We start from the raw sequence: 136,658 nt of genomic DNA, 5'->3' as shown, positions 1-136,658 counted from the left end.
CTCGGTCGCCGTCTCCGTCGGCTCCCCTTACCAAGAAAGCCAAGTCACTGTCAAGCTGAAGGGACGTCTTCGCATATTTGATGTGTCATCGAGTGGCTCCTCCAGGTACGTTCGTTTAAAAACCAGTTCCTTTGTCGGTTGGGAGTTCTCCTTTCTGAGTTAACGAGTAGCCGAAATCCACAGTGATGGTGATGCCGTGGCCAAGAATTCTCGCGCCGTTTCTCCAGCCCGGAGTCCTTCAAAACCGAGTGCTTCTTTGGCTCGGTGCGAGGTGCAAGATTCTTCGCCGGCAAGGAACCCACCTGCAAGGCTTCCCGAGACGGCACCGACTCCAACCATTGTGCAACCGTCGACTTCGGCGTCTCAGCTTCGTATTGGGGCTTTGGCTTTGGAAAACCATGTGAGTGTTCTCCCGATGGGAGTGCTGAGTGAATTTTTTTTGTGCCAATGGCTTTCACTCATGCTTCTCTCAATTGCAGTCTTTCGTTGAAAATTTGGTGGATCTTGGCGATCGCTGCCTGATACTGGAGGAGGAGAACCAGCAGCTACGCCTGGAGCTGAACCAAGAGAAAGACACCGCTGCTCACGCCAATGGTATGAGCTTTAACTGTATTTAATCCCTGTTCATACTGTCTGCACGGACTTGGTGCCTGTTAACCTTGCCTGTATTTGCAGGTTTGACTGAAGAAGCCCCACTACACGACGTGGGGGTTGGTAATAGTCACGAATGCTGGTTGAAGTACGAGCAACTGGTTGCTGGTTCCGCCAAGGAGTTGGCGACTGCGCGTGCCGAGGTGGACGTGGCTGTCAAGCAGGCCAACCTGGAGGCACAGGAGAGCTTTGCACTCGAGAGGAAGGAGATTGCCTCTCGAGATGACGAGTTGAAGACACGACTTTCGGTTGCCGTCGACGCGCTCACCGGTGAGTTTAATCATAACTGAGGATATTTCCTTTCCCCTTTGATTTCTTTGACTGATGTGATTTTGGCACAGATTCCCTCGGCTCATTGTCCTCTCTTTGTGGCAAACACCAAGTCACTGAATTGAGTGGCGTGGTGGGCTCCGTTGGGGAGTTGTGCAATCATGCGGGTGACATGCTCGCGAAGGTGACTTCCTCGCTGAGGTCATTATTTACGAGCATGTATCCCGACGTTGAGGCGCCGAGCTCACTCGACGGCCTGCTGAGCTTCTTCGATGGAGAAGATCCACTTGAAGACTTCACTCGGGTGCAGACGCAGGCGGGTGCTGAGGCTGCCTTCATCCTCTCGCTCGCGCATGGACTCAACCAGGCGCTGCTGCAGAAGGTCGCTGTTGGTGCTCCAACGACTCCTGACGGGCAAGTCATCGAGTTGAAGCGCTTTGTCAAGCGGGGACGCAAGCTGGCGAAAAAGTTCACCGTCGTCATCGAGCAACTGAACGCGGCGACTGTTCGGACCACGCAGGAGGCTACGGATGAGGTGGGAGCTGGTCCTTCGTCGTGAAGTTCGTTCTTGCCTTACTGTAATAGTTCGTAGTATTGACTCCGCCATGATTTTGTTTAAGATAAACCCGTACTATGGTGCCTGAAATTTCTTCTTTTGATGCATTATGAATGTCTCTTGGCCGTCTTTTGAAGATATATTTTCTTTTCTATCTTATTTGGCGTTGTAGAGCGATGACGACGAAATGCATGAAACACCGCCTGTCAAGGCCGTTCCCGTGCAGTTGCAGCCAATGCCTACTACCGTGGCGACTCCGGCGCCTTCCCCTGCCTCTCTTCTGGACCCGACGATATTGAGGGACCAACTGAAGGGTCTTGAACAAAAACTTCGGGTGGTCACGGGGGAGGTGGCCGTGCAACGGACCAAGGCCAAAGCCGCCATTGACCGAGAGGAATTTCTGATGAAGGAGTTGTCGACGATGTGCGAGAAATTGGCGGGTAACTGAATTTCTTTCCTTCGACTGACTATCGCCTTTGCGACTGTGGATGTTATTGATTCTGATGCTTCAGGTCTTCAACTTGACCCTCACTCGGAGGCCCAGAGGGTAAACTCCCGACTGAGCAGGTTGAACACGTCGAACTGATCATCCTTTTGGTATGACAGAGACAGGGGCCGAGCTTTAGCATTGATGCAAGACCGTGTTGACTAGATAGGGGTTTTGCCGACTCCTGTCGATCGACGTTGGAGCACGTATACCAAGCCCTGTTTCCTTTGCGTCGATCGCCTGCAGGACATGAAGCTTTGATGCAAAAATTTCGTGGCGGCACGGGGATACAAGATTTTGCCCGGAGTTTGATGATCAGGGGCGCTCAACATCCTTTGGCGTTTTTCCTGGTGAAGCACCCTAGTTTGGATCTTGTTCACATCCACGAGCTTCCTGTGATGCCTGGGGAGACGATTGATATTCGACCCCAGATGGATCGAACTCTACAACCGGCTCGCTGGATCATCTTCCTTCGTGAAGAGGCGGAGCAAACGTAGCTTGAGGCGAACCGGGTCGCAAGTCAAGTCGCACCGTAGGCACCTAGGGAAAAGGTATCGGGTGCGCGATCAGTGCTCCCGATGGGAGTAGCCCCCGAGTGCATGTCCAACTGCTTGTAGTTGGGGATGGACTCGAAAGAAAAAAATTCAACCTGTATGTGGCCACTGTAATGGATCTGTTATATAAATCGATGTTGAGATGCTGTGCATCTTGCCCATATTCGCTGCGTGGGTTACCGTCGAGTACGCGGAGAGCGCCCCTGATGGCAATAGCCCCCAAGCGCGTGGACAACTGCGTCGAGTTAGGAAAGAACTCGAACAGATCCTGAGTTAGGAAGATTTCGTCGGGTGTGCGGACAGCGCTCCCGATGGGAGTAGCCCCCGAGTCCATGGTCTACTATTTATAGTCGGGTTTGGACTCATTGATTGGCATATCCGGCGAGATCAGCTGCTTCATTGCTTTCGCCGAGATGAGTCGCTCCTATGAGATCGTGTATGTTCGCGATCGCGTGAGGGACGCTAAACGTCAGTCCTTGGCGCTTCGCGGGGAGGTTGCTGTGTGGAAATCGAAGGCTCGTGCCGCTGCCACCCGAGAAGAATTTCTCCTGGGGGAGCTTGTTTCGATAAGCTCTGATCTGCGCGGTAAGCATTGTTCGTGGTGATTGCACGTTCTGTATTGCTTTCCATCTTGAACAAGCTGTCTTGTTTTGCAGAAATTATCCCTGAATCCCACAAAGAGGCTGAGCGCGTTCGTCATCGCCTGAACACGCTTCAATGGGCAGGGACGACGGTTCCTTCCTTCTGGTTTGATTCCGATAGGGGGTATGTATTGCCGCTTCTGCAGGATTGAGCCACCCGAGCCAAGGCTTGTTTGAGCTCGTGCCGCCAGATTATGACTGACATTCACAGAGCGTTGTTCCCAAATACGCTGGTTCTTGACGGTCTCCGGGGTTTGGTCCGTTTGTTCACGGATTCGGCTGTCATCAAGAGTTATATACATGAGCAGCTTGTAACTGGCGCCACCGTTGGCCTGGCTTTTGTTAGGATTCGATATCCCGGCCTCGATCTGGGGGACTGCATGTAGTGCCGTTTTTTGAAGATGGCGAGATTAACATGGAGTATTACTATGACGCCGTCGAGTGGCATGCTCGAGAACTGGTCAACCTTGTCGAGATGATATAAACTTCCACTGCGTTGCTGAGTTTTTAGCACTTGTTTTTTTTTGGGGGGGGGGGGGGGGGGGGACAGCCCCCGAGTCTTTTCTTGTCATTAGGTGTCGAACGGCTTGTGTTTCCTCTTCTTTTGTCGTGTCCTGCAACCAAAACTTTGTTAGTTAAATATTTGGAATACGTACCTTTATCCACTGATCCCGCTTGCCGATGTTGAATATCTTGTGTCGTGACGAAGTGTGACAGACTTGCGCCTGAGCGCCGGCCGTTGATGAGAGTGTCGAGCCGATGGTTTGGAGTCCTCGCCTAGACGGGGATAATCATGATTTGTACAATGCTTGTTTTCGCGGGTGTTTCGCGCAGCCCCCCGAGTTCTGATTTATTGTCGGGTGAGTGCCACCCGCGGAGTTTTTTAACTGCGGCGCTGGAGTTGCCGCACTCGAGCGATATTATGTAGATACATCCCTCAGGTCGTTGAAGAGATGGAGGTGTTTAATGTAGTAATTCAGCTCATGTACGAGGAAAAAACTAGTCTTTATCCAATGACGTACCAACGAAAATAATATGACTGAATAGAAACTGAAGACGATAAAAAGATAAACTGAGTCTGTTTGTAGCTGTGCGGCGTTCCAGGGCATGCCGAAATCGATGCTGGTGTCTGGATCCTTCAGGATGTAGGCGCCTCCTGGGATTACTTTGGAAATGATGTAGGGTCCTTCCCATGGTGATGCCAATTTGTGATGACCTTTTTGTTTCAGCCGAAGGACTAGGTCGCCTTCAACGAATGATTGACGGCGTAGTCGACGGTCGTGAGAATTGCGGAGACTCTGTTGGTAGACTGCTGACCGAGCAAGGGCAATGTCGCGTGCCTCGTCTGTTGCGTCGAGTGCATCTTCCATACCTTCTGTGCAATCTGGTCCGACGTATGCTGCGACCCGAGGTGCATTATACCTTACTTCGGATGGCAGCACTGCTTCTGCTCCGTACACCATGAAGAAAGGGGTGAACTGCGTTGAAGAATTGGGTGTAGTCCGGAGGCTCCAGAGTACCAAAGGGATTTCTTCGACCCATGCGCCAGCTGCTCTCCATAAGGGTGTCATCAGCCTTTTCCGCATGCCTTCGGTGAGAACACCGTTGGCCTTTTCGACTTGGCCATTTGTCTGCGGGTGCACGACTGCTGCGTAGTTGATTCGGATCACCATCTGCCCGCAGAAGTCTTCAAAGTCGGCTGCTTTGAAGTTGCTTCCATTGTCTGTGATGATACTGTGAGGAACACCAAAACGAAAAACGATAGATCTGAAGAATTGAATAACGGTTGCAGATGTGGCACTCGCGATTGGCATGGCTTCAATCCACTTCGAAAATTTGTCAACCGCAACTAGCAGAAAGCGATGTCCTCCATGATGCGACTACCTCAGCGGGCCTACCGTATCGAGTCCCCATTGCGCGAAAGGCCAAGCGATGGGAATTGTCTTGAGTTCGGATGCTGGGGCATGCGGCTTCGTGGCGAACATCTGACATGCCTCGCATTTGCTGACGATAGCCTGGGCGTCGAGTAGGGCCGTGGGCCAGTAGAACCCGGCTCTGAAGGCTTTGGCGGCAATTGTCTTGCTTCCGGCGTGGTGCCCACACGTGCCCTGATGGATATCTAGGAGGATATCATGTCCTTCTTCTGGTGAAATACATCTCTGAAAAATGCTGGAGACGTTGTGCTTGTACAACTCGCCGTTGATTACTGTAAAAGCTTTCGATCGCCGCATAATCCTTCTAGCTTCGGTTGTACCCTCTGGCAACTCCTGCCGGAGCATGTATGCGAGTAAAGGCTTCATCCATGTTGGTTCTATTGCAAGGACTTCGACTGCGTTGGTTGTTGCTTGCTCATTTGCGTGGTTGTCGAGTGGAACTGTTGAATCGGTTGTAGGATCTGAGTTGGGCGACTTTTTGACTGAAATTGTCGCGCTCTTCTCTTTGATGCTTCGTTGATGGATGATCTCCAGAAAGACGCCGGGCGGAACTGCTGCCCGTGTGGATCCCAGGTTGGCCAAATGATCAGCCTCTTCATTACTGGCTCGGCTGACATGCGCGAGCTCACAACCGTCAAAATTACCCTCCAGTGTGTTGTACATATCACGGTAGGCGATCATGGTGTCTGATACTGCGTCACGGGTCTTCATTGTTTGTTGCACAACCAAGTTGGAGACACCATAGATCATTAGGCGAGTGGCGCCACATGCTTTTGCCATCCGCATGCCATGCAACAGAGCTTTGTACTCGGCTTCATTGTTGGAGGCGTTGCGGAAGTGCATCTGAAAAACATAGCGCATCCTGTCTCCTTTTGGTGAAATCAATATCACTCCTGCCCCGGCACCTTCTGCCCGTTTGGATCCATCGAAGTACATGGTCCAGGCACTCGACAAATCGGGAGGGCTTGGAGTCTGCATCTCGGTCCACTCGGCGATGAAATCTGGCAACACCTGCGACTTGATTGCTTTCCGGCGCTCGTATGTGATATTCCTAGGCGAAAGCTCGATTCCCCATTGGGAGACCCGTCCTGTTGCCTCTGGGTTATCGAGAATGTTGGCGAGTGGAGCTTCACTTACTACGACGATCGGGTATTGCTGAAAATAATGTTCCAGCTTCCAGGTCGTCATGAATACTCTGTATGCCAGCTTCTGATAATGTGGATAGCGCTGCTTCGTGAGGGACAATACTTCAGTAACATAGTATATTGGCCTCTGGACTGGCTGCTTTTTCCCTTCTTCTGCCCTTTCTACTACCAAGGCCGTGCTGACCACTTGATTTGTGGCGGCGAGGTATAGTAAGAGTGGCTCATTCTCGAGTGGGGCTACAAGGACCAGTGAAGTTGATAGCATGCGTTTTAGATCGGCAAATGCGCTGCTGACTTTGAGTGTCCACGTGAATTTGTCCTCCTTCTTGAGTAGCTGGTAAAATGGCAAAGCTTTTTCTCCCAATCTGCTAATGAAACGGTTGAGGGCTGCCACTCTTCCTGTAAGCTGTTGTACTGCATGGATGTTTGTTGGTTCCTTCATTGTTACTATTGCTCCGGTCTTGTCTGGATTTGCTTCGATTCCCCTTGCAGAAAGAAAATAGCCCAGAAGCTGCCCTGCAGGTACTCCGAAAACGCATTTCATCAGGTTAAGCTTAATCCGATACTTATCATGATTCTGGAATGTCTCTAGAATATCCTCTAATAAAGTGTCTTCAGTCTTTGTCTTGATAACGATATCATTGATGTAGACTTGAACATTTCTACGAAGCTGCGCCCCAAGACACGCCTGCATGCAGCATTGATATGTAGCGCCTGCGTTTTTCAGTCCCAAAGGCATAGTTGTGTAGCAGAACACTCCATAAGGCGTTCTGAATGTTGTTTTGTCTTCGTCCTCCTTCTTCAATCGAATCTGATTGTATCCCGAATATGCATCGAGGAATGACAACCGGACACAACCCGCAGTCGAATCGACAATCTGGTCTATTCGAGGCAGGGGAAAATGATCCTTCGGGCAATTCTTGTTCAATGAGGTGAAGTCGACGCACATGCGCAAAACTTTCGTGTTCTTCTTCGGGACAAGCACAGGGTTCGCCACCCAGGTAGCTTGTTTTATTTCCTGGAAAACTTTGCATCGAGCAAACGATTGACCTCCTCACCAATGGCCTTCCGCTTTGGTTCTGAAAAACGTCGCATCGGTTGCCTGATGGGTTTGGCATGCTCGTCCACATGCAAAGAGTGCTTGGCGAGTTCCCTGGGAATACCCGGCATATCGGATGGTACCCAGGCAAAAAAATTCCAATTCTCGCGCAGGAACTCGACGAGCGCGCTTTCCTATGCGGGAGGAAGGCTCGAGGACACCAGCACCTGTTTTACTGGGATCCGTCGGGTGTACCTGATGCTCCGTCGTGTCACTCTTCGTGCTGAACTCTATCGGCTGTGGCACTTTCTTCGTCATGGGAACTATGTCGTTGTCCGTCGTTGCCTTTAAAGAGGCGAGCTCTGTCTGCATGCCGAATGATTCAGCAAGCTTATGGTATTCTCTATCACAATTGTCCGATCTTGTAAAGCTTCCTCGAACGGTGATTATGCCGTAGGGTCCAGGCATTTTCATCATGAGATATGCATAGTGGGGGATGGCCATGAACTTGGCGAGTGCTAGCCGGCCCAGAAGCACATGGTATTGTGATTTCCAGTCGAGTACTTCAAAATCGACCCGTTCCTTGCGAAAATTAGCAGGATTGCTGACGACGTCGAGGCAAACCCAGCCCAATGGCACTGCCGGCTTTCTCGGAACAACTCCTTGGAAAGATGTGTCTGTAGCTTGGAGATTTGTTAAAGATCTGTTCATCGCCCTTAGTGTATCTGCAAATATGATGTTGATGCCGCTGCCTCCATCTATGAACACCTTGCTCATCTCATAGCCTCCCACCTAAGCCTCGAGGACTAGTGCTGACTGTCCTGGCCTCGGGATCTGAGGCGGGTGATCTGCCCGCGAGAATGAAACGGCGACCTCAGACCAGTCGAGGTATTCTGGAGGGGCGGGTGGCGCGGCTACAGCCAGATGAACTTGTCGAGTAATAACTTTTTGATGTCGGTTGGACGGCCTTCCTTTTTGTATCATGCAGATATTTCCCAACGGCGCTGGATACGCGTCAGCTGTGGCTGGTGTTTCTGATGGCCGTGACGCAGGCTGCGTGTGTTGTACGGATCCAGCGAAATTTGGTGGCAGTGGAGGGGTGTTGGGAAACGCGGTAGGCTACGCTAGCACAAAATAAAAAAATTACCGATTCCGCCCGGATCAATGCTATAGATAATGGATAACGAGATTACCACTAGACGCGCAGACCCGTAGCAGAAGTAGAGTCGATGATGCGTGTCGATGCCGAGCAGTCGTTCGGCCTGCTCCTCCTTGCCGATCCCACGAGCAGTTCGTCCAAGTGCCGCAGGTGCAGCGCCTCCGAGGTATCCACACGTACAGGGAGGAACTCCGTGTGGCGGACTACTAGATCCGATCACAAGGTTTTGGGCGTGGAGGTGTGACGGCCGAGTATAACTCGCGTCTGGACTGGTGCCACCCTAGCCGGGTTGGTCTCCTCCACTTATATAGACGTCCCTAGTGGGCTCAACACTTGAGGCCCGTTAGGAGTCTTAGCCCGATACGAGTTGGATCCGATCCAACTCGGTCCCCACCCCTTAAGCGTGTGACCCTTCAGGTTCATGGTCAGTCGGACACGACTACGAGCTCGGACTGCGGACCCGAGTAACACCTTACTCATCCACTGGCACCGACCCAAGTCGATAGTTGGTAGCGGCGCCTAGCAGCATGTGCCAACTCTGGAGTGACCACAAGGTATATTGATGAACCATACAATGTGTCATATGCAACATTCCTTTTGCCTCACGATATGTGTGTCGAGCTCAAGGCGAGTGCTTGTCATCCTTGTGGATAGCTCGACTCTCTTCTCGTTCTTGTGATACAGATTCCCGAACGGGTTAACACTTAACCCAAGTCGCATGGCCATGCTTTCCGAATCTGATCACTCTAGAGGGCCCAGAGATATCTCTCCGAATAGGAGGGGCAAATCCCATCTTGATCAACCATGACTCGCAGCATGCTTCTCAGTAAACCCGAAAGCTACCTTTATAACCACCCAGTTACGAAGTAGCGTTTGGCAACCCCTAAGTAGGCCGATTCACATCCCAAGCTCATGCGATGACCTCAGGTCTAGGACTGGCATATACATCGTACTTGAGACTAACAAATGACAATCATCTCGTTGTGTCTCAGTGCGGGTCTGTCCGACTCAACAATCTCATTGTCGAGTCCATGCTATCAGTCGGCAACACCTTGCCCTATGACTTTGTGAAACATAGTAGTCATATTGATTCACATTGCTAGTCTAGATTATGTGTCCGCATAACCTCAATGACCAGGGACCATTAGAACAACATCATAGAATACATAGTCTCACAAACAAGTCACGTATTTATTGATACATATCAGTGATGATGTTCAAGGACAATAACAATAACTCATGAATACATAGGAAATAACATCATCACATGATTGCCTCTAGGGCATATCTCCAACAAGGGGGAGGTGGTGCGTTGTGCGCGACCATCCCAGCTCGAGTGGCGTGTGGCAGATCCAAAGAATTGGAGTTATTCCTCGTCGATTGCAGACCTGGCCCCCGAGGGTAATCCCTGCTTGCCGTTGGATTCGGAAACTGGTTGCATGTGTCCTGCAGCTCGTGAAAACGGCGACACTCGAATAGCATTTGGCCACACCTTATATTTCCATCGACATCCCTGGTACCATGGAAGGGGCAGGGAGATGACAACTGTTGCGTCAACGACAAGCAGGTTGCCCATCTCGCCGCAACCTCCGAGGCTGCCACTGCTGATTCTTGCTGCTATACCGGTAGTTGCCATGGTGATTTCTATCCCGATGTCCTTCATGGTTTCCTTCACCTCGTCCACTGCCGTTACGGTCGAATTCTGCCGCTATGAACTCGAGAGCGTTAGGCTCCCGCTCCTTTCCCTTCTTGCGTCTTTCGGTGTTATGACCGTGTCCTCTCTCAGCTTCTTCATCATCGGGTAGTGCATTGTGCTCATTTCGAATTGAATCTTCTCCATCCGCCCACTTATTTGCTATCTCCATCAGATCTGCCACAGTTTTTGGCCTGTTTCGTCCCAATTCTTCCTTAAAAGTGATGTGCTTCAACCCACGTTTGAAGGCGTCAACTGCACTTTCGTCTGATATTTCTTCTGCTGCATTTTTTAGGGATGTCCATCGTTGTATGTACGATCGAATCGACTCACTCGACCTCTGGGTGCACGCTCGGAGTTCCTCCAACGAAACTGGCCTTTTATACGTTGCCCGAAATGTGCGGGTGAAAACTTGACAGAGCTCGTCCCACGAGCCTATTTCGCCTTCTGGCCGACTAGCCAGCCATGTGCGAGCGTGCCCCTTGAGCTGCAACTGCAAGCACTGCATGGCCGTGTTCTTCGTTCCTCCCTTCAGTCGTACCATTGTGAGGTAATCTTCTAACCAAGCTCTCGGCTCTTAGGATCCGTCAAACTTGATTGCGCTCGACGATACTGAAAAATTGTCGGGCATCTTCGAATTGCGAACACGGCGGCTAAAGCAGGCCGCGCCGCAAGGTTCATCCTCTTCTTCTGTAATGCGGCCAGCACGGGCTGACCGTTCGCGATCGACTCTCTGCTGCGTGACGATATCACGAGAAAGTCTCCTAGTACGGGAGTATTGCGGCGGCGATTAGGCTCTTCCTCCAGTCCTCTCCGTGGAGGAGTCGTGCGATTGTTTTGCCGTGGGGAGCCGCCATCCCTATGTCGCCGGGGCTCCATCTAGTTCGAGTTGGGGCCCAAAAGGGCATTCCCGATGAGGCTCAAGCCGGCCAAGACATGCTTGTGAATTGCCGCCTTCGGGTCGTCATCTGGTGGCATAGTGGATAGAAGGTACGTGTTTGCAGCGACCATGGCTCCTTGTGGCGTCCGGGGAAGCAACTCTCCCTGGGTATTGACTGTCATCAATTCGTCATCCAGACTGCATGTCATGCCGATGCGATCTCGCTCAGGAACATTGTTCAACCGAGATTGATAGCGCGGCGCTCTGTATCTGGGGGTGCTTCGGGAGCAAGCACTGCGACTCTGCGCTGAGAGCTGTCTGCGAGCACTCGAGGCGTCGGCGACCTCTCTCCGTCGCTGTAGCTCTGCCTGCTCCTCTCGCAGTCGAGCATGCGTAGTGTCTAGCGCATGGTGATATGCCATCATCTCGTTGCCCGTGGCGTCTGCTGGTAAGGGGTTAGTGCCGTTAAGAGCGGCCTCGACCCGGGCTTCCTCTTCCGGCGTGAGAATGATTGTTGGGCGATCATTGGTCATGTCTTTTGCGCGTGCCTCGGCGAAGATAGTTCTGCCGGCGCGGTGTTCGTCTCCACTGCTTTCGCACACATCCGCCGCAAAGACCTGTGCCAAGGTCGTGCGAGGGATCGCAATTGCGTCATTGGGGTTGATTGTTGCACTCGAATAGGTATTGATGCTGTAAGGAGTGGGATCTTCCGCGAACACCGAGTGATGTGAATCGCGTCGGTGCAAAAAAAATTGGCCAAAATTGGCCCTGTTTCACCCAGCAAATGCATCGGGGGTAAAGGATCAGTCGGTGACGCCACCGAAGAATCGCAGATCTGCCTTGTTGGGACAGATCTGTGAAGCTGACAATTCCTTCGCGGCTGACTCGGAGGTTAAAGCCTCTAAACGACAGCTCCAGAAGACCGTAGAGGTCACGGAAAGCGGAGCGCAATTCGGGTGGGTGAGCTGAGAAGCTCAAGGACCCGAAGCGGATCGACTCCTCCGTGGTTGATGCGTTGTGGATTGAGAACAACATGATCAAGAAGATCGTAGATCTGATGCACTTCTTCCCCACGGTCGACGCCAATGACGAGGGGCTACCTCGGCAATACCTTGATTCAAGGATTTTCGACTGAGGGAGAGCACGGGGTGCACCAGCGATCTCGTCGACTAACAAAGACTAGGGAAGTGGCAAGGTTTACCTAGGTTCGGGGCCCTCAGAAGGTAATACCCCTACGTCCTGATTTTGGTGTATTGTATTGATCAAGATTATAGGGAAACTATGAAGTTATGATGCGCAGATGGATCTGCCATGTGTCTAAAGGGCTCCCCCTTCCCGACTCCCCCTCCTAGCGTTATATATTGACGGCTAGGTCTCGGACGTGATAATCGAGAAGGTAACAATCAAATCAGTTTATTCTGGTATGAAAAGATTATGCTCCTTGGTTTGAGCCGCACTTTGAGAGACTCGACCTGCATATACTTGAGGGACTTCGAGTGGATCCCTTGTTGGGCTGTATCGGGTATACGAAGTATCGGGTATATGAAGGTTGAGAACTCGAAAGATCATTCCCTCGTCAGTCCCCGTGCCGGTGGCCTCAAGGATGACGAGGCCGCGGCACTGCTGCGTGATGAGGCATGGGGTGACGTGGCGACGTCTGGTCTCTTCGACGAGGGCCGCCGGAGTATGGAAGCGACCGCGGCGTGTGAGGGCGTGGGGGATCGCGTCCACGAGCGTGGTGCCGCCGGGTTGGTCGGGCGACCACGCGTGCACCTTGGGGCGTGATCCGTCGCGTGGGTTCTGCAGGATGAGGATCCTTGGGCCGTCGCGGTTGGCGAGGCGGAGGTGGAGCGTGGCGGCCCAGGCGCGGGAGAGGCGGCGGCACCTGAGCGCTGATTTGGCTGGTAGACGCGCGAGGATGTCCTCTATGACATGGTCCGGGAGCACCGGCGCCATGGGGTTTAATTACCTGCCGGACGGCGGAGTACGTTGGTTTGGAACACACGCACGCACGCACGTCGGAGCAAATCGATCACGATCGATGCGCTTTTATCCAGGCGATTCTGTTTGTTTGTTTTCGTGTTGGTCCCGTTTATAGACTCCGGCGATACGCGTATACACCTCGGACTCAACTCATACATTATCGTGACCTGCTACAAATCCCACGCTTTTTCCTGTGTCGATTTTGGGCCAAAAGGGACAGCTTGCTAAAAACTGAGAATTCACATGGCTGATTTGCAGTCTTTGGGGTTTTTTTTTTGTGTTCCCGTTGTGTGTTTTTTTTGAGAGGGTGTTCCCATTGTGTTTGTGGGTTTGCTCCAGCGGGAAGTGGGCCTTTTGATTGCGGGCTTTTTTTTCCGGCCAGCGTGTGGGCTCCCCGACGCTGTGGGCTGTTTTTCTACGCATAGGAAAAAAGATGAAGGAAGCATTCTAAAAAAAAAGACATGAGGGAGCCTCCTGCGAATCGTCCGGCGGCTCTGTCTGCCCGTCGCTCTCTGCTCATTGTGGGATCTGTAAGTGCTTCTTTTTCATTTTTTTTGTTCCGCTGGAGCACGGATTTATTAATAATCATCAAGAAATGTGAAAAACATACTAAAAGTAATATAAATTATAAATAGGTTCTTGAACCGACTAGCGAGGACAACAGGAAGTAGAACGAGCCAGCCTATGTGATACATTTTCTAGGTGGAAAAACATGCTAAGTTTGTCAAAGACTCTTATTTTGCTTATTGAAAATTTGAAAGCTCAAATTAAGCTAATAGTGTTGCTTTTTATGTGTTGAGCAGGTGCATTTAAGCTTATCCAATATTGCGTGGGGTTGGAACTGTGTGTCATGGAGGTACAATTAAGTTTTTTAGGGCACTTTTAATCATTGTGTATCTTTAATTCTTTATTTTATAAAAAAATTTATAATTGCACCATGTTACGACGGACCTTGTCAAGTGCGTGGGAAGCAAGTGGGCCATGCAAGATAAAAGCGAAGGAAAATAGTTTCTTTGCCATCAGTCTCATCGAGAATTTTGAGGACTATGCGGCATGTGTTATTTTGTTTATTTTTCCATCAATTTTTTTTTGTTTTCTTATTTTTGATGTTTTACGTTTTCTACACACGGTCGAAATCGATGTGTTGGATTTGCTCTATGTTATGCGGAATTAAGTGGTAAGATTTTGTTGTCCACTGTGGCGTTGATTTGGGTGACACCTTAATGTCCACTATTACAAAGGAGGATAACATACTTTTATAATTGAGTGCCTTGACAAGAAGACTCAGCATAAGATGCATGTTGATAAGACAAGTTAGTACGAGTAGTTTATCTCATTTCCATATTTTTCATTCTTATGTTATTTTTTTGAGAGAAACGTCTATAAATTAATCTAGGGACAAGTTGCATACGATCATTCATAACCTGACGCATCACGCAGGACGGCACAGAGTTACATAACAAACCTCCGTCGCACACCTTACTACAGAAACTACCGAGCTCATGGGCTACAGAGTTGTTCTCTCTCTTGGTGAAAATAAAATGGATACTACGATCGGAAGTGGTGAAACGAAGGATGTCACCCACAATTGAACAGGAAGCATAACGTTTCTGTGAGGAGAAAGTGAGGGCCTAAATCAAAGAAATACAATCGCTTTCAACAATAATGGGAGCAGAGGAGTGCTGCCTCGCAATCTTGAGGCCTTGCAGGCAGGCAATGCCCTCGCCATCTCAGCAGAAAGACAATGTTTGATCACATCCCAGGCCGAGACAATAATAGAACCATGTTCATCACGAAGAACCGCACCCCAAGTACCTGATCTGAAGCTATGTTGAAAGCTGGCATCCACATTGAGCTTAGTCCATCCTGTTTCAAGGGGGTTTTCAGGCTGAAGGAAGCACAATTTTAACTGTTGCTGAGATCACAGGTTGTACACCAATGCTTATCTTGCCTTTGGCATCTGGTTCAACAACTTTACTCTTGATCAACAACATGGAGTCGGCATAGCTGAAGAGGAATTGAGCGGAGGCTTCCACCGAGACATTACCTTTGGCGAAAATGATGTCATTACGCAGGTGATCTTGTCTAATCTTCATATCTCTTTCTTTTTTTCCGTCCAGCATCCATCACGCTAGAAGATGATTTATTATGAGAATTATTTCGCCAAATACATGAGTCACATCAAATATTAGCTTACAAAACTCGTTTTTTTTTCTTCGAAACTAACTAGTTGCTGTCCTAGTGATTAATCTTCCGCGGCTCGATCTGGATCCACCACAGAAATTCCAAATTTCCTGCATGACAAGAAAAGTTTATCCAGACTTAGGAACAAGAATTGACAAAGGCACTAGTGGAAAATCTAAGAGATGTCGACGCGACAGAAGTTCAGAACATCTTGAGATTAATCCAGCTAGGCACGAGAGATTGCTTACAGATTTTGTTGAAGCTTGCGATGTCACAGCTCTGGACGTACTCGTTAACTGGCTCGGCACAGAGACAGTCCTCGATAAGGTCGTCGACGGAGACGAGCTCGTCCACAACTGTAATCATGATCTGAAGCTTATTCACGCCAAATCCAACCGGAACGAGTTTGGCTGCACGAAGAGGGTACGTGATCGATCGACGCAGTTAAAAGAATCGGTTAAATTCCATCATCAATTGATAAAAGCGTGCACGTAATTCAGGTGTCGAGCTAGTTTAATTTGGAAGTCCACATACAAGCACCCCAGGTCAAGCCTTCCTTCTCCACGCTCCGCACAGCTTCCTCGGGTTTCACCATGTCGGTCTCGTCGTCCCATGGTTTCACGTCAAGCAAAACCGAGGATTTTCCAACTGCCGCCATGTTAATCCTGAACGATGAAACATAGTAGCAACAGATTACATCTTGGATACGTGTGAGAAGAGGAAAAACGGAGAGGTCTTTCGGCTAGCGGAGATGAGGGGGCCGAAACTCACCTGCGAATCAGTCGACGGTGGTTTCGATCGAACTCGGTTCTGGCGAGGCGACGGGGCGGCTCGGGCTTCGATCGAGATCGCGAAGCTTTGGCGTCTACACCCTGCGTTAAATATGCAGCAAGGGACGGCTTGAGGCGGATTCCAATCCGTGCCGGAAGCCCGCGTCCGTATCAAACTCAGAGAGGGCGCCTGTAAACAAGTCCTTGTGTTGCGCATACGCGAACCCGTAGCCCAATCCCCATTGATCCGCCTGGCTGAAATTAATAGTGGTCCATCCTAAATTCGGCAGTACATTTTTACGGAGTATTGTATTTGTCTCGCAAAAAAAAAATTACTCCCGGTAAATCATGCTGTTTAACAAGCCATCGATATTACAACATCGAGCCATGGAGGCCCTCCGGAAGAAACTGCCTAAACCAGAGGCTTAGTCTGTGTTTGGTAGCTCTGTATTTTTGGAGTATTGTGTGAATACTACAGTTTCTAAAATTATTCTGGTTTCAAATTGACCAGGGACACCGTTATTCTGTGACCTTTGCCCAAACATGCTATCCGATTGTGGATTTGCTAAGTATTATTACAATTCTGTGACCATTTGCTCAAATATACCGCCGGTCCAAAATCGAAAAGTTGACAATTTTTCTAACTATTAAACCTTAGAGAGTTATTGAACATGTGCTCTATCTGATATATGCACTTGTGCCCATGATTTTGAGTGCTGTTCTGGTTCAAATTGAAGCAAAATGGTGACAATTTTTTAATTAAATAAATGTCCAAATTGGCACAAACGCAAAAACAGCCATCCCAAGCAAAAACAAACGTCATGAGCAGCCCGGATGGTCAACTTTTCGTTTTGAACCGGTGGTGTGTTTCACCAAATGCCCACAAAATTGTAATGGTACTCAAGAAATCCACAATCGAGCGTTGTGTTTAGGCAAAAAGGCAACAAAATAACGGTGTTCCCTGATCAATTTTCCCATTTCTTTGCGACATCTTCTCTGTGTCACCGTCAATAACAACTAGTGGAAATAATTTGATCAGAGACAATAGACGATAATAGAACAATTTTAAAGCACACACGGAATAACATTTTCAGTCAGGAGTAAAACACGTGTACTGTCTTGTGCTAGTCGAATCTCAAACACATGACCTAACCAACGTGTTACAAAGTTACGGAGTACCGAACACACGCGCCTCACGTCTGGTGCGGCGGCGTGCCTGCAGTGCTGCCGCAGAGCGGTAGACACGGAGTCTGGAAGTCCACCGCAGAGTGGAGCAGATGCCGACGACGAGCACGGCCGGGCGGGGCTTACTCCGTTGGAAACGGGCACAGATTGACCCGACCCGGATTTCATTCAGGATGAGAGTGGATCAGAGTCCCGATCGATTCAGCTGGGATTCGTAGCAGGTCACGGCCCGCGATATTGTAGGAGTATACTTTGACTCCAAGGAGTATACTTCCTGCACGCCCCGCCGCGCGACGTGACGCGGCCCAAGGTGCACGGGTGGTCGCCCGACCACCCTGGCGGCACCACGCTCGTGGCGGCGATCCCGCACGCCCTCACGCGCCGCCACCGCTGCCCGATCCCGCCGCCCCTCCCCGCGGAGCCCGACGACGTCGTCGACCGGCGCCGCCGCGGATACAACGGCATGATCGTCGCCCCGCGCCTCGTCACGCAGCAGTGCCGCGGCCTCGTCGTCCTCGAGGCCGCCAGAGCAGCCACGTACCACCTGTTCAGCCCGACCACGGGCCAGAGGGCCGCTCCACGGCGGGCACGGGCCGCCGCCGCGCGCTCCGTCCCAGGGACGAGGCCTCCCAGATGTACGCGAGCTTTGGGATCGGCTACGACGCGCGCACCAAGAGGCACAAGGTCGTGCGTTTCTACTGCCGCGGCTGCGACGGCGGCACCAAGAAGGTTCTTCCCGGACATGCCGGGTGTGAAGTCTACGTGTTCAACGGCCCCACGGGGCTCTGGAGGCCGGCGGCCGGTGGCGCGCCACAGGAGCCGGCGGGCTGGATAAAGCAGGACGCGACAAGCGTGTTCGCGCAAGGCCACGTGCATTGGCTCGCCAAGCGCAGGCTCGACTCCCCGCACGAAGAGTCCTTCATCGTATATCTCCTTCTCTATCGGCGACGAGAAGTTCGGAACCCTGTCGTTGCCGCCACTCGACACGGAGATGAATCGTCTGCTTGGCCACCAGCTGACGGAGCTCGGCGGGCGCCTATGCCTATTCAGAAGCCGGTGGCGGCAGGACATCTACGTCGTCTGGCTACTCCGCGGGCATGAAACTGGAGGCACGTGGGAGCTGCACTACAGAATCAACTTGGACACGCTGACGGTGCCACGGGATGTCGCTAGGTTCCTGTACTGCAACGAAACGGTCATCGCAATCACCGACAGTACCGACCACGTCCGTCGCATCGTCCTGACAGAACCGCGCTGCCGTTTCAGCTTCAAGATGTGCGCGGCCCCTGAGAACGACGATCTGGAGAAACTCCTGGGCTGCCATGGCGGCTTGTTATCCAATAGATTTTTCTGGTTAGGACATGCTGCGTTGTACGAGGAAAGCGTCGTCTCCCTCGGGCAGCCGTGCGAGGACATCATCTTCGCCATGTCGCTGGTGCTACTAAAGCTGCCGACGCGCACCCTTGTGAGGCTTAAGCTTGTTTGCCGGAGCTGGCGCGCCATGATTGAGAGCAAGGACTTCCGTAAAACACGACGTAAGATGGCCCCATCTGGTTTTATTTTCGAAGTGCACACGTGCACCAAGTGTACATGTTTGCCGTATCAAATTCTGATTCATGGGCTGTGTGGCGGAAAGGAATAAGTCAAAGAAAACTTGAAGCTGGCGTCGGCATGATCAAGATGGTAAATGGCAGAAGCTATTGAAACAAGACATGGCGGTTTCTCTAATTGAATATTTTCTAAGTCCGTTGGGCAGGAAGAGGATGCATAGAAGAATGTTCGATGCATCGACCTTGCTGATCCCAAGTTTGAAGCAGCAACTTAACTAGCTACTTCTCTTGAATTTGCATGGCATTGTGAAACTTCTGGGCAGTTGTCCGTTCTCTATTTTTTTTCCCTTTCCTTTTGCGTTCAAGACTCTGCTCCGAATGTTGTGGCCGGTTTCGGCCCATTGTCATGTTCAGAGGCTATAAGCAATCTAAAGTTTGCTGAAAATGCTGAATTTTTACTTTTGCTCATCTTTGTTGTTTTCATCCAGTGCCGACTGTATCAAATTGGAGCTGTGAAACATCAGTCCAGTCTAGGTTATTTGCTCCAGTAAGTTCATGATCAATTAACTCAAGCTAAGGTTGATTTGTATGAGGTGCAGATGTGTTACTTTCAATTTTATGCAATGAAAGTTTGTTTGTGTTACGTCTGACTCTTGTTCACATAGTTTTTTCACCGGTGAGGATGCATCTAAAGCTTCAGTTTTGTGTTTGTAGAATTAAATTAGATGCATTATAATTAGGTGATTGATCAACGGAGAAATATTGAATGTCGTACTTAAGTGGACAGATTTCTCCTGTACCGGGGACTGGAAATTCATACTCCCTTCGTCCCATATTAAATAACTATTACATGTATCTAGACGTTTTTTAGGCATAGATACATTTATATTTGGACAAATTTGAGTCAGTTAATATATGACGGAGGGAGTATTTCAACACTATGGGAACAAAGGCCGGCTCCACGGTTCAGTTATATTGTTAACTTTCTTACTCGTATTAACATTCAAACCTGGATAATCATGTTATTATTGTTAAGAATGGTCTAGTTGCAAACTATGAGTATTCCGTATCCACCAAAGACCTTGTACAATCAGAAAACTATCTTGTTTCGATCTCACTCCGGAAGGCCAACTCGTATGTTTCACTGTATGCGTCTACAAAATGAACCTCGAGACCCTCCTTTACGGTGAGGACAATTTTGAATTTTGAGGACTACATGCAATGCTGCATGCTACAAAATTAATCAGAGATGGTGATAGTTTTTTTTTTTGAGCGAATGGTAACAGTTTGTTGATCAAACACTAATAAAAATGTGGCCACGGGCAATCAGGATTCACATTCAGGATGCACAGTACTCACTCCATTTCATAATTCTTGTCTAAAATTTGTTTAAAAATAGATAAATCTGTTTCTAAAAAGTGTCTAAATACATGTAATATTTCGACAAGAAATTATGAAATGGAACGAGGATGCACAGTAGTGGATGGCTCCATGGGAATCGTAGGGTTGGGCTCTGCTCATGCTTGTTTTTTGAGCTGGGCTCTGCTCATGCTGATCTTACGTTGGTTGACCTTAATCTAGATTCAGGATGGGCCAAGCAAATTCAGTCTACTTCGGCCCAGAGCATGATGGGAAAAAAAGAGGGAGAGGGTGAAATCAAGCCTAGACCAGAAACAGAAACACGAGGGTCTCCGTTGCGAGCAGACGTGACGTGACATGCCCCCGGCGCCATGGCCGACCCCTCGCTCCGTCCGGCAAGCCGCCGAGCTCCACGCTGTCCTCGTCGCTTCCGGGCGCCTCCTCCACCCGCCTTCAGCCTCCCACCTCCTCAACTCCCTTGTCAACTGCTTCACCCCCACCGACCCACTCCACCTCCGCTACGCGCTCTGCCTGTTCGACCGAATGCCCTGCTCCACCTTCCTCTTCGACACCGCCCTCCGCGCCTGCTTCCGCGCCTCCTCAGGCCCCGAAAGCCCGCTCATCCTCTACCGACGGATGCGCCGCACGGGCGTCTGCACCGACGCCTTCACGTTCCACTTCCTTTTCAAGTGCTGCGCCCGCGGCCGCGCACACGTCCTCCTATGCCAGATGCTGCACGCCGCGTGCTTCCGTACCATGCTCCCTTCTGCTGTGCCGCTCGTTTCCAACCCTATCATTCATATGTACGTTGAGCTTGGGCTCGCTGGCGATGCCCGCCGGGCTTTCGACGACATTCCTGTGAAGGACGCGGTTGCCTGGACGACGGTGATCAGTGGGCTGGCCAAGTTGGGGCTGCTCGATGACGCGTGGTGCCTTCTGAGACACTCCCCCGCGAGGAACGTGATCTCATGGACTGGTTTGATTTCTGGGTACTCACGTGCTGGTCGGGCCGCGGAGGCTGTGGATTGCTTCAACAGCATGCTTTCTGACGGTATTGAACCGGATGAGGTAACTGTGATTGGCTTGCTCTCGGCATGTGCACAGCTGAAGGATTTGGTGTTCGGCCGCTCACTGCACAAGCTGGTTGGGGAGAAGGGGATGTTGATGAGTGGCAAGCTCGTGGTCGCGCTCATTGACATGTACGCCAAGTGTGGTGACATTGGTCGTGCATGGGAGGTTTTTGACGCTTTAGGTAGGGGGCGAAGACCCCAGTCATGGAATGCAATGATTGATGGGTACTGCAAGCTAGGCCATGTTGACGTTGCACGCTATCTGTTTGATCAGATGGAGGACCGTGATCTCGTCACATTTAACTCTTTGATCACTGGGTACATCCACGGTGGCCGACTTAGAGAAGCACTACTATTGTTCATGCAGATGAGGAGACATGATTTGCGTGCTGATAATTTTACTATGGTTAGCCTTCTAACGGCTTGTGCAAGCTTAGGTGCATTGCCACAGGGCAGGGCCTTGCATGCTTGCATTGAGCAGAGGTTGGTAGAAGTAGATATTTACCTCGGGACTGCACTATTGGACATGTACCTGAAGTGTGGGAGGGTGGAAGAGGCATCCCTTGTTTTCCAGGCGATGAGTGTGAGAGATGTTCACACTTGGAGTGCCATGATTGCAGGTCTCGCATTCAATGGGATGGGTAAGGCTGCTCTGGAGTATTTCTTTTGGATGAAGGTTGATGGTTTTCAGCCCAATTCAGTTACCTACATTGCTATTCTGACTGCATGCAGTCACTCATGTCTACTGGATGAAGGCCGTCTCTACTTTGAAGAGATGAGATTGTTACACAATATACGCCCTCTAATTGAGCACTATGGCTGTATGATAGATTTGCTGGGCAGGAGTGGACTTCTGGACGAAGCTATGGATCTTGTGCGGACCATGCCAATGCAACCAAATGCTGTCATATGGGCCTCCATCTTGAGTGCTTGCAGAGTCCACAAGGACGCTAACCTAGCTCGAAATGCTGCAGAGCATCTTCTGAAGCTTGAGCCAGATGAGGATGCTGTCTATGTCCAGTTGTATAACATTTACATAGACTCTAGACAATGGGAAGATGCATCACAAATAAGGAGATTGATGGAGGAAAGGGGTGTGAAGAAAGCTGCAGGTTACAGCTCAATTACTGTGGCTGGGCAGGTGCACAAGTTTATAGTTTGCGACCGAACACACCCACAGATAATGGAGATCACTGCGATGATGGAGGAGATTACACGCAGGCTAAAGTCAGTGGGATATTCGCCTATCACGTCACAGATAACAGTGGATGTGGACGAGGAAGAGAAAGAACATGCACTTTTAGCACACAGTGAGAAAATAGCCATTGCTTTTGGCCTTATTAGTCTAGCACCAAACCTGCCACTTCATATCATAAAGAACCTCCGGGTCTGCGAGGACTGTCACTCTGCAATCAAGTTGATATCAAGGATTTGGAACCGGGAAATCATCGTTAGAGACCGGAGTCGGTTCCATCACTTCAGGGACGGAACATGTTCTTGCAATGATTTTTGGTGATTACCATTTTGTTAAGCACCAGTCTTTGTGTAAAGCTCTGAGGATGAGGAAACACTTTAAAAAAAATGCAAGAATCTCACCTTTGGAGTAGCTTTGGGGTCTCAATTTCTGGAGTAGTTATGAAAGCCTCAAAGGTACTCTTTCTTCTCTTAGATGTGCCATTGTTAAAAAGAAATGCAGATTGTTTCATCATATTTATCTTGTAATAACAACGACTTTATCAGGAAAGCTGGCCAGTTTTGTCACACTGATGAAAATCACTTGCCCACTGGAAATCTGCTCCTCTCCATGCGCCCATAATCCAGGTGGAGATCAAACTGATGGATCCATGTTCTTCTCCTGTAATCTGCATGTCTGCCCTTGTTTCCTTCACTGCAGTCCTGTGATTTGTGACTTGCCATGTTTATGATCAGGCCAGCTCAGTGACTCTGAGGGCATAGTCAATAGCCTAAGTGGGCCGTATAAACTGCTGAACAGCCAGCCCAGTGACTCAGGTGCTTTCTATTCTGTGGTTGTTCAGGGTAAAAAATGTAGACAGAGTGGTGGCGCATCCACAGCCGCAATTCCTTCCTCCTTGCTCAGTGAGGCAAAATCGAACTTCTTCAGCTCTCTTCCAAGGCATGGAGGTCACTTTTATGCTGTGGCAAAGCACATGGTGAACATTTGCTGGGAAAGAAAGCTGCAAATATGATGTTGGTTGAAACATCCATTTACTATTTGGCAAGCATCAAACTTCTTTTATGATATTGGGAACGAAGAAAATTCGTGAAGGGTTAAAGAGATGCCATTTGGGTAAGAAGTGAAGATTAATCCTTACAGCTTATTCAAGATGAGCCCTGGATTTTCTTGAAACCATATGAACACTCTAGTTGGCTGCTCACTTGAGGTGAGATGCAATTTTTCCCAGCATATGAAGGTTCTTTCTCTTCATCCTAGTAGTTGGCAAGAATCTGATTCTCGCACCTCATTATTCTTCTTACTTTCTTTATATGTTGGAACAGTCTAAGTACAAGTTGCCTTTTGGATTAGTCTGGGTCTCAAATCAGTGGTTTGGTCGCTTGACCTGTCATACCTTGTCATGAACATGTCACCTGCTAGTCGGATCTTAGATTGTTCTCACAGGTTCATGTTTGAGGGGACCTTGTCGCCTTGATTTTCTCCTGTATGCTTATTTTCAGCAATCTAGCTCGATCTGGTTTGGAGTCTTAGCTCTTTATTTGAATTCTTTGTTATTGATTCAGCTGCCTGCCTGACAATTGCAGAAAACTATGTTTGCATCATATACAGAAGCAAATGAAAAGAAAATGTCACTGCAGCTCTCAGTGCAGGCACCAGCGAAATGGGCGTGGTGTTGCAGTGCAGGGACGGTGGGACCGATGCAGCATTTCCTTTTTGAAAGGGGATGAAGCATTTCAGTGTGATGGGTGTTATGATTACTATTGTACAGGATCCGGGTAGAAGCAGAGCTGCAGCCTGCAGCCTGCAGGTGGATACATCGCAGCAGAGAGCTGGCGGCAAGCGCCTCTCTCCACTCATCTCTCTTTTGGAATTTCTTATGCAAAAGTTCTTGTTGGGCCTTAGGCTTATAATTCACTTTTGTATATATTTTACCCTTCAACGATAATATCAAAAAACAAAGTGATTTCTATATACGACCTGATTGGGCTGAATATTTCCGTGCATTTGCTTTTTTTTGCAAGGCACATTTGCTTCATTTGTTACCACAACAAATATATTTATACTTGAAAGCAAAGGTATATTTGTGCTACCTATTATTGAAAATATATTTTTGTTTTCCTGTACAATTGTAGTAGCTAGTGGAGTACTGGAGTACCTCCATGCTAAAATACATGCCGTTTTAGATTCTGCCCGAGTAAAGCATTTCAGTATTTGTCTATCGATAAAGAAAAACCTACACCATCTACGACAGCAAATTGGTAAGTATTAACACACTTTGGTCAAAGCGTTATCCTGGAATCCAGATTGTGTAGATGCATACAAATCTGGGACAAGTAATTTGGACCGGAAGGATTAGTTTTTCTACCTTAATTATAGTGGGAATTCGAAAGCTTCTTCAACAGATATGGGGTACTGTATTTGATACTCACCACTAGCAGATTCTGTGCAAAATGCTTCATCACTAGCAGGCAGCGGATTAGGTATCTGGGCCTCTTCACTGGTCAAAAAAAAAAAAAAGGGAATCTGGGCCTCTTCTTTGCCTCCTTTCTCCACACCACCACCACTTCTCTTTTCCCTTCTCCCAAGCTCGCATAGCCATAGCTCCCCCTGGATTCATTACAGCTCGATCCGCTTCTCTCCTCCTCTCCTTGCCCCCCTGGTGATCTCTCACCTCCGCTCCCCTCGCCTCTTCTCCCGTCGCTGCAAGGTCAAACTGAATTCCTCTTCCAGGGCGTCGAATTAGGGCGAGTACGATCCATCGACCCGTCGGAATCTTCTTCCTTTTTTTATCTTTTTTGTGCTGCTAGTCTCACCTCGCCTTTGTCTCTTGATTCTTTCTTCTTTCAGGCGAGCGTAAAAGGAGCTGAGGAGGGGATTAGGGCTGGAAGAGGAAGCGCCGGCGGCGACATGTCAAGCGAGGACGTCCGCAAGGTCTCTGGTCTAGACATACGGCTCGTCAGTAGCATTTCCGAACAGTATCACTGCTCTGCTGCATTTCTTTTGTGCTCCGTTCGTTTTTTTTTGTTGATTCCCATCCACCCAAACTAGCTAGGGTGGTTAATCTCATATGTGCCTTGTGCTATGCTTGTTGAAACGCAAAGGAGCCAGCAATAATTGTTATTTTGCACGTCGTGTGTATTTTGTTCCAAACGAACTTATGATTGTGAGTTGGGAACTGTCTTTGATGGAGATCCAGTGTTCCTGAATCCTGATTTATTGTACTCCCTCCGTCCCAAAATAAGTGACATGGAATTGTATAAACTCTTATACAACTCCACGTCACTTAATTTGGGACGGAGGGAGTAGTTAAAATGGTTAGTACATTTCACTTGCCTGTATCTATAACTTGTGTTGCCAATTGCTGCTGTGCAGGTCCGAAATCTTATAGAGGGTTGCCTTCAGCTGTATATGAACCAGAAAGAAGTGGTTGATACTCTCTCCCTTGAGGCAAAGATAGAACCAAGCTTTACTGAATTTGGTAACGCTCCTACATTATATTCTCGAAAATAACTTTAGCTTACTAAGCATGGGGTTTCTGAGTTGATTAAGCAATAGCAAGTTAGTTCATACATGTCTGGATGGCTGAAATTATAGGCAAGTTCTGGTTTACACAAGAAATTAAATGCTTTAGGTAGAAACAGTTTTCTAATACTGCATCAAGAATTGTTATATGATGGGTAAATGCACTGTTCTTAAAACGGGGCTGGTGGAAAGTGTTTTGTTCCCCCCTTCGGACCTCTCAGAAATCGTAAGTGCTAATTTTCAACCTAATCGAAACAGCACTTGGAAAGTGCAAACTAAATATTTTAGGCTTGAATTCTGCCTTCCTATAAATTTATGCCAAGGGAAATCTTTCTTTGTTCCCACTCGTGCGTTCAGATTATTGCAACTTGACGACACAAAGCAAGCACAAGCAAAAATCATGTGTAGGTGTTGAAGATTCATTCCATAGACCCATAATGCTGACAGTGTTGACAAACAACACAAGCAGGACAGCATGTCCACCAAATTCCAGTTTGATAACCCAATAGTTTGAAGATTCCTTTGCATGAGCTGCTTCGTGCTGAAGGTTTACTAGTGTGCTGCAGCTCCATTAGTATGATAAGTAACGTATTAAGTAGCATCTGAGTGAAAATATTTGAAGCTATGAAGTGGCATGCACAAAGTTCCCTGAACTTCATAAGCACTTGCGGGATCAGTTCACTTGGACGACCCCTGTACTCCCAAAGTACATGTCTAAGCCCCTGACGTCAAATAAGTTTCTCATTAGTTGTCCTAATCCCACCACTCGGGCTTCTTTCCTTAACATGGTTCACTCACCTGGTGGAAGAAATAGTGACAAAAGTTTTAGCAAATTTCTGAACCCACAACACATCCCACCTGCCTACATAAAGCACATCAAAGCCTTCTTCGATCCCATTCAATTGCCGAAGTTCTGTGTTCCACTTTTGGTTTGGCTTAGTTAGGGCCTTAGGGCTGTTCATGGATCCATTGAACCAAATCAAACCAAATCATATAGCAGGTTTTGACGGGTGGTAAGCAGGCTGGGTTTAACCGCTGAAACCTCTTCATCCCTATTCACCATGGCTAAGCTCTGGGGTAGCTCTTTGTGGGCAATTCTCCTCCAATGCAAACATGATGCCAGAACGTAGGCGAACACCCCTGCATCAAGGACCGACCATATATTTTACTCTTGTTGGAACATGTTTGTCTTAGTTTTCATCCCTACTATTTTATCCTTACTCTACTTTTTCTTTCCAGTTTGGCAAAAACTTGAGGAAGAGAACCGCGAGTTTTTTAAGGCTTATTATTTGAGGCTGATGCTTAAGAATCAAATAAGGGCCTTCAATAAGCTTCTTGAGGATCAGTTCCAGCTTATGAGTAAAAACTATTCTTCAGGCGGCCCTTCTATGCCCCTTACTAATGGCTCCAACTCCACCACATGTAAGACATTGTTTTTCCAGCTTTAGAGCTTTTGTTGGACTGTTTGTGTACCTGGTGTAACGATGCATGCTCTTTCTCATCATTTAAGTGAATATAGAAACAATTAAACATAATCTTTTTGCGGAGAAAAAGTGCTAGAACAATCTAGTGAGAGTTTCGACAACACAATCGAGAAGTTTGTATTTTTCTTGTCAAAGTGGTATGATACTCAAGGCAGCTATATTTGTTGCTTCCACTTTCCACACTGTATGTACTTGCTGACAAGCCCATGATATTTACTTTTTGTTGCTAATCAGTGCCATTTTTAACATGGTTCATTGTTTCCTTTGTTTCAGTGAAGCAAAATTCATGCTTTTTGCCAGAGTCTGCTCCTGTATCTGCAATGCCAAATGGTGTAATGGGCAATGGAAGTTCAGGTGGTTTAGTAAATGGCACAGCATCTAGTGATCAGTTAATTTATGCTGGTAAAGACATTCATGGTCTTCATAGTGGCATGGATGCTTCAACAAGTGTGCTGTCAGCACAGAATGCTGCATCTGCTGTGCTGTTTGGCGCAGACAATGGTACAACAATAAAGACGGAGTCAGGCTATTCGAGCAATGCTGATTTTGCTTTCTGTGGGAATGCTTTCCTGGAATCATGCCAATCAATTGGTGATGCCTCTGGCGGATCCTTTAGCAGCTCAGAGTTGAACGGGCAACCATTGAATGATTCAATTATGGATATGGAGTCGTCATCATTTGGCTTCTTTAGCCAGATCCCCCGGAATTTTAGCTTTTCAGACTTATCAGAGGGTTTCAACCAAAATGCAGGTACATTCAATGGATACCCTTTTTTCTTGTTATTTGAATACGTTTTCCTCTATCCTCTGATTGGCAGTATACATTATTTGTCTTGTTTCTGGTTGTCTGCAGAAATATTAGAGAATTATGGCAGGCCACCATTTCTCTCTTCTGAGCCAAATAACTTGTCAGATTCTACTGGTGGAGAACAAACAGGTAGTACATTTTTGTTAGTTTCTTCCTTCCACAGCCAGCCATGAATGATAGTAATACATGAAGGACATAACACAACCACTATAATCTCCTCCCTGTGGGTGCAATGCTAAGAATGTGCTATTTCAGTTAACTTACACTTCTTAAGAGAGAACTAAACTTGTTTGTCTCTCTTCTTTTTTTCCTGTGTGGTTAGTCTTTTCTTGTACGCAACACATGCGGTTTGGTATTCAGTTTTGGTTAATTCGTGCTGTATTGCAGGCTGAAGAGCTATCCACCATTTTGTACATATTCATGGAGAACTTGAGCAACTTTTGTGCTAGCTTTTCCTTGTTAGTTCCGCTATCTTGTAACCTGTAGTTTGGAATGCTTTGTAACTACATCGGAGGATATAGCAGACCTCCCGCTATGCTTGATGATGCTATTGTAGTTGTTCCTTGTACATTGATGTGGTTCTCTAAGATAACCTTTAGCAGCAGTGATTTTGAATTCACGTTCTATGTGTTCACATTATTGTCTGGCATCGTCTGGGACATAATCCATAATTCCCAGTGAATGCTGAAATCAGAGTTTAATTTGTGATGGCTATAATGAGCAATACATATATACATAAATTTCATACAACACATTTTACTATCTGAGGGCAACAACAGATGCAATCAAATGCTTGCAAATGAGTTCTAGACAAAGGTTGCTATTTTTATTTACTGTTTGCTTATAGTTTCCTAATACAATGCATCGAATTTCTTAATATGAACGGTGCCTTTTACTTTCGGGAAGAAAAACAGATGGAACGGGGATTGATCCTCGCAGATGTTTATCTGAAGCCTCGGTTACGGTACCCTCTTATAAAGATGAACAGCTGCAGAATCCACATATCTATCTTGGACAAAAAACATTCTTGCTTGTCTTCTGGAACATCTGAGAGAGACATCTGCGGACATTGCTTGAAGAGAAGGAAAACAACATCATCCAGGCAAATCGACCCATCTCAGAAATTCAGAAGCCTTTGAGCTTGCCGGTCAACCCGGCCAATGTTACCCACTTCTCCAACGCTGTTGCAGACGATACGAACGCCGACTTGGAGGACTGGACGTCACGGTTGCTCACTGCAGAAATGATTAGTGGAAATCATTATTCTGGGACTGAGATGATATTCGGTGCACCAGTAACAAGCCATTAAGGATCAAAAGAAATATATACCTGATGTAAACAATGAGGCCAAGGAGGAGTTGAAGCTGTCGACTGCACTCTTCTCCTCAGTGCTTGAGCTAAGCTGTTAGCACACATATACAATGATTAAAATCACATGAAAATCTGCTTAGCAGAAACCTGTATGGAAGTACATGCGTTTTTGTTAAGAGCTCTTGCCTTGGAGAAAGCTGCATTGATGTTCTGCACCCAGGGAGCGTCGGAGCTCGGGCCGAGGGTGTCGCCGGCGGCGGCGAGGTCGTCCTTGTCAATTGCCTGCCCCACCTTGCTCAGCTTGTAGACGAGGTCCTGCAGATACCCTGTGGTGGTTAAGGATTAATTACCACTGCTCCTGCTAGCTTGATCATAAGCAAAGTTACTTATTGCTGATGAGTTTGCTAATCAATCGATGGAGCTGACCTGTCTCGGCGGCCGAGGAGTTGATGAGCCCCTGCTTCTGGAGCCGCTTCTTCTTGTCCTCCTTGACGCGCTCCAGCAGCTCCAGGTCGTCGTCCGCCTCCAGGATGGCGGCCCGCGCGGCTCCGGCGCCGGACGCGGCGAGCGCCAGCGCGGCCAGCAGGCACGACGCCATGCCGCGGCGCCGCCCGACGACAACGACGGCGGCATTATCCTGGCATTTGCTGCTGCTGCTATCCATGGCCACCGCTCTGAACTTCTTGGCCTTGGCGCCTGCAGAAGCAGCAGTGGGATGCAGCAGCAGGGGGAGTCCCTCCTGAGCCGCCGCCGCCGGTGATGACGGCTTGGAGGACGCCGAGCCACAGCCGGCGAGCGTCCATGCTTCGGTGACGATGGCCACCATCGATTCGATAACCCGATAGCCCGAGAGATCTTCTTTATTCAGGTAAGGAAGATTTCTTGGAGGAGGAGGAGGAGGAGCAAAGATCGATCAGTCCAGAACTACGGCGTGTTTTGTGAGAAACTAAGTGCAATGGAGAGGAAGTGTCCCCTTATCCTCAGAATCTTGCTGCGATGGCCACAGCCACAGACGAGTTAGCCCCTCAGAACTACGGCTCCTTTCCTTGTATCTTGATTTTTCTTTTTCTTTAATATATATTGGGCCGGACCAAGCCGACGCGCGGTATGCGCATGGGTTTCCTTTCTAGCCTATGGCCTTTTCTGGACTAAGGTTGTCTGGGCCGCGGGCCGCGGCGTACCCCTTTTTTCCTTCTCAAAAAACATTACGAGGAAACACCAGAAACAGACTTCCCTCGCCCTTCCTCCTCCAGTCCCCCCCAAAGAGAAAAGAAAATTTGCAGCTCTCCGGTAGAAAAAAGAAAAGGAAAATTTGCAACCAAACCCTAATCCTCTCCTCGACGGCGAAGATCCGTAGCGACCGATTGGAGCCGGAGAGGCGCGGAAGGAGGTCGGTTCCGCCCACATCGACCGGAGATTCGCTCTTCTCGCCATCCGGAGCAGGATCGAGGCCGAGGATGCGGAGGAGGTCCACTCCGTCGCCGTCCAGAGGGAGAAGGCCCTCTCGCTCGCCATACAGGCCGGGCTAATGGCCAAGATGGCCATCTACCTCGACGCCGGGAACACACCCAAGGCCAAAGATGTGGAGGAGATCTGCTCCCTCGCCGCTCAAAGCGATCTCAGGCCGGAGGATGTGCTCTACCTCGCCTTCCGTTGCGGGCTCAAGGCGGAAGATGCCCTCTCCCTCGCCGTCCGTATGGGAGGGCCAAAGGCCGAGGAGGAGATATATGCTCGCCTATTCAAGCTGCTACAGACCTCCTTCAGCAGGGCACGACGCAAGGACCCCGAACTGTATGAATGGGAGTACCCCCGTTATTCTGCCAGCGAAAGGAATCGACGCCAAGTGCCCCTTTCTTCTCTTCAAGATGAAGGCATCAGCCAAGAAAGCGCAAGTATCGTGGTTGCAGAAGAAGCAAGCCCGCTTCAATCCGGAACGAGCGGGATACACGAACGCCTTGCGCGTCGCACGCGTGGCGACAGGACCGGATGGTCTTCATCTGGAGCAGGCAGGAGACGGTGGGCAACCCGGTGCGCTCTCCTTCCATATCGACGTTACATACATGGGAAGACCTTGGGTCGATGATGTTGTCTTCGAGGAGGGCTCCTCAGTGCCGCTCAGGGAGGTTGCTGTTATCAAGAGGCTGCCCGGGGGTGATGGAATTTCTATTATGTCCTGTGTAGGAGGACTTGGTGTTAAGCTTCATGACATTGTCTTTATGTTGCACAGCTATTCCATCACTGTGGCCTTGACCTTTACCGAACGATGGTTCCATGTCTCTTCCAAGTTCACGGAAGAGCCATTATATGTCAGGGTTGGTCTTGATTGTATAGACATAACTGTCCTTGTGGAGAATCTGATCAAGAAGCTTTACCAGATGTATGAGCAAGAGGAGCGAGAAAAAAATATCATGCATGCCAAGCAAGATCATCAGGACAGAGAGACGCTGATGCAGCAGCGTAAGGAGCTAATGGAGGAGCAAGAGAGGAAGAAGTTGGAAGCTCTGCGGAGAAGCGCCGAGAGCAAGAAACATAAGCACATGCGTGAGGAAATGAAGAAAGCAGTTCATCGGGCGAAGGAAGAAGCAAGAACTCGGGAGGAAGGGCGCTGTGAAGAATATGATGACACTTGCTTTTGTACCTCAATATTTCAGCCTGTGGAAGAATCAGATTGGTTGAAGCCATCGGAAGTGGACTGTGCCAATGAGGAGAGTTGCAAGGATTTACCTGAGGAGACTACAAAATCCATTAAGTAGGGATGTAAGTGGGGTCCCACTTAGGTCCCACTTCTAGTTCATTTGATATTTGCTAATTCAAAATTTAAACTAATAAAATTGAAAAATTGAATTAGAAGTGGGATATTCTTCAACCATGCATGTGGCATAATTTTGCTCACTTGTTGCCCAGTAGTCTATGTGAACTTGTAATTACAACAAAATACTTTTCTCTAAAATTTCAAGCCTGTTATAGCATTAGACTTCGTGCTGTTGCTAGTTGTTATAGAAAAGCACCATTGCTTTTTTTTCGAAAAGGAGGGAAGCCCCTGACGCCCTCCGACAAAAGCACCATTGACGATAACCATTGTGTCATAGTATTTCATTGTGCGCTTATGGATATATGATTTTGTTATGCCATGCTCAACATTTTGGTATTTGATGCGTTGAAAGAATTTGTTGTTGAATTTCACGTAGTTTTGTTTTTTATTATCTATGAATGTGGTTTTCCTAGAAGGTTGCTCCAACTGTGGTGGTTTTGCGTAATTTTTTTTAATCCACACCCAAAATATCTTCTGGCATGTGCAATGTTACATATAGCTGTATCTTCAAATATGAGATGCGAGAAATAAGAATTGGTATTATGCCTGCCTAAAAGGAAGTGCAAGTTCATAAACAGATTCAGTTTCCCGGCACACAATTTACAAAGAGCCATATATCATTTAGAGGGGCACTGTACCTTCGATTCAGCGTGTCAGTAATCTGGTATGTGTTCTCAGAAGTTGTTGAATTATGTACAAGTACGCTAGCCTGATAGTATGTGCTAGGCAGACCCTAATAGGTGAAGGCAAAACAGGGCTAGACCGAACTGAAAAACGTATCACCAGAACCAACTAGTTCGGCTATCAACAGCCTTGGCTGTGGTTGCTACCAGGGGCATATGTCCATACATGGCAGCGAATTTATTCAGACATCTAGATCTCTGCAGATCGTGGCCTTTTAAACTGCTGATGCCACTTGATCCGATCTCGTATATCCTTCCTGCAGTAATATCAATAATCTGGGCATGAGTGTGACCTCCTGATAGGAATGCAACAAATTTTCAGACAACCTACAGTAACTTGATGCTTTCTTAATAGAAAGTAGAGGGATGGGTAGAGTTACTGTAATACAGTTAAACCAGGATTTCAAGGAAACATAAAGTGACTTTTGTATGCATCGAAGCCAAAATGGTAAGAATTAAGATACTTTGACTAATTGATTATTTTCACAGTTTGATAGGCATATGCATACAGCTAAGAATTAAGTTGCCAGGGGGTTTCCTCCTTTCCGAAAAAAGTTAAGAATTAAGATACTTGAACTACTTGACTAAACCATCTGGAGAACTTGAATTAGAAATTACATATGCATGGAAAAGTAAAAGGGCACAGCAATATTGTCAAACAATTAGAGAGCTAACCACAGATGAGATACCGTGTGTGCATAAATAACACGCTCTAACTGAAACCTCTTCTGAATAATAATCAATTCACAAATTCTTATTTTATTCTACAGTTAAACAATACGAACTGCACAGATCCCGTACATAGTAACCACAAGAGTATAGCAGGATATGGTTCCTAGATCCCTATTTCTGCTGATAATCCATTTGAATGGTAAAATGACAGGCAAAAGACATTAAGATAGACAGTCTAAAGAATTCGCCATAAGTAAAACTGAGTATCACTAGTTATACTCCAAAGATGGAATTTATCGATACTGAGAAAAGGCGAAGATCAATGCAGCGTATTATGTGTGAACTTATTCAAATAAATAGGGATGTACAACGGTATAAGTTTCTTAGAAGATGGCACTGAGGAATCTTACTGCTGCACAAGGATGGTTACTGACCTTGGACCCATATAGGTGGAGCTCCAGTTACATTTGCAACGAGAAAAGAAATAGCAATATCCTCACAATTCCTGGGAAGCATAAGTATAAATCTGGAAATCTTAATACATACCACATAGGGTATTATCTCAGCATCATGGAACATAACTGAAGAAAGCATTCAAAACATAGGCCATGCGTTGATATAGAGTTATACCTGTTCTCTGTCACATAATCACGAATAGACGGTAGCATATGATTGGTATATAGATCCAAATACTTCTTGTGGAAAAAACTCGCTTTTGAAAGAATCATACTGTATGTCCCTGTCCTCCAAACTGACCACCAGCTTGCATATCGGAATTCCTCTGTATTGCTTCTCTGCAGAAGCAATTACTCCAATTAAGATAACTAACTTCACTATCCATGCTGAATTAAAAATGCACCAACAAGTAGCTAATTCCAATCACACAAACTTCTTTCTCATCATCTCTACACACACTAGAATATAGAAACACTGCTCGTTCTGCTGTTCGCCCATCCATACCGGGTCAGCAAGCCAGTGCATTCGGGGCACGAAGCCCACCATGGCAGAGGGCGCGCTCCGCCAGACTGAGAAGGCGAAGCGCAGCGTGGCGCACGGGACGATGAGGTCGTCGTCGACGGAGAAGACGGCGTCCGTCCTGAGCCCCTGGATCGGCCTGAACCTGTTGTTGAGGCTGTCCTCCCGGTTGACCTCGAAGCGCACCTCCGCGGCGGAGCTGCAGTTGAGGACGCTCCGGCGCAGGGCCTCAGGCGGCTCCCGCGGCTCGCTCCACACGACGTGGACGGCGTCCACGCCGGCGCAGCCGGAGTAGTGCGCCACGGCTCTCCTGAGGAGCCCGTAGCGCTTCCACGTGTTGACCACCACGACATAGCCGCCGCCGCCGCCGCTGCAGAGGAGAAGAAGAAGACAGTATTAGCTACAGCAGCAGCTGCTGCGGGTAATTAGCCGAGCAGATACCGTGGCGAGGCGGCGTCGGGGTCGAGGCGGCGGAGGGTGAGCGCGAGGACGGTGGCGGCGGCGAGGGCGAGGAGGCACGCGACGAAGCAGGCGGCGAATCTGCCGGCTGAGGCGCCCGACGGGTGGCGAGCGGGGACGGGGACGAGAAGGGGGCGGCGGCGGGTGCCGTTCCTCCGGAACGCCGCCGCGGCGGTGGCCTGCAGCTGCAGCTTGGCCACCCCGAGCAGCATAGGAGCTGAAAGTGATGATTGATTTGCACGGGCGCCGGTGCCGGTGGAGCTGAGCCGAAGGAGCACGCCGAGCTGCTTTCCTTTCCAAATGGAAGAGAGATGGTGATGGTTGTGTATTGTACGGACTACGGAGTACATGGAATTGTACATGTACACGGTAGTGGCTAGTCAACGACTGCGAGAGCTCCCAGCAGTTCGCAGCCAGCTACCGCCTGCCGGGGAGTGGGGATTCGTTGGGTCACATTTCTAAACTGTTTTTGTTTACCATTCAATCAGCCTCATCTAACTGACAAATAAAAAAAGTGCGCTAACATTTCATTTTACTAAAGTTACAAACATTTTTTTTAATAGAAAATCTTAGTTTTACCGATGTGCAATTTTAACCGAGATTTTCAATATTTGAACGGTGATATCAACACGATACCGTTACTTTATAATTGACTTGAATTTGGTACTAGTACTATTAACATCTAGATTTATCTTTTTTATTTATCAAGTTCCGGATCAAATTAAGATTTCAAAATTTCATGGTATAGGGTTTATTTGGAGTGAAAGAATTTTGTAGGAATTTTGGAGGACTTCGATGCGTAGGAATTTTGTTTTGAAAACCTTTTGGATCAAAATAATGGTAAACTCCTATGGGTTATTCCGATGATTAAATTATACAGCCTGTTTGCTAGCTCTCTTTACATTTCATTTTGTAGGAATGAAATGAAACCAAAATTTTGATAGGAATTTATTTGGTTCAATTTGAATTATGAATTCAAAAATCATGTTTGTCTGTCACATGAATTTGTAGTATGAAATACAAATCCAGAGAAATGGTGTCGTCTAGAAAAGAATTGTGGTCACGTATAGGCGTGGTTCCATGAAATTTTAAATCGAATTCCTATAATATCCAATTTTATACCAGCCAAAAAAAACGTTGGTTTCTGAAATTTACAATAAAAATTTCAGAATAAATTTAAGGATTCCAAACCCAAATGATAGGAGCGAAACGGGATATAGATTTTTAGCATGAGCTTAAAACTCATGAACAATAGCATAACGTACGCCATGACGAAATGCCAAGAACTCAGATCCCGCAACGGGAAAGCACGAATTAGTGTAGAACTGGATCCGTGTCTCCAGTTTCAAAACGAAGTATAAAAATCCACATGCTGCGGCAGCGGCTTGACAGCGGAGCTCTGCCTGACACCTATACCTGCATGTTCCTCCTACTTACGAACAAACACGATGGAAACAATATCCAGAAGATGCGGAATAAACAATATCCAGGACCGGAACATTTTATTCTGCATTACAACTATAATGAATTCAGAAAAGAATATCGCGTCTCTCACATGGTAAGTTGAGGTATCAGGTGATGTTGCATTTGCATCTAGAACAGATTCATCATGATAACCATGTTCGGCTTAAACTTGAGCCTCTTCTCTGGCTGGACCAACCATGCTCTGGGATACGCGGGTTTCCATGTGGTGATCAGTCAACATGAACACAAACTGCGTCTAAGATTGTACCGTAGTTCAGGAATTGAGAGATGATTTGCTGATATCAGCAGCACCCATGCCGTGACTGGACGCCTTCTTCATCTCCAATGCGGTTTTGTTACTTTTGTAAGGTGGGGTGATTGGAGGCTGGACCGGATCCAGGCTCTGGTTGGTAGGAGCCACCTTCGGTGTTTGGAAGAGGGTAGGAACGGTCCAAACGGTAAAAACGCCAGATTTGAAAAATAACCGCGCTTTTAAGGATTTGGTAGGAAAAACTGACCGGAACAAATCCCGTAAATGAGGGCTGATCCTGAAAATCTTTTCGGGGATCCGATCTCCCGGACGAAAAATCCTAATGTCTTCAGCGTCCCAAGCAAACCGAAACAAGCAACTCCATCTCCTAAAAACGGTTGGTTTCATCCCGCACCCACCGAAAAGCATCTTCTTCCTCCTCTAGCCACCGGCCCTGCCTCCTCTCATAGCCTCTGCTCGCACCGCCCGCTGCCCGCCGCTGCCTGCGCCGGCCGCCCCCCCCCCCCCCCCCCCCCACAGGAGCCGCCAGCGGTGTCCCACGCCCTACTCCGCCCGCCGATGCCGCGTCCTTCACGGGACGCCGGCGGCCTTGCTCAGCCCGTGGCTGCTCACCTGCTTGCGCCGCCCTGCTTGCAAGAACGGTCATCGGGTGGAAGCAGCCGAGGGGGTCGGAGAGGGAGGCGGGGTCGTGGTGGTGGTCAGCATCGTAGCCGGAGAGGGCCAGGGACAGTCGACGGGAGCCGCGGCCGAAGAGGAGCATCTCGCAGTCTCCCGCGGCCGCGTCGCAGCGGTGGAGCAGCGCCGCCCCCTCGTCGGCATTGGCAATGCCTAGAGTAGCACGAGCAAGGAGAAGAAGGCTACCGTGAAGGTCGGGACGGCATCCTCGACGTCAATTTGGTTTTTGCAAGGTGAGAATACCTTGCTCTACTTCGTCCTTGGCCCCAATTGTCAATGTTGCGTCGGCAAGGAGCTCTAGACGCGTGTGCAGGTGGCACTTGCAGGATGCTGCTCTTACAACTCTGTGGGCTCGAGGCCGCCGGCGATGACATGCAGAGCCGCCGGCCGTCGACGGTGGCAGTCAGGACAGAGGGGTGGGGGGCGGGAGAGGACGGGAGGAGTAGCAGCGGTCATGGCAAAACTGTGGCATCCAGAGAAGAGTCGGCCAGGACGAAGATTGGGGGGATGGAGGAGTATCATGGCCTTGGCGAGATTTGGTTCTCTAGCTCTCTTGATTTGGATCGATTTGGATCGCATTGCTCGAGTTCGTGTTAGAGATGGACGTGAGGAGGCAGAGAGGGGGAAGGAGGCGGATCGGGGCGTGCGTGCGAGGAGGATGCGGGGCAAGGAAGAGATTAGGGATTTGGATCGGATTGCTCGAGTTCGTGTTAGAGATGGGATGTGAGGAGGCAGGGTGGGGGGAGTTCGTGTTTGACTTGGATGGGATTTTGTGCCAGGGAGACGACGTACGGGCAACGCCCGTGGTTCTCACCACCAACTACAATTTAATAGATAGTAATAAATTCTCAAGCCTTCTAGAATATTTCAATCTTCTCATATTCACTGGAAAGCTCCTTGTAAATATCTTCCTCCTCCAATAATCCAAATTATTTTATAATCTTCTCAAATATGCATTGCTAATTCTCAACTCAACACTTTGGAAAAAAACTACGAATGATTTTATTCTTGTATTCTTGCAATCTGCAAACACATGCATGGGAGTAGATATATTCAACCCACTACAATGCTATTGTCACTCCTGTCCTTTTGGTTGCAGCCTATTGATTGTTCTGGACTACAGAAATGTTGGAACAACCACAACTCATCTGTCCAGTTACGGTTGAGGTTCTTACGCACAAAGGCATCTAACCAGCAGTATTTGTGTTCTGGAGTAGTGGATAAATAAACTATAATTTATTTTTTCTTGTAACATGGAGACTTATGCTTGTAATAAGCAATAATAAAGGAAATCAGAAGTTTTAGGTACCTTATGTTCTTGTATAATTGCGGTCAAAATGTTCTTGTATAATGTGGTTATTTTGGCCATTTACACAATGCTATCATGTGTTCATTTGCTCCTTTTCTAATGTTGTACAATATATTGTGGATTTTCTATTTGTTGTATATTTTGTATTTTCTTCCCACTATTCTGCTGCAATTTGAATCCACGTAACAAACCCCAATCGAACATGAAATAAGAGAAATGGATTGCACGGTTGTCGGGGATTAGTCCCAACTCATTGGGTCCGAGGATGGGGATCAACCCAATCCCTATGGAGATTAATTCTTGCCGAGACGAGTCCATGGAGATTAGTCCCCTGGCGAGATGAGTCCAAGCAAACCGAACGAAGTCTGATGTTGAAAAGACAAAATTAAGTTGCACGCCGACTAATGTTTGGAAAGACAAAAATTAGGGTATTATGTATTTTTTTTTTCTTTCATTAGAAGATATATATCTTATTGTATCCGGCCAGTGAGTGTGTGTGCGCACATTTGATTGACATACAGTTTGAAACTGGATGGCTGGTGAATCAAATGACCTGGGGCTCGTTTCCGTGGGGACTTCCAAAAAAAACAAGGTCTTAATTAGTGAAACAATCTTATTAGACCGATTGATATAACACGGGCGTCAGCCATCTCCCTGCGGGCCACGTGTCCCTGTGACCCGCGCGCTCGCTTCTCTAATGGCAAGGCTCGTTTTTTCCGTGCCAAACAAATTGATTCGTTGCTGCTCTCTGCTCCGGCCAGACTGAAGTAGAATGGCTTTGCTCCTTCTGGATCTAAAGGGTTGATGGGTCGCGGAATCGCGGTTGTAGTCATCAAATCATCGAGCAAAGGCATCAAATTATATGTGAGAAAAACTCCCAACCCAGTCCCTCTCCCTTCTTCTTCGTCTCACAGCCGCACTCTGTTTTCAGGGGGCGGAGGCAGGAAAATATCATAAGTAGGGCCAAAATAGAGAATACAATTATTAGGGGTGGGTGGGGGAGGGCAAAGCATAAAAATACATGACTTAGAGCACAAAAAATTAAGGACCTAAACAGAAAAATACATCACTTCTTCATCTTCATCACTTCGCGCAGCAAACCCACCGCTCATTCCCTATGATTTCCCCACCAGCAAAGCATAAAAATACATCACTTCTTCATCTTCACAGCCCCCGCCCATTCCCACCTCCACCCCCAACCCCACCGCTGATGCCTGGCACATTGCTGGCTGCGCGATAGGTGGGGCTTTTATGCGGGTGGTGATTTACCACTCCCTCCGTCACATATTAAGTGACTCGAATTTGTCCAAGTATGGATGTATCTATACCCAAAAGGCGTTTAAATACATGTAATATTTCGTTATTTAATATGGGACGGAGGGAGTACTACATAAACAAATGTCTACATGCTTGCCACGCTCCTGTGGCGGCAGCGCCGTCGGCACAGTCTTGCAGCGGCAGCGGGCGGATCGGAATTGGTTTTGGCACCGGCACTAACGATCAATATCGACACTTCCGGTGCAGCAGCTGCGCGGGCGCCTCTTTTGAGGAACACATGCACCCGCGCTTGCAACATAACGTGATGTGAGTGAGGTGCGTGTCTGTGTTTTGTGTGTTATTCTCTGCAGAATCGCTCTAGTTAAGATAGGTCTCTTTTTCTGTAGACCTTTGTTGGTACTAATCCCATGTGGATCTCCTTTTTTTTTAAAACAAAGAATCTCTTTATTCATTTATAGGCCTGCTAATATACCCATTGTACCCGCAGCAATATGATGAGAAGTATTTCCCCGGAACAAAAGGATCAAAACCTTCTGCACCCCACGCCGGATTTACGGCTTGTACTTTTCCAGTTAGTCCATAAGGATCGGACACCCATATCCTAGGACCATACAAACCCGTTATATGAAATGCCCCAAAGCCAAAGCAAGCCACCCCTGCAAGAAATAAATGAATTCCAAAGATCTTGGGCAAACCTAAAGAGGGTTTTCCTGTCCGATCATCAGAGAATATTGCTAGGTTCCAATATACCCAATGCCAGATAGAGTGTTACATCTTTGATCAAGTCAGAAACTATGCTCGGGGGAGGAGAATGAAACCAGGACTGAGGGAGGGTTGGTCTTCGCTAACTCAGCAAGCTGGTGCGCTACATAATTGGCCTCCTTAGGACAATGCCTGAATGAAATCTTCACAAAATCTGAGGCGAGCCTGAAATAGTCGTGGCAACCCGTTAACGCTGCAAGTTCTAGCCCGAGGCGAAGGGCATGTGCTTCGGCCGAGAGAACATCCTGCACAACTTCCCGTTTGCAGGTGATAGCAGAAAAGAAATATCCGGCTCGATCGCGAATGACAGCTCTCGCCGTCCCACGCAGATTGTCAGCGTCAAAAGAGGCATCGACGTCCAGCTTCACACAATCTGGGGTCTCTTTTTCTCTAGACCTTTGTTGGTAATAATCCATGTGCTACGGAGTTTTAGTAACGGAGAAAGAAATCGAGGAACAAAATCAACAACACCTGTACAACCATTATGTATTGTTCTTTATTTATTTATGTATTGTTCTGACGAGTATCATTAGCATCATGGACATAAGCAAAGTCCCATGGGACATAGGTATTATTTCCCAGAGCCGCAGCAGAACTAAGCAAAGTCACAAGCACAACACTATCAATATTGGCATTTTAGTCTGCATTGCAAATATAATGAATTCAGAAGAGCATCGTGTCTTTCACATGGTGAGTTGAGGTATAAGGTGATGCCTTTGCATCTAGATCAGATTCATCATGATAACCAGGTTTGGCTTAAACTTGAGCCTCTTCTCTGGACCAGCAATGCTTGATGATACGCGGGTTTCCAAATGGTGATCAATCACATGAGCAGACAACCTGCATCTAAGATTGTAGTTCAGGAGTCGATAGATGATTTGCTGATATCAGCAGCAACTGCACCATGGCTGGACACCTTCTTCATCTCCAGCGCGGTTTTGTAAGGTGGGGCGATTGGAGGCTGGACCGGGTCCAGACTCTGGTAGGAGCCGCCTTCTGTGCTGGGAAGAGGGTAGGAACGGTCCGAATCGTAACCGCTGAGATCACCGCAAGCTAGAAACGGAATGTAGACCTTGTTTGGCCCCTCCAACCATCCACTTCTGCAATCTGCACACAGCGAATAAGCATAGGATTTTGTTTAAACAAGTTTTTCTTTGTTTTGCAGGAGAATAAGCATAGAAGTTGGCAACGTGTATAATATGTGGACACCTTAGCAGGAGTCGAGTATATCTGTCTCGTACCTAGATCATCAGCCCCAGACGGAGTTCCCACTTTCTCTAGCAGGTGGTATAAGTCTTTCTCTTTGAACCCCTCAGGAGGTGAATAATTCTCGCAAACTGCAAATGCCTCTGTAAAGATAACCATAAGACCATATAAACATTTTCCATCAACCAGAAATATATAGATGAATAAAAGGACAAAAACATCATCAGAATGTCAGTAGTGCAACTAAAATGACGTATACCATAGTGGGAAGATATGCAAACACACAAAAAGTATGTACTCCCTCCTTCCCATTTTAAACGTCGTTTTAGATTAATCTCGTATACCAAGGCACAGCTTTACAACGGCTCCTCTGCACACACGCGGCCGCAATTAGCTGCATGCCATTAATCCAGGCTGCGGATTTAGTGCTTCATGCAGTTTTTGCGCCAATGAGCATGCAAGCTGCCATCTCCTTCTTTCACTAATCACGCTGCATGCGGTTGGCCAGCGCATCCAAACAATGAATGCATAGGAGAGAAAACCGATGAGTACTTTTAGGGAAGTGCTAGTACGACGGTTAATTTGGGGGGAAAAACCTAATACGTCATTTAAATTGGGATGGAGGGAGTATGAATCTATATGCAAAAAATACAAAAGGTATGTATGAATCTATTTCCCTTTTAAGGATAAAGGCTTACCGATACTTGAGTTGCGGCTACTTTTGGGCTTCGCAAATGTAACTCGTGAGAAGAACAGCTTTAACTGCATAAAGCATTGATAGTCAGAAGCTGAAGCAGTATACCTTTACCACAGAAGCACCTCGTGCAAAGAGATAAACCGAATCCATAAATTCAATGCCACTTTAGTCAATACTCAATAGTGTGGAAATTGTAACCATATTATCACAGCTTTACCAAGTAAAAATGGGGCAAGCACTGGAGGCAACAATTTGGATAACAATATAGACTACAGTAATCAATTATATGTAAATTTCATTCCTGATCACCAAAATGTTTCAGCAATGGATTGTGGAAGGATATAATAGTAATGCAAGGATATATAGATAAATAGTCACACGGAAGATAATGATTCAGGCATCTTGATAAAACAAAAGGATTCTAAAGTACGTATGAAAATTCCTAACCAAACAGGGGCAAACAAGCATCAACAATACCTGGCAATACAAGAGACTTGTATCTTTACCACGAAAAATCTTGGCAACAAATTTTCCACCAACTTTGAGTACATGAGTCACAATTGTCAGTGCCTAAATGCAAGGCATATATATGCAAATTAGCCAAAGAAACGAGCTAACATACAGATTCTATCTGGAAACTAAGCAGAAGAAAACTGCAACTAGTGGAAAACATAACGGAGTTAATGGAACCAGGGTGTTGTTCGTTCTATAAACATAAACAACAACGAATTATCCAGAGCTCGAGTAAAATTACTCAAATTTTAATATACAATACAAAGAAGGTATTGTACCAAAAGTAAGCATTTTCTGGTAGAATATTGAAAATAAACTGCATGTGAAGGGGTGAAGAAGAGACTAGATTACTATGGCAAGAGGATCAAGGCATTAAAAAGCACCATTTAGTTAGCTGGCCACATGTACATCAACCTAAAGATAGTGGTTTAGGGGTCAATGATCTAGAAATTAAAAATATTAGTTTACTACCTTGTAAATGGCTATGGAGGCTTGAAAATGGATTAGGGGTATGGCAAGATAAGATTAGGGCTAAATATATTAAGAAAAATATGTTAGCCTTATGTTCTCACAAAGCTGGATAATCCCACTTCTGGCAACACCTGAAGCAAGTTAAAAATATTTTTATGAACTGTTGTAGGAAATAGATTCATAATTGGGGGGGGGGGGGGGGGGGCGAACTTGCTATTGGGAAGAACACTGGATAGGAGATCAACCTTTTTGTCATAAATTCCCTACACTCTATGATCTAGCAACTAAGTGGTATACTTCTTTTGCTAAAGTTTTCCAGTGCGCTTGGAGATACATTCAATTTAGAAGGACCTTTTAGGGAGGAAATTTGATTGTGTGGCAGCAGCTAGTGGACCTATGTCTGAATATTCAGCTAAATGAGGAGGAAGATAAATGCCCTTGGAAGTTGACCAAATCTGGGCAATTCACTGTTGGCTCCTTATATAGATTATTACTTAAAGATAAACAAGCAGCCATTATTTGTGTGCATTTCTGGGAAAACAAGGATTCCTCTGAAAGTTTTTTTATGGTTAATGTGCAAGAATAGCATATTTACAAGGGATATTTTAAGTAGGAGAGGCTGGAGTGGACCTACAAAATGCGAGTTTTGTGGCTACAAGGAAACAATTGATCATCTATTTTTTTTCAATGTCCTGTGGCTGCTTACTGCTGGAGTTTGGTATGATGTACTTCAGTATCAGCAAGGTGCCATGTTCCGTGGAGGAGCTATGTACATGGATGCCCAGTTTTAAAGGCAAGCAACGATCTTATGTTGCAATAGGAGTTGCTTCCTTTTGTTCGAGTATTTGGAAGACTAGGGATCAATCTTATTTTCAAGGTGTTTTGCTTAAAGATCCTACTGTTGTCATCTTCTCCATCTGCCATTGGCTGATGTCAGGAATGGAGAATGGACTCCAAAACGACGCTGACCAGAACAAGCTCAAGAATGGAACGCTTATGTTATCTCGTACAACGTCGGAGGTGATGAATGCTCGGTACAGATGGAGGCCAACGGTGTCAAGGATAGGAGTTGGTCAATTTGGTTCATCGCATGTTTAAGGCTCCCTGGGCACGCAGTTCCCCATGTAACCTGAATGGTGCTTCGCGAGTCTTGAGATGTTTGCTCAGCCTGGCCATGTTTGTTATTCTCCCCTGTCTGGACCTTCTTGGGCAGTGTTGAACATTTGAACTTCTTAGTATCGGTTTATTTAATGAAAATCGGAGCTATGTTCCTCTAATCGAAAAAAAATGCATGGAAAACGAGAATTTTTATTTGGTTGGCATCATATCTTCTGGTCAATGTGAATTGCTTCCAGAAAAAATCTCTGATCTAAATTGATATACAAAGACAGAAAATGTACTAACCGCCAATATAAGCTGGGACTGAACAAATTCGTCCATATCATGAAGGCCGGTAACTGCAATTATCCGAAAGGAGATAAGAATTGAACCTACACAAGTGCCATAAACACCTTGAATAGAGTTAAGGACCACTATTCTAGCATTGCAATCTTACCATCAGGGGCGCCATCACAGACAACCAAGTCTGCTTTGCATCCATCAAAATGTCTAATAACCTGGCAGCATATTTACATCAGCTACAGCAAGTCAAATAATTGCAGAAATTTTATCTCGGTGTCTATCCATCTCACCACTTCCGCTGTTCGAGCATTAGTGATGTCACCCTGGACTTGTATAACCCCTTCAATTGGGGCCATAGGTTGCAAATCGATTGCAACAATGAGAGGGAGGCCACCATCTCTAGTATAATATCACAGGGTAAAAAGAAAGTAATCGGATATGAACAATGATACAATGCTGGAGCAGACAGTGACGCACTGACACTAACACTTACTTGCAATCAGATGATAGCTTTGCTGGTAAATACAAATTTCGGCTCAAAACCTGCAAGTGCAAATGCTATAAGCAACCAGACGAGCAGACGCAGGTGTGGATGGTAAACTGGGCATATGAGTACTCATACCTGGCTCCAGCTCCCAGGAGCAGCGCACAAATCAACGACACGTTTCACTCCTGCAAAAAGGAAAAGAGAAAAAGAACAACATCAATTCTATACTACCAAGTATGGAGTATTTATCAGTGGCAGGATGTCGAGCAAGCGGATGGGTTGAGACGAGACCGTGAAAGATGTTGAACTCCTGGTCGATCTGGAGGAGCTTGAAGGCGCTGCGAGCTCTCCATCCTTCCTCCTTGGCCTTCCGGTAGTAGATGTCCTGAGCAAGCGACGGCCAACACCCCAATCGAACGCAAAATGCACGGTAAGAGGCAGCGAAGCGAAGCACGGGACGAGAAGAGGGGAGAAGCTGGCTGAGAGGAGAGAGACGGAGGTAGCTTACCCGCTTGTCTTTTGAGGCCTTGCCCATGGCGAGGAGGAGCCGAGACGAGCCCGAGCACGGAAACGGAGCGGCGGGGCAGAGGTCGACGACGGTGTAGGCGCCGCCCCAGTTGGAGATGACGGCGAGGGACGGCCGCCAAGACCGCGCGGGTGGTATGCTAGGTGTCGAAGGGTATTGGGCCGTGTCTCCCTGTATGCATCGATGGGACTTGGGCCCAAATCCTTGAGGCCCGGGAAGGGTGTTGGGCCGACTGCCGGATGGGAGAGTAAGACAGAGAGGAGAGTTAAGATCAGGCCTGGCGATGGAAAGGCCAGACTTGCACCTTGTTTAGTCTGTATTCTGTAATCACACTGCCATCAAGCCTTACAGCCTTATTGCACTCTCACTTGATCAAGAATATTGCTCAAAAAAAAAACTTGATCAAGAATACAAGTGATATCTGGAACATGTAAAAGCCAAACACGACGGCCACAAGAAAGCGGTGAACCCGTTCTAGCTAAATTATGAGCATCTACCCCTTAAAAAAATAAATCAACAGCCACCATAAGCGCACATAGTGTTTCGTCAGGAAGTGAGAAATAATGGCTCAAAACTGCAGTTGATAAGAGAGCCAAAAACATCATATTTAGGTGCTCGTCTACATGACACTGGCTTCGACCCCATTGTTGTCCAAAATAAGTTGGGAAATCACACCACCATTAACTAATGAATTAAAATTAAGAAATCGAACCAATTAGAATATGCATGTGATGTAGCAGCAACAACATAGATGGGGAATGAAATACAGACATTCCAACAAAAGTAAACACATGAGTTTTATAAGAGAGCCAAATACATCATATTTTGGTGTCCCAAGACACTTGGATCAACAAGGCGTTGTCTAAATGATACTGGGAGAAACATGACACCTCCATTGTCCAAAAGATAATATAAGTTGTGAAAGCACACATCCATTACTGAATAAAAAATATAGAAACCGAAATGGTACAAATGGCAATGGCATACAGCTGTTCCAACAGAAGTAAACATTAACATCACAGATGCCTTCTAAAGTTTCTGATACCATAAAATAACTAAGGCAGAACTCTCAAAGGAAACTAACATGACGGAATCAACATAACGAACTATCAAAGGGATCGGCAGCAGTCAAATCATGGATGTGGCCAATATGTATATCATCACCGAAGTAAGAATCAACCACAAAATCAAACTGAGCACCTTCAGAAGCCCTCTTATCCAGCTGTAGTTTTCTTTGTTGATCAACTATCCATTCAGAATGATGCGAACACCATATGTTCTAGCACTTTTGCATTCAAAAGAAAAAACCTTGCAAAATATAAATCTCTCGGAGTTCCTTGATAATTCATCAGCACTATTTTTTTTAGATGCAGTTCAAAGCATTCAGTATGATCGAGTGGAAAATGGTGTCGTGCTCTTTTTGATGCCCCAACCCGATATAACTGAAAATGATTTGAAGTTAGTTGATTTTAAGCATGCTTCCACATAAGGATGGATGGCACAAGAAGACAATGAATCAACTTGATGTAAAATAAAGAGGCGTAAGACAAAACGGTTGCAAAGAATTCTCACCAAGACATATAACTTCTCCAAGCAAGGAAATAATGTCGCATAGTCAATGGCGTCATCAACACTTGCAGGGGACATGCGCAAAACTAAAACTTTAACAGTAGACACCACACTCTTCAAGCTGACAGCAACAATTCTCTGAATTAAGCAAGACATATGAATGGTTAGCACACGATATAATAAGGCATATGAATGGCTAGTGACAAGATCTGTAAGAATGAGTAAATACAGTGAGATGGCTGCTCGATAGAGAAATAGATACCTGAAGAACTGTGGTTTCAAGCTTGACTTTGGTGAACCCTTCTGGCAGAGAACCCAAGAAGTCCAGTTTAGGTGCACAAACCAAACTGATGGATAGGTCACTGTCTAATCCAGATAGAAACAACTTTTCTAGGAGAGGGGCATCCTCAATAATCACTTGTTGCAACACTTCCTCTGGTCCATGTACAAAACCAGAGGATACACCTAGCCTCCTAAGGGTGGACGAGTTGATCCGAACGCCACGGACACCATCCAATTCACTAAGCACCAAGCTGTCGATCACAGGGCAGCCAGCAAGAATACTGTGGAGGTAGCCCTCCGAGATGACGACACCTTTAAGGGTGAGCTGCTTGAGGTGGGGAAATGTACATCGCCGGCAACGGTGGCAATGGAGGGGAAATGGATCATGTAACCGGTGGAATTGATGCTGAGGATGCGGAGGGTGGGCGAAAACCGGAGCACGGATGGCGGCAGCGTATGAGGGTCCTCCCTGGGCACTACCCAGCGTTCCCTGCCGCTTTCCTTGCGGTTTTGCCATAGATCCAACTCACGGAGGTCATTGAGGGCTGGCGACTGGAGCCAGCCGTTCAAAAAGGGGGTGACGTAGTCAGATTTGTAGCCATACCAGGTGAGAGAGAGCCGGCGGCAGGGGGCCTGGTGGTCGGCGAGGATGCGGGAGACGAGGCTGGATGGGGCGGGCTCGTCTTCGCGGCGGAGCTCGACCTCGAGGTTGAGCGGGGCGGAGCGGAAGAGGTGCCCCCATTGGGTGGAGAGGGATTGGGTGCGGGCCCCGTCCTTGGTGGGGAGGAGCGAGATGATGTGGCGGAGAACGCCGTTGGGGAGGTTGCTGATCAGGTCGGGCCCTTCTCCGGCCTCGCGGTTCTCGCTCGCTGGTGGTCGGATGCCGGCGTCAAATCCGGCTTCGTGCGATTTTCGCTTCTTGGCTCTGCGGGTAAGCATCGCCGCCGACAGCCGGAGAAGAAAGAGGAGGTTCTGCGTTGGCCCGAGTGGGAAGGTTTTGGCGGTTAGAGATTTTTGAGGTAAAATGCACGGTTTTTCGCACGGTTGGTGTGACCGGACCCATTGGCCGGCCCAGGTCTGGCACGGCCCACTTATGAACGGGCCGTGCCGAGCCTGTTAGGATGCGGGGTGTGTATAGGTGGCTAACGGGCTGGACCCGTTGGAGTGGGCCGTGCCGTGTTGGTTCGCTGCGGCGAAACCTCAGCCCAGGCACAACACACGAGCCTAGTCGGGCCGTCAGGGCCTATTTACTCCGTCAGGTCAAAAAAAAGCTTGTGGCCCCGTTTAGCCCGAGGCCATCTCCTTCTTGCTCTCCGGTTGCCGCCAAGCTCTGTGCCTCCGCCTTGGTGCGTTGCCGCCAATCCCCGTGCGTCGCCAGATCGAGCCTCGTGCCCGGCTGCCGTTGCCTCCAGATCTAGCCCCATGCGCAGGCAATGGTCCTGGCGAGCGGGGACGCGAAGAGGTCGAGGAGGTGGGAGGCGATGGTCTCGGCTAGGTGGAGCTCCACCCACACGTCGCTGGAAAAGGTGGTTGGTGCTGCTGTGTCGGTGCAGGGTTCAGACTTCGGAGCGACCGAGCGAGAGGAGGAGTGGGGAGAGGGAATGGGCTTCGGCATTTCGGCCCCATGCAGAAAAGAAGGGAGTACGCCAGTGCGGGACTGGGCCAAAGAGGAGTAGAGAAGATGGGCTATGGCATGCATGAAATGTAGAATAAAAAAATAAAGTTAAACGGGCGGTGTCATGTCGGCCCGTGGGCTCGAGGCCGAGGCCCAGGCATGGCCCAAGACGGGTCGCAGGCCGGCACGACCCTTTTAATTCCATGTCAGGCCAAGCACGTAATTGGCCGGGCCCGGCCCGTTGGCCAGCTATATGTGTCACCGTCAGGTTCTCAATTCAAAGGATCCTCCTAAGAATTTTGCAGCGTTCGACTTCTTAAGAATTTTACTACGTAGATCATTATTCAATGAAACCTAAAAAAATGGCTTGCGGGATGCTTGAGCATGTTTGAGGAGGTTCGATTCTACATTGGTATTTCACAATCACCTGGAAAACAGCAAGACATAGTCTTAAAGTCTGATGGCCTCTCTATTGTCTCCGCCTTGAAAGATAAGGCAGTTCTGCTATACCATAATGCTTTATTTCTCAATAATAAGGTCCTCTCCATGGTGAAAGTCTCCCAGATGCGAAGTTTAGCCATGTAAAAAGAGAAGATAATGGTGTAGCTCATGATCAAGCTCGCTCAACTAGCAAAAAGGAGATGTTTAGCAGTTTAAAGCCTCAAGTTGTGTCAGCAGTTGCACATATCTGATCATGCAACCTTTTTTCTAGTGAAACTGATTATCGCAGCTATATAGTTCTAAACTAGAAAATGAAATTGATAATCGTGTTTGGCTATCTAACAAACATACTTGCCTTTATTTGCTGAACAACTATAGTTTTTTTCTTGGGAAATGGATGATCAGTTTACTAATATCAATAAGTAGGCCTCAAATAGCCACAAAGGTGCCACCAGTAAGTTTACTAGACAGGCGACAAGAAGGTCTATCAGATTAGCGTGCGTGTGGAATGAATAAAGCCTCTTCAGTGAGGACCTATGATACGGGTGCGGGTGGCCCGATCTTTCGATGAGATTGGTAACTCTCGATTTGGGTAGGAGGTGACGTTGACGATCCGACTACGGCCTAGGAGGCAGCGCCTTAGCAATCGATACACCAATTCCAAAGGGTTATTGATCACGCGGGGCCACGATCAACCTGACCACGAAGGTCTTTGTTCCTGCAAGCAATCGAAGAACAAGCAAGAACAAGATAAATAGCGGGTGCAATCTAAAATTGCGAATATACTATATCAAACCAATGTCTCAACGAGACGATAAGTTGGGGTTCCGAAAGCGGTAAAACAGGTGGTCTAACCGACACACGCGATTACACGAAGTAGTAGCGATGGCTAACTTTTAACTAAACAAAACCCAAGGCTCCTTAGGGGGGCTCATGGGGTATATAAAGGAGGAGGGAGAGATATTTTCGTCCACCTTGAATAAGGAGTTCGAAATCCAACTCTATCTCTAACTTTCCTAACAAACTACAACTCTTTAGGAAACAGAAAAACAGATCCGTCTGCTTGTTTTGTCCGCCACGGTCAGCACGAGTCGAATCTCTTGATGGGGCCAGATCCGTTGGAAAGGTCTTGTAATTACCTTTCCAACAAGTACTTGTTTGCTTGATTTGGACTCCGGATGCGGTCTGGGTGATTAAAACAAATTCGGGTCTCCTGACAGCTCGGACCCGAATCGGATTCAACTTTAATTCGTGATATCTTTCTCTAGCAAGCTCCGAATCATGTGCCGTTTGATTTGTTGGAAAGTAGACTTGATAGGCTTCACTTTGAATCTCCCTTTGCAGGCTATAACACTTCATCTTCACTTTGGACTTGTAAAGTTCAATAAGATGCCTACATAATAAGATTACACAAGATAGTAGCTCCGCCTCTTTGCAGGTAACATATTGAAAACATTTTGTAATTGAATTCACCTGATTATAATTATTAGAGACACCAACAATTAGGGTTCTAATGGTCGTATCCATGGTTAGCATGTCCATATCATCCTCCCTTTCTTGAAAGGAAAGCCGTCCTCGGCGTCGTTTATGCTGAAAATATGCTAACAAAAGAGACAAGGTATGCGCATGGTATATGTATATATCGTTATTTTTAACTCCACTCCCATGTTGCACAATTAATGTTTTATAACACAATCTCATGAGATAATTAGTCACACAATCATCATGAATATCATTCCAGCAAGAAGATTGACAATATGTTTTGCATATATAAGTGAAACGATATCTTATATTTGATTTGCACCGCTCACCATTATACCATCCCAACACTGGAGAATAATAATTAATAATGTTACCCAAATTAGTTACTACAAGATGCTGAAATTTAGAGCATGTCAAAGCACTAATATTCGAACAATCGTGTAAAAAACTAATTGGCAAATAATCAACACCAATATTGGAGGTCATATCAAAATGGTTAAGCATATGCAACATATTATGTTCTCCCAAATCAAGAAAGTTATCACAAGCAATCCAAATCTGATGCACCCAAAATTTATTGTTCACGTCATCTTCTCCAATTAATTGAATAGTGTATCCATGGGCATTAGCAAAAGATTTTGAAATTGTTAACTCAGAACCTTTATCCCTTGCATGTGACAAATATATAGGTGCATCAAGTCTAATAGAACACAAAGAATTATTAGGCGGAACCATAGGAAACACTTCTTCATGTTTAATTAATTCAATGCAACATAAATCAAATTTAATCATCGCGTCACAAGTCTCTTCCAAAACAGTAGGTATCTCCTCACATAAATCATTATCATTTGAATAAATGGGTGTACTCAAATCAGCATGTAAATCAACAATTTCACATGGTGCAGAAAATTCAACGGGTATCTCATTTATTTCATCACATGTCATATTTTGTTCAGCAACACAATCATCTTTATCATTACCTTGTAGGCTCAACACGTTTCTTGTACACCTTCTCTCCAATTTCCTCTCCGCTTCACGAGCAAGATTAAGCAAACACAATAGAGAGTCGTATTTTCCGTATTCAATTATGTAAGAAATATCAAAGTTAAGCCCACAATAAAACCTATCCATTTTTCTTTGTTCGGTTTCATCTAAACTAGATCGCAAGGTTAAAATTTGGAACTCATGGTAGTAATCATCAACAGTTTTATCATCTTGTGTCAAATGTCGTAATTTGGAACGCAACTCATAAGCATAACTTGGAGGAACATATTTTTCTCTCATGATTTTCTTCATATCAATCCAAGTGTGAGGTATTTTGTTTGCTCTAACTATCTCACACCACCATGATAATGCATCAAAACGAAATTTACTACTAGCAATTTGGACCTTACGACTATCTAGTACATGGAAGCATGTGAATTGTTCAGTTAAAACTAGCTCCCAATCTATATACGTTTCAGCATCATTTTCCCCCTCAAAGAAAGGTACACACAATTTATATGTATTAGAAGGATTGTTTTGTACCGTTGCCGTGGCATTATCAACAAGAGACGTGGAGGATGGCCGTGGTGAAAAGCACTCATTGCGGTCACGGGATAGCATCGGTCTAGTTGCCATGCTTCGTGTAAGTCCTGTCATGGTTAGTAGAAAACAAGAAACAAATCACAGTAATATGTTCCTATCAACTACTAGGATGTGGCTACAAGTCGCTCAACTCTCAAGCTAAAAATCAAGTTCTTACAAGTTCTTACCATGCAAAACAGGAAGGTGATGGCCAGCGGCGTGACCAAGCCCTCCGAATATTAAATGTATCGATGCCTCGGTAACAAACCAACCTAGGTGTAGAATCTGTGGAGCTTGGAGGCTTTTGTGAGTAGCAAAGAATAGCAAATAATCAAATCAGCAATGCAAAGTTGAAAATATGCTCAATAATGCTAGTCCTAGCTGCTGGAGTCGATAAGAACGAATTACAGAAATAATCTAAGCCTAGATACTGAAGAAGGTAGGATAGAAAGATGGCACAAGAAGTAAATCCCTGGGATTTTTTTTCTTTTTTTTTCTTTTTGTGGCCTTCTGTTTGGCTTCTTATTCTTTTCTTCTTCTTTTTTTCTTTTTTTTCTTTTTTTCTACCCCAGAAACTCACGCAAAAGAAGGACCGGAAAACTGTACGTCGGTCTGTCGAAGAACAGCAAAGGCTGCAGTAAGAAAAATTCAGAAAAATATGGAAAAATATGGGTTAGAAGGGTATCGACACAAGCTTTCCAGCAAGGGCAAGATCACTCAAAACGGATATCGGACGGTGGAGAAAACTGAGAAACACCGCGCTGCAGCGACGTCGGAAAACGGATGCAAAAACTTGGAAGCTCAGAAAGTCCACCTTACAAACCGAATTTGGGGCTCAAAGTGCAGGGCAACGCCCTGGATATTTCCTGATGAGCCTCGTCCTGAGCTTTCCAAAAAGTCCAAGAACGTCCAAAACCGAGTTGGTACGCAAAAGATACGCCCGTTTTACTGAACACGGGTCAAACCCACCCGAAACTAAAATTCTACTCGGACTCGGGTCCGAAACTGACTCGAACTCTTTTTTTTTTTCGTTTTTTTTTCTTTCTTTCTTTCCTTTTTTTTTTCTTTCCTTTTTTTTTTTCAAATTTCCAAACAACTTGATCTCTAAACAAAATTCGATCTATGATGAAACACTTTCCAAAAGCACTCCTTATTGGACTCGGACTCGGATTCGCGGCTGAAAACTATAACTTGCCGACTCGATGTAGGACTCGACGAGGGACTCGGTGTAGGACTCGAAGAGGGACTCGGTGTAGGACTCGATGAGGGACTCGGTGTAGGACTCCAAGAGGGACTCGGTGGAAGATATGGTGGCGGCGGGAGATTATGGCGGTGGTGTGGCAGGAAGTTTGGCGGCGGAAGATTGATGAAGGAAACCTGCGTCACACGAAGAACAAGAAAACCAAAAGCAAGTTCGATCTAGTAGAAAAAATCTGAAAAACGATCCAATCTAATCCAGCAACTCGACACGATTAATGCAGCAAAGATTCAACAATGCAAATACTAAAGTGAAAATTGCAAGGCTCAGATTGGTTCTAGGACAAGGTAACTAATTCTAATTTTTCTTTGGCTTTTTCTGGACGATAGGTAAAAATAGATCTAAACTACGGATAAACTGGAAAAATCTCACCGAGCAACCTTAAGCTCTGATACCACGTGATACGTGTCGGGGTGGCCCGATCTTTCGATGAGATTGGTAACTCTCGATTTGGGTAGGAGGTGACGTTGACGATCCGACTACGGCCTAGGAGGCAGCGCCTTAGCAATCGATACACCAATTCCAAAGGGTTATTGATCACGCGGGGGCACGATCAACCTGACCACGAAGGTCTTTGTTCCTGCAAGCAATCGAAGAACAAGCAAGAACAAGATAAATAGCGGGTGCAATCTAAAATTGCGAATATACTATATCAAACCAATGTCTCAACGAGACGATAAGTTGGGGTTCCGAAAGCGGTAAAACAGGTGGTCTAACCGACACACGCGATTACACGAAGTAGTAGCGATGGCTAACTTTTAACTAAACAAAACCCAAGGCTCCTTAGGGGGGCTCATGGGGTATATAAAGGAGGAGGGAGAGATATTTTCGTCCACCTTGAATAAGGAGTCCGAAATCCAACTCTATCTCTAACTTTCCTAACAAACTACAACTCTTTAGGAAACAGAAAAACAGATCCGTCTGCTTGTTTTGTCCGCCACGGTCAGCACGAGTCGAATCTCTTGATGGGGCCAGATCCGTTGGAAAGGTCTTGTAATTACCTTTCCAACAAGTACTTGTTTGCTTGATTTGGACTCCGGATGCGGTCTGGGTGATTAAAACAAATTCGGGTCTCCTGACAGCTCGGACCCGAATCGGATTCAACTTTAATTCGTGATATCTTTCTCTAGCAAGCTCCGAATCATGTGCCGTTTGATTTGTTGGAAAGTAGACTTGATAGGATTCACTTTGAATCTCCCTTTGCAGGCTATAACACTTCATCTTCACTTTGGACTTGTAAAGTTCAATAAGATGCCTACATAATAAGATTACACAAGATAGTAGCTCCGCCTCTTTGCAGGTAACATATTGAAAACATTTTGTAATTGAATTCACCTGATTATAATTATTAGAGACACCAACAATTAGGGTTCTAATGGTCGTATCCATGGTTAGCATGTCCATATCAACCTAGATATCTTCACCTAGGAACTAACGCCTTTCTACTGACAGATAAACAAGAATTGTCAGGTCTTATAAAAGGCAAATGAATAGGCATGCCATCCAGAAGCAAGGTACGAAAGAATGCCACAAGGAAAGAGGCGGGCACATGTGTGATATCATGCCAAAACACTAAAGCACGCATGTTTGTGTCGGGTACGCCAAGCCGAGTAGGTGGAACTTTTTTCAGTTTCCTCTATTGTCTTCTTTCACATGTTATCTCTGTTTACGTCATACTTTTTCTCCCTTACCATTACACGCAGTCTTTATGGTCCCTTGACAAAATTCTGGCACCATTTCAACACATAGCACTTTATAGCAAACAATATTCCTTTTAACAACAAGTTAAGTCATTAGTTATTTGAAAAGGTTCTTGTTCCTCGGAAGAGAAGATCATGTCACAAACAGTAAAAACCAACAAAAGCCCAAATTCACGGTCAGATTCCAGCTGGTTAATGAAAAAAGCTCGCCAAGAACATGTTGTGAGTGTTTCGTAAACCTTAAAGTAGACATGGTAAAATCAGGTCATGTGGAGCCATTGGTTATGGGCTTTTTTTCCTTCAGTTTCCTAGTGTCGTCTTTACATGTTTATCTCTCTTTTATGTCTTCCTTTTTCTCCTTTCCTGTCACTGCACACAAATCTTCATGGTTCTGCAGCGGGATTCCAACTTCCGTTTCATGTGTAGCGGTTTTTAGCGAAGAAATTTCCTGGTAGCATAGCAACAATTTAAGTAAAAACTTGTTGGATAAGCTTCGGCTTCTAAGATCATGTCATGGATGACAAAAACCTACAAAAACCCAAATTCACTGTTGGATCCTATAGTTTGTTGATAAAAGGAGCTCAGTGTGTCATGTTCATAGCGTGTAAGCAACAGAACGAAGAAACAAGCTAGACGGGATTTCCACGCCCATCTAGTCTAGGGTTAATAAACCGGAAGAGGCAAAGAGGAAGAAACCCAAAACCCAACGTTAGAATTTGGCTGGCACTACAAATTTGGAGGAAACACGGCAGGATTTTGCCCGGCCTCCTTCGCGGCTCCCTTTTCCGTTCCCCGTTCCCGTCCCGACGCGTTTCCCCCCGTTCGTCTCAACTTCTCCTCAAGTTCTCGCGCTCGCACGAGCCAAACCCTCCTCGCCCTTCCACCTCGCGGCCGTCGTCCTCCCCCGCCTCCTCTCCACCCCTGGGCTGGCGCGGACTGGGGATCCAATCCGGACTCGGGATCGACTTCTTCTTCGTTTGATGGTAAGCAAGCCCTAGCTTTTCCCGTCAGCAGATTCTTGCTGTTCCGGAGAGAGCGAGCTCTGTTAAGGCCGGATCCTCTGTCTCGAGCGATCAAATCGGGATTTTGGTTCCTCCCCGCGTTTCTCGATTAGTTGCTCGTTTGGGTGCTGCGTGGTGGTCCGGTCCGGTTCCTCTCGTCCTGCTTCGTCGGCGATCGAGCGCAGGATCGATCCGTCTCGGTTGACCACTCGTGAAGGCGCGGGTGCGTCCGCCCATGTTCGAGTAGACATTGTGTTAGGGTGTTTCTTGCTGCGAACTCACCATTCTCTTCTCCCTGAGTCTTGGAGGGTTCAGTTAAGCTCGCCCTTGTCACTACAACGGGCGAGGTTGTGCTGTTGCTCTAATCGAATTTGCTAGGTTTTGCTTTGGAATTTGGATTGAGCTTGCTTTCCTGCCTCTTTTTATGTGCTGCTGCGCATTGTGTTATTGATGTAAGCTTGATAACTTATTTAGTGGTGGTTTGGTTGCTGTATGTATTCAGCTGTATATGATCACCAGTGGGCGATGATGGCGATACATTGATACCCATTTGAGGGGGCAAGATGAATTTGGGGCAGGCGGCACACCTGTCTGGGCAGACCGCACAGATGAATCCAGGCAGCGGGCATGGGATGCCACAGCAACAACAGCTGCAGGTCGCTCCGGGCCCCCCTGGCATGGATCATGAGTTTATATCGATGCGCAGAACCATGCTGGAGAGGATGTAAGCTTTTTACTTCTTGACAAACTCTAATAGTTGATTGGTTCTGGTGTAACCAATCATTTTTTTTGTTGAGAAAATGCAAAAGCATTGCGTCTCGTTGTATTGAAAAGGTGTGGTGTAACCAATCATGCCTAGTTGTTAAATGTACATCAGTCTAAAGAAAGAACTGCTTACTGGAGGATGTATTTAAACCGCAAGCTTGAATATGGTGTTAATTAACGCCAATTTAACATTGGCAGAGCCGACATTTTCAAAAAGACGCGAGGACTTACTAAAACAAATCAACAGCTGATGCACCTCGTGAAGCAGCTTGAAGTCTTTATGTACAAGAAGCATCCGACCAAGGTAATCTGAATCTTTTATGTTGTTTTCCTTAGGCACACAAACCATAAATATGCATGCCTAAGCAAGAATTGGAGTATATTTTATTTCTAAGAAAGAATATCCAGATGTGAGGAGTACGTGCCATTCAACTGGTTCAGTAGGTTGTGGTGATGTGTATTTTCCGGACCGGGCACCAAAGGATAGCTGAGACGGATCTCGAAAGCTAATGTACCTACGTTGTCTGAATACCATGTCCCTGTTCATAAACAAGTTCCTATATAAGACAGAAAAAAACTCTAAGCTTTCAATCTTCTGGTGCCTTGTGCAGGCATCTGGAGACCAGCAGTCCACACCCATGCTTCCTTCTTTTAACTCAATGCTATATGCTATATAATGAATGTAATAACTGAAAGATTGCAACCTTGTGCCACTTGGCTAGTGAAATGGCAGGATGATGATGACGAGATATAGGGACACAGATGTCTAACACACTACGATGCTTCGTTTTATGCAAATGTCCAATGTAGCCAAAATCTGTGGGATTTCAGCGTCACGGGAAATCTTGTGGATGCAGGGAAAAAGGTCCTTATATAGTTAAAAAGAGAAAGAGTATTCACCACAGCATTGTCTCCCTGAAATTTGACCCTATGACCTGCATGTCAGTGAGACATTATGAACCCCTAACTTTCTTGCCCAGATGTGTAATCTGTTTTCTGTATGTGCTAAAAAGGTTAAGTTAGTACTTCAGTTTACATTTGGTTTTTAGCAGTCGTTTTGCTGTGTTAATATTTGCACCATTAACTCTCTCTCTCATTTAATATTTTAATTTCTTATGTGCAGGCTGGTTACTATGAAATGCTCAAGGGATCAATTGAGGTACATTTGGCAGAGGCTTATAAGGCTTTAAAAGCCATTCACCAACGTCAACAAATGTTGACGCAGGTATCATCTTCCTCCAACAATGGCACAATGATTCCAACAGGCGATATGGCTCAGAGTGCAAATGGGAATTCTGCAATGCCCTATTTAATGGACACCAAAGCCACCGGTCATAACTCAATTACAGGTGTGAATAATGAATAACTTTTTTTTTGCGGATAATAATGAATAACTGTTGTTGGCTTATATTTAGAGATACTATATTCTCTGTTTTCTTTGGCCGGTCCATAATACACTGCAACTTACTACTTACTATGTTTGCTCGAAGGTTCCATGCATAATCAGTATCAGAACCCATCCACCAGCATGCCACTAGATTCTACCACTAGTAGCGTCTCAGTGGTGACAACTTCAGGGAGCTTGCAACGACAGGCAACTCATACGATCCCAACTCTAGGGTTTAGCAATCAACCTACCTTGCTTGCTAATTCTGAGTACTTAAGTGGAGTTGGATGCTTTAACGGGAAGTTGAATATCATGCCACAGATGCAGCAGGAACATAAGCCATTTGATAATGCTCAAAGTTGCTATCCAGTGCAGCGCCTTGGGGGCGATGCTGGTTCTGGGGTACACTCAAGCATGCCAGATACTTCATCATATGGTTCATCGGATGCAAAAATGAATGATGGCATGGGATTACGTTCGAATTTGCACAGAACCACGCCATCAGAAGCATTTGCTAACCCATCTCCTTATGGCAGTTCTTGCAACAAATCGTTTCATCAGCAGTTTAATGCTTTTCCTCCACAAAAGACATCAAGTACGTCTGCTTTCTTTTTATAGATGGAACTATTTTATACCATTCTATTTGATTATTGTGCCTCTATACAGAGGAAAACTAATCGGTAGTGATCACACTCTTCGCTGCTACAAGTTCTGTAAAAAGGCATATGGCTTTGGAATCTGATTCTTGATCCATAAATTATCCATCTCAATTCTCACCTACAGGAATGCATTTAGGAAAGAAAGAAAATACCTTTGGGTCATTATTCATTTATTAGGTACAAAAGTAAAATGTATATTTGCTTTTGTTCAATTGGTACTCCCTCCGTCCGGAAATAAGTGACCTGAATTTATCTAAATCCACATGTTTCTATACACTAAAACACGCCTAGATACATATGAATTTAGACAAATCCAAGTCACTTATATCCAGACGGAGGGAGCATAAAATACATGCAACCTGTTAGAAAAGAAGGACATACCTGGTATGGTACTATTTTTTTTTTGCGCGAGTGATATGGTACTATTGGAGTTACTGTTCAGGTATCATCAAGGCAGTCACCCAGTTGCCAGGACTGGGAAGATCTTATTTTGTCAATTAAGTTGTCTAGTTTCTGATAAATTTGATTGGTTTCTAAAAGATAAGTTTAGCTTTCTATTAGTCTATCCTCTGTGCAAGGATGAGTATTGTAAGCATGCAAAGTATGAATTAAGAGTCTTCTCTTACCAAAAGTTGTTTTCGTCCTCCCTTTGTTCTGTAGAGTTCTAGAGGTCTATCTCCTCCCAAAATCTGTTCCTTAAATAAATGATAAGGATCACAAGGAAATAGTACAAAATGTATGCAATTTTTGAAATTCTTGATGTAGCCCTGAAAAAAAAAACTTCATGTAGCAAACTTTCTACAACGATGTGCAACACATAGGAGAATTATAACTTCTATCAGTTTATTGTTTGCAGTACTGTAATAGAGTTGTCCTCTTGATAATCTTTTGAGGTAGTATTGTCTATCTTGATAAACTTCACATGTTACCATCATAAGTTGATTTTATGGTTGGCCGCGAGACTTGTTACCATCATAAGTTGATTTTACTTGTATTTACTTTGTTTTTTCAATTCACGAAGTAATGCTTGCTAGTTTTTTGGTACTGCAATACCGTAAACACTAAACAGTGTCTGTTTTCTTCTGTAGCATCAGCTGATATGACTATCCCTATAAGTTTCTATGACACTGGTTCTTCTGCACCTACAAGCAACCTGGCCACTAATGATGCAAATTTTCTGTCTAATTCAATAATGAATGCTGAGTTTCTTACAAGTCAGGCAACCACTCAATCCCTTCAGCGACAGCCCCAACATTGTATGAAAGCTGAACTCTTGGATCATAAAAAAATAGTGAATTTTAGTGCATCACAGTTATCTCAAGAACAGCTACTCCGGCAGCAGCAGTTGCAGCATTGTCATTCCCAGTTTGTGCAAAATCATTATAGTTTCAATTGCCAGCAGCAAAATACACAGCAGCATCAGTTTAATCGAAGGGGCAACTCTTTGGAGCAATGTCAACTTGGTTCTGGTCATGCTGACCAACTGTTGGGCCATGGAGACCTATCGCACAGTGAACTGATGTCTTCCCAAGTAACCAAGTATGCTAACCTCAAGGGCCAGTGCCAACTAACAAGTTCTCAGGATAATGACAACAGGGGGCAACATTTTCACATTCCAGCTTTGAATTCTCATGGTTCTCAGCCGTTATTGTCCCTGCACCAGAAATCTGTTGGTGGTTTGAGTGGTGCCGGTTGTTTCGTGAATGGAAAGTACACTGAACCATTGTTGCAACCACATTTTAAATCTCAACCAATAGACAAGGCGCATGTGACTAATTGTTTTTCAATTGAAAAGCAGGGCCAGGATTATTTTTGTGGAACAATGGCAGAAGATAGAGGACATCAGCTTGTTTCATCTGATTCTCTAATTGTTGGTTGTGCTGTGACTTCATCTGATCCTAAATTGCCAAAGCTCTTAACAAGAGGATATATACAGGCCACACGAAAGATGAAAGATGACCTCAATCAGATACGGTGGTTGCTAATGTTGAAGCATGCAGAGGCTTGTCCAGCTCCTGTAGGAAGTTGTAAATCTCAATATTGTGCTTCTGTACAGGAAATTGTGAAGCATTTTAGGGACTGTCAAACAAAAAGGTGTGCTTATCGGTACTGCAGCCAATCAAAGATGTTGTCTGGTCACTATGAAAAATGCATTGATGAGCACTGTCCTGTCTGCAGCAAGGTAAAGGAAAGATTGCGCCGCTCTTCTGAACAGGCACACAAGCTCACTCTTGATGAGCCTATATTAACTACTCAAAAGAATACAATTCAACAAACCACCAATGGAGCACATGATGATAGGATGGACATTGACCTGGTGGTAGTTCATACCTTTGATGAGCAACCACTGGCACCAAAGCGTTTAAGGTTGCAGCCCATGTCTACAAATGCACCGGAAAATAAAAACCCTAATGTCGATGTTTCTGAAGCAAACCCAAGGTTTATATCGCAGGAGCAAGAAACCAAGATGGTCCCAAAACAGGAGGTCAATGTGATGGCTGATATGCCACCTCCAGAAGATCCTGTAATAATTGGTCATGGTATTGATGGGAAAGTAGGTGCTATGCAAAATAATGTGATTTCTGGTGTCCAGCAAGCAAACTTATTGGCTGACAAAGACATGAATAAGAATGTTGTTGATTTTAAGAACAAAACAAATGGACGTACCATGATGGCCAAATCTTTGAAACCAAAGATAAAAGGTGTTTCTCTCATGGAATTGTTCACTCCAGAACAAATTAAAGAGCACGCTGACAGTCTGAAGCAATGGGTTGGTCAGGTATGCTTCTTGAATTTGGAAAAAATAATATCACTATTACGATTTGATATCTTTTTGCACAGTTGCTAGGCACGTTCAGGGGGATCTAAGGTTGTGACAAATGAATTAGAACACCAAATAGATATGGTCAAATTTCTTCTCCGTTGCTTTCCCATGTTAAATCTGCAATTAATTAAATCACTATCTTATTGGTTAAGTTGCACATATTTAAGCCTGGAACTGCAGTACAGAAGAATGTGTAAGTTAGTAAAATGATACTGCAAAATTAATTCTGTATATGGAGTGGGATGAGAATATGAATGGTTGGATGTCTAAGAAATGTGATCCAGACTTAGCAAATTATCAGGCAGCTTCTGAATCGTGAATCAGCATTTCCTTTTTCTCTTGATCTTTGTATAGCTTTTATTATTGCCATGTTCATGTGGTTGATACCGGAGTTATAAAAAAACTGGTTTCATAAAATTGCCTCCTCTATAATGAACCTTGTATATTTTTGACCAGGTAATTTGTCAAATGATTTTTTTGATAGAAAAGCAATGTAAAAATAAATATTGTACTCCCTCCGTTCCTTAAAAGAGGGCATATTAACTTTCATTAAGACAAGGTTTTGACTTAGAATTACTGTATTAGTATGTGGCTTGTAAGATATGAAACCACAAGTATTATAAAATACTTTTGATAATAAATCTAACGATACTAATTTCATGCCACATAAATCACATCTTAACATAGTAATTTGTGGTCAAAGCCTTGTCTTAATGAAAGCTAATATGTCCTCTTTTAAGGAGTGGAGGGAGTAACTAGTCGATTTTGAGTGTAATTTCCCACTGCCCAGTGGGATAAATTTTACTTATTGTACCATGGTGCATGCACAGTTTTGGAAGGATGCTGTACTGTTAGATGTTACTATATATGAAATACCAAATAAAAAGAGGGGAGGAAGGGAGGGGGCACAACATACCAAATACCGATTACTTCTATGCAAGATGATCACCATTTGTCGATAGTAAAGATTGCAGTTATTTACAAGCATTTACTCTTGGCAAATTGCAAGCCCGCAGAAATCGATTGCTTGCAAACATGGCATTTTTTGTAAGCATGATATAAATACCCTTTTAGTTCGTATTTTCAATCAGGTAAATTATATAAAAACTCATAGATCCAGTGGTTTTAAACTTTTAATAACCCTGTTTTTTTTGTTACCGACGTACTCCATCCGTCCCATTTTGTAAGTCGTTTTATATTTATTTCGGATACCAAGAAAGTTTGAATCGTAAGTTATTGCTGCATCTAAAACGCATTGGAACGATCTCTCCTAATTAATCGCACACCCCCACGCCTCACGGCCCCACCTGCGTGTACTGGTCGAGGCTGCATACAGCCCGTGCATGCGCACCTAGCCCAGCCATGCAAAAGCCCTTCTGTGTGGAAACTGAAACTTTAATTAGGTGATTCCTAATACGACACTTCTTACTGGAAAAAAAATAAAAACGGAAACCTAAGACCATATGTAAAATGGGATGGAGGGAGTAATCAGCTGATTTCTTTTTACCTGATTGTTCTATTACTGCTTGTATTTACAACCCCTGACAGTTCATATCTTTTGCCTTTTTTAATTAATAAATAGACTGATTAAATAATGTAAGCATTTCCAGCAATTGTATGCTCGTGGCACCTACAAAGTATTAACTATTTTTTCTGTTCCTTTATTTGACAGAGTAAAGCTAAAGTTGGAAAATCTCAAGCGATGGAACATTCTGAAAATGAGAACTCATGCCAGCTTTGCAAAGTAGTGAAGCTTAATTTTGAACCTCCGCCAATATATTGTTCTCCCTGTGGTGTTAGGATAAAACGAAATGCATTATACTATACTGTTTCCACTATTGAAACCTCCCACAATTTCTGTATGTTGTGTTACAATGAGTCTCGCAACCACAAAATTGAGGTTGAAGGGAAGCTAATTGACAAGGATAAACTCGCCAAAAAGAGAAACGACGTCGAAACAGAAGAATCGGTAAGCATTTCAATTTTCCTTTTGGTAGGTTGTGACTTGTAGCTCTGTACACTTTTCTTGTATGCTAATGTATTCTAATTGATTGGCTCTACAGTGGGTTGAGTGTGGCAAATGTCAAAGCTGGCAGCATCAGATTTGCGCCCTTTTCAATAGCAAAAGGAATGATGTAGGAGAAGCAGAATATATTTGCCCCAAGTGCTATGTTTGGGAGATAGAGCATGGTTTACGCATTCCTTTGCCGCAAAGTGCTGTTCTTGGTGCTAAAGATCTTCCAAAGACTGTGCTTAGTGATCATATAGAAGAACGCCTTTTTAAAAGGCTTAGAGAAGAGAGACATAACCGGGCACTTCGTGATGGGAAAAGCTTTGATGAGGTTAGTGCGATAAAAGCTGGTCTCAACAACACAAATTTTGCCTGTTTTATTTTACAAAATCAGTGTGATAAAAGCAGTTGATTATGGTGCAAGAGGTCTCAGGTTCAATTCCCATACTTAGAAACCTGCAGCTCCTGCATATTTTGATTTTCTTTTATATAAATTGTCTATTTTAAATTTAATTTTGTCAGATCCTAGGTCCTTATTTTCATGCATGTGCAGTTGTGCTTGTGCACCTATTAGTACTGCCTTGTTTTGTACCCCCCGTTATGCCCTTATCTGCTACAGGTGCACCTTTTGAGTTAATGCCTTCGTGGCAAGAGTACGTGTACCACACTGAAGTTTGTAGATGAGTTTCACAGCTTGAGCACAACTGCACACCATACATTTTCACCCCTTGTGCCTCTTGGCATTCCCATAGCCAGATCTCTGTTATTTACAAACTATATTACAACTGATATGATGAAGAGTACCTGTTCTAACCTACTAACATGGTAAAGATCCAGCAAAGCAAAGGGTGTAAGAAATGTCAGATATTTGCAGCGTTAAAATTGTTATCCAAATCATATAGTACATCATGGTACACACAAAATTGTATAATGAAGCAATACCAAACATATAGAACTTTATATGCATCATTTCAAAGTTTCATTCTTTGAATGCATATTAAATCTTATTTTCATACTTTTAGTTTTAGTACACATTATATACATACCTGTATCAGACTGAATAAAACTGATTTAGAATATATCATACTTACCTGTATCAGACATTCATAGAGTAACTGTAATGATTTCGCAATAGCTGTATCATCGGAGTGAAAAAAATCTTTGACATGCCCTAAGTCACCCACTAGATTACAGGTGTGTTTGGATCTTCTGCTAGTCATGCCTAGTTGGGCAAGGATTTCTAGCTAGCACAATCTACGGCCTGCAAGGGCGTGGCTATTTGTTTGGTTCATTTGGCTTGCTACTAGCTAACAACAGAATATGAACACTTGTTTGACAGTAGTTACCACCACTACGAGGTAACTGTAGAAAAAACTACTGCCATAATGGTAACTGCTACAATGTAAGTCTAGAAAACTTGTTCGAGGTTGGTAGTTCTTTTGGAAATATCTCCATAGCCAAATGTATGTTGATTCTCTGTCCTCATGACATTAACCATGAAATCTCCATGGCTAAGTTAAGAGACTTGGGCACATAGTAAGCTTAATTGTATTAACTTTGTTGAGAGCCTGTAAAAATGCAGCACCACCTTTATTTCATAACCAAGTTATAGCAGCAGCGTGAATTCAAAAGACAATAATGGGATTGACTTTCCTTAGCTTCTTCTGTATGTAGTTCTGCACTGTGTAACGCTCTGGCCTCTGCTTGAAACTTTCTGCTAACAAATGAGTCAAAAGAATTAAGTTTGTGTAGCAACCAGACAAAGAACTTAGCAGACTGCTGTTTTATCTTGTGGTGTTACTGACAAACAGTCCCCCTTTACCTCTCTATTAGTGCAGCTGATGCTGGTTAGGTCCATAGGATATGGATAGTCTTTTACAATGCCATAAAATAAAGCGATATCGTGTCTATTTTCCTTTGCTAAAGCGGTATTTCCATGGGTTTGCCTTGGTATCGTGTTCATATTGTCATATTGAATATCCGGGTCGATTGCTTGCGGTGCACATAATGCACACAGCTCTAGTTTCTGGTTGGGCTGGCTCGATGGTTTTATACGAATTAGCGGTTTTTGATCCCTGTCATCCTGTTCTGGATCCTTGTTGTATAATCAAGGAATGATATACATCTAAAATCCAATCGAAATTAGCCTATAAAAGAAAGATTACCATTTCTTGGTAATGTGTAGGAAGAAGGGGTCATATTTTCTTTTTTAGGGATTGGGAAATTTCGTCTATATGGTTCATTTTATATACTGTATAGCATAACGTTCTTCGGGGCAAAAGTTTCTGATCATTTACGTATTCCAATAAGGAAGGAGGATTTTCAATGCGGGATATAAAAACATCTCTCTGTAGCACCTGTGCTAAATACTGTTCAGTAAGCTGATAAGATGACCGCCATTATATCGACACAAACAACAAGGCTGACATTCGCCTGTGATGCATTTTTTGTTAACTTAACGTGCTAGATTGTGCATTGTTAGCACCGCCTCAATTACTTACTGGGGAATTATGTCCTTGAGTACAATGTACCATCATTATGTTCACCATTCTATTAATTTTTCGCAGTTGCTGATCTCTAAGTGGAGATTTCTTTTTTGTTTGACTTGCTTTTTTTTTCTCACTTGTTAGGTTCCTGGTGCAGCTGGACTTGTGGTCAGGGTTGTTTCATCAGTGGACAAGAAATTGGAAGTTAAACCACGTTTTTTTGAGATTTTTCAAGAAGACAAGTACCCAGCAGAATTCCCTTACAAATCCAAGGTAACAAAACAATCCAGCCATTTCAAATACAAAATGAGTTCTTCGAGAGGAAAGTCTAGTTAATTGAGGTCCTCATACTTTTGGAATATTATGAAATATTTTGCAGGCTATTCTCTTATTTCAGAAAATAGAAGGTGTTGAAGTATGCCTATTTGGCATGTATGTTCAAGAATTTGGTGCAGAATGTGCAGCCCCAAACCAACGCCGGGTTTATCTTTCGTACCTTGATTCTGTCAAATTCTTTAGACCTGAGGTAAAAACAGTGTCTGGGGAGGCCTTGCGGACATATGTCTACCATGAAATTCTGGTAATTCACTATGCCTAGTGAGTTTTATGACCATAAGTTTTAGAAAGTTTAGGTATGGCAAGCAGAGTGTTAATGGCTTCCTAAATTTTAATTTACTCTAACTTTCATTATTTTCAATTTGTGCTTAGTATGATATTGGTTTTACAGATAGGTTATCTTGAGTACTGTAAGCAGCGTGGATTCACTAGCTGCTACATATGGGCTTGCCCACCTTTGAAGGGTGAAGATTACATTCTATACTGCCATCCTGAGATTCAGAAGACGCCAAGGTCTGATAAGCTGCGCGAATGGTAAGACCATAGATGGCCATTTGTGTTATTCTGCTCATAAATGATGTTTTGCATTATATGGATTAAAGAATACTTTCACAGGTACCTATCTATGCTTCGAAAAGCTATGAAGGAGCATATTGTTGTTGAGCTGACAAATCTCTATGATCACTTCTTTATCACTACAAAAGAGTGCAAAGCTAAAGTTACCGCATCTCGCTTGCCATATTTCGATGGCGATTATTGGCCAGGAGCTGCAGAAGATATGATCAACCAACTTTTCCTAGAAGAAAATGATAGTAAGTTGCAGAAGGGGAAAGTAAAGAAGGCTATCACAAAAAGAGCTCTTAGAGCTGCTGGGCAGACTGATCTAAGTGGGAATGCTTCAAAGGATGCTATTTTGATGCAAAAGGTATATATATATATAGATAGATAAATATATAGATATATCGTCATGCAACAACTTTGTATCAGTTGTCACATGTTATTCTGAAACATCAAGTTGATACTGTGCAGCTTGGAGAAACCATTTACCCAATGAAGGAAGATTTTATCATGGTCCATTTGCAGCATTCTTGCAGTCACTGCTCTATTCTTATGGTAGCTGGAAAACGCTGGGTCTGCCATCAATGCAGAAGTTTTAATATCTGTGACAGGTAAGTTACTTACCTTAATTGCATTTGTTAATTTCATGTGATATGGCCAATATATGGTACATCTGTTTGGTAGATGTCTAAGATGTGCATGATTATAGGGGGTCTATACATGCTGCAATCCTAAAAGCATCGCCAGTTCTGGCACAATTATAAGGTTTTTGAAATAAAAATAAAATATGTTACTCTCTCTGATCCAAATTACTTGTCGCAGCTTAGACTAGATACACATGTATCTACACACTGAAATGTGTATCTAGACAAAGCTGCGACAAGTAATTTGGATCGGAGGGAGTGGCATAATAATGTCAAAGGAAATGGGATCCTTGTGGAATGCTACAGGAGAAAATGTAAAAGAAAAATATCAACAAAGGCCCTGCTCCAACTCTAGCTTATTTTGAGCTTGTTATTGCAACATTATAAATATACTGAGTTTGGCTCTTGGTGATGCACAATTTTAATTGTAAAGCTAATGCATAACCAAATATATTTTATTATCACTAACAGCCTAATCTCCAACCAGCTTCATATGTCGATAAACTGCTCTAAGCTCTGCTTATATCTAGTCTAGTGTTAGCTGCTGCCCTTGCTTCCAAAACTGATGAATTTGTTGTTGCAGTTGTTATGATACAGATCAACAGCTTGAAGAAAAGGAGAGGCACCCAAATAATAGTAGAGACTCGCATGTGCTCCATCCAGTAAGTTCTGGATAACTTATTATAAGTACTCAAAGTTTTTGACTCGTTATGAAGAAATAAAGCAAATAATCGCAAAACTTTTTGTACATAATATCATTTTAGGTTGAAATTGCTGGGGTGCCTGGAGATACCATGGACAAAGATGATATCTTAGAGTGTGAGTTTTTCGACACCCGACAGGCATTTCTGAGTCTCTGTCAAGGAAATCGCTATCAACATGACACACTTCGCCGTGCAAAGCATTCCTCAATGATGGTGTTATACCACCTCCATAATCCAACTGCACCAGCTTTTGTTACCACATGTAATATCTGCAAAAATGATATTGAAACTGGTCTAGGATGGCGATGTGAAGAATGCACAGACTTTGACGTATGTGCTGCATGTTACCAAAAAGATGGAGGTGCCAATCATCCTCACAAGTTAACAAATCATCCATCATCCACTGACCGCAATGCTCAAAATAAGGAAGCTCGCCAGATGCGTGTTCAGCAGGTGATTTATATTCTGAGAAAAAATAATTCCAGCATGTACATTTTTGTATGCTGCCACTTAATTTCTTGTTGAATCGTTTAATACCAATGCATGTCCACTTATTCTCTTGAAAACCAATTTTGCACACTCATAATGCTACTGTCCTGTACACCAGATTTATCCTTTCAGCATAATTGACATACTGACAGTTTTTGCAAGACTGTTGCTTCTGTGAACATGGTTGCCTATGAACTTTCCCAGTAACTTGTCTTTGTGAGAAAAGAAACCATTGTTTGTGCTATCCACTTTGTAGATTAACCCATAAAAGTATCAGTCTTAACTAACTTATGATGTTCGTTTCATGGATCTACAGGCACGGAGAATGCTTGACCTCTTGGTCCATGCGCACTCATGCCGTGCTATACCTTGCCTGTATCCTGACTGCCTAAGAGTTAAGCGACTCTTCAAACATGCGATGATTTGCAAAATACGGGCAGCTAAGGGTTGTAAAGTGTGTCAGAAAATGTGGTCTCTCCTTCAGCTCCATGCCCGGGCTTGCAAAGAATCAAAATGTAGTATACCAAGATGCAGGTAACAAAGCCCCTTCCCTTCTTGCCACCCTTGTACTGCTTTAGTTTTCACTACTATGCCACTGCCATTGAGGACAGATGAATAATGTTGGGTTGCTTGAAAACAGGGATCTCAAAAACCACCTAAGAAGGTTGCAACAGCAGTCTGAGTCCAGGAGGAGGGCAGCCGTAGATGAGATGATGAGGCAAAGAGCTGCAGAAGTTGTTCGGAATTAATAAAGTCAAGTATACATGTAGAAAGAAGATAGCGAGTACATATAATCAGTGCAACTCTTCTGATGCCCAAAAGACAAGTTCATGTTGGGCAAATTGAGAGGATACAGCTTCAGCAAAACATCATTATACCAGACATGGAATACCTTGGTCAGAAAGGGTGGTTGCCTCCTGGGTCTGCACCCATGCTAACAATTGTTTCCGCACACCGATTGATGATCTCGTCGAGAGGCTCCGATGATTATCTCGGCAACTTTTATACTGTATGTATTCTAGCATTGGTCTGTTTTGCAGCCTGCTCATGTACATTAGAATCATGGACACTTGGACGGTGCCCCGTCATGTGTAAAATAGGGCATGGTAGTGGTCACCAAAAGGAGAGTAGAAACATGTCATAGTTGAAATTTTGTGTTGTTGTCTCGATTCATAGACTGTAGGAAAGAAACAGGGTTGCTGTCAGACATTTCTTTTGTTATAGTTCCTGTCCCTACATTTTTGCAGTCTCTGTAGGGCGGATCTTTATATATATATAAAGAAACTTGTGACATTACATGTTTCTGGTCCTATCGGCAACAGTATTTCCCGCATCTCCATTTTGTTTCCGTATCGCTCTGTCGATTTCATATTCTCTCTTTGTGGCATGATTTTGCAAGCTCAGGATTATCCAGATTCCTGGAGCGGATGTATATATGGGACAAAACAAAAGAAATACAACTGGATGGCTTGATCAGAGTCTGGCCTGATCTGGCTGAGAAATAGTCCCGCACGGAAGAGGCAGGTGAACCCAGCATAGCCACGTCGGCAAGCCGTGCCACCCGCTACCACGCGGCCACGCCTCCCGCTTCCCCTCCTCCTATCCAGTACTCCATCCACTACGGAAATACCAGTAGCCGTAGGCGTGGGAGCCCCGCGACGGCGACAGTCCCGGCCCGCGGCCCCCGTGGGAGCCCCTGCACCGCAGCCACAAATGGAGCCCAGGCCGGCAGCGCCACTCAGCCCGCCGCTTTATCTGCCTGCGCGCGCTGGGAGTTGCTCTCTCGGAAGAACACACCGAGAAGGAAAAATACTAACAAGCGGAAGAGCAGAGGCTCTGCTGCTGCTGCTGCTCCTTGTTTGAACGGCCATGGTTGCTGCCGTCGTGGCCGCGCGCGCGTCTCCTCCCCCCGGCGCGGCGGGGTTGGGCGCGACCACGATCATCGCCTCTTCGTTCCACGGCAGCGCTCACTGCGCGTCCCCGTCCCGCGCGCTCCCGCCCTCCGCGGGCGCCGCTAGGCGCGGCGCGTGTTGCTTCGCCGCCACGAAGCCCACGCCGGCGGCGGTGGCGGCCGATCTGGACGAGGAGAGGGACGGCGGTGCTGGCGGCGGGGCCAACGGCGCCGCTACGGACGCGAAGCCGCCGCGGAGGAAGCGCCGGTCCAGGAAGGGCAGGAAGTCGGCCGCCGCGCTGAAGCTGGAGGAGGAGGAGGAGGAGGCGGAGAAGAAGAGGAAGGCAGAGGAGGAGGCGGCCATGAAAAAGAAGGCCGCGGAGGAGGAGAGCCGCGCGGCGGCGGCGGGGCTGGACCTGGAGGAGGTGATGGCGGCGAGCCCCGTGGGGCTGGGGCGGCGCTCGCGGCAGCTGTTCGACGAGGTGTGGCGCAAGTTCTCGCGGCTGGGGCAGATATCCAGCGTCTCGTCCACGGAGGCGCTGGCCGAGGCGGAGCAGGCCGTGCTCGTCCGCGGCGGGCCCATGTGCGAGTTCACCGTCCCCGGCGCCCAGGACACCACCGTCCTCGTCGTCGGTGCCACCAGCCGCATCGGCCGGATCGTCGTCCGCAAACTCATGCTCCGAGGCTACAATGTTAAGGTCACACACTTGTTGTCCTTCCGTCACTTGTCATTCCCGTTCCCGCCTCCTTATTTCCTCTTCAATCATGGCCACCACTGCGATTACCATAAAAATTGTTACAATGAGCAGTGGCCAATTGACAATAGGTGTTGGTTGAGCTCATAATGTAGCATTTCTTATTTAGTATTTTGCAAACTAGGAATTTTTGGGCTTAGGTTTTACTGGTCTGTAACAGGCTTTAGTAAGAAGGGACGATGCTGAAGTGATCGACATGCTTCCAAGGTCGGTGGATATCGTTGTTGGTGATGTCGGTGATCCTTTGACCGTGCAATCAGCCGTGTCAGGTTGCAGCAAGATTATCTACTGCGCAACCGCGCGCTCAACCATTACCGGGGACCTTAACAGGGTTGATAACCAAGGGGTCAGGAATGTTAGCAAGGCTTTCCAGGTATTACTTCTAACTTTAATTCTCAGCTTACCAACTGATCCCTCTGTTCCCATCTCTCAAGTAAATGTTGTTTTAGGATGTTTGCAATAAAAGTTCTAAACCTTTGACCGCTAATATATACATACACAAAACTACTTAGGTTTGTCACATTTTTTTTCTCAAATACGCCTTGGAGCACTTCATTTTCATTAAGAAGAAAGCGCTAAGAATGCGTGAGAGCGAACGACCAAGATTTACAATATGAGCATAAAACCTGCCAACGGCGATTCCAGCAAAAGAAAACACGACCTGGGTTACCTAGACCTGGAACAGCATGGGAACAACATATCTAGGGCCTGAAGCACCAAGAGAGCTCACCGGCAGCAACACCAAAGCTCGAAAGCTCATGACCGGCAGGAGAAATACATGAGCCAGGACCTCTGATGACTCGCACCATCCATGGAAGCAGATGTTGGGCCAGCCAGGGAACAGACAGGTGAGGAGATGCCGCCATCCTGCAGAGTGCAACGATGAGGGACTCTTCTTGCCAGCTTCCTGCCATGAATGGCGAAGAAGCGCAGGCCTCGAAGGCCGCTTCATGACAGATGCCCAACACAACACCAGGACTGCCCCAGCCCAGCCAACCCCCACCATAGAGCCTAAAGGAGGAGGGTTAATCTGGAAGCAGACCAAGCCCTTCAGATTTTCACGTGAAAATGATATTAGTAGATTTAGCGTCAAAAGTACTTTAATGTTGCTATAGTAGTACTATCTGTTACCAATAGTAGTTAGAAAAAGTAGTGGTCAAGTGTGTGTTTTGGAGACCTGTGAATGCCCAAAATGACAAGTAAAAAATAACGGTTTTGCTATTTCTAAGGCGACTGAGAAATAACTATTTCTAAGTCGATGCTAACAACCATCCGATCTAATCATTGAGATTCGTGCAAGATCCATACAAGTACAAAGGATGAGAAAATCTTGATCAGCTCGTCTTGTTGATGAAGAGCTTCACTGAGATATGCTTTATACTGCAGGATTACTACAATGAGATGGCTCAGCTCAGAGCTGGTAAAAGCAGCAAGAGCAAACTTTTGATAGCAAAATTTAAATCTACCAAGTCTCTGAAGGGTTGGGAAGTGAACCAGGGATCTTACTTCCCAAATACCTTCGCTTCTAGTTCTAGGTTCGACGAAGGTATCGATGCATCATTTGAATTTTCACAATCTGGCCAGGCCGTTTTTGCAGGTAAAACCCTCTGCTGTGTATGTGTTATTGACTTACCGTGATATGCTGTTGTTGTTCTTATGTCTTATTTTTCTAATGGGAACTCCATATCCCTAGGATTTGTTTTCACAAGAGGTGGATATGTCGAGATATCAAAGAGGCTCTCTCTTCCTCTGGGTTCCACCCTAGACAGGTATTAGGAGCTCTTAGATTTTGCTTAACAGCTTCTTCAATTATTGATGCATCACAATGAACTTGGTGTCATGTTAATTCTGTCATTTTTCCATAGGTACGATGGCTTGCTTCTTTCTGTGGGTGGAAATGGACGATCGTATGTTGTTATTCTTGAGACTGGTCCACTGGCTGATACCTCACAGAGTAAGCAGTATTTTGCTCGGATGACTACAAAAGTAGGCTTTTGTAGGGTAAGTAATGTGCAATAATTTAGCTATATGACCTGATTTCGCTGCCTGCTGGCAATTGAAGAATGTAGAACCCTTTTTATGTTTGTTTTCTGCAGGTAAGAGTGCCATTTTCAGCTTTTCGTCCAGTGAAACCAGAAGATCCTCCCCTAGACCCCTTTCTTGTGCATACACTAACCATTAGGTTTGAACCCAAAAGGCAGGTCAGTACAATATGATGAATTATTTTTTATCATCACCAAATATAAATTTGTTCTTTATACCATGACATTGGTGCTTAGCTACTATTCCGTCGTGCAGAGACCTGGTGATGGATCCCAAGGTGCTACTGATCCCAGAAATTTTGAGCTAATACTGGAATACATCAAAGCTTTACCTGTAAGTTGTTCCTATTGTTTAGCCGCCCTAGTGTGTGCGTGTTGCCGTGTTGTTTAGGTTTGTTTCGTCAGGTTTTTCCTTTTGGCTGAATAAGCCCTTCATGACCAAAATTCGTGTTCATTTGTTTTGTTTTTCTGCTTAATGGAAGTACAAAGCTTTTGCATGTTCACTGAAAGGAAGATTGTTTAGCTTCCCCATGGCTTAGCTACTTACTCTACCTTTTCTTTCAATTCTTGGTTTGCCAGAGTTTTATCCAATCTAGTTATTTATAAGAGCAATGTGCCTTCATCTGTTATCAGAACTGAATCACACTCTCTACCAGTTTATTGATAATCGTATCTCCTTTTACTTCTTTGCAGACTGGTCAAGAAACAGACTTCATACTGGTCTCATGCACAGGTTCTGGAATTGAACCTAACAGAAGAGAACAAGTCCTCAGAGCAAAGAAGGTTCTACTTTCTGTAACCATTTAATGTGTCTGTGCTTATCTAATTCAAATGCTCGTTGAATCGTTTATGTCACTGGTATACTTCTAGGCTGGAGAGGATGCGCTGAGGAGGTCTGGCCTTGGATACACAATTGTACGTCCTGGTCCGCTGCAGGTATGGCATACACCTACTGAAATTTCAACAACATAATAAACAGTGTGTTACATCACACCATCTCAAGTAGGATTGTGAAAGGAGATTCTAGTTACTTACGCAAAAACTGGTTATGGCACGATCACCTGATCGTTTCTTTACAGGAAGAACCTGGTGGTCAGCGTGCACTGATCTTTGATCAAGGGAACAGAATATCTCAGGTAAAGTATAATGAACCTTGCATATTTGCTTGAGTGCTACACATAGATATTACCAAACACTAATCTTGAAGCTGTACTGTAGGCTATCAGCTGTGCAGATGTGGCTGATATCTGTGTCAAAGCATTGCATGATTCCACGGCAAGAAACAAAAGTTTTGATGTACGATTTATCCGTTTGTTATATTTTACATCATGATATTTCATTACAATCGTTATTAACTTTTTATTGCTTACACGCTTAGGTATGTTATGAGTATGTTGCTGAACAAGGGAACGAACTGTATGAACTTGTAAGTTGTAATGTGCTTCCTTGTTCCAGTCAAGATTTATCTTCTCTTTTCCCCACAAAAAGATGTATCTTCTCTTTGTTCTCCATGGGTGCTAATGAAATTGGATTTCTTCTGCAGGTGGCTCATTTGCCAGATAAGGCTAACAATTATCTTACACCGGCACTATCGGTTCTAGAGAAAAACACCTGATTAATGGCACGGGTCCCTAAAAGTCAGTTTTGTGTCATATATGGGTTATTTACTCTGTATACTATTCCTCTTGTAAAGTCATATATTCTTCCCATAGAAGCCTTGTTGGAATTCACATGATGAGCCCTTTTGTTTTTCTAAAGATAGTCAACAAATTGACTCCATAACAAATTGGATGACTATAATGATACAATTTCCCGTTTCTACTCTTTGATGTCCGAAAATGTAAGTTTGCAAAGTTTCACCTGAAAAAAAAATACCGTAAACCCTTCTGTCGCCAATGCAGATGCCACCGTCCCCGATCTGCTCTCCGACCTCCTCCTCACCAGCGGTATCCATGATTTTGTGCGCGCGACGGCACGGCCGTGCGTACGACTCAGGCAGCAGCATGGTAGGCAACTGGGGGCATGCTAGTTGATACATATTTTTTTTTGAACTTTGAAAACCCGAAACTCCTAAACTGTGTACTTTGATTTAAAATTTGTTTTCACGTTTAGCTTTGTCTCGATGAGATTTTCAAAACTAGATCTCATATTGGTATGTTTCAACAACAACAAAATCCGTCCAAAAATTTACCATCCATTAATATATAAATTTATCACTCTGATAATTACAAGTTACCATGTGGTAATTTCATACAAAACAGGGTTAAAACTCATGAATGAAAGTAAAATTCTGTCCCAAAAGTTACTATCCAGTAATATACAAAGTTATCAATCTGTTAATAACAAGTTATCCCGTGATAACTTCAACAAAATAGGGTGGTAATTCGTGAATGAAAGATACCACCCAATAAGAAAAGATTCAGTCTTGTTTGTTCCGTGGCTCACGAAGAAACATGGCTACCAAACACTCATGTGCCCTAACATTTGCATCTGGCTAGGTCCAACCAGGTTCCAAATGCGATGTGGGCTGTGACCACGCAGGAAACATAGCACACCTTTATTGGTTGGGTAGAATATGTTTGCATCCGTCATTGTACTTGCATCTAGACTTAGCAGCACGGCGAACAGAGTCAACATATCGGTCCGCGATACGATTATACGACGACATCATGGCAAGATTGAGAAGCCCACGAGAGTAGTAGCGCACGAGCAATATATATAGCCGCTTTGAATCATCACGAGACGCTGCATTTGGGATTGATGTTGACCAAGAATAATGCATGCATAGTATCAGTTGTTTCCAAGTATCATAGTTGTTTTCCTTTTGGCAAGGGGATCACAGTTTGAAACAGGAGGACCGGTGGATGAAGTGGCATGCGGCTCGTTTCCGTGGGGACTTCCAAAACACAATCTAATTAATAAACTAAATACTCGGTATTTCCAGTTAACTCCCCTGTATTCTAGAATTGTTTTTGAAGTATTGTTGTTAACTTTTGTTTTTGCGCAAAAAGTATTCTAGTTAACTGCCCCTGATATTCACTAATCTTGAGTTTCAAGCCTCTTTTGGAGCTCCACACATGCAGAAGGATGTAAATAAAATAAATCAGACTCGTTGATCGAATTAACTATACTTTACTTCTAGAATATGTTATCAACTATTCCCATTGATCAACTCGACTGGGGATTGATTTGGAGGAATGTTGCCTGCCGATAGTGAAACGAAAAAACACAGCCGAACAACAGCTAAACGAAAAAACACTGCGAAAGAACACAACAGCAGGAGTTAGACCAAAGCACCCCGGCCATCTTACTAAATTTTGATGAATGTTTGCGCTTATTTTTTCTTCTTGTTATACAATTATGAGTTGATTTACACAGTATTTACATACAACGTACTAAGTTTTGATGAATGGGTACATGACGAGGAACTAAATCTTAATGAATGTTTGTGTTTTTTTCTTGGTACATAAGAGGTACATGTGATGTACCACATGATGTACTTGAAATCTAATAAGATACATTTCATGTATCATAATGTACTACGGATCATAAACAAAAAGAGTGGGTGTCTGACACTAAGTGAGAGAGAGAAGGGCAAGTGTGTGGCCAGCCGGGGGTACAGCCTCGGCGTTGATGCGATGCATGACCAGGACAGGAAACAAACACACCCGGTTGTGTAGAACCGGGCTGCATCGGTCGTTGTACTTGCAGCTAGAATTAGCAGCACCGATTAGAGGGTCAACGTATCGGTCTGCGACATGATATAAGAAGACGTCGTGGTAAGATTCTCGAGCACGAGAAACCTGCAAAAGTAGTCGCGCGCCAGCAATATACTCCAAATAGGCGCTTTGAATCATCATGAGACGTTGCATTTGGATTGATGCAAACCAAGAATAATTTTTGCGCATGATCAATTGTTTCCGAGTATTACAGTTATTTTCCTTTTGCTAAGTGGATTACTGTATTCCAGACAGCTAATGTTTGGAAACACAAAATTAGGTTGCACACCGTCTCCATTTTGCGAGTAAATTTCACAGAAACACGGCTATTGAGATTTCCTTCTCACGGATCCACAGCTTTTGTCAATTTGTCCCCAGAACTAAAGGTTGTGCGTCTAATTATCTCAAATCGCCCAAAATGAAAACTTAGACAATTTTGACAGTTTTTCTTATGGTAAATGATTGTTACCGCCCGACCGATCCGCGTGTTCGCTCGGCGACCTCCTGCGCACGACACTTGGCCCTTTCGTGGCTGAAAAAAAAATATCAGCGATCGTGTGGGTCCTGCCCATGTTCATTCTTCTTATCATTTCTCTTCCCTCGTTCAACCTTATCTTCTCCTGATTAAAACGCATGGCTTCTCTCTTTTCCATTTGACAAAATGCCACGCCTTTCCTGGTACATTGTCCCAAATGCACACCTTTTTTTTAAGACAAAATAGCACTCATTTTGTCAAAATAGCATTTTTATTTTTCAGGCCACTTTTTCGACGTGGCCCCACATGTCATTTGTTTTCCTGGACTGATTTGCCCTCGGGTGATACCTGGGATTGCGATTGGGATTCGATGGCTCCCTCGTGTACAGAGAACACGGGAAGAGAGACAGGAATTCATCGGATGGGAGGGAGAAGACTGCTGGCGCCGCCGGACCAAGCCGCTGCCTCCGGACCAGGCCGCCGGACCAAGCTGCCGTGGCACTCCCGGACGAGGCGGCCGCCGCCGCCGCGTTCCATGTCGACCTCGAGCTCCGCCGCCGGCGGACGAGGCCGCCAGTGCCACCAATGGCTGTTGTTGTGTGTGCTTTGCATTTCTCGCTTGATGGGTTGTAGGCTGTTGCTTCTTTGCTGTTGTGCTGTAGTTCGATGGTCAATGCCCGTGCTTCTGTATCTATGGTTGCTCCCGGTTCTTGGCTGCTGCTTTCTCTGTAGGTGAAGGTGCCATGTAACCATGTAACGTGTGCTTCAAATGGCAACAATTTCATTGGAAAATTTGACATGACCTTTCCTCATTTCTGTAGCATCTTGACAAGAACAATGTATAGATGGCAACAAATATAATGAAGTGATATAATCAGCTCAATACATTTCAAAGCTTGCATACAGTTCATATGTCCTAAATAAAAAGGGCTCGATGTGGTCTTAAACAAACATTCTAAACACAATACTCTCACAGATTACATAGCAAAATCAAAAGCATCACTAGCTCTCCAGTCGTGCACTGTGATTTTAAGATCTTCTCTTCCTCTTCGGTGTGATCTTTTTTGCAGCGGTCACAACAGGTCTTTGTGGAGAATTGGGGGTTCCAGATGCTCCATCTGATGCAACTGCAAGAGCAAGTTTCCTGGGAAAGGTACAAATGTTATGCATAAAAATAGAGCTAATTGAATGGAACAAATTGAACAGAAGCTTTATTTTGTACCTCCTTGTGACAGGGCCGGGGCTGGCTTGTAGGGCAGCCAATGCAGATGTGTCCCGGACAGGGGTTCGAAGAGCAGCTTGACTGCAAATTACAACAATGACATGTATGAAAAAGATACATGGTGCATTGAATAAAAACATCATTCTTTTACCTCCTTGTGACAGGACCAGGGCTGCAGTGTAGAGGCAATGCAAATGTGCCCCGAATAGGAGTTCCAACAGCAGCTTGACTACAAAATAAAATATTTTTTGTATGAAAAATACGCCTCAAATATAAAAGAAGAATTGAAGAAAATAATCATTCATGTACCTCCCTTTGACAGGACCAGGGCTGGTTTGAGCATCTCCTTCAAACGCACATTCAACATCAACATCAAATAAAAAATCTGTGAAAGTAAACCTTACCATCCTTAATTTGTGTATCGACCTCAACAATGATGCCCGGAGATCTCTTTTGCATCTCTGCTTTGAAATTGAATAAGTGTCGGAAGCTACTAGCCCAAGTGCCATAGATCTCATCCATTGCTCTCTCTCTGCCCTTCCATACAGTATGATACCCTGTGGTTACATTGTATTCTTTCTGCAACTTTCCATGCAGCCAATGTTTGGAGTATCCCTCAATATTGACTAAGACCTTTCAGCAACCCAATCTCGTGAGGCCATTGCTGAAGTCATCCTGCTACTATTTGGGTAACCTGCTTGCACAACAAGAAGAAAATGGGATAAGTGAAGGTATAATCATAGGAAATAATTGGAATAATTGGGAATAGTAAGAAAGAAAGCTAATATAAAGTTATGGTAGTATTAGTACCCTGGTCTTTGTCTTATCAGCCATCAAACGACATGTTATCTTCCATGGGCATCCCTCCGCCTTACAATATGCCATCCACCTAGTCGTGTCGGCTCTATTAGTTGCAAAGTTAAATTCTTCATTCATTGCCCATTGCTTTACAGCCCTTCTACAATCTTTCATTGTCAGAAATATTGATTTTCTCTCTACCTTTGGATTGTCCCTATCATACGAAATTTCCAACTCCTCGGGAACTTGGTCATCAACTGGCATAGCTCCCTCAGCAAGTAACTCGGCATCAACATTACACGCAGCAGGTGGTGCAGGGTCATTTAGTTGTTGAACACATCATTATCCTGAATTCCAAGTACCTGACACATGATTTCCTCTTCTATAGGAGCTACGGCGTCATCACCAACAGGAGTTATCTCAATTGTTGACCAATCAATGAAATTTGTTCCTTCAGATGGCACATCTTCTAACACGGTTACACATGATGCAATATTAACATTTGATTGCTTAGGCCTAGAAGTTGAGCAATCAATGTTGTCCATTATCATATTAGAGGGAATAGTTTGAGAACATGCCAAGGCTGCATTCTTTGCAATGTCCACAATTTCAGCCAAAAGAAGCATTTCTTTTTCTTGCCATCTATCATTAATTACTGTTAGCATCTCCCAATATGTACTTATCCTCTCTAGCGTTCCGAAGTGCTTGTCCAAACAAAAAAATTGTACCTCCTGACTAGCACCCCAAACTATTTTAGACCTCAGCATTGCTACCAATTTTGCAACTGAAAAACCTCTTACGTTAATCTCAAACTCCCAAGTCGTGGTTGTCAAACTGACGCTCACTACCATTGTCAAGCTTGGCAACAAATCGACAAACTCTGACAACTAATGTAAATAGTGCCCTCAACTCCACGACATTTTCCCTACACAATTATAGAGAATTTTGAAATAATTGATTGTTAGATGTAAATATTTAACCATTCATCAAACACACAATCACATATACTTAGGTGGAAATATTAACCCATCAGTAGCATGAATTTCTGGAGATTTCTGACCATCTGCTGCTGCCTCCATGATGCACGCTGGTGTCCTCAACCTACCACTTGGAGATCACCTTAGAGAGAGGGAGAACGAGAGCAGCGATGCAATAGAAATCACAACACAAAAGATGATTGTGAGACAGTACGGGAGAAACCTGCAGTTGCCTGTGGTGGCAGCCTCGTCTTGTGATGGGACGACGATCTTCGGTGGATGGGCGGCTTGGTCTGGCGGACAAGATGTGCCGTCAGGGGTTCCTATGGTGGCGGCGACGGCCCTCTCCTCCCTCCCCTATTCTCTGTACGCAACTGAACGAGGAGATGTACTGAACGAGATGATCAATCTTGATCAATCCCAATCGATCGAATCCCAGTTATCACCCGAGGGCAAATCGGTCCAGGAAAAAAATGACATGTGGGGCCATTTCGAAAAATTGGCCTGAAAAATAGAAAAATGCTATTTTATCAACTTGTCAAGGAAAAGAGTGCTACTTTGTCTAAGAAAAGGAAAGTTGTGCATTTGGGGCAATGTACCATGAAAGGCGTGGCATTTTGTCAAATTTCTCCTGTAACTGCTCCCCCAATCCAGCCGCCTTTCCCCCTCCCGTAACTGCTCCTCAGATCCAGCCGCCATGCCATCCGGTTGTGATGCTGCAAGAGCGAGGGCAGGCTGCTGCCAGTGTTGCAAGGAGATGTGTGAGGGATGGCCGCCGGTGCTGCTGCGAGTGAGGGCCGCCGGTGCTGCGAGCGACCGTCGCCGATGCTGCAAGGAGGTGTGCAAGGGGCGGCCGCCGGTGCTGCGAGCCACGACCGCCGGTGCTGCAAGCTATGCTCCAAGGAGGCCGACAGTGTTGCGAGGTGATGCTACGAGGAGGATAGGCCGTCATGCTGTTCATGCCTCGCGACAGCGGTGCTGCGAGGGAGGCCATGCTGCGAACCGCGGTGACGCTGCTGCGACGGGCGTCCATGCTGCGAACCATGCTGACCCTGCTGCGACGGGCGGCAAGAGGTGTTTCAAGGGGAAGACGGCGATGCTGCAAGGAGGGGCCGTCGGTGCTGCAAAGGGAAGGGTGTGTGCAAGCCACCGGCGTCGCTATGCTGTAAGCCGGCCGCCGGTGCACGGATTCATGGCCTCGACGTGTGAGGGGTACTGGGAGGGAAGGGATTTCTTCCATGGAGGAGAGATAAGATTAGGGAGGAAGAAGATGAATGTTGAGAGGGGCAGCTTTTTTTATAGAATCTAGCGGCTCTAGTAGTTTTAATCAGACGGCTTGGGAGGAGGCCGATATTTGCCCCACGCCGCCCAGCTGACGCATAGCGCCTTTTCTTATAAGTGGGTCCCGCCTGTCAGGCGCCACGTCTTTCTATTGGACCGCCCCTTGCCTTTTTCTCCCCTCATCCCCTCTTCATTTTCTACGAACGGCAGCAACAACAGGACGGGAGGCGCAAGAGGCGGTGTGGGCGGCGGGGCAGCAGGGTGGCGGTGCGGGCAGGCCGCCGGTGGAGCGGCCGCTGCAGGAGTAGTTGATATAACCGCATGTATGGGCAACGGTAGCTCTCGCGTGCATCGACAGGTAGCTGCGCCATGGCTGCCGCGCGGCAGCGCGTGGTCTTCCTGGCCGAGAACGAGCTGCAGAGTCCTAATGAGGTTGCTGGACTGATCGATCCAATGCATGGACGCTGCATCCGGAGTGGAGATGGCCCATGATCCGACTCTTCGCACGACCTGCTACGGCGCTACCCCCAATCCGACTCGCCTTCGCCCTCAGGCCGCCATTAATACCACCACCACCTGCGTCCCCTTGTTCCTCCCCTTCGACCTGAGACTACGAGCCCCGATCCAGCCGAATCGAACCAGTTCGGAGGTCGTCGCTGCAGCCTGCACCGACGGTGTGCTGAGTAATTAGGTAATTTCGATGAATATTTAATCCAGAAAAACAATTGGTAAAACATGTAGCATATTATATCATGCAAACTAGACAAATTAGATAGCAACGCACAGCAATAAAACTCATCTAATTTCACGTCATGAATAATAGAACTACTAATCAAAATCAACAAGAAAGAGCAGATTACGTACGGTGATGTACTCTTTTCTTGTGTTTGTTTGTTGAGGTCGGTGACGAGTCCGGTGGCGTCGATGTTCACGCCGGCAGCAGTAGCAGCCTTGACTACCTCCTGAGCAGTGGCCAGTGCCCTATGCAGCAGCAGTTGCCTGGGCTTGGAGGTTGGCAGCCTGCTGCTGTGCTTGGAGTTGTGCAGCCTACTGCTGCTGAGCTAGAGCGGCAGCCTGAGCCGCGGGATCTCCGAGGTCGTCGGCCATTGGTGATGAAGATGCCGACGAAACAGGGACGTGAAGAAGCGAGCAGTCGCGTGAGAACGCTCCCCAAAAACCTTATTGACCGTCTCCCGGGCAGGATCTCGAAGGTCGGGTTCCGGAGGCCTGCTCTCCCGGCGATCTGTGCACGCAGTCGACGGGATGGAGTAGCAGTTGGCGGCGAACAGCGAGATTGGATCGTAGGCGTGACGGCTAGGGTTGTGGCGTGGTATATCTTTCCCGGAGGCCACGGTCGTCTTATTATATAGGCACGCAGGCGGACTTCGGTTCGGTTTAGGAAACCAAAACCGACTCCACAATTATCGGGATCTGTTACGCATCCGCAACGGATTCCGACTGCCAAAAAAATAAGCACGACCCGGCACGGCTCGAACTCGAACTCGAACTCGAACTCGATCCGGCGAGGCGAGGCAAGCGGAGGAGGAGGAGGAGCGCGCGTGGGGATTTCCCTTGCTCCCTTGCTCAAGAGGTGAGAACGAACATACCTTATATATTGGTCCAATTTCTCCTAAACTAGCAAGGTGGGACTATTCCCACTTTCTCATCCCACTACATGAATGGGCTTTTGAGATTTTTCAGGAATTAATTTCAGATTGGGCCTTAGGCGTAACCCAAAATTCCAACAAACCCCCACAATATCTCATAAGCACATAAAATTGCCGTTGATCCAAAACTCTGTTTTTGATATACCAGCGTTTCAGTGGAGACTGGTTAAGGTTGAACATCTTCCTAAACAAATAGCTTCACTCAGGCACAACAAAACAATGAACAAACTTTGAATTGTCAGTTTTCTGTGTTAGAGCTTCACTAAATTATTGTCTGGTACTGGGATGCCGAATGCTACCCCGCGGTGTGGAGCATATAAGTCATTCTCCAGGCCTTTTCATGAGCTTACTAGAGACCACCCAAATCTCATAAACTGCGACCAACAGTCAGACTCATGTAGGTGTGTTATTTAGAGACTACTCTGTAAGACAGTATCTCCCTTGCAAATTAATGCAACGCGTTAGAACACATTAAGTTAAACAACCTACCGTACAGTACACAAGAGTAATGCATCGTCAACGAAGTGGGATAAAGAATGTACATTCTCCTCAGTTATCCAATGACTTGTTTTCCAGGTCCTAATTCACGGGATCTCCGATCACATAGGTTGGTTTACCGTCATGGTAACTCACGTGGGTCGCAACCCCATCTCCCTTGATGCAGATTTTATCACATTCCTTGATAGACCCTTTGTAAAGGGATCTGCCAGATTTTTAGCCGTTGGGATATATTCCAATGCTATTATTCCGAAATTTCTCATTGCTCAGACATGCCCAGCTATCCCAATGAATTGTTTAGGCAAAACCCGTACGGTACACGACAATACGGTACAGACTACTCATGTGCACCTTGAGGTGTGACACCCCGGCCTTTCGAGAATCGTGAAGCTGCTGTGCGCCGAGGCCGCTGCGGCACCGGCCGATCTCCCGGCGACGTACGGCACCGGCCGATCTCCCTGAAGCCTGCATGTTGTTGTTGGGCTCTATGACGAGGCCCAGCGCGGAAGAGGCCGATCGCGAGCACGCAACTAGGGAGCGCGAGACGAGGTCGATCGAACTCAGGACAGACTAAAAACGGGAAAAGAGGAAACGGGACTGGATGGGAGTTGCACCAGTACGAACACAGGGCCTGGTCGGAATGGCGGAGCTCCGCCGGTTAGTTCCGCCTCGGTGACAAATTTTTTCAAAAAAACCTGCGTAAATTTCTGAAATAAACCTGCAGTCCACGTTCTATTGGAATTTTTGCAAAAACCTCCTGTAAATTTTTGAAATTAACGCGCATTACACATTTAATTGAAGATGTAGATTGCAGGTTTATTTAGAAAATTTACATGGTTTTTTTTCAAAAAAAAGCCAGCGCCAATTAATCTGGGACAGAGGGAGTAATAATTTGTACCCAAATTAAGCATGTAGCAAAAAACGTAGGGATAGGTTTAGTATCTTGGGTCAAAATTTAAAAAAAAAACACCTAAACTCACCATGTATACTTTCCTCAAATTACGGAGAAGAACCTGAGCACCTGAACTCACAACCTAGCTTCTCATCAGCTTCGTACAAAATTTCATCACCAGAAAAAGCATCAGTTCCATGCACAGAGCAGCTTCCTGAAAGCCCAAACCAATCGGAAGTTTTTCTGGATTCGGTGCGTCGGCTGAGGAGAAGAATCTCAACATTTTTACTTACATTTCAGCAGACTAGAACCGCAAGTAATAGCACATAATCTGATTTTACTCTAGTATTTTGCGATTGCAAAATCAAAATTAGGCTTGAAAAAAAAATCCAGATCTACACAGCGTCTGACTAAATTGCAAAATATAAAATCCAAATCTCCAGCGCGTGATCAAAAGCTAGCACTACAAATCAACTAGGCTGAAGAAATTGCAAACACTAGCACTGCAAATCAAAAGCCAGCCGCTCCATGTCCTCGACGAGTAGCAAATCAAAAGTTCCTGCCATGCAAAACTAGCACCGCAAATCAAAAGCCAGCCTTCTTCATGTCCTCCACGAGTAGCGCGTCCACCTCCTGCGCGTCGTCCTGCAGGAGGAGGATTCGGAGCGGCGTTGTGGGCAAGAGCCCAGCCGAGGGATCTTGACGGCGACCTGCAGAACGAGGGATCTTGACGGCGTCCACCTTCCCCGGCCGCCTCTAGCGGCAGATATCCAGCCTGCTGCCAGATCTCGTCGAAGGGGTCTTCAGATGGGAGGTCGGCAACGCGAGCCACCGCCGCCTGCGCCGGATTTGGAAGGGGCGGCGTCGTCGCCTAACAAGGCCTTACCAATCTTGACAAAATCTTCGTCTGCCTGCCTGAAGGAACGCCGTGCCTTGTCATCATGCCCACCAGATTCGACATCGACCTAGCCGGTGGGGATCAGCAACGACGAGTTCTGAAGGAACGTACACGACATTGCCGAGACCCTCCAGACCATCCATTGGGAAACACGGATCAGCTTCACCAAAAGCCGGAAAACGGACCGCCCTTCAAATTTCCGCCGCTAGCCTCGTCGCCGCCGGGGACTGACATGGTCACCGGAAGTCTTCTTCTCTTTTTTTGTTTCCCCTTCCAACCCGTTTGTCAACTGTTCGAGCAGGCGTCAACAGCGCGGGCTCCCCACCGCCTAGTCGTCGATGGTGGAAAATTTTGGACCGGTACAGGTCTTTCGAAGTGGCCCAGGTCCGGAAGCCACCTAATTCAAAACGGGCCGTGACCAATACTACCTCCTGTTCCAGCCCATCAGAAATTATGAGATGGTACTGTACCGATCCGGGCTACTACTTCTCATCTACAGTGACATGGACCACCCAGTATTCTACACTGTTTTCTGCTGGAACAAAAAGCTGCAGTCAACATTGATCATCTAGCCCAAAAGATCAATGGGGATTGGTCCAAGTTACCAGAAGCACTGAATCTCGGGAGCCAAAAATCCATGTCAATTTTCTCCACTACTTAATACTAGCAACTAGCTAGTCATATCGTTACAAAACATATTACATGGTTCTCGCCAGTCTTCAGCGAATACTAAAGGAAGGAGACAGGGCCCTGCCCCCTCGTGCCCAACTATCATATTTTGTGCCCAACTTTCACTTTTACTTAATAACTCCGAGTCACATCATTACAAAACATCTTGTCTCTAATTTCAGGGGGTCGGAATTAAACTCCATGAAAAAATTATCTACCGCGCCATTTCTCCAATAAGACACGGGGCAGTTTGACCATCATAAATTTGGAAAACCATCGCATCAATATTATTTTGGAAGATCTCACGCATGGATATATCGATTCGCTTTACTTGCGACAAGTTTCTCCGTCACACAATAAATTTGGAAAGCCTTAATAAATGTGGTTTTGTGCAGCCGGCAGACAAATCAGCGTTCATTTTGGGCGAGACAAGACAACTAGATACCAAATTGTCACACCCTAAGTTAGCCGGCGGTGTCGTGGTGATGTTGTACCCACGCGGGACCCCTAGAATACACACGGAGTCGCAGCCAGGAGCAAGGAAGAAGAACAGTTGCAAAAGCTAATTCATTTCATCGATAACTCACACACCAAAAGCTCGACACCCTTTAAGCCCACCCCCTCTCTACTCCTGCGCCACCACGGCCTGGCGGTCAACACACGCACACACCTAAACACAACAACGATACTAGACAATACTAGACATGCCCAGCTATCCAACGATTTGTTTAGGCAAAACCCGTACAGTACACGACAATACGGTACAGACTACTCATGTGCACCTTCAGGTGTGACACCCCGGCCTTCTGAGAATCGTGCAGCTGCTAGGCGCCGAGGCTGCTGTGGCATCGGCCGATTTCCCGATGACGTACGCCACCGCCCCCACGTCACCATCCCCGCCGTAGTTGTTGAAGCCGAACGGCACCGGTGGTGGCCCGTCGTAGTATATGCCCAGCGCCGCCGCCGCGTCATAGTATCCCAGTGCCGGTGCCAATGCCTTCGGCGAAGGAGGCACGAAGTACGTAGGCAGCGTAAGGCGGCGACGGAGCTGAGCTGCAGCGGCAGCAATGCGGCGCCGACGGCGGTGGAACATGCCGTTTTCCCTTCACGCGGCTCCAGATGTATATCACGACGAAAACGACGGCGAGAGCGACATAAATGGTGAGCGCGGCGTGCAGCCGCTGTTGCCGGACAGAACGCCGGCGCCGGACAAGCCGGGCAAATTTCCGGTGCCGGACAAACAGGGCAGGACATGGAGGTAGGAGCTTTGGTTTCAGAGGACGAAGGACCGAAGATTCTTGATTTTCCCCAAGCTTGCAATCTCTCTGGATTTTATATGCATCACAAACGATTTGTTGTTGTATTTTATACTTAAGATTTCAGTTCTTTGTTTTTTTAATTAATTAATTTAATAATGTGCAACAATGGTTATGTTGAGTAAGAGCTTTTGTTGCGGCGCCAACGGCGGTGGAACTTGACGGCTCTGTCGCTTTGCCTTCACGCGGTTCCAGATGTACAACGTGATGAAGACGACGGGCAGAAACGGAGACAGCGATCGCAGCCAGGGCGTTGCGGCGTGAAGAATGTCACGCAACTGCCGGCGAACATACCGCCTGCGTCGGACACGCCAGACACCAGGTACGAGCAAGAATGGCTCGTATCATTACAAAACATCTTATGTGTCGCAAGTCTTCAGAGAATTACTACAAAGGAAGGAGGCGTCCTAGTCACATCATTACAAAACATCTTATGTCTTTCAGGGGGGTCGGAACCTAAACTACCGTGAAAAATGATCTACCGCGTCATATCTCTAATATAGAAGACGCAGGGCAGTTTGACCATCATAAATTTGGAAAACCATCGCGTCAATATTATTTTGGAAGATCTCACGCACAGATATATCGATTCGCTTTACTTGCCACAAGTTTCACCGTCATATAGAGTAAATTTGGAAAACCTTCTAATCAAAATTGTATTTGGTAAGTTTTGCGCGGAGATCAATTTCCTTACATGTGACATTGTATTTGGTAAGTCTTCTGAGGACATCGATTTCTGTACTTGAGACAGGTGCTGAGGTTAACTTTCATGTATATGTCCTTTGAATTGCAGCGTAATGCTTGGTATGTATAGTACAGTATACCATAACGTGTGTCACTCTAGATTTTGGTATATACGGCATTTTTGAGAAATCATCAATTACAATCATCATGAAGATTCCACATGGATGTACTTAATTTGTTACAGTAGATAATTGAATCGACCGTACCAAATGTCCAAGTCTGATCAACAGACAGGAACATTCTTGCACGAGAATTGACCGTACTTAACGTGTATTGCTTCTTCTTCGTGGTCAAATCATTTACCAGCATTATCTCCCTCGCCTAACATATAGTATCCATTACACAAAATAAATAAATTAAAGCAAGATTGATAATATATAAATTATCCATATTGCCAGGCATAGGGTATGGTTTTGGAGTAAATAAGAATACTTGATATATGAATTATAACTAAATAATTACTCCTTCCATCCAAAATTACAAGGAGTACAAATCCTAATTTTAGAAATCCAAAAATATAAGAATAAATTGCTCCTTGAGCTCCATCACACGTCAAATGTCCCCGTTACTCGTTGCCAAATTGATTATTAATCCCTCCTCTGGTCAATGCAGCACTGCAGTTGGCCTAGTGGGAAATTTACTTGAGAATGAAACTCATTGACTTCAGCGCCCGATGCCCTAGGGGCGGCGGCGACTGGTGCTAGGCTATTGCAGCGGCGGCTGGTGCTAGGGCTAGGCCAGTCCGACGGCGGCGACGACGGCAACAAAAAGAGCAAAGAGATCAAAGAACCAACAAAAAGGGAAAAGCGATCAAAGAAGCTGCCACAAATGTGCCTAGAAGACTGAGTATCATGTTCTGTTGGCCTAGAAATTATGTTCCTTTTCTGTGAATTATGTACTACTGCTGAACCATGTTCCTTTTTGTGACAATTATGTATTGTTGAACCATGTTCCTTTTGTGAGCATTATGTACGGTTGAACCATGTTCCTTTCGTGAGAAAATTTGTACCGTGTGAAATGCCAGACTTTTTGTTAGAATTGGATGGTAAAGCCATGTTTAGCCAGTGCACCAGAGATTCTGAAATAGAAGACTGTTTTGTGAGAATTCTGCTTTGAAATGGGCAGACTATTTATTAGAATTGAAAAATGCTGCTGTCAAAAAGGAATTGAAAAGACACAAATGATATGCACGTAAGTATGGATAGATTTCTAGCTGTTTACACATACATAGTTGCATCATTCAAAACTGCGGAATACAGCAGCATTCAGAACTGGCGAAAACACTAAACAAACATGCTGCTACAAAATGACATATGTAGCATCCTTCAATTTCTTTGAAATAAGCTGACGCCGCAGTCAAGCCACCGCCACGGTCCTTCCGCGCACCAGCCTGGCGACCGTAGTCCTTCGTCCGGTGGGTAATACACCAAAGAAACATGCTAATCAAACGTGTAATAATAGATCATCTAAAATGTGTAATATTTGTTGAGGGGATTTTTTTTTTCAATAGCAACGAAATTAGCTAATCAAACGTAAAATCTGGGTATAAACATGATCGCCAATCTACTCATGGATGGTGGGAAATGCACAGCAACAGCTCTTCTCTTTGCAGATCTGATGAAGAGCATCTACTATTTGCTCCCGTTGTATTGGCTTTGTCAGGTGGAGATCCATCCCGGCTTGAATGGTCTGATGCAGATCCTCCTCCAGGGCATGAGCGGTCAATGCGACGATCGGGGTGTGAATCTTGTAGTGCGTTTCTTCCTCGCGGATGCGCTTTGTCGCTTCGTAGCCATCCATCAGCGGCATCTGAAATAAACAAAAAAAATTAGGTGCAGCAAATAGAATTCAATATCTGATTTGTACTAACACTGTAGGAAGAAAGAACAAGAATTAATGCAAATCGAATTTCACAGTTGTGAGAATGTTGTACTAATGCTTGAGAGTTATGTCTGGACGAACCTGGCAATCCATGAAAACAAGATCATAGGGTAAGGGAACTGTATGACCCTCTGAAACACCTGCACGCTCAAGAGCATCTATGAACATATCCACAGCCCTGGATCCATCCCCTGCTACTTCGACAGTTGCTCCTAGCTGGCTCAGCATCCTCTCCTGAATAATTTGCAGCACCTGGTTGTCTTCAGCCATCAGGACACGCATCCCGTCCAGCAGCCTGTCATCTTGAATCTTGGGTTCCTGAGGCAGACATGCAGTTTCAGCAGATCCAGCGGTCTGATCTGGTTGTTCTCTGATGGCAATCCCATGGAAATATTTCTGGCTAGCCCCAGGATTACTAGGACAGGCTTGGTATGGATGCTGTGCAGGTGAGACCTGGATGTCTCTCATGGTCCTGAGAAGCCTGTATAGCCGAGAACCGTGCATCGGTTTCCGCAGGACGAGATCGAAGCTCCTCTCCAGCCTTGCGAAATCTTCCGAAGAGGTCTTCAGATCAGCCAAGCAGACAAGTTTGCATGGAGCCTGATTCTTGATTTTGCCCAAGCTCGCCACCTCTCTGGATATGTCGTCCAACCTTTCATTCGACACATCAAGAATGACAAGTGCGCCAAATGGATGGTCCCCTCCAGAGTTGCCTCCCATATTGTTGTTGTTCCTCAACGCCATTGGTAAAACTTGGTTAACCATCTCCTTGGGGCTGAAACACCAGTCTGTGGTTTCACAGTCTAAGCCGCTGTGTGACAACGATGCCCTTGAAGGTGAAACACTGGTAGAATGAATCCTCTCCAAGGTAGAAGAGATAAGATCGACTCGTGGGATTATCCAAACTTTCATCCCAATGCTCTCCATCCATGTATGCAATATTCTTCTGGTTTCGTACTCATGAACTACAAGAAGGCAATGTCCACCCTTGAAGCAGTTGGTTTCCCTGAACAGCAAGGCACGGATGTCGGAATCACTCATTTTGGATGATGAGGTGTACGTCCCTTGTTCTATATCTGCAACTTGTTGGTCTTGCCTTTCACTGATCTTCAGGGACACATTAAATCCGAAGCATGTCCCTGTTTCTCCTGGCTCTTTATCTTTTATGCCGATCTCTCCTCCCATCAAACGAACCTATGAACAACAAATATTAGTCAAGACATCTGGTCAAAAAAAATATTAGTCAAGACATTAAGAAAACAGCTTACTGTCATTTTAGAGGGGCACAAAAGCATAGTGTAAATTGTACTCCCTCCGTTCCATAATTCTTGTTGTTGTTTTAGGTCAAATTTGAATTTGTACTAAAACAACGACAAGAATTATGAGACGGAGGGAGTAGTATCCACAACTTAGTTCAAAATCTCTTGCGAAATACAACAGGGTTATATTTTCACACAACACCCAGTATTTTGTTCTTGCATTGTAATATGCAGTAGGCATCATCTTTCGATATGATCCTAACCGTCTCAGCATATGACATGGCCGTCTAGATAATGTGGGCAGCACATTGGATCGGGATGAAGCCAAAGACTTGTGCAAAGTGCAATGTGGGCAAAAACTACAAAATACCTGGTGTTTTCTTAAAAAATTGGTGTTTTGCACAACAAGTGTTATATTACATAGGTGTAAACTACCATATGTGTAGTAGAAATAGTAAGAAAAATAAACATGAATCATCTATACTCGAGTAGTTTTAACATGAAAATGTGGTCACTTACAAAAGATTGCACGATTCCAAGCCCCAGGCCAGTGCCTCCATGCCCTTCTTTCACCTGAACATAGTTCTCAAACACAGCCTCCCTCTTCTCCATGGGGATCCCTATGCCGGTGTCGACCACCTCAAAGTAAAACTCAACCGAATCAGGATCATTCCACAAAGAATTGCAAGGATTCTGCTTGGTGCAATTTCTCCCCTTCCCAAACACGGACCCCCAAAACCCGCCTCCGCCACCACTCCTTCGATGAGCAAACCTCGAAGGTGTGCAAATGGAGCTCCTCGCGATCGGTCGGTTCGCCCAGGCCCGGAGGACAACGTGCCCTTCCTGTGTGAACTTCAAAGCATTGCCAAGCAGGTTGTCGAGGATTTGCTTGAATCTTCTGCAGTCCCCGACGACGTTTTCGCATAGCAGGACTGAGAAGTCGCAGGGATCCCAGACCACCTCAACTCCTTTGTTGATGCCGATGACGCTGACCATGTCCACGGATTCTTCCAGTGCATCGGCCATGTTGAACTCGACTTCCTCGAGCTGCATCTTCCCTGACTCCACCTTGCTTGTGTCCATTATCGTGTTGAGTATATCTGCAAAAGTTACACCAACATGTGATTTATTTTATCTTGTAGCTAGCTGTATGTTAATTTTTAAAACAAATCCTAAAATTATTGTCTGTTTGGAACAAAACAAACGATGCACAGGGAATTGAATTCTAGACTAGACATACTCTACTCTTTCAAAAAGACTAGATATACTGACCGAAGAGCTTCTTGGTGCAGACGTCCATGGCATTGAGGTTGTGCATGACGATGGGGTTGGTCTGCGCCTCCGGGCGGGAGACCTCGATGTAGCCGGCGAATGCGGCGAGCGCGGAGCGGATGTCGTGGCTGGCGCTGGCGAAGGCGTTGCTCTTGTTCATGCTCTTGCGCTCCGCCTGCCGGAGCGCCTCCTTGTGCCTGGCGAGCTCGGCGTCGAGTGCCGCCGCACGCGCCGCCGCACGCCACAGCGCCCGCGCCATCAGCAACAGGCACGCCGCCGGCACCGCCACCGCCATGGAGCACGCGACGCAGACCAGCGCGAGCCACATCCGCCGCAACATGTCTCCTCCTGCTGCCACAGCCCAACAAAGGGAATTCGATCCCTGAACCCCGAAGAGATTTATGTTGTGCAAGTCCAAGGGAGCAGTGAATTAAAAGGCCGCTTTGATCCTCGCTCGCGGCGGTGCCGGGATTCTCTTCGGTTTGTTTTGATCGAGGAGGCAATACTCGGGATACCAATGTGAGCAGCCAATCAGGAATTTGGCTCAAATGGAAATACGAGTGCATGCTTGGATGCTGTTCACCTTTCCATACACGTACGGTTAATGCCATTTGTTAACAAGATCTCTCGGATACTCTACTTGCCACCCCGTGCCATTACTTGGGTTAAATTTGGTGAAATAAGCATATCTGTACTTGTAAAGGAAGGGAATCCCGGGATTCTTGACAAAAATGCAAAATTGACTGCCATTTTAACTGACGCCAAATTAACTGGCACCCGCTAGGGGAAATTGAATTGAACTAAATGCCATTTTACAGAAAAACCCTTTGCATTCTAAGATCTCCTCATGATCGTCCTCCCTGGCGAGCTCCGCCTCCACAAGTCGCCGCCCCACCACCTGCTCCGGCCAGCAGGTCCGAGCGAGCCCTGCTGCCGCCGCCGCCGTCCCTACGCCTGGACCGGCGGTCGCGTCGTTCCCCGCACCGCTCCTCCAGCTCCGGCAAGAAGAGCTCCTCCTCCGACCGCTACGACGACCTGTCCCTGCACCACCGCCGCCGGCGTCGCGGCACGAGGCTGAGCACGCGAAGGCGGCGGCCAAGGCCAAGGCCTGGGGGAGGATGACGAGAGGCCTCTGCTCCAGGCGAGCTCCTGCCGCCGGCGTCCCTCTGCTCGGAAATTAAAGGAAGAATCTGAGAAAGGAAGGAAGCAATCAGGAAGTAAAAAAGAAAGGCAATCGAGCAATCTCAGCAATTTCAAAAAGGAAGAATCTCAGAAAGGGAGGAAGCAATCTACTAAGGAATCTGAGAATTTAAAAAGGAAGGCACTCTCAGAAATGAAGGGAGGAATCTCGGTCTCGGCAATCCAAAAAAGGAAGGGAGCAATCTCAAATCGCCCATTCATTTGATAAAGGCATGAATTGTACTCCCCCCACCCCTTAATTGAGCAGCAAGTATAGTTTTCATGAAACTGTCCTTATTTCATTTTCATGACAAAGGTAGATGAGTTCAGTTCAGTGAGTTTTCAAAACAAAAAAAAAAGTTCAGTTCAGTGAAACCGTCCTTATTTCATTTTCATTTTAATATGCCAACTTGCGAAGCATCGGAAATTCAGAAATTGACCAAGTTAGCTTCTTAGCTCTGGTACACATCTCAACTACAGTAGATGGAACTGGAATAATGCTAGAATTGAACCAAACTGAGAGCAGTTCATCATAGACATCTCAGTTTCAGTAATTTGTACTCCAAGATAATTTGTACTCCAAAATACAGCAAGGTGGTTTCAAAGTAAAATTTGTAGTACCTGAGAGCAGTTTATCATAGACATCTCAGTTTCAGTAATTTGTAGTGCCTTTTAATTTATATTCAGAAACTTCAGTTTCAGTTTCAGTAATTTGTACAGTTTCAGTTTAATTTGTGCCTTTTGTTTATACTCAGAAAATGGGTGCATAACGATACACATTGGACTAGGATTATAAGATAATGCACTTGCAGCAAAAGAAGCTAACAAGCCAACAGCAACCATGGAAGATTGAGCCATCTGGGACTTATTCATCCAGCTCCGCTTACCGCATCCAATTCCTTGGAAGAACCTCCTCGGCGTCTGCAGCCTTGATCTGGCACATCAAGATCCCGGCTAAGATCAAGTTTTTCGCATGGACGGTGGCTTTGGAAAGATGTCTTACGGCTGACCGCCTCGCGATCAAAGGTATCCCCGTAATCCGATCTGCCAGCTTTGTCGTACCTCGCCGGAGACTGCTAATCACGTGTTTGCGAAGTGCTCTTACTCCATCCAATTCTGGAATTCTCTTCTGTCAAAGACCAATGTGCTCATCCATACCCCGCCGCATCTCTTCGTGGATTCCCTTGCCGACTGGTGGCTGTCCGAGGACAAGAGATGTAATTTGAAGCTGCGACGTGATCGTCTTGATGCAATCATCATGCTTGGGTGGTGGCAGCTATGGCTTGCGCGCAACCTAAGGGTCTTCCAATCTAAGCAAAGAGCAGTGGACATCCTTTGTGATCTATCTCTCGATGAGCTCCAGGCATGGCAGCTCGCCGGATGCAAAGCGGTCGTCTCTTTTAGATGATTGATAGTTGTTGATTTCATAGGGTTCGCCCTTCCGAGTGAGTATTGTATCTTTATTCCACACACACAACCCCCCCCCCCCCCCCCTTCTGTTGCTATTTTTGTAAATAGCTCTGTATGAAACTTTGTTTTTCTCCTCTGCTTAACTAATGAAAAGCGGCGTTGGTGCATTTCGTCAAAAAAAAAAAGCCAACAGCAACCATCGCAGGAGCTCTGGAGGACGACGACAGCAACCCAATCTTTAATAGCACCAACAGAATTTCCAAGGTGCACCAATCCTCAGGGAAGTAACATCATTAGGAGGAAGACATAATGAATTTGAATTCTGTGCAGTGTGAGCCAAAATGACAGAGATGCCACAACAAAAAGGGCATACTACTCCAACATAACAGGAGTACAAGTCCCTAAACAGTCTTACTTGCTCCAATAATTTCCTTATAACAGTAAACTACCAGCTGTTGTTGATATTATGCCTTCACAATTAGTCCACATTAGCATTTTCGCAAGACTAGAAGCAAGGAAACAAGTACGGAGTACTCATAAATAAGACCATGAGAAAAACTAACCCAATGACATGGACCAAATTAAGATCAAGATTCAGTGGTGGAAAATACATTCGATTAACTAATTACAGATAATTGGTTAATTAAAATTGATTCAGTGTATGTAAATTGTAAAAAGGTCCTCCAATGCTACAGCTGGTTTATAAAAACGTGAGAAGCATGTGTAGATGTAACCAAAGAGAAGAGAGAAGCACAAAGGTCCTGTTCATGCCGTACACATCATGAAGTGCGCTCTCTCTCTCTCTCTCTCTGAGTAATTTTCAGAGAACAGGAGCAATTTGTAGTCCATTTACATTAACCTAAGCATCCATTTACGTTTACAGAGTACATTCACACAGATGGCCTCTGGGCACTCTGAAGAAGACAATATCGCCAACAGATGGCCTCCGGAACAAGTAGGTAACCTGTAGAAATTAAAATGCTCCGTCTGGTTAAAGAAATCACCGCTAGCAGGCCAAAGCAATTGAACATGCAGGACTTTGTATCTAATGAATCATTGATATGAATAAATGAGCTGCCTTTTCTGAGGAGGCGACGAAGCGAACCTCGGCGAGCGTGGTGGAGACGAGGAGCAGTATGAGCAGGATCAGGAAGGGGGCGAGCGGAGGCGCGGGAGGCCGAGCCAGGGGCAGGGCATCCAGCCACTGGATCTGGCACTTCCGCCACCGCTCGGCAAGACCCGCCACCGCCAAGATTGGGTTTTTAGGATGGAAGCTCGGCAAGCTCGGGATGCGGAGGGCGAGGCGGAGAGAGGTGGTCGAAGGCACGGTGGTCGGAGGCGAGGTGCGCCCAGCATCGGCATTCCGTCGAACACCTTGTGCACGCCGAAGCTCCAGCCAGGCCCTGAGAGCCAGGCTCGCCGTAGCCGCGAAGAGGCTGCCCCTCTTGCTCGCGACGAAGGTGGTCGCAGCTTTGACGTAGAGGAGGTTGCAGGAGATGGCCCATGCATGCATGTCCGCGTGGGACGCTACCGCGGAGGGGCGGAGCCGGCGTCGTCGTCGGGCGCGAGCCGATCGCGGGCTGGGGTCGTTGGGTCGTCATTTCTATAGAAAAAAAAGAAAGGTAATGTGCCCGACGTACGTATGCATCGACCAGCTATGTCCTAGTCTGCTCCTCTTACCGACTTTCCCCGGTCACCATTGCCCAAGAAGCCCAAAGCATAGTACATGTAGATGTCATGGTCTCATGGATGACGACTCACCGTATCGCGCGATTTTCTACCGTTTGGAAGAAAGCTTGATCTTTTTCCGCCAACGACCGTGCCAAAGTTTTCTTGGACAAGGTAGCATCAGCAGGTAGCTCGTCGTTCTACGTATATTGTTCAATTTTGATGACTTTCCGACTTTCCGTCGCTTGATTAGAAGAAGAGAATACAACACCAATTACATGATGTGTTGGATATATATTGATCTTTAAGGCTACTGACAAAATAGAAAACCATTCATATTAAAACTTCTGACGAAACATGCATGTTAAATATTTTGTAATGAGCTGAAGAGTGACCTGGTCCACTACAGCTTACTGGAGCCCCAAAAACGGAAAAACTCCGGAATCAGGGGGCGCAAGACAGGGATCGTCTTCTCCGGCCCAGGTGAAGGGACGGGAGGTCAGTATAGCAAAGGTATTCTCCTTTAGCTAGTGTACGTGTTGCCACGCCCCTCCTCTTGTGCTAATTTTTCTGTGCAGAAGATGGCGGAGGAGACGGATGGGGAGGAGCTGATGACGTCGGCACTTCGGTGTGTGTGTGGGGTGTGTGTGTGTGTGGAGTCCCAATCGTAACACCCGGATGACACCTTGGCAAACCGCGGGGTATCGGATGGCGGGGACAATACATGCGAGGAGATGTACATGCCAAACTGCATTTTCCTTCTCTTAAAAATGCCACATTAGCATTATCTTAATGGCGCCACGTAGGATGATTGTTGATGTGGAAGAGATAGAGATAAAAAAAGATTGAAGTTCTAAGAGAGATTTCTTCACAACAAGAATAAGACATTTTCCATATTTTTCTTCAATTTTTTTTGAAACAATGGGCCTCCCAATGGATTTCCATTAAAGAAACCATCCTAAGTCTTACACACTTAGTCTTGTTACAAAACAAAAAACAGACAAGGGAAAGAACTTCGACCACCTTGGTCAAGCAACTTTTTCTTCACATTTATTTTTTTAATTTTATTTACTCAATCATTAGTTGTAAGATAAAGTTACTACGAGATAAACCATTATATAACGTATTTTATTGTTTTTTCTAAATGATCGTGAACCGCATAAAACAATGCAATCTTATCTTCTTCTTTTTTGCGGAGAAATGTAATATTATCTACCGTTGTATGTACCCTTACGTTTCGTTTGACTTTGCGATGGGTTATGCTGATATGTTTTGTTATGGATATTGTCTACCTTACCATTTGTTTACCAATCTCTTCTAGTTGTCTCAGGGATATTTGTAATATTTGTATACTTAACAATAGTTTCATAACTATTTTAATTTAGCTAAAATCAGTCACCTTTAAACACGTTGCATAGGAGGCAGGATAGGGGACAGCTTACAGCTAAACTCAAGACAGAGTCTAGTTAGTAGGTGGGCGTCGCCATCGGAAAGGATTGAGGCCACATCGTCTTCTCCTCATCTTCTTCTCCATCTTCCGTCCTCCAGGTCCAGGACTCCAGGTACGTCTCCTTGTCCTCCTTTTTTTTTTCAAGATTTGCACGTCTCTTGAAGCCGTGAAGCTAAATTCCGTCCCCAATCTCTTCTTCGTGGCCAACCCCAATCCAACCGCCCCACCTCTTGCACTTGTCAAGAACCAAGATCCACCTGTTTACCAGTTTCGTGGAGTCTACACCTCAATTTTGACCCAATTACACTGCACCAGGATCTAATACAGCGACGCGATTGTTAACCATGTCTGCGGAATCTATTTTCTTTGCCTCGGTACTGCAGCTAGGCCATGGCTTCCACCGTCTCCTTCTCCCCGGCCAAGGTCCAGATGCTCCAGGCTACGAACTCCCACGTCCGTGCGGCACCCAGTAGCTGTTTCGCTGTCCCAAGAACCGGGCCAAGGCCGCGTTCCACGGGCGTTAGAGTCAGCAGCGAACAGGAGGCGGCTGCCACCGTGAGGGCGCCGTCCGGTAGGAGCATCGAGGAGTGCGAGGCCGACGCCGTCGCTGGGAGATTCCCAGCTCCCCCGCAGTTTGTTAGACCGAAGGCCCCTGACGGAACCCCGGAGATCAGGCCTCTTGTAAGTTCCAATTTAGATTTGCAATGTGCTTCTTTGTTTCATTGTTTGCAGTGCAACTAGAAGAAACTGAATTGTAGACCTGTTTGATGTGTATTTAGATGTTTTACATTTCAATTGCAAGAGGCTGAATTATGGACTTGTTTGATGTGTGTTTTAGGTGTTTTACAGTGCAAATGCAAGAGACTTAATTGTAGACCTGTTTGATGTGTGTTTAGGACATGGCAAAGCGACCTCGTCGCAACCGCAGGTCACCGTCTCTTAGGGCTGCATTCCAGGAGACAAGCATATCACCCGCTAATTTGGTGCTCCCATTGTTTATCCATGAAGGTTGTCCTTAAATCTACTGGCTTGAACGGTGGACAATTGAGATTTGATATATTGAATTTTTTGGGGTCATGATCTGCAGGGGAAGAGGATGCTCCTATTGGTGCTATGCCGGGGTGCTTTAGGCTTGGATGGCAGCATGGGCTTCTTGATGAGGTATTGAGAGTGCAGGGACTTGACTATTTTTCTGAGATCCAGAATGAATTTATCATTTGCGTTTGATGCTTTTTCATGTTGCTTGGACCATAGTAGCAATCAGTATTCAGACCTATGTAATATTGTCCATACAACCATTCTTGTCATGCAGGTTTACAAGGCACGTGATGTTGGTGTTAACAGTTTTGTGCTCTTTCCAAAAGTTCCTGATGCACTGAAGGTATTTGATGAATATAACTAATTAGTTGCCACAGTACTTGTATTTGGGAGTTGGAATGACTTGTAGTCTTTGTTTCTCCAGTCTCCAACAGGAGATGAAGCATATAATGACAATGGTTTGGTTCCGCGAACAATCCGTCTGCTCAAGGATAAGTTCCCTGACATTGTAAGTTTGTTTCCATCATTCAATGTATTTTTTGCGCAAGAATCATTCAATGTAGACTGACTTGTATGGATACCATAATATCGTTGATTGTAATCATTGACTGATTTAGGTTGTCTACACGGATGTTGCTTTGGATCCTTATTCATCTGATGGTCATGATGGCATTGTGAGAGAAGATGGTAAGGAAAATCGCCACATTTTAACTTTGTGTTCCTCAAGAGTCAGTTTTACATGATATGTGATCTTTGCTTCCTGAATTGCTGATAGTAATTGTTGCTAATCTCCTGGTCTCAAGACATTCATACATGTTCTCATTGGAGTTCCTGATATTGGCACCGTACTGGAAGTGGGCATATAGCCAAGCAACTAGTATTCTGGTTCTCAGTGATTATTAGTAGCATCCAGTTTGGAACCTCTGGATTCCTGGTATCACTGTACATGTCCTGATTTCATTTTGTAAAAATGGTACGAGACTAGTCCTCGGCAATTATTGGTAGCAGCCACTTCGTTGTTGGCTAGGAGACTGAGATACTGTTAATCTGTTATGTAGAATATGGACACTTAACAACTCGGTCAAGTCATAAGTTTTGGCTAATTGGCAATGGAACTACAATTTCTTCATCTACCTCAAAGATGCTGCACATAATGTATTTTGCTGCAATAATCTCATGATTACTTCCCAAATCATGAAAAATTGGCCAAAGTTTAGAAGGCCCATTTCTGGTGCCAAATCCAGGAATCACCTAGCTCCTGTAGCTCCTGTAGCTCTTTGTAGCCTGGTGAATGGTGATAACTCCTCAAGGTGTGACCTTGCCCAATGATTATACTTGATCATTTAGAAATTTGCATTACAATATGAACAATTTTCATTACTATGTTTGGTCCAAATAATTGGTGGAGTCTAGATTTTTTTTTTCAAACAATGGGCCTCCCCATTGATTTCCAGTAAAGAAGCCGCCACGAAGTCTTACATGCCAAGTTCACAAAAGCGAAAAGGAGACCTACAGGCTTAAGAATCCAGTAATAACAGCACCCACTACAACACAAAAAAAAAAAACACCAAACTGAATCCCAAAACCGCTACTGCCAGAAACAGAAATCACGAAGCAATTCTCCTGATCTCTGGCGCCCATCCATGACTCGCCAAGTAAGCTTCAGTCATCACCATCTTTAGCCGTCACACTCCCTCCTCCAGCTTTCTTCTGTCGCGTTATTTCTGCCGGATCTCCCAGGAATCAAGATTATTGCACAAAGTATAAATGACAGCAGCAGGATCAGCTAGGAATTTTTGCTTAAAGCAGGCTGCATTTCTGGTTTTCCAGATTGTCCACACCACCGCTGCACCCCCACATTGGATCAGGTTGCATTGACAACCTGGAAAAGAACCTAACCAATCCCCAAACATGCCTGCAATGTTATTAGGAGGTCTAATTACACCAAAAGCACAGACAATAACTTGCCAAATCAATCTGGCAAGAGAACAGCTGAAGAGTAGATGATCCATGTTCTCAATTTCTGCACAGAAGTGACAGAACTTATCACCACTCCATTCCCTTTTCAGTAGATGATCTTTGGTCAAGATGCTATTTCAAGCATCGACCATAAGAAGATTAGATGGTTTTCATAAGGGGAAGACTATGCAATACAAACTTTTCTCCGCCTAATTGTTAGTTTGTTTCCACCTCATCAGGAGTAATTATGAACGATGAAACAGTTTATCAGTTGTGCAAACAGGCAGTTTCACAGGTCCATCTCTTGTCTTGATATTATGTTTTAGTTTAGATGATTTGAGTATGCAATCCTTCTTGAGTAACATGATTTTTTTTCCTGAACTAAATAGGCACGCGCTGGTGCCGATGTAGTCAGCCCTAGTGACATGATGGATGGCCGCATTGGAGCAATTCGTTCTGCTTTGGATGCGGAGGGTTTCAATGATGTCTCCATTATGTCCTACACCGCAAAGTACGTACCTATGTCATTCATAGCATCACAGCATTTCTGTTATCCTATACTACTATACTTTATCTTTTCATTATTTGAATCACACATCGGTAATGCATGTTTTTACAGGTATGCCAGTTCATTTTATGGTCCATTCAGAGAAGCTTTAGATTCAAATCCACGATTTGGGGACAAGAAGACGTAAGGAGCTAATGCTGAAGCTACCATTTATTTCCATCCAGTTGTATTGTTTTGTTGGTCACGATCTAAATGTGTTCTCCATTTTCATTCTTCAGCTATCAGATGAACCCAGCTAACTACAGAGAAGCCCTTCTAGAAACTGCAGCAGATGAGGCAGAAGGGGCTGATATTCTTCTAGTAATTCTCGTTCTTTTTTTACAGTGTCATATCACCAAAATAGCTCTTATGTATGTTGCTCCATAATCATGGTTCCCTTTTGACAGGTAAAACCTGGATTACCGTACTTGGACATCATCAGACTTCTTCGGGATAATTCTGCACTGCCAATTGCTGCATACCAGGTCAGTTCATTGGGCCCAGATATCATTATGCTTTTGTAAAAAGAAAAGAATATACTGAGAAGATGACATCCTTTTGGGCGAATCTGAGTGACAATAACCAATCCTTTCAGTTTTTTTTTAAAAAAAACTTGAGGTCATGGGTCTGAATCTGAACCTTGATTGCGCATGAAATTCTGAACCAAACAAACAAACAAACAATGATGTGTCAGGTTTCTGGGGAGTACTCGATGATCAAAGCTGGCGGGGCACAGAACATGATCGACGAGGAGAAGGTGATGATGGAGTCGCTCATGTGCCTCAGGCGAGCCGGCGCTGACATCATCCTGACCTACTTCGCCCGCCAGGCCGCCGGCGTGCTGTGCGGCATGAGATCCTCCAAATAGGTCAACAACCCACCCACCCCTGTAAAATTGAGGAGCTTCTGTGCTCACTAGGTCTTGACTTTTTGACTCCAGGCACGTCAATAATCCGCGATTCGCTTACATGGTCATTGTGTAATTAACTAACGAATTGTCTATTCATAAGCTGCTTGAGATCAAATATCAGTCACGTTTCCAAGGCTGTGTTTGCTAGTATTTCCGGTGAACTGTGATAATCTTGTCTGCGTAACCATTTTTTTGGGTCTATTTTATCCTTTGGCCCAACCGTCTTTTTATTTGTCGTTTTTTCTTTAAAATTGTAAGTTTTGAATAACGTCCGTCCATCCATCCTTGTCATCGCATTTGAGCTTTTAGAAATGTACAACGCCAGCACCCAAGCAAAGCTGGTGGATAGTCCCCAGCTCGAACCCGAGCATTAACGATGAGTGTGTGTTAAGCAGTCTCATTAAGGGAGCGCTAATTTAGGCAGATCGCTCACAGGGACGCGTGACAAACAGCATTACTGCTAGCAGTAGCAGGCATTCATCGGATCCCGGATTACCAGTAAATAATCTGTCTAGATGACCAAGTGCTGCTGTGCTGCTAGGTGGCAGATGGCGATAGCTGGCTCCAGCGGCCGGTTTTCTCGTCAGGGCGATCGATGCAATTGTCATTGCAGCTGCAGAGAAGAGCGGATGGATGGATGTAGACATGTATAGTAGCAGAGCCAGAGCAGGCAGCAATTACAATGTAGGCGCTCACCTCTCACGTGAAAGAAATCACGGACCCCAAAAGATAATTTTCACGTTAAGAGCTATTCCCCAAGTCATACCCATACTCAGTAGTCAGTACTGAGTTTCAAAAATGAAAAAAAGTCAATACGCATTGCATTGCACCGGACCTCAGCCTCAAAGCATGCAGCGGCCAACTGCCCCAATTTACTCGTGTCGCCGTTCATTCATCAGTCGTGTTTGTTCTTTTGCGCTATCAAGAACGAGAAGCGTCTCCTCTCGAATAGTCGAATGTGATGTGTTGTTGGGAGTAAAAGCAATTCATTTCATCCATCGGGCGAGAGTGAGGACTGATGAGCTCATTGATAGTAGTAGAAGAAATAAAAGAATCCATACCATACAGCCTACTAGCTTCGAATTTAATTCTGATGAAATAAATAACGAGCCATAATAAGGAACACGGGACAGAGGAAATGAAAACGAGAAAAAAAAGAACAATGAAGAGGAGGAGGAGGAAGAAGAAGCTACAAGGAAAGATGTACGGGTGACGAACTGAAGACTGGGGCACTGGGCTGGCTGACTGACGAGCGTCGAGGTGGCGAACGACCGATCAACCACGGCTACCTTAGCTAGCTAGCTACTTCTACGGCCCCGTTGGCGGCGGCGGAGAGGCGTACGACACCCCATAGACCGGCGGGAGCGGCGGCGGCGGCGACGAGTACGACACCCCGTAGACCGGCGGCAACGGCGGCGGTGGCGACCCGTACTGCACGCCGTGCACCGGCGGGAACGGCAGCGTCGGCGGAGAAGACGGTGGCCCGCCGCCGCTCTGTGGCGGCGGCGGCGGTGTCCAGGAGGAACCCGGCGCCGGCAGCGGCAGAGGCGAAGATGGCGCGGGCGCGGGCGCGGTCGGCGGCGCGAGGGGCGGCAGGACGTACCCGGGGTGTTCTGCCGGGGGCGGCGCCGTGGTGGGCTGACCGCCGGACGGAGACGACGCCGACGGCGGCTGGTAGCCGGCGGACGGAGGCGAGCCGCCGCGAGATGGCGGCGCCGGGGCAGATGACAAGGGCGGCATTGCGTGGCCGGGGCTCTCGCTGAAGGTCGGCGGCGGCGGGGGCGCCGTCATTCCTGGCGTCGTGGGGGAAGAACTCCCAGGCGGGGACGGGTACGATGGAGGAGCACCCGAGCCCGGAGGCGGCAATGGCTGCGACGGAGTCGACGACCTCGGCGGCGCTATGCGTGTACGTGGCCGAGGCGCTCCCGCTGGAGTAGGCGGCACGCGGCCACCTCCGCGCCTGTCCCTGCCCCTACCAGACCCCGGTGCCGCCGCCTGACATTGCGCCTTGCTGCAGTCAAACGGATGCGCAGCAGCCGCGGCACACTGCGCCGGCGGCCTCTGCGCAGGAGCCCCAGGGATACAGTTCCACCTCCCATCCGCGGTCGCCGCCGCGCATCCTGGCCGGTAAGTGAAGAAGTTATCCTCATAGGTGAAATTCCTGAGGCTCCTCAGCCCGCACACGCTCGCCGGCACGGGGCCTTCCAGAAGGTTCCCGGCCACGTTAAGCTGCTCCACGGCCGCCAACCCCGCGACGCTCCCCGGAAGAGTGCCCTGGAGCAAGTTCCCACTAACATCAAACACTGTGACCTTGCTGAGCAACCCAACCTGCGGCGGGATGCAACCCGTGAGGCCGTCGTCGATGAGCACGATCTCGTTGAGCGTGTTGGCCATCTGCCCAATCGACGGCGGGATACAGCCGCCGAGGCGGTTGTGGGCGAGCACGAGGACGGAGGCCGGGGAGTTGCCGAGGTTGGGCGGGATGGGGTTGGTGAGGCGGTTGGAGTTGAGGAAGATGGCGTCGAGCGGGCGGTCGAAGAGCCCCCGCGGGATGGGGCCCTCGAAGTCGTTGAACCTGAGGTCGAGGTACTTGAGCTGGGGCAGGCTGAGGACGACGGCGGGGAAGGCGCCGACGAAGCGGTTGTTGCTGAGGTCGAGCTCGTGGAGGAGGCGGAGGTGGAGGAAGGTGTCCGGGAGCACGCCGCAGAAGCGGTTGGAGTTGAGGTGGAGGAGCGCCAGGTCGGGGAGGCCGGCGGGGAGGGAGGGGGGCAGGAAGCCGGCGATGTCGGCGCCGTTGAGGTCGAGCCCGGCGACCACGAGAGGGGAGCCAGGGAGGGTTGGGTGTGGCGCGCAGAAGACGCCGGCGTAGGCGCAGACGTTGGGGCCCGACCAGTTGGCGGTGAGGTTGAAGGGGTCGGAGAAGATGGCCGTGCGGCGGAAGGTTTGGAGCGCGATGTAGGCGGCGCGGAGGCGCGGGTTCGGGAATGCGAAGGTCGGCGGCGGGTCGGGTTGCGGCTGGGATGTGGCCGTGGTGGAGGCTAGCGCTATGGCGAGCGCTAGCAAGAGGAGGCGCATGGCCGTGGCTGGGGGTGGCGGCGGCAGGAGGCTGGGTTTGGGGGGAAGAAGGTTTAGCTAGAGGTGGGGGTGGTGGAGGGGAGAGTGTTGGAGTGAAGGCGTGAAGCAGCAAAAGGGGGTCACATGGCGAGGGTTAACGCGGAGCGAGAGCCTCGAGGCAGATGGCAGAAGCGAGAGGAGACTCTCAGGAGAGTGGGCCCTCCGTGCTTGGGTGTGGGCCGGGCGAGGGAGCGAGGCCTTGGCTAGTGGGCAGTGGGCTGCGACGGGCCGGGGTGTGTCGTGTTGAACGCCGGCAGACGCTGAGTCAATGGATGGATGGATGAATGCTCGTCGTGGGTTCGTCCGTGCGAATACCAGTTGGCTTCCAATCCTCCATGTACCGTGGTCGACGTTAGGGCATGCACGAGAACGCGTTGTCTCTCGGCTCCCGTGTTGTCTCGACAAGGTAATGAAATCCGCGGTGCAGTGGTACGTTGTTACATGACGTTAAAATAGGCAAAACTTGATCGCGTGCTAGATAATCCGTCTAAACAACTTATAAATGAGCTTTTTTTTTGGGAATTAGCTTTATCTTTTACTCCCTCCAATCCTAAAATCAGGACAATAATTTAAGATCGGAGAGAGTATTTTGGAGTCGGTATATATGATTCTAGGTCACCAAGTCGCACGAAAATTCAGAAATGTGCACTCTGCTTAAGTCCTCCTTGATTCATCTACGACGATTAAAAGTAGTGTGCTCTTTTTTTTTTTCCACGCAGTGTGCTCTGATAAGAATTCAGTGAGATTCGTCAATTTATCCCCATGCTTTACCATTTGGAGCGCACTCGAATGGGCATGATTGTACATGTACTCCCTTGGTCCACAAATAAGTGTATGTTTGGATTTAAAATTTGTCGACAAAAAAGTGTGTTTCTCTTTTCCCATAAACTAGGGGAAAAAATGCTTCTTTCTTATTACACGAAAATCAAACCCAATAACATTTCTTCATGCACTTAGCTCATTAGAGGTGGAAGAATTAAAGAGAAGAAAGATTGTGGTTTGCACCTCCAAAATGCATTTTCTTGGGAACCGCAAACGTACACTCTTTCACGGACGGAGGAAGCACAGTTGTGTACAGTTAGAACATCTCTAACAACATACCCATATTTTGGGTACCCAAAACCAATATGGATAGAGGAGAGAAAAATTTTAGGTATGCAAATTGGCTCCATCTCTTTCAGCATATCCAATCTGGGTACCCAAAACTTAAATACCCAAAGCTTTTACTTATTATAGATTTTTTTAAAAGAAAATCCCATCTTCTTCCTTATCCATCCATCTTCTTCCCCTTCTCCCGTCTCCTCCTCTTCCTCGTCTGACCGTGATCCTCTGGCACGTGCACTCCGGCGACCTCAAGGCATGCCGCCTCCGGCGCGCGGTATACGACCGCCCAGGCGCCCTCCGGCGAGCGGGCGGCGACGCCCTGGCCCGCCATGTCACAAGCAGCAGCAGTGGGGGAGGAAAACCGCAAGGAGAGATGGAAAACCGACGAGGAGAGATGGAAGCGGTGGGAGAGGTCGGGCGATGACGCAGGTCGCGGCGGAGCTCCTGGGCGGCGAAGAGAGGCAGGGGAGGGGCTGGGGGCCTCGTCGGGGCTCCAAATCGACGGGGACATCGGGATGGGCAGCGGCGGGGAAGCTCGTCGGGGCAGGGTCAAGGAGGTCGTGGTCCGGGGGCAGGGGGCCTCGTCGGGACGGGGTCAAGGAGGTCGTCGGAGGCTCAGAAGAGCGGCGCGGGGCACCGGCCGGCGGCAGATCCTCGACGCGACGATGGGGCACCTTCGGCTTCCGGCGGCGCACGTCACGGGGACGACTGGGGTGGCGGTGGTGCCCGGCACGACGAGGGAGGGGGACTGCGGCCGTGTCGGGCACATTTGGGAGGTCGCCGGTGGGCTCCATCGCCGGCGGCGAGGCGAAGTCCGGCGGTCGAGCGGGAGGAGGGAAGGGGCTGAAAGAACGCGGGAGTGAAATTTTAGGGTAGCTGGAGATTTGCGTCTTTTGGGTACTCTACCCTAGAATACCCATACATGGGTATTTGGGAGTAAAATATGGGTAGCTACCCAAATTTTTTTGGGTACCCAACAAATATGGATATGTTGTTGGAACTAGTTTTTGGGTATTCTCTCCAAATATGGTTATGTTGTTGGAAATGCTCTTATGTATTGCCTTTTTTTAAGTAAAACAAGTTATCAAACATCCAGAATACTTGGACTATTCAAAGTGAAATAAGATTCCCCATCCACTTAGGAGTGGGTAGTCTTCTTGTATACCCTTGTAAATCACAACCTTTGAACCTAATGTGCTGCTTCGTTTCTAAATATAAGTTGTTTTTGGTTCTTCGTAAGTCAAATTATTAAAGTTGAACGAGTTTCTATACAAATGTACTAACATCTACAATATCAAATAAGTATATTATAAATATATGTATCATGATGGATTCAATAAAACTAATTTAATGTCGTAGATGTTGATAATTTTTTTTGTAAACTTAATCAAAATTTAATTTTTTTTGACTTAAGACAAATGTACAACATCTTATATTTTGAAATAAAAAGAGTAGCATTTGTTGCGCTAGCTATATATGACATGGCGACAAGTTATAATCAGCTCTTGGCTACATTATTGGTCTTGCTCTTAGTGTTTGTAAATAAAGCAATCGTTCCTCTTTTAATTTTCTCATTCATGTCAATAAACATCCTGTCATGGGTAAAATAAAACTGACATCACACTACTGTACATGTGTTTTTAACGGGGCATTGTACATGTGTTTTCGTAGACTAGGTGTTCGAGGGTTACATCACACTAAAGAGAAAAATCAACGATTTCAAAACAATTATTTTGCAAATTGACGAGTGGATTGACCTAATTACTGGAGTATTAAGAACCACTGGCGTGATCGACGGTTAGGAGTTAGGACCAGATCTAATGAATAGTGATTGATTCCTCTTTGAAAGCCGATGGCGCTTCGCGGTGTGCGCACCAAGCGTAGGCGTGGATTTGAGGATTCCGAGGCACAAGCACACGCATCCCTGTGCTGTGCTCGACGACTTCAACAAACGCTACTTTTTGAACCGAAGCTTCTCCGCCGGGGACATGCGACAGTCGTGCGCTAGCATGCCACGCGAATTTCGAATCCATCTTTCCCCCGTCCACAGTTTGGTTAACACAAATAAAACCAGACTAGCCAAATCTAGGGTGATTATTAGACAAAATGACAATTGAGGAATTAACTAAAACTACAGCCCGCTTTTCCAAAAGTGGGACTATTGCGCTTGATTTTGATCTCGCACGTTGGCGCTGTCTTGTTTTCTCGGTTCGTTTAATACGTGCGGCGATATCACAGACAAGTCCGTTAATCGATGGATTTGTTATGAATGCTTGGCCCGGTTCGTTCACCGGGGCATGATGATTGGATCATATGTCAAGGGGGGCCATGGAATGATGCGACGAGATGAGCACCAATCGTGAATGGCACACCATGTACATGATGAGCTTGGATCTCGGTCCTTCAGGTCGGTGCCTGGGCCCACTTGCCATGACCATGCTCTCATTGTGATCGTAAATTAAAGTAGAAGAGCGTGGTCCTGATGACTATCTGCATCGCAGAAAGAGAGCGAGCGTTTTCTACATGCCGCCTCACGTCTTGTAGCTTTCTCTCCGATACTTGCTCAGTTGCTCTGCTCTAGAACGTGGAACATTCACGTATATGCAGATTTAAGTTCGAGCAAAGATTAAATAAATAAAACGTGGGTTATCTGATACAGAACTGAGATCTCATTCAAAAATAAATACTACTCCCTCTGACCCTAAATGCTTGACACGAATTTGTCCAAATATGGATGTATCCATTCTTAAAAAACCGTCTAAATACATGTAATATTTCGACAACAATTTAGGATCGGTGTTGGTGTCTTGTGCCGCACATTTCAAGTACATTGATCTTTGCTCACATTTTAACTAACGTAATTGTTGCCTAAACATCTTGAAAATGCGGCTACATTTGTAAACCTAACATTTGGAGACCGAAGTACCAGGAGTAAGTTTTTTTTTAAGAATCTTTTCTCGCCCCTGGTTGCAGCGTACCAAGAGGCAGATCGGTGCATACTGGCATTCATCACGGATTCAACTCTCCATTCGTTTGCTGTGGAAGAAGAATAGCTTATCTCTCTTAGAAAAGTTGACAGACACATATGCCTGCCCAAATATACCGCCGATCCGCCCCACTCGTAGTTGCCTACGAATTTACGAAATATACCCCGTACTTAACACCTCTGCATGCATGCCTACTCCAGAGTACAAGTATAGCACGCTGGCAAGCAACCTAGGGAGGGAGAGAGAGATGTGACGATGTCCCCATTCCCTCGTCCAATAACTTCGCCACAGCAGAGCTTGTCTGCGTGCGCGTGTCGGCCAGGCCAACTCGACCCATTTAAATGGAGCCTCGGGAAGAAGTCCGCGTATCGGTTGAAAATCTTCGTTCGGTGCAAACTTTATAAAAACCATGTTTAAAAGTTTTAAAAAAATTCTACAAAAATATCATATGTTGGGACCTGCAAAATTTCAAGTTCAAAGTCAAAATCATTTGGAAGGAATTAAAAAAAGAAATTTACGATGAACAGTGTCAGAGATCACTATTCATTCAGAATTTGTTTTTTTCGCTGCTACCAAATGCCATTGAGTTTGGACTTGAAATTTTGCACTGATATAAAACATCATTTTTCTAACATATGCAAGTTTTTCGAGAATTTTTTAAACCTTTTCGATAGAGTTTTCACGGTTTGCATGTTTTCACCTGGAGAATACCGCCAGCTAGCTGCCCCTAAACGGGCAGCAGTAATGGCGGCAGCGGTGGTAGGTGAGGCGAGGAGGCTATAAACGTCTCCTCTTCACGTGCAGACGTCGCCATTCGCATGTTCGTCCGGCTCGTGCCCGTGCCGACCTTTTCTTTCGCTGCTCCCGCAACGTGCCAACTCGTGCTGGCAAGCCAGGAAGAAGAATTTTGCATGCCAAAAGGCTCATTGACAGAATACGGGGTGCAGTTAAGTTAGAAAAAAAAAGTACAATTGCTTCCCCAAAAAAGAACATGTTACATCAATGATTCACACTTGATCAAGGATTGACCCCAAGGTGAAAGTACTGGACTGGATCAGTGGTGTCAAAACGCTGCATCGGTTTGACAAATTGGCCTTCTTCATATGCGTCGTGGTACGTTTCTCCAGCTTGTTTTTCTCCGTCTGTCGTCGTAATGGAGCTGCAAACGTGTAGCCGCGTCAATATACGCTGCGGCATAAAGGGAGTCCGTGAATTTTGCTGAAAGAAAAATGGTTAACGAATAGTACTGTACCTCGGGGGAGAAAACTGTACACAATTGATGCCGCCTTGCACACTGAACGGAGTACATAGAAGAGACCAGTAAAGACCACGAACTGGATCATGCCTCCGCAACAAGAAATTCCTTTAACTTCTTTAAAATACATGGCTAATGTGCCTCTGTGGCGGTTCATCCAGTGGTATCTGAAAAGGAGTTCCATGTTAATCAAAAGCCACAAAGAACTTGCTACTCCCTCCGATCCATTATCAACACTTATTATGGACCGGAGGGAGTAACATAAAACCCCTGCTGGGAGTGAACATTTTGTTCTACGCAGTTTCATGAAGAATGAGGATAGTATCTCCCTTAACACCAGTCTAGCGGTTCAGTTTTCCACAAGAAATCTACAACTAAATGTATATATATACTTCATAAAAGTAGAATAAAGCAAGATAGGAATAAAACATACTCCTATAGTACTGTGCAGGATGTTATTATTCCTTTGAAAAGAAGTAGCAAAATCTTGTGCATGTCATCAATTTAGATGATAGAGATAACATAAAGATTGGCCAGCAATATGCACAAATGCCACAGCTTGTGGATGGTGTAAGAAACTGAATGAGCTTACCTAAAACGTCAAGAGAAATATACAGAAAAAAAATCTACTACCAGAAAAGTCATTTGGCTATGAACAAACAAACGTTTTTATGAAATAAAACCAAAAAGGTTAGGAGTATTTCACACCTCTCCAATTGCCCATTTCTCCTTCAGCCAGATACTATCATCCTTATTTTCATTCCTATTGTCTCTGCCAAACAAATGCATGGCAAAGATAAGCACAAGCAATGAAACTTCAGAATGATAGTTCACAAACATCGTAATCAAAATCAACAAATTAACAAGATATATTACTCCATAAAGTTATAATGTTGTTGAACAGCCAAGTCTAATTGATTTTTAAATGTTACTAAAAAACTTATGTTAGCAAGGAGCATAGTTAGTTCTAAAAAATGCAAGTAGCATAATTTTCTCAGCAAAAGTGTTATAAATATTGATGGGAACTTTAAGAAAATCAAAGACATCCATAGCAACATAAAGAAAATCTGCGCACAGTGATTTTTCATCAGCAGGTTATAAATTCGAACTGTACACTTGTAAATTCGAACTATCACGGAACTTACTCAACAGGTGCCTGGTTCATGGCACTTGTACGAGCTGTCATCCCATTAAGTAACTCCATTGACTGCCTATCAATGTCTCTTTGATGAACAGAGGAGCTAGGAGACTTTGGAAAATTGCTGTTGCTGGACATGCTTGAGCCTTGCAAAGTCCCGAATGGTTGCCTTGACGTCTGGCTTGCATCTGGAAATTTCCAAAAGTTACAATGACACTCCAACACAAAAATCTCTCAGATCTTCTAAAACAAGATACAAACAAATGTCCATAAACATAAGAGGGAGGACAAAAGGATATGATGATCCATTAGAAACAAAAATTAAAATGCTTAATGTGCAAGGTAAGAACGAACATTTGAGCAGGTGCAATGTATTTATGCCAACGTATATCTCTACAGTGATCATAATTTCAGTCGACGCATGCTAATACACCACCTTGTTTCGTGTAACCGTACAAATTCCTGGTATGCAATAACAACTATGGCAATGTCAAATGTAAAATTTTGAAGATATCATTGTTCAAAAGTGCTTTGTCATGCACCAGTATAGTGCAAGAAATATGTACATGCAGGTTTACCATGCCTCCCTCAAGGTTGCTCTTGGTGCACATAAACATGAAGGAAATATCCTTGAACAACCTACCAGAACTACTAACTGTTAACATTTATAGCACTAAGCTAAAAATTATCGAATGGTCATAACTCTGAATAGATGAACAGCATCGATGACATGAGGTAACAGAAACAATTACAAGTAATCCATTTGTCTTGGGCAATATATCCTATGGAATCACCCTTGGGTGTGCAGTCATGCAATCACTTTGGTTTGAGTACAGTATTAGCATACAAAAACAAAAATAGAACTAGATATACTTCAAATTAGTCTTCACATGTACACAGTTTTGACTTCAAATTATTCTATCCTAACTCCTAAGAGCCCAAGAGCACGGAAAGAGAATAATTTTAACATGGTAGATCAAAAAGGAAAAGTACAAATGGCTATTTTCTTTGCATTTTTCCATCATCAGGAATTTCATCTTGATCATTTCATGTACTCATTTGATATGGTGAACTCGTGCAAAGATTCATGACAGTTAGGAGAACAGCAAGTAGAAGAGGAAAAAAAAGGAAGTACAATTTCTAGGCCCGGCACATATTAATCTATATTTCCAGTAGTTCTTTGCATTAACAATCATACACACAACAGGATCATGAAGCTAGGTGGAATTTGGAACAACAAAGAACTAGAAGCACGATTCAATAGATCAATTAAGACATACCTGGAACTCCAAATTTCATTCCACCACTGCCGAAAGTAGACTGTGCTGACTGACCAAAAGTAGGTTGGGTAGACTGGCCAAAAGCAGGCTGGGTAGACTGGCCAAAAGCAGGCTGGGTAGACTGACCAAAAAGAGCATTGGTTGGTACTCCTGGTGTGGCGGTTCTGCATAAGATATATTCCTTCAAATTATACAAACAAGCACACAATAAACATGACCAATCATATTAAACGCAAAATAAACATGACCAACCATATTGTGGCAAAAAGAAAGAACATGACCAATCACATCCATAACAGATTATGGTCACCTAGGATTTTGGAAAGTGCCGAACAAGCAGAATCAGCAGTCTATTAAAGACCATCTGGAGAGTGTTTATTACCTTAAGCCAGATCCAAAATTTGTCGCTGCTCCAATTTGACTGAAACTACTAAACACAGGTGGTCCATTAGTTTGAGAACCCCCAAAGGATGAGGTATTTTTCACTGCAGGGAAGGAGCCCACGGTTGGAAAGCTTGGAGTTTGTGATGGACGTGCATTGTTCAGCAAATTAGTAAATTCCATTAACTTTGCATTTTGTAGATTTCTTTCTCCCTCAATCTGAGGAAAGCAAAAAAACAAAAACAAAAACAATGAGAGTTTGCTGTTTGTTGACAAAAAACACAGAAATATTTAGTCAAATTTATAGTGAACAGTCAACAAAGGTGGAACTACTTTTTTTGTTGCTAAATCCAAAGTTAAAAGTCAATATGTTGCATTTTCATGGGGACAGATTATTTTCCACAAGAACAGTTTCCACATACCTTTACAACTCTACCACAAGATAAGATAGCAGGAATGGGGGAAGATATAGGACATAGTGACCATTTGCTAATATAACACAAAGTTCCATGCAGTATTTATGATAGTCATTGTCCTAGTTCCTCCGAGATCAGAACAATGCGGGCGAAGCAATGCTTGACCACACACTTCAAAGCGCCGAAAAAACATGGTATGGAAGAATGGTGGGTGGTGGTAGTGCTGGTAAGCTTACTATTGACTGCAGGGGATGCCCTCGCTTGCCCTCTTCATATGCTTTAGCTCTCAACTCCTCATAGCTAACATCGCCCACAATGTCACAAGGGCCACTGTATGTGAACAACAAACAAAATAAGTGCATAAACATTCTACACGGTCTAGGACAACTGTTGAAGCATAAGGCGTGGTTTACCTTCTGAGATGAGCATAACAAGTAAGCTTCCAGAGCGGAGTCTCATTCTTAAAATCGTCAGATATCTGTTGCTTGCAGGACTCAGGGTCTGTACAGGATCTGGGAAACAAGTAGCAGCATTGGTGACTCATAACAAGGAATAATCAAGCAAGAACAATATTATTATAGCTTCGTGGCGGACTCACGTATGGGCCGCCTGCGGTGCTGGCTGCGCCTCTGGTTGCTTCGTCGGAGCTGAGGCGTCCCTTACCCATTTGTTTTGAAAAGGCTGATACAACAACGCATCAGTCACACACAGATATTGATATGAACGGTAGAATTTGGCAATTGATGAAGAATCGTATGGAGCAATATCTATGTGACAACGAACCTTTGCCGGGCCAGGAGCGTTTCGTGACTGTGCGGCACCAGCTTGCACTCCGAACCCGAAAGGATTTGGCTGCGGTTGCTGCTGGGACTGCGTACCGAAGGGCTGCTGCTGCCTGCTCGAGGTACCAAACCCAAAGGGGTTGGGCTTCGCCGCCTGCTGCTGCTGCTGGTTAGAGGAGGCATGCACGAACCTGCACTGCGCCCCGTACTTGCAGCTGCACGCATAATCCAAAAACCAGCATTACAATTCATCACAGGCACAGCACGCGCACTTGTCCCTCAGCGGAGCCAGGGCGTGAGGCAGTGGGACAAAGCAACAAATCAGGAGCAGGCGGAGGGGAGGAGGGAGGAGAGGGAGGGATGAACCGGTACCTGCCCCGCTGGAAGTTCCTGCAGAGCTCCTGCCGCCGGTTCATCGCCGGGACAAGGGGATCGATTCGGGAAGAAGGAAACGGCGCCGGGGCGGCTCTTTCTAGGGTTCAGGGCTTTGCTCTCGGTCCAAAACACCCGCTCCTCGCCTCGCCAGATACCGCCTGTTACTTCCTTCCGCCGCCACGGAATCAGCGTGTAGGCGACGCAGCAGGAGGCAGCAGGGCGGGCGGAGTCGGGGGGAAAGCCGAGACGCCGGACCGCCGGAGTTCAGGTAATCGCTGGGCCGTGCGGTAAGGGCGTGGGGGAAGGCCGTTCGAAGGGGGCTGGGCTGTTGGGTTCAGGTAATCGCTGGGCTGGGCGGCAAGGGCGTGGGAGAGGGCCGTTCTAAGAGGGATGCGCCATTGGGCTTCTGTTGGGCTTGGGCCGAGTTTTCACGCCGTTCCAGCCACGGCGAGACGCGCCCTCACCACATACAGACCAGCGAGGCTGAGTGGCTGGCCGCGGTCACAGAACAGCACACAAGCAAAAGCAGAGACAAGGCCACGCCGCTAGTCTCTGCCGCCGGGTGCCGTCGTACGTCTTCGCCGCGGGGGGATGGCGGGGTTCGGCCTCGCGCAGGCGCCGGCCGTGGTGGCGTTCGCGCTCGCGGCCGCCATCCTCTCCACGCCGCCGCCGGAGCCGGAGACCTTCGCCAACATCCCGCCCACGCTCTCCGGTAAGCAATCCCGTTCCCGTTCCATCCCATCCGTCCGCGCGAGATGAGCAGCTCCATTGACGATCGTGGCGTGTGAGTGCATCGGCAGGGGACGACAAGGCGCAGGTGAGGATCAAGCACCCAAAGTCGGCCAAGGCGCTGCAGTGCACGTCCAAGTGCGTCGCCACCTGCATCCGCGGCGGCGAGGGCCCCCTCAACGTCAGGAGGTGATCATCCCAACGCCTCTTACTGCTAATTCAAGCTCGACTCGTGGTGTTTTACTCTACAGTTAACACAAACATATATGTGCTGCAGACCTCTCGTGGTGTTCAAGGAGCAATTCCGCAGCCGGCTGTACTGGTAAGCAATCAGCTTCGACACATGGCATCATCGTCCTCTCGATTTCCTGTTTCCGTGCAATGATGTGGAGGCGACTGATGGAAACTGTATGTACACTTTGTCTGCGATTGGTTAGCCTGACAGAGTGCTCGGACATTTGCAACCTCATCAAGGATGGGGAGGATGGGCCTTGAGAAATTATCCAACAAGTTTTTAATTTGCCCGGAAGAAGCGGCAGGTACGTTCAAGGACACTTGATGACTGAAAATCTTTTGAAGCGGTATAGAAATCATACGTACTACGGAGTAGGTTCTGATGGAACGTTGCTAAAAAGTCGTCCCATGAAACAAAAATGTACTTCGTCACATTCGTTGTCTGAGAGAGAGACAGAGAGAGAAAATGTACACAAGACATTGCATTATTTCGAAACAAAAATGTACAGAGTACATAACATGTGTTGTCTTCCTTCGAGAGAGAAAATGTACATGACACGTTGGCTTCTTTCGAAACAAAAAATGTATACAACATGTGTTGCCTCGAGAGAGAGAAAATGTACATGACATGTTTGGCTTCTTTCGAAACAAAAAAGTATATGACATGTGTTGTGTTCTTTCGAGAGAGAAAATGTACGTGACACATTGCGTTCTTTCGAAACAAAAATGTACATGCCATTCGTTGCCTTCTTTCGAGAGAGATAATGTACATGACACATTGCTTTCTTTCGAAACAAAAAATGCACATGACAGTCGTTGCCTTCTTTTGAGAGAGAAAATGTATATGACACGTTGCCTTCTTTCGAAACAAAAATGTTTATGAGAGGTGTTGTCTTCTTTCGAGAGAGAAAATGTTCATTACATTCGTTGCATTTCTTCGAGCGACAAAATGTACATGCCACATTGCCTTCTTTCGAAGCAAAAATGTACATGACATTTGTTGCCTTCTTTTGAGAGAGAAAATGTACATGACACATTGTCTTCTTTCGAAACAAAAATGTATATGACAGGCGTTTCCTTCTTTCGAGAGGGAAAATGTACATGACATTCGTTGCCTTCCTTTGAAAGAGAAATGTAGAGGCCACATTGTCTTTTTTTTTGAAAAGGAGGTTCGAACCTCCGGCCTCTGCATCAAAATAATGCACACAGCCATATTTTATTAATTTATGAACAAGCCTGACAACATGAATACATTGATCAAACAATCCAAAACCACCAATCTATGCCTACAAGCCTGATGAAGGAATGGCTATCGAGGCCGCATGCCCTGATCGCATACCACCGCCAACATCGAAATCCGGAGGCCGCACTGGACAACCGGTCTAGCAAATCCCTAGCGTGTGCCGTTTGCTCGCGCTACGGAATTAGCCACCACCTTCTTCCACGAACTATCTTCAGAATTGAGATCGAAGCATTGCAACATGTCAAGCCTGCAACGATGAGCACAACCAGATCCCTTTAGCCATCACGTGTTCCAAGACGATGCCCGAGAGGGAAAACGACGCCAAGAATGTCGAAATCGTCCGATCCGACAGGCCACATTGCCTTATTTCAAAACAAAAATGTACATGACATTCATTACCTTCTTTCGGGAGAGAAAATGTACATGACACATTGCTTTCTTTCGAAACAAAAATGTATATGACATCGGTTGCCTTCTTTCGAGAGAGAAAATACACATGAGATGTTGGCTTCTTTCGAAACATAAATGTACATGACATTCATTGCTTTCTTTCGAGAGAGAAAAAATGTACATGACACATTGTCTTCTTTTGAAACAAAAATGTACATGGCACATTGCTTTCTTTCGAAACAAAAATGTACATGACATTCCTTGCCTTCTTTCAAGAGAGAAAATATACATAACACATTGCCTTCTTTCGAAACAAAAATGTGTATGACATGTGTTGCCTTCTTTCGAGAGAGAAAATGTACATGACACATTGCGTTCTTTCGAAACAAAAATGTACATGACATTCGTTGCCTTCTTTCGAGAGAGAAAATGTACATGACACATTGCCTTCTTTTGAAACAAAATGTACATGAAATTCGTTGCCCTCTTTCGAGAGAAAAATGTACATTACACATTCCTTCTTTCGAAACAAAAATGTACATGACATTCATTGCCTTTTTGAGAGAGAGAAAAAAATGTACATGACACTGCAGGCAGACCCAGTTACCAATATACATTTTGTGAGGACCATGAGTAGTTAGACATATGACACCATGATTTTTCTAGATAATGAGACAACACCTACACCTCGTTGCCTCATTTCGATAAAAAAATGTACATGATACAACAGGTAGATCCAATATACATTTTTTTAAGGAAAGAAAAACAGTAGGCAAAATGCCTACTGTCAATATATTAAATTGTAAATGGTGTATGTACAGCAAAGATCAAAAGGCATCAATCCAGCCTCTGAAATTGCAGTGTTTCTTTCCTTTTGCCCTGTGAAAGACCATATTAAGTTCATCCTTGAAGATCTTCCCGCATTCTGAGAAAGATTAGCTTGAATCCCCTGGAAGATGAAATCATCTCAAATCTTCCAAATAATCGGCATTCATCCTCTCGCCGTCCATCCGTCCAGGAGTAACGCGATCGAGGGAAGAAGGAGTTTTTTTTTTTAGAGAAAGGAGCCACGCTCCCGATTTCATTCAAGAAACCGCTTGTCCACAGGTCCGGGAAGAAGGAGCTTCACAGAAGAAGGGGTAATGGGAGGTACTGACGTGAGGTCGGCGAGGGAATGGCTCCGTCACCAGAGACTCCGAAAGGGAGGCGAGGAGGCGGAGGGAGCGAGTGGGTTGCTTTCAGTTGCGCCCGTTGGTTCTCTCTCCACTGTCTCTGAGCAGGAGGAAGCCTGCCCGTTGGTTCTCTCTCCACTGTCTCTGTGCAGGAGGAAGCCCGTGAGAACTCTATGGGCGATCACCCAATATACATTTTAATTTGATGACTTGTTTTTTTAAAACTTCGCAATAAAAATGGTTGTGTGCATCTATTGATGCAGAGTCCAGGGGTTTTTCTCCCCTTTTCGAAAAAAAAACCCAATATACATTTTGTCAGGACCACGAGCAGTAAGATATACAGCACCACAAGCTTTTATCTTAGATAATGACTTTCGAAAGAAAAAATGTACATGGAATTCGTTGCCTTCTTTCAAGAGAGAAAATGTACACGACAACACAGCAGGCAGACCCGATATACATTTTGTCAGGACCATAGCAGTAAGACATACGATGCTATGAGTTTTTTTTCTTAGATAATGATGCAACAACATGAGTGAATGCCTTCAACCAGGAACTTCAAATTTATGGAGTATTTGCTAGTAGACATCATATACAACAACTTATCACTGAATTCGACTAGAAGTCGAGTCCAACACCTATTAAGGGATGCTCAAGATTTACATCCGAGGATACCAGCCTTTCAGCCCAGCTGTGGCACACTGGTTCAGTGTTGAAACAAACCTGCTGCCATTTCTTGAACAGCGCATGTACACTTGTAATCCTTTCGACTTGATTTCTTACTGAAATAGCTAGGTTCAACTCCTAGCTAGCAGTTTAGGCTTGCTTGCATTGGACATTCCGTCCCGACGATTGTTTCCTCCTATCAGGCTGCTAGAACACACAGCTTGTCAATGGAAGACATTTTTCAAAAAGCCATCTAGCTGTTGTGTAAGCATCAAGAATGAAAATTATACAGATTGAAGATTAGTATAGTTTACCACTTCTGCTATCAGGATGAGTGACGATATGACAGCACACTCAATTTGATGATCCCATATCAGGCAGGAAAAGGTATCGAAATCGGGAATCAAATGGAATGATGCCAAAAGTCCGGGTGCCCAGGAAGCTTTGCCGCCTCTGGGACACACAATGCTCAACAAAGGTAGCCTGCTGCTGAGGCAGAAAATGTGATATCCAGATAGGGAAGCTGTTGTCATCAACAAAACCTCGCGCAAAACAGTGCAGCATTTTAGGGATCAGAAGCTTCCCCTTTCGACTCACTCCTACAGATGCTCTAATGAAATCACGTTGTGCATCCTGAAGCTCTTCCCTTACATTGGTAGCTGTGTATATCTTCACCTGCAGAATCATTACTCGGTTAAGTACAGAAACGCGCGACGCATGCTACTTTGTGTCAAAAATAATAGCACTACATTTGGTATCAAGATCCAAAAAATAAGTGATCTAAGTTTACCGCGGGTGAAGAATACATTCCACAGCTGAGAGCAAACGTCAGAAGTGGCTCAGGTGCTGCAATGCAGAACTTTTTCTGCTCCTCAGGTGCCTTTATCTTCTGAAGGGCAAGAAGCAGAGCCTTGAACAAAACACATAAGAATCTACCATCAGTTTGCATTCATGAACAAAGGGTAGTCAAACTGCAGGCAGATTCGCCAGCAAGATGCACGGCAGTTCACATTCACATACCATCTGCGGTCTGTGATTTGGTGGTTTCATCTTCAAAATAATATATTCGATGAATGCTGCACTGAATGAATTCCCTCCAATTGTATACGCAGCCTAGAATAAAATAGCATAACAATGTTAGACATGAAGTATCACAAAGTATGAAAATAAATAAATTAATCAGACAAGTACGGTTTTGATGAAAAAGAATCAAGTTTTCGAGCGAACCTTTTGCATTAGCGAAAACAGTTTCATATCACTTCGTGGAACACCATAAGCAAGGTACGCCTGTAAATAGACCAAGCACCGCCATTAATTTTCAGCATGAAAAATGAGATCTTCTTTCACAATTTTTCTAAAAGAAAAATAAGATCTTCTTTCACATCAAACCTAAGTGTATATTGTGCTAACCAGACAGGCTAAACAAATAAAACGAGTTTGACAAATCACCGTACGTGCATTAACAAGGCGTTGTATAAATTGATCCAAAACGCCAACCTCGAATCTTCATTGAGATGAACAGGGTTTACTTCTGCCAACTGCTCAATTAGCAACCTGCACTCTAATAAGTAGCCATCAGTACTTGTAGGTGTATCCAAAATCAAGACTAAAACATCATTGAGGCCGAGAATTTTTTTCCAATTTTCACCTTGAGGCAGACAAGGAGAAAATTGATATTTTAAATGTAAGTTCTCCTTCAGGTAGACAAGGTGAATTGCTCTCTGGTATGAATTACGACACACCAATTTTTTTTAGACGTGCACATCAATTAGTGTAACTGGCTAGCAGACAGTGGCTCTATAATAACAAAACATTGTTGGACACGGTACCTGAATTTCCGGAGTGATTCTGCAGCATACTCGAGTTGTTTTTTCCCGGCTGACATCCATGAAACTTCAGCGGCTGCGCCATAGCTTCCAATCTCGGACCAACTAAGCTTCTCCCGGGCTTTATACGGATCGAAAACGGTCTCCGAAGCCAGCAGATTGTTGTTCTGGTTCAGGTCGACCTGGGGGCTCTGCACCCAGGAAGAAATGGAAGACGGCTCGGACAGAGACCAGAAGGCAGAGATCCCGCTAGGAGACGGGATGGACTGCTGGTTTCCCATGGAGGGGTTGTTCCTCGAGGCCTCCCTGCACGAATCTGAGAGCGAAATGAAGATGTTCTTCATGCAGCGGACGATGTCCTCCGACAGGCGGTTCGGGTTTGCGTTGCCGAAGCTTTTCACCGAAAACTGTCTCTGCAATTTCGGGGCCGAGTCGTGAGGGGAAGCGCAAGGGTGGACCTTCACCCCTTTGCTGGATTTCTCGCTCGCCGCGTCCTGGTAGCGCCATGGATTTACAGTTAGGAAGGAGCTTCCTCGTTCTTCATGGTTGTTCACATGAATAATCTGGAACAGAAATGCAGTGGGTGAAGAGGCGTACGTCTGATTGGGACTTGGCGGAGCCGTGGTGGGAGCAGAGGGGCCGCTGCTTGAGGCGGTACTCGACGAGCCGCCGCTCGTTCCGCTCCTGGATGAGCTGAAAGTGCAGGGAGACCATGTCCTCCTCCAGCTTGGAGACGGCGGTCTCCATTGCGGAGATGTTGGAGAGCAGCTCCTGGGCCTGCAGAGAGTAGAGTCGGTGGTAGGCACAAACAGTGAGCACCACGCGCGCCGCCGGCCCGGCCAAGGATTGGATGGAGAGGTGAGAGCGTGTGCGTACGTTGGTGGGGAGGTAGGACATGTCGGCGAGGGTGACGGCGGCGTGGTCGAGCGCGTTCTCGAGGATGCCGTGCAGCGCCGTCTCCTCCCGCAGCACCTCCTGCAGCCTCTTCACCTGCAGCAGAGAGGCACATTCCGTTGATTCAGTCCCTAGAGACGCCGCCAATGAGGAATTCCCTTAATCAAATCAATCAAGGGAAGGGAGTCGAGTCACTCACCTCCTGCTCGAGCTCCTGCGACCTGCAGCCCTTCCTCGGCGCCACCGGAACCGGCCTCCCCTTTCCCCGCGGCAACGGCATGGCACTTCGTGGCAGCTTATTACTAGCTCCTCCGTCCGTCGAAGCAGAGCAGCGGAGCACGACAGCAAACTCGTAGAGTTGCGTTGGAACGACTTCGTGACGAGGGAGAGAACTGGAGAAGTTAAGCCCAAGCGTGCGCGGGGGAGAGAGTGTTTGGCTGGGTCGGCGTGTTTTGGTTGGGGGCAGGAAGGAAGACCGCGACTGCGACGGCAGCAGGGCGCAGAGCACTAACTCAGGACTTCAGGAAACTTCAAAATTTGAATTGCTGCTTGCCTCGTGTCTGCGGCGAGGGAAGCACACGACGCACTAAGCTGGGGGGTGGTTGGGTGGCCAACTCGCGACTCGAGATGGAAGCGAGCGCGACAATTACGAGAGCTGGCCGCCACCTGGGCTGGGATTCCGATTCGAGGCCGGGGCTGCAGTTGCACGCCGCCGAGCCCAAGGCGGACGCGGCTGCTTTGTCCGGCGCGCTTGGTCCGTTCCTGCAACGCTTTCTCCCTTTTTATTACGGGGAGTTGTTTATTTATCGTTGGCCCCGTCTCGCTAGTGGAGCGGTGGTCGCCTCGCCTCGCCCCCAGCTTTCGTGTCGTCCCGCGCGCGCTCTGCCCGACGTGCGACGGGTGCGGAGCCCCATGGCCGATCCCCGGATTCCCCGATCCACCACGCCGTTTTGAGTTCGAACTTGGAAGCAACCCTTTGTCCTCTCTCCTCCCCACCCAACAGAAAACAAGATGTAAAACAAGTCCCCTAATCCCGCTGCAGCTGCAGCTATCAATTGACAAAATACGAAAACAACACTCACAACACGGCCAAAGCGGCACACTTCACTTTGTGTTGGACTTGAATGAAACCGAATGAACGCCACAAGAAACCCATGCCGAAGAAGCCCGAGCAATGGCAATGAATACAAATGCAAATGCAACCGCTGCTGCACAGAGGCGGTCTGGGAAGCGGCGTCAATCAATGGCCTGGACGAGCCCCGGTTCATTCATTCACTCCTCCACGGAGATTCAATGCGCCGCGACCAACCGGAACGAGGTGACAGTGTGGTCTGGCTGACTGACCCTCCGGCAGTAAAGGAAACCTGTGTTGCCCGAAAAGTAGCACCAACAATGAATGGTCAATGAACTCTCGCCGTCCCCACGAGTCAACAAAAACCTGCTGAACGGTAAAGTTCACTTCAAAAGCACCACACGCCATTCCCTGAGGCTCGTCAGGGAAGTAACGCAGAGTAGTAACATGCATAGTTGACAATAACATATATGTGGTAATTTATTAGGTTGTAAACTCATCTTGTTTTGTTTTGTGTGATGTTATGATAACATATCTAGTTATCATTTTCCTCTTTTTTTTCATTTAATATCATGACATGTCATCAAAATGCCTAGTTGACATCTTATGTTACTACCTAAGTTACTCCCACTATCCACTGTGATCAGCCTGACAGGTGTCCGTGGTTCACAAGTTTTTTTTAGCTCCCGGACGCTTACCAAAGAACAGTAGAACTAATACACACAGAGTCTAGCAGCAAATGTCACTTTCACAGCCCACAGGATTACAACATGGTGGCCCAGGCCCACTTAAAAGTACAGCAATTGATGGTGTCTCTAAAGAAAATGATCCACAGTAGATTATACTACTGCTTCTGTCACAAAATGATTACTTGGTCATTCAGAAGATTACGACAGTACTACTAAGAACCACCACTAGTGGACATTAGTTCAACCGATTACCACAGCTGGACTGGACGTCTGCCCATGATCGCCAAGCCAATCCAGCATTGCTCAGCAGCACAGACATACCAAACCAAAAAGGAGGAGAAGGCATTGCTCCAGACTGGGTGTCGTCAATGGCGATCACTAGTCCTCTCTCGGTGCTGCCATCCAATCACGCAGATGGATATTCAGCCTGCCATGCTGAGCCCTGGAGACACCACGCAGGCATGGCGAGGTATTGGCGAGACGGAGATTGTAGTGGACAGACTCCAGTTTACGGAACATCTGTTCTTCTTCATATGAACTTGGCACCTGCTCGGATAACCTCCAGTCGATGTTGTACCTGGAAGAGCCGAAGCATGTTTGTCTCAGGACCCGGGTAGCAAAGGTTTGCAGATCTCGCGTGTGAGTCCCGTGCCCCGACCACCATTGAACTGTGATTTCAAGAAAAGTATGTTCAGAACATAATTTCCATAATTTTAATATGAAGAAAGTGATAGTGATCTCAGCGGGGATAGTTCGAATTTGAGAGTTAAAGTCAAAAGAAAAGCAAAGAAGGTTCAAGTACACAAGCCATATATATAGTCCAGTTTGCAACAATGAACACCAAAGGGGACACCTAAGAAGCTAAGCCTCCCCAAACAATTTGTTTATATTTTTTTTTGCTTTTCGTATTGAAATTGTATTTAAAACTAGATTAGTGTGCTGACAAATTAGACTAATACAAATAAGTTGGTCATTTTACGCAGGTGGAACTATTATGAAATGATACATTTGTGCCAATGTTCACATCCTAAATATGTTGGTGCCCAAACACACATATGAGATTAGTGGAGGAGCTTGTGCCACTATTCTAGCTTGCTGCTCCTAAAAGACTTTTGAGAATCATACATATGGCACAATATGGCAAGAGTGACTTGTTAATGAGGGGACATCTTAGAAGTTAGGCTGTACTTTACCTTGTGGGATTTCCATTATTTGCTGAATTTCTGATTCTGAATCAAAAGAACCAAACTTTCTTTGATAAATTTCCAATTGTGCAGCCACTTTTCTGGAATTGTAATGGACACTGGCCAGTTGGATTACACAGATCGTGATGCCACTGCTAGTCTCAGTGTCATGACTGAATCTGTCTGCATGGAGTGGGATATGCAAGTAATTATCCCATATCTTGTCAACCAAATGCCAATAATCACCATGATTATCTCCAAGACTGTGCTTTATGTTTTCTTTTGCACTATCCATGGCGTCATACAAGATACCCATTGGACAACAGTCAGATTCCAGTTTATACAACACATTGACAAGTGGATTTGTAACCTTCAAAGCGTCAGCAGCAGCACACCAAAATGCATCATCTTTCTTTACGATGCCACAGATATGTTTGAACAAGCTTTTAGAAGCCCAACCAAACAGATCCCATTCAGACGAGGTAAACATCTCCACTAGATTTCCTCTCTTAGAAACTAACCTCTCTAATGTGATGAACACTGCAACAAATTCCAAATGTGAACTGCTCAGAATTTCCTCCTGAATATATCTATCTTTCAGATCCATTGGGAGTTTATGGCCATATATAAACCTTGTAATTTCTCTTGCCTTCATTAGGACATCCTTGACATGATTGAGTGCTGCTATCTTCTTAAGCAGAAGGTTGATGCAAGTGTCAGCACATACAGCAAAGAAGAATGAATGGTCATATTTCTTTAGCACTGCCTGCTATGCAGCCTGTATATAAGGCGAGACATCATTTGTAACAATCTGAACAATGTTGTGGGCACCAACATGATCAACCACACGAGAAAGCAATAAAGCTAGCTCATCCACATCCTCAATGATATCAGATGCATCCATGGATCTGAGGAATATCATACCTTTGCTGCAATGAACCAAGACACGAATGAAGCTTCTGCCACATTGGCCCTTCCAACTATCCAAAATTACACTGCAGCCACTTTTTTCCCATTGTTGCTTGAGTTCCTTTGCACGTTGCTCAGTTTCTCTTAGTTGCTCCTGCAGAATAGATTCATACGTAATCCCAACCCTACAGGCGAGAGTGTCAACCATCTCCTTGAAAGATGTCAGGTGGAAAACACCAGGCTCAAGTCCAGCATCAAAGATGAACTTGCCTATTGACTTTGCTGCCACAGAATCGAAGTTATCATTTGCATTCACTTGCGTGTTTATCATTTGCTTCATCTCTACTTGTGTGGCTTCCATGGGCTGCATTGGATTCGGCGTGTTCTGAATAAAGCAGTGGTTATTGGACTTAGGTGGCTGCAGATGTGGTTGCTGGGCTTCAGCAGATGGAAGGGGTTGGTTTCCTGTCAGAGGAACCTCAGCATGTTTCAGTTTGTCCAATTTTCTGTGCATCCAATCTTTCTTGCGACTCGCAAGTGAACTCCTTAAGCTTGCCCTGACACTTTCAGGTACTAGGTTGCACGGACAAACATTCCCCCTGATGCCTGCTAAATGATGCTCCAGACGATTGTATCCCGAAACCACCTTTCCACAGTAATTGCAGCTCACTCTCGAGCCTTTCTCATCAATTCTTTTTCCATATCTTTCCTTTTCACAATTCTTCGCCTGAGCATCTCGTGTGGAACAAACCTGAAGAAAAACAAATAGACTTCTGTAATGCAAAAAAAGAGAGTAATCGTTAAGAATGTGTTATTCCCATTTCACAAAATGTTAGATTTAATCTGATTCCTCTTCAGCATGATAGCACATGATTTACTACTAGGATCATAAATTTACCGTGTGCAAACACAGAAGACTGACATCCAACTAAAGACTGTACATTTGAAGTCAAAACAAAGTGTAATGACATGGTCTGTAGTTCAAGTTATATATTATCTGTTACCAGGGCAACAAATGTTTGGGTACCAATGCAACGAGTTAACAGTAACCGCAACAGGGTCCATCATTGTTCCCTCTAATCGGCTCAAAGGCCTTACACGATCCAACATTAAGCTACCCAACCCCTAAGGCCCTAACCAACCAAAACCTAAATGGAGAAAAGGGGGTTTCTCTTGGACATGCTCTGATTCGCCTAAAGGCGTGCCTCACGCAGGCATATAGCCCTGAACTGCGCACAATCAATTCCCTATTTCCCTTCCGTCTGCTTCCATTCAAGTACATGGAGAGAGATTGTTTTGTTACCATTTTTGTCGCCTCCCTGGGGCAAACCAGAGGAGGAGGTCGCAGCAGGCGGCCGCTGCGCCGCGCCTCGCCCTGCCTCCCCGTGGCTGCGGGCGTCGTTGACGAAGCCGCCAGGGCTTGACGACGATAAGCCGAACTTCGCCGGCCACCCTCCTCCTCTCGCTGTGTTGCGCCTCGTGGTCTCTGCGCTCGCTTTTCTGATCAGCGGCGTGGCGGTCACGGGAGAGGGGAAGGGAAGGAAAGGAAGAGGTGGCAAGGACGAGAGACAGGAGAGGGTTTTGGGGCGCGTGAGGACCAGACTCGACCGTGCAAAGACTGGAAAGGGCTTTGACTGTTTGCCACCTGTGTGCTACAATGGCTATAGGCCTCGCCAGAGAGGCATTTTGTAGGAAATTACCAAAAGAAGAAACACAATTTCCTTTTCCTTAGCAAAAGTTCTTTTTTCCTTATGAGGTCACGCAGAGTTAACCGGAGGAAGTGTATAACACACTTTTACAGTTTTTACTGCTTAACATATGTGCAGAAGTTGCTTTCTCCTTACGAGGCGACGTGGAGTTAACCGGAGGACATGTATAACACACTTTTACAGTTTTTCCTATTTCACATGTGTTTTTAGCATTTTATTGGATGGAGGAAGTGTATAACACACTTTTACAGTTTTTACGTTTAACATGTGTTTTAAGCATTTTAGAAGTGTATAACACTTTTAAGCATTTTAAAAGTGTGTTATACACTTCCTCCGGGTTTTTTATTGCGTTAAAAAAAACGAGTCATCATGCAAGACGAGGTTGGCAAGTGCATGAAGACAAGTTACCAGATCTAGCGAACATGCAATTAATAGATTGTTTTGAAAATACGTGAATCTCAGCCGGCCGAAAATAATCTTGCACAGTTTTCAGAAAACAAGTATAGCATTCAAAAACTAGAGGCCCGAGTACAAAGACCCTTATACTGTTCAAAAGAAGGGGAGTTTTGTGAATCCTAATAAGGTAAAAATAAATCACTCTACTATTTTCAGTTCACCAATTCCCGTTACATCTTTTACCACTAGTTCTTCATCCAATGGCTCCGATCTCATCTCATAAATAAAACTGCTTCCATGACCCTAAGTTTCTCTTTGCTCTTGTTTGTTCATCAAACTTATCTCTAAAAATCTTCTAATGGGTTCGTTGCATGAAAAACAAAAAAAATTCTACGAGAAGTGCGGAAAAAACCCAAGATCATATCTACTAGATGTATGTAACGAGAGGGATTATGAGCATCATACCCTCGTAGACCACAAAGCGTTACGATCACGGGATTGTTGTTGGTGTAGCGGTACTTTCGATGAGATAAATCTCAATGCTGAACAGACGGCACCTCCTTGGTATCCACACATTCAGCTTCACGTCGTCTCATCCTTCTTGATCCAACAAGCGAGGGAAAGCGGTCGATGAGATTCCAGCAGCACGACGGCGTGGTGGTGGCTATGGTGGAAAGCTCCGTGGGCAGGGTTTCGCTGCGCACGAGAGAGGAGGAGGAGAGGGGCTCAGGGGAGAGAGATCCAGCCTACCCTCTATTTATATATAGGGGGGGGGGTTGGCCAGAGTTTGCCCCTCCTCCAAGAAGGAGCTAGGGCCGGCCAGGGGAGGAAAAAGAGTTCCGGGAGGACTCCCTCCTCACGAACTCCCTGTCCACGTACGGTTCTCCACCATACGGTGGAGTTGTTCCTTCCCTTTCCTCCTAATGGGCCGCCTAGGCGGCCCATTAGGGGATAGCTAACTAGATTGTTCTAATTAATTAATATAGAGGTCCAATTAAATTGTCAAAAATATTTTGGAACATTGCAGAATCTTTTGAGAACTTCCAGAACCTTCTAAAACATTCCCGATCAATACTGGAAAATATCCCGAACCGAAACCCTGAAACAGCTTTCCCATATATAATTATTTATCTTCGGACCATTCCGAAGCTCCTCGTGATGTCCTGGATCCCATCTGAGACTCCGAATCAATATTCGATATCACCATCTATTTATCTCATCGAACCCTAGGGACATAAAGCGTTAAGTGTGTGACCCTACGGGTTCAAGAACATGTGGGCATCATCAATATCAATAACAAATAACGGGACCTGGATATCCATAATGGTTCCCACATATTCCACGAAGATCTCATCGGTTGAACCATGATGTCGAGGATTCAATTAATCCGGTATCCAATTTCCTTTGTGTCGCGATGTATTACTTGCCCTAGTTTGATCGTCGGTATCACCATACCTAGTTCAATCTCGTTACTGGCAAGTTCTCTTTACTCGTAATGCGATATAATATCCCTGTGACTAAACACATTACTTGCATGCTTGCAAGCTCATTAGGATGTTATATTACCGAGAGTGCCCAGGATATATCTCTCCGTCACATGGAGTGACAAATCACAGTCTTGATCCATACAACCCAACAAGCACCTTCCGAGATACCTGAAGAACACCTTTATGATCACCCAGTTATGAGATGACGGTTGATGTCCACAAAGTATTCTTCCAGTACTAGAGAGTGGCATGATCTCATGGCCCAAGGAAATGATACTTGACATTAATTATGTAAGCAATAGCAATTAAAACTTAAGTGACAAGATCAAAAGCTACGCTTATCTTTGGGTCTATCCATCACATCATTCTCCTAATGATATGACCTCGTTATTAAATAACAACACTTATCTATGGATAGGAAACCTTAACCATCTTTTAATCAACGAGCTAATCTAGTAGAGGCATATTAGGGACACAATATTTGTTTACTTATCCACACATGTATTTTTTTCCTATCAATACAATTATAGCATGGATAATAAACCTTTATCAAGAACAAAGAAATATGATAATAACAAATTTATTATTGCCTCTAGGGCATATTTCCAACATCTTCCTCCCATGACACAGGTAAACCTCCATCACCCTTCTTGTCTCGCTTACACCGGCCTGCACCGATATTGCTGCCTCCATTGATAACACACTGGGCTTCCATTCGAATCATGATGCAATACAAGGTTGTCAAGTGGATGAAGACAAGTTACTACACATCTGATGACCTAGGTATGTGGATATATAAGTTGTTCATATATGTAGATACGATAAACTTGATAATTGGAACTTGCCAGTATATATTTTCATGGCACTATCTTCATGTACATACTTACATATGGGGAATTTTTTTATATATATGTAGCATGTTAACTATGTAAAAGCTGTGTCAGATTTTATGTAATACAACACAAATGCCTTGTAGAAACACTTTCCCAGTGGCACTTGACTATTGGACTCTATGAATTGTTTCATGGAGGCAATATTTTTTGTGAAGAGGCAGTCCACTGTAGAAAATGCGTTCAATATAGAGGGACTAGCTGAGACATTATGGCATAGACATTTTCTGAGGCACTTTTTTATTTACCATACGGATACTCGTTTAATCAAGGACATATAGAAAGTGTCATGAGTATTTGGTCAAAAAAAGTGTCATGAATATAGAGACACAACTCTAGACATAATGGTGAACATGCATTTTATAGATTGTAGCAAAATTCTTTTGGATACATTTTTTGAGATACTTCATGAAATGACCTTATGTTATGGTAGAGACACTATTTTAGGCACTTTTATGTTGTGTAAAACATTCTTAACAAATTTGAGATATGTAGTCAAGTACTCATAATAATTCTACTACAAATATGCGACGGAACTTGTATTATGTTGAGATGGTTAGATGTGTATCTCAAGGTCTTGAGTTCGAGGATTAGTTGCTCCATCACAAATTTCCAATGTAGTTTTTCTAATACTTGATTATGGAATGTAAAGACAATATCGACACCCCTACTTGCAAGATCTTCGTCGGGGACAGCAACACGCCAACCACACTTGACGCGCTTCCTAATTTGGGATGTGTATCACTGCAAGGAGTGCCATACACAGACACATCTTCAACGTGTGAGGCACATCGCCTGTCTCATTGACCTGAGAGGCACATCGAGATACCGTCCAAGCGTACAAATGACATCTTTGTTGGAATGGCTTCGCGACACTCATTCCCCGACTGCCTTCGGTGCACTCAGGTCCTTTTCACTTTATGCTGTTTTTTGGAGCTTTTAGGACTTATAGTATTTATCTGAGGCCCAAAGAAATTTCTAGAGTGTTCTAGCCACTTTATATTGAGATTTTAGGACTTCTATTTTTTTTTAGTTTTTCTAGACAGACAATGGAAAAGCTTTCTGCACCGGCAAGCCGCATGGGCCTCCTCCTCCCACTTCTCCTACTTCTCAGACCATTCCGCACGGGCTTCCTCCTCATGGGCTGAAAGGCCCATTAGGCCTAGCCAGCCCGTTCCTCCTTAGGGTTTAAGGGGTAGCTCGCAACCACACCCTAACTATAAATACATCCTCTAAAAAAACTATAAGTACATCAAACCGCTACCTTGCTTTCTTTTTATCTCCCATTCTCCCTGCCACCGCCTTACTTTGTTTCTCTCCTTGCTCTCCTAGGAGATGGGGTGTCCTCTCGCTCTTCTCAGCACCGAGGCCATGCATGCCACTCGTCGGTCAAGCGGGCACCGACACTATGGTGAGGCACATGGCGGCAATGAGGTAGAGAGGCGGGTTCGCATGGTAGTGCCGAGACGTTCGCGGAACAAACTTCGGGAGCTCCATGAGGGGATGCATGGTGGAGTGGGCCCCAATGCGTGCTGTGCTGCGGGACAGGCTACGGTGTGGCGGGGCAGCAACCCGGGAGGTGCTCTCAAGTGCACGGAGAAATGAAGCTTGGAGGGTCTTCTGTGGTGCCGTCACCAGCAAGGAGTGTAGCCGTGTGGCGAGGCCGAACCTAGGGTGGAAATAATATGATTTTCTATTTTACAAACACAAAAGTAACATGTTTTGGCCATCGGTGACAGGCTTTTCATGCACAACCAGCACTAATGCTTGTTTGGGCCGGCCGGCCAACCCGTTTGAGGGCCAACCCAACCCACCGCCTGTAAAAGGTAACCCTAACCTAACTCCCTCCTCCTCCACTTTCCCTCCCTGCCGCCGCTTCCCATCACTCCCGAAAATCTCTCTCTCTCTCTCCTCTCCTTTGCTCCTTGTCGAGGACTCCTCTCGCTCCCCAGCGCCGCTGCCGGTCACTCGCCCCGCCGCTCTGCCGTCTCCGGCCGCCGTCGTGCGTGGTGCCCGAGCCAACAAAAAAAAATCAGATCAATCGGGAGTACATGGGAAACCTGCCTGGATTTAGATATGCTTTCAAAAAACAAACTAAAAACGAGCATTTTCTCAAAAGAAAAAAGAAAAGGATGAATCGAATCAAATCGAACAATCCATTTTCTTTTGAGGGGGAAAGATTCATAATTGAATCGGCACAGTCACGTACCGACTTAATGCCGCCTGGAATCGCGGCCCAAGGGGAGACGTACAGGTACAGGCCGGCCTGAATTCAGCCTTAGGCCGCTTAGGGTTGGGGCACCAATGACTGTTTTATTTTTAAATTTTACTATAACTAGGTTGCACGAAAGTGGAGTACTTAAGTAAGAGTAGTACGGCGGCTCTAATTTTGGGTGTTGTACATCCGAATAGGTTGCACTGCCCGTGGGTATGGGCCAAACAGAAGTTGTAGTGGACAAAAATCTAGTTTACACAACATCACTTTGTTCTTCACTTGAACTCAGCAGTTTCTCTAATAACCGCCAGTTGTTGTTGCACCTGGTAGAGCCAACGACAGAAAAAATTCTAGAGCTTCCGACCACTATAGAAACGAAGTCAACGTCATAGAATATAAATAGGTCTTCAATATTTTTACTTGGTCAATGGATATTACAGAAATGGTCATCATCATGCTCGAACATTTTCATTATAGAAATTATCAATCTGTTCAATTACTCAACTAACACTGGTTTGAGTCCTGGACCAGCTTGGGGACCCATTCCCAAGCGGAACTTTAGGAAATATACATGTATAATTATTGTAGGGTGTCTGAACTTTAGAATGCCCCTCACTGTCAAATTCCTTGTCCGATGAAGAAGAAACTGAATATATCTTCTGGGAAGCAAGTTAACTCTAGTCCCTCGATGGAAATCTCATCATCCGCATCAAAGATACAAGAACTGAATCCTAAAAAATTGCTTACCACATCTCATCATCTGCACCAGGGACAAAAGAACTAAAACCTTACTAGAGGCAGTTGCTTGCCTAGATTTCCAGCAAGCAAAAGCAATTCGCAAGTTCGTGTGCGACTATGGACTTGAACTTGAATCTTTCCACTTGCCATCTTTTGAGGAGATTTATGATGGGGCTCATGTTGCAAATGTTTACATATTAATATATTCTGCAAGATGAACTAGAAGAAATCAAGCACCTTGCAAGGGAACACAAGCATCAATGACAAAAAAAAGTGTCCAGTGCAATTTTGGATAGTTAGCACAGCCAACATGGTAAAAAAAAAAGGCTTTGTAAGTATTATTTTCTTGCATTGGTTGCATCAAAGGTGACGTTCTATTAGGGCATTTTTGCTTAGAGCCCAAAGTTGTCCTACAAATTTTTTGGATAGACAAATAATTGGTTATGGTTTTACTAGCGCATGAGTTGGCCAACTTTGGCCAAAATATTAAACTGGCTATGTGACATTGGCTACCCAAATATTTGGTCACCATCCAAACAAACACTAAAGCAATTCAAATTTGAACTACAAGTGTGTGATAGTTTGTTCCTAAAAAATTGAAAAAAAATCATTTTAAGGTACTCAAATAAGTATTATATAAGATTCATAAAGGGTGTTAAAATATCCAACACCTTTCTACGGAAAGATGCCGACAATTTCTACTCATCTTGAAAAAAGTCAAACAATATTAAGAAAATGTAAAAAAAGTCCATTCTTTGTCATGGAGTCCTTATAAGTGCACTAGTTGCTATGAAAAATGATAAACATGAATTTTTACAACTGTTCAAAAAATTCCTTCACAAAATAGCCTACCATGTAAGAATGTGTATGACTTTCAACTCAAATGACCAAAGTCCTAGTAATTTCTAGGTCATAATTCATGATAATGTACTTTTTTTCACAGGGTTGCATCTTGCATCGAAAAACAATATTGTGAAAGAAATATAAAAATGGTTTGTTACAATAATATTATTTTCTATTTTACAAATACAGAAAACCATGTTTTGGCCATCAATGACGGGCTTTTCTTGCACAACCGACGCTAATGCTAGTTTGGGCC

At 45.7% G+C, this 136,658-nt stretch overlaps 16 protein-coding genes, 1 long non-coding RNA gene and 1 pseudogene across 30 annotated transcripts; 7 read left to right on the top strand and 11 right to left on the bottom strand.

Annotated features, from left to right (window-relative positions):
- Window positions 1–20,312: 20,312 nt before the first annotated feature.
- LOC100825389 (pentatricopeptide repeat-containing protein At4g21065) lies at window positions 20,313–24,308 on the top strand. Of its 6 annotated transcripts, none has more exons than XM_014899582.2 (4): window positions 20,313–22,760; window positions 22,856–22,931; window positions 23,147–23,512; window positions 23,889–24,308. In XM_014899582.2, the coding sequence occupies exon 1, from the start codon at window positions 20,398–20,400 to the stop codon at window positions 22,624–22,626; it is 2,229 nt and encodes a 742-aa protein (XP_014755068.1). In that variant the 5' UTR covers window positions 20,313–20,397; the 3' UTR covers window positions 22,627–22,760; window positions 22,856–22,931; window positions 23,147–23,512; window positions 23,889–24,308. The 6 variants fall into 6 exon arrangements, with proteins under 6 accessions (XP_014755068.1, XP_010227439.1, XP_014755066.1 ...); XM_010229137.3 differs by having other exon boundaries at window positions 23,040–23,512; XM_014899580.2 differs by having other exon boundaries at window positions 22,851–22,931.
- Window positions 24,309–24,837: 529 nt separating this feature from the next.
- On the top strand, window positions 24,838–28,737 carry LOC100830065. Its single transcript, XM_010229136.3, has 7 exons — window positions 24,838–25,053; window positions 25,153–25,236; window positions 25,678–25,783; window positions 27,067–27,249; window positions 27,585–28,061; window positions 28,164–28,247; window positions 28,506–28,737. Exons 2-7 carry the CDS (start codon window positions 25,213–25,215, stop codon window positions 28,508–28,510), a joined length of 879 nt encoding a protein of 292 aa, XP_010227438.1. The 5' UTR covers window positions 24,838–25,053; window positions 25,153–25,212; the 3' UTR covers window positions 28,511–28,737.
- Window positions 28,738–28,854: 117 nt separating this feature from the next.
- On the bottom strand, window positions 28,855–30,455 carry LOC100825081 (thylakoid lumenal 16.5 kDa protein, chloroplastic). Its single transcript, XM_003563480.4, has 4 exons — window positions 29,856–30,455; window positions 29,616–29,755; window positions 29,448–29,520; window positions 28,855–29,353 (listed from the first exon to the last, which is right to left on the bottom strand). The coding sequence occupies exons 1-4, from the start codon at window positions 30,253–30,255 to the stop codon at window positions 29,244–29,246; spliced, it is 723 nt and encodes a 240-aa protein (XP_003563528.1). The 5' UTR covers window positions 30,256–30,455; the 3' UTR covers window positions 28,855–29,243.
- A 2,305-nt stretch (window positions 30,456–32,760) lies between these two features.
- Window positions 32,761–35,471, bottom strand: LOC100829754 (glycosyltransferase family 64 protein C4). Of its 6 annotated transcripts, none has more exons than XM_024459653.1 (5): window positions 35,013–35,456; window positions 34,557–34,941; window positions 34,227–34,390; window positions 34,031–34,101; window positions 32,761–33,220 (listed from the first exon to the last, which is right to left on the bottom strand). In XM_024459653.1, the coding sequence occupies exons 1-5, from the start codon at window positions 35,390–35,392 to the stop codon at window positions 33,021–33,023; spliced, it is 1,200 nt and encodes a 399-aa protein (XP_024315421.1). In that variant the 5' UTR covers window positions 35,393–35,456; the 3' UTR covers window positions 32,761–33,020. The 6 variants fall into 6 exon arrangements, with proteins under 6 accessions (XP_024315421.1, XP_014757418.1, XP_014757420.1 ...); XM_014901932.2 differs by having other exon boundaries at window positions 32,761–33,181; window positions 35,013–35,441; XM_014901934.2 differs by having other exon boundaries at window positions 33,044–33,181; window positions 34,031–34,130; window positions 35,013–35,469.
- A 1,794-nt stretch (window positions 35,472–37,265) lies between these two features.
- LOC112271076 lies at window positions 37,266–38,836 on the top strand. The gene is made up of 2 exons (XR_002963881.1): window positions 37,266–37,673; window positions 37,754–38,836. It is a non-coding gene; the product is annotated as an uncharacterized LOC112271076 (long non-coding RNA).
- Window positions 38,837–41,333: 2,497 nt separating this feature from the next.
- LOC100824779 (putative tRNA (cytidine(32)/guanosine(34)-2'-O)-methyltransferase) lies at window positions 41,334–46,243 on the bottom strand. 2 transcript variants are annotated; one of them, XM_003563479.4, is made up of 11 exons: window positions 46,073–46,240; window positions 45,856–45,949; window positions 45,700–45,749; window positions 45,571–45,620; window positions 45,368–45,476; window positions 45,232–45,292; window positions 45,081–45,133; window positions 43,170–43,262; window positions 42,694–42,757; window positions 42,031–42,138; window positions 41,334–41,896 (listed from the first exon to the last, which is right to left on the bottom strand). In XM_003563479.4, exons 1-11 carry the CDS (start codon window positions 46,097–46,099, stop codon window positions 41,649–41,651), a joined length of 957 nt encoding a protein of 318 aa, XP_003563527.1. In that variant the 5' UTR covers window positions 46,100–46,240; the 3' UTR covers window positions 41,334–41,648. The 2 variants fall into 2 exon arrangements, with proteins under 2 accessions (XP_003563527.1, XP_024313720.1); XM_024457952.1 differs by having other exon boundaries at window positions 41,695–41,896; window positions 41,999–42,138; window positions 46,073–46,243.
- A 782-nt stretch (window positions 46,244–47,025) lies between these two features.
- Window positions 47,026–48,911, bottom strand: LOC100829445 (F-box/LRR-repeat protein At5g35995-like). The gene is given in 4 exon segments (XM_014896604.2): window positions 47,026–47,532; window positions 47,663–47,797; window positions 47,922–48,277; window positions 48,280–48,911. Coding segments are annotated over 4 exon segments (1,281 nt in total). The 5' UTR covers window positions 48,881–48,911; the 3' UTR covers window positions 47,026–47,343.
- A 7,803-nt stretch (window positions 48,912–56,714) lies between these two features.
- On the top strand, window positions 56,715–71,165 carry LOC100829148 (probable histone acetyltransferase HAC-like 1). Of its 2 annotated transcripts, none has more exons than XM_014897488.2 (17): window positions 56,715–56,986; window positions 57,507–57,728; window positions 57,968–58,073; window positions 58,893–59,118; window positions 59,260–59,751; window positions 60,910–62,594; window positions 64,312–64,608; window positions 64,703–64,981; window positions 67,281–67,409; window positions 67,516–67,716; window positions 67,864–68,006; window positions 68,088–68,397; window positions 68,502–68,641; window positions 69,258–69,336; window positions 69,439–69,831; window positions 70,184–70,401; window positions 70,508–71,165. In XM_014897488.2, the coding sequence occupies exons 2-17, from the start codon at window positions 57,568–57,570 to the stop codon at window positions 70,614–70,616; spliced, it is 4,968 nt and encodes a 1,655-aa protein (XP_014752974.1). In that variant the 5' UTR covers window positions 56,715–56,986; window positions 57,507–57,567; the 3' UTR covers window positions 70,617–71,165. The 2 variants fall into 2 exon arrangements, with proteins under 2 accessions (XP_014752974.1, XP_014752973.1); XM_014897487.2 differs by having other exon boundaries at window positions 56,716–56,986; window positions 60,904–62,594.
- Window positions 71,166–71,595: 430 nt separating this feature from the next.
- On the top strand, window positions 71,596–76,379 carry LOC100843331. The gene is made up of 13 exons (XM_003581637.4): window positions 71,596–72,456; window positions 72,674–72,886; window positions 73,900–74,110; window positions 74,207–74,282; window positions 74,379–74,514; window positions 74,610–74,714; window positions 74,812–74,889; window positions 75,249–75,338; window positions 75,426–75,491; window positions 75,635–75,691; window positions 75,774–75,851; window positions 75,934–75,981; window positions 76,099–76,379. Exons 1-13 carry the CDS (start codon window positions 71,737–71,739, stop codon window positions 76,168–76,170), a joined length of 1,950 nt encoding a protein of 649 aa, XP_003581685.1. The 5' UTR covers window positions 71,596–71,736; the 3' UTR covers window positions 76,171–76,379.
- A 3,104-nt stretch (window positions 76,380–79,483) lies between these two features.
- LOC112272062 lies at window positions 79,484–80,524 on the bottom strand. Its single transcript, XM_024462650.1, has 4 exons — window positions 80,281–80,524; window positions 80,123–80,200; window positions 79,972–80,052; window positions 79,484–79,893 (listed from the first exon to the last, which is right to left on the bottom strand). The coding sequence occupies exons 1-4, from the start codon at window positions 80,487–80,489 to the stop codon at window positions 79,779–79,781; spliced, it is 483 nt and encodes a 160-aa protein (XP_024318418.1). The 5' UTR covers window positions 80,490–80,524; the 3' UTR covers window positions 79,484–79,778.
- Window positions 80,525–90,908: 10,384 nt separating this feature from the next.
- On the bottom strand, window positions 90,909–94,463 carry LOC100844244 (probable histidine kinase 2). Its single transcript, XM_003581640.4, has 4 exons — window positions 94,124–94,463; window positions 93,371–93,951; window positions 91,674–92,786; window positions 90,909–91,520 (listed from the first exon to the last, which is right to left on the bottom strand). The coding sequence occupies exons 1-4, from the start codon at window positions 94,461–94,463 to the stop codon at window positions 91,275–91,277; spliced, it is 2,280 nt and encodes a 759-aa protein (XP_003581688.1). The 3' UTR covers window positions 90,909–91,274.
- Window positions 94,464–97,305: 2,842 nt separating this feature from the next.
- LOC106865802 lies at window positions 97,306–98,545 on the bottom strand. Its single transcript, XM_014896618.2, has 3 exons — window positions 98,474–98,545; window positions 97,818–98,315; window positions 97,306–97,676 (listed from the first exon to the last, which is right to left on the bottom strand). Exons 2-3 carry the CDS (start codon window positions 98,223–98,225, stop codon window positions 97,590–97,592), a joined length of 495 nt encoding a protein of 164 aa, XP_014752104.1. The 5' UTR covers window positions 98,226–98,315; window positions 98,474–98,545; the 3' UTR covers window positions 97,306–97,589.
- A 1,237-nt stretch (window positions 98,546–99,782) lies between these two features.
- LOC100843029 (delta-aminolevulinic acid dehydratase, chloroplastic) lies at window positions 99,783–104,434 on the top strand. The gene is made up of 13 exons (XM_003581636.4): window positions 99,783–99,942; window positions 100,214–100,511; window positions 100,727–100,838; window positions 100,918–100,991; window positions 101,143–101,211; window positions 101,293–101,376; window positions 101,486–101,555; window positions 103,067–103,122; window positions 103,217–103,338; window positions 103,447–103,518; window positions 103,614–103,695; window positions 103,782–103,859; window positions 104,069–104,434. The coding sequence occupies exons 2-13, from the start codon at window positions 100,221–100,223 to the stop codon at window positions 104,240–104,242; spliced, it is 1,284 nt and encodes a 427-aa protein (XP_003581684.1). The 5' UTR covers window positions 99,783–99,942; window positions 100,214–100,220; the 3' UTR covers window positions 104,243–104,434.
- Window positions 104,435–105,293: 859 nt separating this feature from the next.
- On the bottom strand, window positions 105,294–107,485 carry LOC100843943 (leucine-rich repeat extensin-like protein 1). Its single transcript, XM_003581639.4, has one exon. It carries the CDS (start codon window positions 107,357–107,359, stop codon window positions 105,593–105,595), a length of 1,767 nt encoding a protein of 588 aa, XP_003581687.1. The 5' UTR covers window positions 107,360–107,485; the 3' UTR covers window positions 105,294–105,592.
- A 4,886-nt stretch (window positions 107,486–112,371) lies between these two features.
- Window positions 112,372–117,397, bottom strand: LOC100824474 (zinc finger CCCH domain-containing protein 46). The gene is made up of 11 exons (XM_010229133.3): window positions 117,114–117,397; window positions 116,743–116,956; window positions 116,558–116,640; window positions 116,373–116,471; window positions 116,196–116,289; window positions 115,545–115,762; window positions 115,163–115,326; window positions 113,890–114,070; window positions 113,453–113,516; window positions 112,742–112,911; window positions 112,372–112,648 (listed from the first exon to the last, which is right to left on the bottom strand). Exons 1-10 carry the CDS (start codon window positions 117,155–117,157, stop codon window positions 112,864–112,866), a joined length of 1,209 nt encoding a protein of 402 aa, XP_010227435.1. The 5' UTR covers window positions 117,158–117,397; the 3' UTR covers window positions 112,372–112,648; window positions 112,742–112,863.
- A 198-nt stretch (window positions 117,398–117,595) lies between these two features.
- On the top strand, window positions 117,596–118,744 carry LOC100824163. Its single transcript, XM_003563477.3, has 4 exons — window positions 117,596–117,828; window positions 117,917–118,034; window positions 118,123–118,167; window positions 118,283–118,744. Exons 1-4 carry the CDS (start codon window positions 117,708–117,710, stop codon window positions 118,338–118,340), a joined length of 342 nt encoding a protein of 113 aa, XP_003563525.1. The 5' UTR covers window positions 117,596–117,707; the 3' UTR covers window positions 118,341–118,744.
- A 2,493-nt stretch (window positions 118,745–121,237) lies between these two features.
- LOC100823854 lies at window positions 121,238–125,003 on the bottom strand. 2 transcript variants are annotated; one of them, XM_010229132.3, is made up of 10 exons: window positions 124,470–125,003; window positions 124,253–124,366; window positions 123,974–124,153; window positions 123,380–123,870; window positions 123,005–123,104; window positions 122,778–122,837; window positions 122,571–122,663; window positions 122,341–122,460; window positions 121,865–122,225; window positions 121,238–121,757 (listed from the first exon to the last, which is right to left on the bottom strand). In XM_010229132.3, exons 1-9 carry the CDS (start codon window positions 124,548–124,550, stop codon window positions 121,905–121,907), a joined length of 1,560 nt encoding a protein of 519 aa, XP_010227434.1. In that variant the 5' UTR covers window positions 124,551–125,003; the 3' UTR covers window positions 121,238–121,757; window positions 121,865–121,904. The 2 variants fall into 2 exon arrangements, with proteins under 2 accessions (XP_010227434.1, XP_014756159.1); XM_014900673.2 differs by having other exon boundaries at window positions 121,238–121,754; window positions 124,470–125,002.
- A 1,069-nt stretch (window positions 125,004–126,072) lies between these two features.
- Window positions 126,073–129,662, bottom strand: LOC100828849 (annotated as a pseudogene).
- Window positions 129,663–136,658: the final 6,996 nt, after the last annotated feature.

The sequence above is a fragment of the Brachypodium distachyon genome, chromosome 1, assembly GCF_000005505.3.
Source record: "Brachypodium distachyon strain Bd21 chromosome 1, Brachypodium_distachyon_v3.0, whole genome shotgun sequence".
Taxonomy (NCBI): domain Eukaryota; kingdom Viridiplantae; phylum Streptophyta; class Magnoliopsida; order Poales; family Poaceae; genus Brachypodium; species Brachypodium distachyon.
Note: the sequence above shows the minus strand (reverse complement) of the source record. Positions and strands in the feature narration are given on the sequence as shown.

Excerpts from the sequence above, each read along its gene's own strand:
- LOC100843331 (XM_003581637.4), top strand. The coding sequence starts at position 71,737 with ATGGTTGCTGCCGTCGTGGCCGCGCGCGCGTCTCCTCCCCCCGGCGCG. Across the intron at positions 74,283-74,378 it reads CTGGGTTCCACCCTAGACAG|GTACGATGGCTTGCTTCTTT; the intron begins GTATTAGGAGCT and ends ATTTTTCCATAG. Across the intron at positions 74,515-74,609 it reads CAAAAGTAGGCTTTTGTAGG|GTAAGAGTGCCATTTTCAGC; the intron begins GTAAGTAATGTG and ends TGTTTTCTGCAG.
- LOC100843943 (XM_003581639.4), bottom strand. The coding sequence starts at position 107,359 with ATGCGCCTCCTCTTGCTAGCGCTCGCCATAGCGCTAGCCTCCACCACG.
- LOC100844244 (XM_003581640.4), bottom strand. The coding sequence starts at position 94,463 with ATGTTGCGGCGGATGTGGCTCGCGCTGGTCTGCGTCGCGTGCTCCATG. Across the intron at positions 93,952-94,123 it reads CTGCACCAAGAAGCTCTTCG|ATATACTCAACACGATAATG; the intron begins GTCAGTATATCT and ends TAACTTTTGCAG. Across the intron at positions 91,521-91,673 it reads TTGTTTTCATGGATTGCCAG|ATGCCGCTGATGGATGGCTA; the intron begins GTTCGTCCAGAC and ends TGTTTATTTCAG.
- LOC100843029 (XM_003581636.4), top strand. The coding sequence starts at position 100,221 with ATGGCTTCCACCGTCTCCTTCTCCCCGGCCAAGGTCCAGATGCTCCAG. Across the intron at positions 100,512-100,726 it reads CCCCGGAGATCAGGCCTCTT|GACATGGCAAAGCGACCTCG; the intron begins GTAAGTTCCAAT and ends ATGTGTGTTTAG. Across the intron at positions 103,696-103,781 it reads AAGGGGCTGATATTCTTCTA|GTAAAACCTGGATTACCGTA; the intron begins GTAATTCTCGTT and ends CCCTTTTGACAG.
- LOC100830065 (XM_010229136.3), top strand. The coding sequence starts at position 25,213 with ATGTCAAGCGAGGACGTCCGCAAG. Across the intron at positions 25,784-27,066 it reads ACCAAGCTTTACTGAATTTG|TTTGGCAAAAACTTGAGGAA; the intron begins GTAACGCTCCTA and ends TTTTCTTTCCAG. Across the intron at positions 28,062-28,163 it reads GGGTTTCAACCAAAATGCAG|AAATATTAGAGAATTATGGC; the intron begins GTACATTCAATG and ends GGTTGTCTGCAG.
- LOC100824163 (XM_003563477.3), top strand. The coding sequence starts at position 117,708 with ATGGCGGGGTTCGGCCTCGCGCAGGCGCCGGCCGTGGTGGCGTTCGCG. Across the intron at positions 118,035-118,122 it reads GGCCCCCTCAACGTCAGGAG|ACCTCTCGTGGTGTTCAAGG; the intron begins GTGATCATCCCA and ends TATGTGCTGCAG. Across the intron at positions 118,168-118,282 it reads TTCCGCAGCCGGCTGTACTG|CCTGACAGAGTGCTCGGACA; the intron begins GTAAGCAATCAG and ends GCGATTGGTTAG.
- LOC100829148 (XM_014897487.2), top strand. The coding sequence starts at position 57,568 with ATGAATTTGGGGCAGGCGGCACACCTGTCTGGGCAGACCGCACAGATG. Across the intron at positions 59,752-60,903 it reads TCCTCCACAAAAGACATCAA|CATCAGCTGATATGACTATC; the intron begins GTACGTCTGCTT and ends TTTCTTCTGTAG. Across the intron at positions 69,337-69,438 it reads ACTCGCATGTGCTCCATCCA|GTTGAAATTGCTGGGGTGCC; the intron begins GTAAGTTCTGGA and ends ATATCATTTTAG.
- LOC100829754 (XM_024459653.1), bottom strand. The coding sequence starts at position 35,392 with ATGTACAATTCCATGTACTCCGTAGTCCGTACAATACACAACCATCAC. Across the intron at positions 34,102-34,226 it reads GATTATGTGACAGAGAACAG|GAATTGTGAGGATATTGCTA; the intron begins GTATAACTCTAT and ends TATGCTTCCCAG. Across the intron at positions 33,221-34,030 it reads TCCACCTATATGGGTCCAAG|GAGGTCACACTCATGCCCAG; the intron begins GTCAGTAACCAT and ends CATTCCTATCAG.
- LOC100823854 (XM_010229132.3), bottom strand. The coding sequence starts at position 124,550 with ATGCCGTTGCCGCGGGGAAAGGGGAGGCCGGTTCCGGTGGCGCCGAGG. Across the intron at positions 124,154-124,252 it reads TGTCCTACCTCCCCACCAAC|GCCCAGGAGCTGCTCTCCAA; the intron begins GTACGCACACGC and ends TACTCTCTGCAG. Across the intron at positions 122,226-122,340 it reads GAATGTATTCTTCACCCGCG|GTGAAGATATACACAGCTAC; the intron begins GTAAACTTAGAT and ends ATGATTCTGCAG.
- LOC106865802 (XM_014896618.2), bottom strand. The coding sequence starts at position 98,225 with ATGCATGCATGGGCCATCTCCTGCAACCTCCTCTACGTCAAAGCTGCG. Across the intron at positions 97,677-97,817 it reads TCTCCACCACGCTCGCCGAG|GTTACCTACTTGTTCCGGAG; the intron begins GTTCGCTTCGTC and ends TAATTTCTACAG.
- LOC100825081 (XM_003563480.4), bottom strand. The coding sequence starts at position 30,255 with ATGGTGGCCATCGTCACCGAAGCATGGACGCTCGCCGGCTGTGGCTCG. Across the intron at positions 29,756-29,855 it reads CTCCTCGGCCGCCGAGACAG|GGTATCTGCAGGACCTCGTC; the intron begins GTCAGCTCCATC and ends TAACCACCACAG. Across the intron at positions 29,354-29,447 it reads GGCCTCATTGTTTACATCAG|TGAGCAACCGTGACGTCCAG; the intron begins GTATATATTTCT and ends TCATTTCTGCAG.
- LOC100824474 (XM_010229133.3), bottom strand. The coding sequence starts at position 117,157 with ATGAACCGGCGGCAGGAGCTCTGCAGGAACTTCCAGCGGGGCAG. Across the intron at positions 114,071-115,162 it reads AATGAAATTTGGAGTTCCAG|ATGCAAGCCAGACGTCAAGG; the intron begins GTATGTCTTAAT and ends GGAAATTTCCAG. Across the intron at positions 113,517-113,889 it reads ATGAACCAGGCACCTGTTGA|AGACAATAGGAATGAAAATA; the intron begins GTAAGTTCCGTG and ends TTTGTTTGGCAG.
- LOC100824779 (XM_003563479.4), bottom strand. The coding sequence starts at position 46,099 with ATGGGCAAGGCCTCAAAAGACAAGCGG. Across the intron at positions 42,758-43,169 it reads CAAGTCTCTTGTATTGCCAG|TTAAAGCTGTTCTTCTCACG; the intron begins GTATTGTTGATG and ends TGCTTTATGCAG. Across the intron at positions 41,897-42,030 it reads GTCTGGGGCTGATGATCTAG|ATTGCAGAAGTGGATGGTTG; the intron begins GTACGAGACAGA and ends CGCTGTGTGCAG.
- LOC112272062 (XM_024462650.1), bottom strand. The coding sequence starts at position 80,489 with ATGAGATCTATGGCACTTGGGCTAGTAGCTTCCGACACTTATTCAATT. Across the intron at positions 80,201-80,280 it reads CCTGGTCCTGTCAAAGGGAG|TCAAGCTGCTGTTGGAACTC; the intron begins GTACATGAATGA and ends TTTATTTTGTAG. Across the intron at positions 80,053-80,122 it reads CCTGGTCCTGTCACAAGGAG|TCAAGCTGCTCTTCGAACCC; the intron begins GTAAAAGAATGA and ends TGTAATTTGCAG.
- LOC100825389 (XM_014899582.2), top strand. The coding sequence starts at position 20,398 with ATGCCCCCGGCGCCATGGCCGACCCCTCGCTCCGTCCGGCAAGCCGCC.